The sequence below is a fragment of the Coloeus monedula genome (assembly GCF_965178545.1).
Source record: "Coloeus monedula genome assembly, chromosome: 28".
Taxonomy (NCBI): domain Eukaryota; kingdom Metazoa; phylum Chordata; class Aves; order Passeriformes; family Corvidae; genus Coloeus; species Coloeus monedula.
In genome coordinates this window covers 183,628-310,596 of record NC_138808.1, presented here as the reverse complement: position 1 = coordinate 310,596, position 126,969 = coordinate 183,628, and the positions used below count along the sequence as shown (strand labels likewise).

Sequence of the window (126,969 nt, the reverse complement as noted above, 5' to 3'; positions counted from 1 at the left end):
GCAGTTTTACAAACTATCTGAGCTTCATGATCCTGCTTGGCTCTTCAGCTGTAAAAAAATGAGTGCTAAGGAGCATTTAAGCCATGCAACTAAGCCTCCAAAATTGACACGAACTCTTTAGAGATGCCACCTGGAGTCTCAGATACTTCAGTCCTAAGAAGGGCAGATCAGACAATATTTGCAATGATGCAGCTGCCATTCAGGGAAGAGCTGGTTCTGAAATCTTTTGCTCACATTTTTTGGGATTGTATAATTCCCAGGAGCATCCCATGCTCACTGGCAATAAATGGCAGCATCAGCACAAGAAATGTTGGAAATAATGTTGAAAACTCTGCTTTTGCTCTATCCCAGCACCCTGCAGGGCTGAGGAATACATTTCCTGGCCCTGAGCTGGGCTAACTTTGGAACAACCCAAAACACATCAAAACAAGGAGCTGTAAAGCAGCAGCTGTGATTGATTAATCACAGTAGTGAAGCTGAAGGGTTTGATCATTTTCATAAGCTCTTTAAAATCTTATTCTCCAAAGGAGGAGAGGTTACCACAGACATGGAACAAAGCAAATAACAAACTGGAGCAGATTCCTTCCTGGAAAGGCTCTGGACGTGCTGTGTTGCCTCTGACAATGCCTCTGGATGCAGGAGATCAGGACAGATGAGCGAGTTTGCCAGGCAGTCTGGGAAAGAAATACTCTGATAACATCTCGGGCCAGTTTTCCAGACATTCCAGTGCCACCTGCACGGGCATTCTGCTCCCAGCACTCACAGCCTGGCTCTGCACACACCCCAAGCCCGATGGATGCAGCACCCTGAGCCAGCCAGGCTGTCCTGCACCTTGGAGCAGCCTGGTCAGGCCAGGTGCAGCCCATGCCCAGCAGCAGGCACTGCCTGCGTGACCGCTCTGCTCTCACAGCTCGTTGCTGCATGCCCTCACTGCTCACTGCCAGGACCCAGCAGGACACACTGTTGGATAATCTCCAACTCTCCCTGGGCCTGGGTTACTCTGCCTAGAGAAGGAGGCACTAATCTCCCTCCCTCACAGCAGACGTCCACAGCCTTTCAGCTGAGGGAGGAATTGAATTTCCCATCAAACCTCCTCATCCAGAGGAATCTCACCCTTCCTCTCATACAGATTATGGCTATGAATTATTTCAGATTCCCTGTATTTTTAGAGGAAGACCACATTTTTTCCTTCCATAAGAAAAATACCATTTCTCTCTAGTTTTACTCTGGTGGGCAGTCACATTGATTAACTTGACTCCTCCACCAGCTCCGTTTCCTCCCAAAAGCCAAGCTAAGCACTGCCCCTGGCAAGAATATGGTCCAGTAACCATCACCCCACAGGGCTGCTCAGCAAAAAAATTTTTCAATCACAGATTATATATGCAACTGTTATCTGGTCAGAAATTAATTGACATTAATTAAACCTTAGGGTGTGCAGTGAGCCAAGCCCCCAGAGCAGGCCCAAAAGCACAGCCCATACCCAGCACAGCAGCGTTGTGGGGGTTCCCCACATGGGACCCCCAGCCTTGGGGCAGCAAGGAGCCCAGAGCACAACAGAGAACCAGGCTGTGCAGGACTATCCATCTGCCTTTGTGTAAAAGCTCTTAACCCCCCTTTCCCCGGGGAAGAAAAAGAGAAATCAACTTCCATTTTCTTAATCAGCAGCCATGGCATAGGTTGGGCATGGCAAAGGCACCACTGGAAGGGAAATAAGGAAAGGGAAATTAATACTTGGGTTTTTCAGGAGGCACAGGCAGGCCCAGCTCCTGTGTGTGTTCACAGCCCAGTGCCTGCACATCAGAGCCACCAAAGGACACTGCTGATGCACCCAAGCACATCAGCACCAGGACTGGGAGTAGGTCACCTTGTCAGACAGAGGGGGATTGCTGCAAGGAGCTGCATCTTACACTTTAAAAATCTACTTTCTATCTCATTCCAGTAAAACAACTGACACATGGTGAATGCCACATACTCCAGGAGACATCATTCCAGGCCTTCCCCTGGAACAATCTGACGTCAGCCTGTGGATTCAGAGTGAATTCTGAGGAGAGGAGAAATGATGCTTCACCGTACAACATCTGGTGTTCCTGATGCCATTTTCTATTTCCCCTCCCTCCCTTGTCCTATGCAGTGCTCTCCAGGCTCCATTTCCTGCACTCTCAGGCATGGGGGAATGAAGAGGAGAGGAAACCATAGGCAAGGGCACAGTTGCTTGCCCATTGTTTATCAGACAAACATCCTTGCAGGAAACCCTGCCTGAACTGGAACCTCATTTCCAATGCGATGTGGGACAAACAGTGGGACAAAGCGCCACCGGTGCCACTGGCTGTGGGCAGATGAAAGCTACCTCCAGTTCTGTGCCACTCCTTTCCCAAATCCAATTCCTGTTTCCATTGAGAGCAGAGATGGCAGATTGATGCAGAGCACAAAGCAGCACTGACGCTGGGCACAGCAGCTCCTGGGCTTATCCGGAGGAAGGAGATGGAGGCTTGAGAAAACTTCGCATCGGAGTTCCCAAACCCTGCAGCTGTGAGCACATGTGGGGCTGCCCAGGGGCTGTCCAGGTGTGATACAGCGAGGAGCCCACACACCCTGGTGCCCAGAGAGCAGCTGTCAGCAGCCCTCACTGGGCCTGGGCAGTCCCTGTGCCTTTGTGACAGCCACCTCTCAGATTCTCTTCTGTGGCACAATGAACTTTGGACTTCTCCTTTCCTGACATTCAGCAGTGAAATCAGAGCAGGCAGCAGCAAGTTCTTTGCAAGCCAAAGTTTGCTGAGGGTGTTTAAAATATTCTGTGCCTCTTCACTGAGGTTTGTGGGTCCCTGTCCTGGGGTCCTCCTGCCAGCTCATTCGTGCTGCTTGAAACAACCTGAAGGAATGGCTGACCCTGGCTCCATCACACTGCTAAATATGCCCTCGGGATGTCCCTAGATAAGTTCCTTTGATTTCATCAGCTCATCCCCAACTGCAGTTTTTAATCCTCAGGATAACAAAAGGCTGATCTGCAGCCTCCTCCCAGGATCTCAGGCTCTGGCAAAGCATCGTTAGCTCTGTGCTAGAATTGCAGCACCCAGGGAGCTTGAACAAAGAGCTCCAGGCAGTCCCAGCCTGAAACACTGGGAACAATGCCATCGTTCCCAGAGAGGGGAAGATGTTTGGAAATGCAATTTCCGAGGTCACCTTTTATGATCCAGACACACCATGGGCACACCACGGGCACACCACAGAGCCTGAGCACTCCTTCTGACAGCCAAAGCCAGCGCTGGGACTTCCTGCAATGCCGAAACAGCGGGTGCCCCATTTCCAACAGGTCCTCTCCCTCCTCCCCGTTGCCCACCTCAACAGCAGGGAGCTGCCCACCAGGCCTCTCTGAGAGGGATTTCAGTCCCATTCCCGAGGAGAGCAAGGCTTGGTCTGCTAATCTCAGAGGCTAAAATAATTTTGTGCTTTCTTTGAGAAATCGTTCCAGCAAAGCCTGGAAGATGCAGCGAGCCCAGACAGAAACATATTTCCCTTGTGGTTATGCTGCTGCCTGACTGCCAGCACACAGACAGGCTATTTGTGCCTCACTAGGCAAAACCCAATGAAGTGTTTAACTTGACAACAGGAGCGTTTCTCTGAACGATGCCACCTCAGCTGACCCCAGCACAGCTCCCCCAGCACCTCACCAGCACCCACTACTGCAGCTGCCTGCAGCGCTCCACTTACAAGCAGTGGTTGCCTCTGCACCAGCTCCGCAGGCTCCTTGAGCGGTGTCCAACATCCAGCAGTTGTCCACTGCAGCCTCTTTTGCTGCTTCAGGAAGTTCGGAGTTCCTCCCACCCCTCTTACAGCAGCTGGGCGGGCACCAAGGTGAAGCTCAGGCGCTGGGAGATGATTGAACCCCTCAAGCGGAAATACTGACTCCTGTACAGGAAAAACATGGACTTTAGCTCAAGCTGAGCTGCATGCTGGAAGCCTGTAAATAGCAGCGTCCCTTGCCTGTGATTCACTGAGCATCGCCAATGCCCCAGTTTCTCCTCTGGCTCAGAGACCCGGGGACCGACCTCAGCCCATGCCACCAGCATCAATCTGGAGGCAGAGAGCAGTGTCACACCAATGAACGGTACAGCTGCCCCTGGAGTCCGCAGGTGGGGAGAGAGTTGAGTAAAAGGCTCTTACCAGCCAAAACATCTCAAAAACTCCCTGATGGCTGAGTGCAGGTGTGAGGAGCGGGAGGTGGGATGCAGGTGCAATCTGCCAGCCCTGAGCAGCAGTGCAGGCATGGAGGGATGCTCCCAGTTTGCTCTACCTGCCCTCTGTTGCTGCAGTGCTGCCGGCACAGAAAGTGGCCAGGGCTTCGGGCAATCAGGCCGGTGGCTCTCAGTGGTCTGCCAGGACAGTCCACAGCAGTGGGAAATGCAGACCAGCTGGGAGGACAGGGCTCTCCCCAGGACCCCCAAGCCTGTGATGGTGACAGCCTGCAGGGGATGTCAAAAGGGATTCCCCGCAGCCAGACCAGAGGGGGACATCTCAGTTAGAGGAGGCAGTTTTAACTGTCTCCATCTGGTCAGAGGGGAAGTTCCCTCCTGGAAGCAAATTTCCTTCTTGATTTGGGCCCCACGACACACATGGCATCAGGAGCAATTTCCATACCCACCCTAGCCCCATGTGCAGGGCTTTCTACCTTGCTATAAATAGTTTCTAGCACTGCTGAGCAAGGATTAATGACTTTTCTAATTATGCCACCATTAGTTGGTGACAGAGGAATGATACTGTGCAGATGTCTGAGCCCACTCACCCAGCACGGCTGGATTGCTCTGTGCAGAACATATCTGTATGTTATCTCTTGATTTCAAAGAATATCAAGTCACAAGTGCAGGAAAGCAAAAAAAAAAAAAAAAAAAAGAACCCCATCAGCCTTGGGTAGCATCTCACAGAGCTGCAATTCCATGTAAACATTACCTGTGATTTGTACCATCTCACAGTACCAGTCTGGAGTGCACAGACCTGTTTCATATTGGCTTCCTGATTACCCTTGATTTTAAATTGGATTGCCTTATTTACCAGCCAACTGCTTGCTTTGTCCTACTGAAAAGGGGTATTTTTCACATGGCCTACCCTGCCAGGATGCCTGCATGGTCACACTGTCACACATCACTCAGCCACTCGTCCTGACAGTCCTGGCAGACCCAGGCTGGAAACCAGCTGTCCTTTGTCCAAACAGTTCTTTTCCATACGACTTGCTAATAATGCACTCAAGAATTTCTGTAGAAGGGCTCTTACTTCAGAAAATCCTAATGACAGGAAAGCACATCTTGCAACACCTGATGGAGGTTTCAGCCCACCTTCTGTGGTTTAAGTTTTCCCATTTATGACAGCATGAACAAGGTGCAGTTTTGGAGGGCAGTACAGTATTTCAGTGCCAAAATAACTTTCTTTTTCTGAACAGTGGATGGATATGGCAATAAACATTTTCTCCTGAGGCCATGGCAGGTGCTTTGTTTGCCTGGGAAAATTACTGGAAAACTTAACAGCCAAGGAGCAGTTAGCTCAGCAATGCAGCACTGCAGGTTCCATCTGCAGGACCCCAGCAATGTGGCAGGGGACCCCAGCTCCTCTCTGTAGCCCAGGCTCCAAGATCTGGATTTTCCATCCACTGTGCAGAGGCTGAGCGCCTCTCAGCAGACTCTACTGGGCTTCTGACAGAGCTGTTCTTTGCAAGAGCCAGCAGAAGGGAAGAGATCAAGCAGGTTCTTTTGCCCAGTCATTTGGAAACAATCAAAGTTGCTCCTTGCAGCAGACATCTGTGTGGGGTCCCATTTATGATGATAACAATTCTATTAGTTCCACAAGGCAACACCTGTGTTCTGCAGAGCAGGTTAAAGGAACTGTCGTGGGTTTCAGACATGGTCACAGGGATGTGGTCCCCGAGGTCTGTGTGCCTGGCTCCCTCTGGGCAGTGGCCACCAGCACCCTCAGAGTGACCCAGCAGCCCAGTGTGGCACCAGGACGGCAGCGTTGCTCTGTCTTGGAGCCACACAGGTGCAGGGAGCCATCACCTGCCTTGCACTGCTGCCTTCCCTGCCCCTTTCCCCAGGAAGCTGCAGTGCACAGCCCTGGCCCCCATCACCATATGGCAGCTCCTTGTCCTCTGGCTTTGAAGCGTCACTTCATTTCTGTTCCACCGCCAACCTTGTCAGAGTGCTCCAGAAACCACTGTCGCTATTTTTAGAGGGTTAACAAATACCTCTAGGAAAAAATAATCCACTGGTACGTGACTCCCTTTCAGTCCAACATTCAACAAACGGCCACAGCATCAGTACAGTAACTGTAAAGATGAAATGAGACTGATGAACTCTGATTACCCTCACCCACCTGCCCACAGTGAAGGAACATGAGAAAACAGCCAACCTTCTCTTTGGTTGCCAAGGTTTCTCATTTTTATGTATAGTTACATATATTTATAGTGCCCCTTGCTATCAAAAATGAGCAAAGGGAACAGCAGATAAGACAGCCCAGCAGGATTGTTTCTCAACAGAATGTTTTTCACTTTTCCACGAGGCGTCAGCAGCTCTTTAAAGTCTTTTTATTACATTCTGCATTAGATGCAAAACCATATTTCAAAGACGCTTTAACTTTGAAAAAGAAAAATGCAGATTCTGTACTGTGCCACCTGCAAATATGGAGGCATGACCCACATTAGAGAAACTTGGGAGGGAAGAAGGCAGGGAAGGAAGGAGGGAGCTCTGTGGATGAGATCAGGCCATTTAAAACACTTCAAAAATAAAAACTCATGGGGAAATCGCTGCCTTCCTAATTATAGCATTTAGGGGAGCTCCTCACCCTCTCCCTAGTGAGGCTGGGGAGGTCTCAGGCACCCCACATTCTGTATTTAAAGTCATGTAGCAAAAATTAACCAGCTTGGATTTTCTGTTAAATAAAACCAACAACGCTTCCATTATTTTTTGTTCTTTCTTAATTAGTTTGTTAGACCACAAATTACAAATCAAAAGTCTTCTCATCTCCATTCCTTCCAGCGCAGAGACTGTTATCAGTTCCTGAATTTTCTGGGGATTGACTTTCACTTTTTTAAAGTATGAAAGGCTTTAACAGCCACAAGCAATTAGTGAAAGGAATAAAGCTGCAGCTCGTATGTCCAGATTAGTTATGCCACAGAGAGGCACCGACCTCATTAGGCCAGACTGGGAACTCTGACAGCTGTGCTCAATCCCAGAAACCAGGACAGGTGCAGAATTCAGCAGCAATTTCTCACTGGCACCAGTTGTGATATCAGTTGTTACCTGGGCAGGGGAAAAGCAAAGCACTGCTGCTGCTGTTTAGGCTTATCCTTTAAAAAATACAGTATTTAGGGCAAATGGATCTTGCCAAGATTCACTCCAGAGTGGCAATTAAAAACAATAAAATACATTACAAATATATATTGTGTGTATACAGATGATGTATATAAATGCATTATAAATAACGAAAATAATGGAGCTTGACAAAGGGAGCTGAGCAGGACCGGAGGAGCCGCTCAGCCGGGCCCGGGGGCGCACGGGGGTGGCCCCAGCGCTCCGCCCGCCCCGCGCCGTTCCCGGGACAAACGCGCCACCGCGCGGCTTTGGGGACAAATCCCGGGATCCCGCAGCCCGGCGGGGCGGGGGGGCTGCGGGGGCACAGAGACCCCTGCCCCGGGGCCGCCCCGCAGCAGAACCTGGGAAATCCCCGCTCCCCTCGGAGCCGCAGCCTCCAGAGTGGGGAACGGGGAGGCTTCGCCACCCGACTCACCCCACCCTCCCCTCAGAAGCAGCTTCGGGAACAGAAAAAGCCTCTGGCACTCGCTCTGGGGCTTCATGACTCCCGGGAACAGTGAGCCCTATGTTCTTGCATGACATGGAATCACAGAAACAGGATCACAGCATCATGGAATCAGAGAAGCATTTAGGCTGTAAAAGACCCTTAAGACCAGCAAGTCCAAGCATTACCCCAGCACTGCTGAGCCCACCACTGAACCCTGTCCACAGGCACCACAAATGACAAACCAAGTTTCCAGTGTCTGTGATCCCCCTCCACAAAGCTCCCAGAGATTTGAGAGTCGGGGTGCTGGGCAGGCTGGTGAGCACCAATGTCCCAGCCCTAAAGGGATCCAAGTCAAAAGCTGAAGTGTAATCCCAGGCAAACCACATCTGACAGCTCATAGGCTTCCCTGCTGTTAGACAAATCCTCCTCCTCTACATGCCTTAAACAGGGAAAACTGTGTTTTGGAGGGTCAAGTGTAAACCAGTGGGTTTGGGGCATTCTGCTTTGGAGCAGTACCAGCTGCATGCTGCCCCTTCCCCTGGCAGCTCACTCACAGCCCAGCACCTACTCCTGGCCAACCAGCCCTCCACCAGGCCGGGAGAAGTATCTCTGAGCCCCGGGATTGCTCCTGTTCCCAGTGTGCAGCTCCAGGAGCATTCACAGCTGGCTTTTCCCAGCACAGGTACTGCAGGAGGAGCTCCTCTTATTCATAAAGTAAGATGATCTGCAGGGAATTAACTTTGGACCCCATCTCAAAGCTGAAAGAAAAAGCAGATCAAATTCTGTCCCACTCTGGAAGACACAACAGTGCTTTTCTGAGAGTGAACTGAAGAAATTTTGGTATCTGCAGGCAAACAATGAACCTCTTTCATATTGTACAGGATTCTGTCTGTCTTCCCATTAATTCAGTCATCTAATTGCAGACAATCTGGTTTCTAGGCTGTAATCTGATATTTGCACAAAAGTGATACAAGTGTCTCACCACTGAATCCTTTTTACTCAGAAGAAACAGTTCAGGTATTGAGAGATGCTTATCAAAGAGCAGGAGCTCTGTGTTCCCAGCTGGAGCTAAGCTATCCTACCTCAAGGAGAAGGACCTTGTTGGGGAAAAGCATGTATGCCCATCTGGATAAGCCAAGGATGCCCTTCTCTTTCCCAGAAGTATCTCAGCCTGTACCACATAGGTGCAGCAGGAGCTAAGTGACCAGCACAAGGCACTTAGGAGAAGCCCCAGGTGAGACAGGATGACTATAGGCAATAGAGAAGGTGTAATCACAGAAAACAAGGAGCTTCAAGGATCAGATGTGGCTTGTGAAATATTGTATAGGGATTTTGAAAGTGACTCAAGTTTTCAGTTGGACCAATCTGTTTGCTCCTGCTAGATATCTGTATCACTTCCATTGCTAACTGAACAGAAGGGACACTGAAGAAAAACAGGGTGGAAAAATGAAGCTGTTTCAGTTCTCCCACTGTACAGACTTCTCCATCTCGAAGATTTTCTAAGGCAGAAAGCCCTAGTTTCACAGGAGAGGGGAAGTGTTTGGGGCACAAAGGTCAGCAGAAACAATGCGAAACGTTAGAGCCATAAACAGAGCAAGAGAGTCCCCGGCCCTGCTGTGCTGGGACTCTCTCAGCCATTCTGCCAAGAGGGAAACAATGGCTTGTACCTCGCCAGCACAGCACAAATTGCAGACTGCCATCTGGGAATTCCAGACTGCCATTCCCTGTGCTGCCAACTGCCAATCACGGAGCCAGGCTGATCCGCTGGGATCTCCCTGCAGGAGAACGAGCGAAACACTCAGTTCCTGACTGCGGGGGGGGAAAGGAGCTGTGCTGTGCGTCTGGTCCCGTCTGGGTTGTTATTCGGTCATCTTCAGTCACGTGTTCCAGTAACTGTACTGGGATAAACTGGGAATTCCTCCTCAGCTAAAGCAAGGAGGGAGTGTTTTGCACTGGGATAGCACCTGGTGTACTGATCTCCGCCAGCCTTACCTCGGCAGACACCCCACCCAAGCACACAGTTTCAGAGTCCTGAGTACCCTGTCCTGAGACCTGCATGTTGTCCGGACAAACCAAAAGGTGTGGACAAACCACAGTGCTCCTTATTCAAGCAGGAGCTTTGCTTTCAGACACTTCCAGCAAGGAAGTTCAAAGAGATCAGCAGCAATGCTGCAGCAGCCAGGCCATTCTGCCAGCCCTGTCCCAGCTGCTCCCCACAGCCCTGCACCGGTGCCAGCCAAGCGCAGCCCCGGGGAGCGCACAGGGTCCCTGTACCGTGTGTCCCTGCACCGTGTCCCTGTACCGTGTCCCTGCACCGTGTGTCCCTGTACCGTGTCCCTGCACCGTGTCCCTGCACCGTGTCCCTGCACCGTGTGTCCCTGTACCGTGTGTCCCTGCACCGTGTCCCTGCACCGTGTGTCCCTGTACCGTGTGTCCCTGCACCGTGTCCCTGCACCGTGTCCCTGTACCGTGTGTCCCTGTACCGTGTGTCCCTGTACCGTGTCCCTGCACCGTGTCCCTGCACCGTGTGTCCCTGTACCGTGTGTCCCTGTACCGTGTCCCTGCACCGTGTCCCTGCACCGTGTGTCCCTGTACCGTGTGTCCCTGTACCGTGTCCCTGCACCGTGTCCCTGCACCGTGTGTCCCTGTACCGTGTCCCTGCACCGTGTCCCTGCACCGTGTCCCTGCACCGTGTGTCCCTGTACCGTGTGTCCCTGTACCGTGTCCCTGCACCGTGTGTCCCTGCACCGTGTGTCCCTGCACCGTGTGTCCCTGTACCGTGTGTCCCTGTACCGTGTCCCTGCACCGTGTCCCTGCACCGTGTGTCCCTGTACCGTGTGTCCCTGCACCGTGTCCCTGCACCGTGTGTCCCTGTACCGTGTGTCCCTGCACCGTGTCCCTGCACCGTGTCCCTGTACCGTGTGTCCCTGCACCGTGTGTCCCTGTACCGTGTCCCTGTACCGTGTCCCTGCACCGTGTCCCTGTACCGTGTGTCCCTGCACCGTGTCCCTGCACCGTGTCCCTGCACCGTGTCCCTGTACCGTGTGTCCCTGCACCGTGTCCCTGCACCGTGTCCCTGTACCGTGTGTCCCTGTACCGTGTGTCCCTGCACCGTGTCCCTGCACCGTGTGTCCCTGTACCGTGTCCCTGTACCGTGTGTCCCTGTACCGTGTGTCCCTGCACCGTGTGTCCCTGTACCGTGTGTCCCTGTACCGTGTCCCTGCACCGTGTCCCTGCACCGTGTGTCCCTGTACCGTGTGTCCCTGCACCGTGTGTCCCTGTACCGTGTGTCCCTGTACCGTGTCCCTGCACCGTGTCCCTGTACCGTGTGTCCCTGTACCGTGTGTCCCTGCACCGTGTCCCTGCACCGTGTGTCCCTGCACCGTGTCCCTGTACCGTGTCCCTGTACCGTGTGTCCCTGCACCGTGTGTCCCTGTACCGTGTGTCCCTGTACCGTGTCCCTGCACCGTGTCCCTGCACCGTGTGTCCCTGTACCGTGTGTCCCTGTACCCTGTCCCTGCACCGTGTGTCCCTGTACCGTGTCCCTGTACCGTGTCCCTGCACCGTGTGTCCCTGTACCGTGTGTCCCTGTACCGTATCCCTGCACCGTGTCCCTGTACCGTGTCCCTGCACCATGTGTCCCTGCACCGTGTGTCCCTGCACCGTGTGTCCCTGTACCGTGTGTCCCTGTACCGTGTCCCTGTACCGTGTCCCTGTACCGTGTGTCCCTGTACCGTGTCCCTGCAGCGCGCCTGCAGCAGGGCTGAGCCCACACTGCCTTTGTGAACAACGGACTGCCAGAGAGGGTTTGGTTATTCCAACACTGACTGTTTCACAGCAAGCAAAAGGGATCCAAGAAAATGTTTTCCTGTGAGTAAATGGCTGTGAGAAGCTGCTGTAAACACTGCACTCAGCGTCCAAGAAACAGAGAACCGAGTATTACCTGTCACAATACATTGCCGGCCTCAGCCCACCCGTTTGCCAGGAGCTGGCTGGGGCAGCAGACACCTGGCTGCTGCTGTTTGGGCAACACCACCACATTAATGCTCCAAAGGAGGAGAGAGACCGCAGCCCTCTGCTATTTGGAAAAAAACCACACAGACAAATCACAGAGCTTTTCTTAATGCTGCCATGATATACAAATAAGAGGCTTAAATATAATTATAGGTTGTTTAATCAGTGTGAATAAAGAAATATGTAGTAATTGATGCCATATTTTATAAATATCCTAACTGTTTAAGAAACGGAAAATGTTTTCAAAAGAAATACTTTAGCATAATGATTATAAAGCCCTTTGATGTGAGTGAGCTGCTTTCTGAAGCCAGTTTTAGATTCAGGCACATGAACATAAATAGAGTTAATTGCCCTTCTGTGTGAGCTGGATGTTAGCACATTCCAGCAGAGTGTGCATTTTCCAGAGTGCCAGTTCCAACACATTCCACCCTGTGCAATTTTTGCCTTTCTGCACAGCGCAGAGAACAGGCACATCTGGGCAAGGGTAAAGTTAAGCGCTTGTAGCAGTGAGCCTTGGAGATGGATTGAGACATCAACTGCTGGCCCAGATGTTAGCTGGGTATTCAAGTGCAAATGTGTTTTTTTCTGAATTCACCCCTGAGGGAGAGCACATTGATGTGTAAATGGCGATGGGGGAGAAGGGATGCTGGTGGCTCCTTCCATCTTCCTTCTCAAAAACTGCAGTTGTGCCATGTGGCAGAGCAAGGGGATGATGCTCCTGGTGAAAAGGGGAAATCCTCCTTCAGAGGCAACTTCACAGCTGAAGGCCTCCTCCGGCAGCCCACAGGTGCAGGATGCTGACACTGTCGGGAGAGGCAGCTCATGGAAAACTGCCAGCGTACGCTCTGCTGTTCCCTGGAGTGTCCCTCCTGCCCGAGTGGGCAGCAGGACAGGTGCCACTGCATCAGCAATCCCTCTGTCTCCCCCTGCCTTCCCAGTTGTCCACTGAGCTGTCAGTCCCGCTGTGATCCCATTGAGGCCACAGGAACAGTGGTGAGGGATGTTCCTCCCCCAGGCCATGCACACTCTCAAACACAAAATTCTATATCGAGTTATATATGAAAAATGCAAATGAAAATACAACACAACTCTACCCAAAGATCTTACAGAAACAAAGCATCTACATCTCCAAAAATAAACACCACCTCGGATTTGGTCCTATGGGATGAAAACAGGGAACTCTTTGTATGTAATGCTAAAAATAACAAAAACATCCACATTTGGACATGGTTTCGGGGTGCAGAGCAGTGTGCATTCCCAACTGCCAAATCACAGCATGGAGCAGCCCATGCCAATGACCCATGTCAGAGGCTGCCTCAGAGTGCAGCATTCCCTGGGGGTTTGGGTTTCTGCCTTTAATGAGCTGGTGATGAGTGACCCTTGCTCAGCTCTTCTTCACTCCTGGGCCTTCTGGGAGTCAGAAGAACCATTTTAAATCCAATTTCGTCTTAGAGATTTTCTGAGGCTGGGAGTGAAGCACACTGTTGAGACAGCACAAGTCCTAGCTCCCTACTGCAGCCTTGCTGCCTATTCCAAGTGTCTGTCAACACATCAGACAGCCATGCGCAAGCATGAGTGGCACTTCTGCTGCCATTCCAAATCCCAGCCCCACCACCAATCCAGGATCTAGCAAAGGCCATTTTTCCCAGTGCAGACGGGGGACTTTGTGACATTGGACTGCTACCAAGAGCTCACCACGGGCCAATAACACAGCGTTTTTGGGGAGGGGGCCCACTGAGTGTAGCAGCCTACAGAGAACCATGGTGCCACAACTGGGCAGCTAAAACCCGCCTCAAATGGGTAAGCCCCAAGTCTGTGCTGTGGAATGCTACTGCAGCAGAGCTGAAATGCTGGGATGCAGCACGGGCTCCAGCTGGGTCAACTCTCTGTTCAGAGCCAGGCTCTTCTGGACCCTTCCAAGGGTCTGTGTTCTTGGTCATCAGCAGACCTACAGCTTGGGAAGGACAGCAGTGCATTTGGCTCCACGCCTGAAATAAACACTGCCATCCATCAGCAGTTTGGCTTCTCATTCATATGATGGGCTTGATCTTGAAACCATCTGTTTTCCCTCAGCTTGCATTCAGCTTTCACTTGGACAGCAGAGCCCTTTTCAGCTACAGCCCCAGGGCATGGGGCTGGGAAGGCTGCTTCACTGGCTGCTTCACTGGCTGCTCTCTGTGGCCAGAAAAAAATAATTTGCTTGGAGACACTCACCAATGACCCTTTTCTTACAGGTAGAAGTAAGACTGGCAGGACTTGCTGGTGAGGACAGCCAGAGCAGTAGCCCTGGGACAGAGCTCAGAGGGTGCCACTGGGGCTGCTCATGCTAGATCCATGCAGCAAGGTAGATCCCATGCAGTTTGGAAACACTCAGCTGATCAGACCCTGCAGCACACCAAAAAAGTCCTTTTTCCAGTGTAGGACTCCAAGAGAAAAGGGTGCTTTCAGCAGTGTAAACAAACCCTCAGCAGTCTGAGAGTCTGTGATGAGTAGTTTCATTCTGGTAATATTTTTTTTAACCTCTCAGTAAGTTTTCTCCTCCAAAAAAAAAGTGATCTGGACTCTGTCACCAAGAGCCTCTGAATGCACTGGTTGTGGCTTGGGGCTTTGTTTCTTTTCCAGGGAGTAGAACCAACTCGTTCACTGAATGGGTTCTTCCCTTCTCTCCTTGGGATGCTTTTGCTTTATGTCAAAAGGCTGGTTTTTACTGACAGGTTGGTGTAAACACACATTTTGAAAGGTGCAAACAGATGGTGGTGCCTGTGTCCTGCACACGCAGCGCTTGCACATCTCCACAGTGATCACAGCCCTGATTCCTCAAGTGTCCCCATCAACAGCTCCAGCATCCGGGTGGGAGGAAAAAGCAGAGCTCTGGACTGCACATCTCCTATGGGCTCACCTGGGAAACAAGTGGCCTCCAGGCCTGCAAAAGATGCCCAGGCAGTTTTGCCTCCTGCTCACTGCCATGCAGAAGCTGAGCTACAAGGCAGAGGGAAGGAGCTGTGTGTGTCCATTGGCCCTTCTCCCTGCTTCATATGAAGCAGAGTCTTGCCCAGCTGACCAGCACAAACAGCTCCAAAATCCACGAGAGTGAACTGCAGAACCCTGCGCACTTCTAGTGCTGTAGGAGGGAAAGAGAGCATTTCCTGCAAGTGTTTCTCATTCCCTGGGCCAAACCTAGACCTGGCACAAGTCAAAGCAATGCCGAAAGGAGCTGATGAGAGCAAGCCTCCCATGATGACACCCTGAGCAGTAACTCCTGTCCAACCCAGTGGGGACACCATGTGATACTCCGTCAGTCCCTCAGCAGCTCGTGGTGCCAAGTCTGCAGGAGCAGGTGATGTACCACATAGTGATGATAATTAAAACCAACTGCCAAGGAAATGTCTGGAGAGAGCAGCAAACTGTCAGGCTCAGGGTAAGTACTGTCTCCTGCAGCACGGACACAAGATAGCTGTATCTCTGGAAGGGCCCTGCGGGAGGGCCCTGCGGAGGTAATTTCCAAGGAATGGATACGGAGGAGATTTTTGTATTAACCCTTTGCTTGACTTGACACTGCAGTTAAAGTCCTAACTGTTGCTGTTGCCACGCCATTTAGAAGTTCAGCTGCTAAACAACGCTGTCAGCCAAGCCCTCCCCTCACTCAAAGATCCCGGGGATTACATCCACAGACATCCCTCGGTATGCTGCAGGGCACATCTCTACCCTCGAGGGACAATTGAGGATGCCACATCGCTGGAAGTGTTCCAGGTCAGACCAGACGGGATTATGAGCAACCTGGTCTAGTGGCAGGTGTCCCTGGCCATGGCAGGTTGCTGGAACTGGATGGTCTTTACAGTCCCTTTCAACCCAAACTGTCCTGGGATTCTGCGACCATTTGCTTCTGTTGAGAAGCCACGGAGAGTTCGGGTCGGGAGAGAGACCCGGCGGCGGCTGCAGAGGTGGCGCAGGACAGCACCTCGGGCGATGGGAACGCGGTGCTGCCGAAGGAGCTCTCGGTGCGCTCGGGGTCCGTCCCCGCTCCCGGCCCGCTCCCCTCCGTCACCGGGAGGTGGCACCCGCCGCCCGCCGCTGCTCCGGGCATCGCCCCCGCCTCGGGACGGCCGCTCCGCATCGGCCCCCCGGTACCGCCCCCCGCTCCCCACACAGCCCGAGCTGCTGCTCCACAGTCCCCCGGTGCTGTCGGAGCCGAACCTTCGCTGCCGCCTCTGGCAGGCCCCCCGGAACTCCGAGCCTGACACGCTGTCCCACGCGGAGCACCCCCAGTCCCTTTGTTCATTGTTCCTCTGGTTACAGCCAGCGGGAAGCTGCGTGTTCTGGCTCCTGGATCCGCTCTTCAGGAGAGGAACCGCGCTCCTCTCTGCTCTGCTGGAGTCTCCACTGACACCCCATGCCTTAAACTGAATTACTGGGAGTCACGAAACACCTTGGGGAAATGGGAGCATCTCTGCTCCTGCTTAGCCACGTGTTAAATCCAGGTGCTTGGAGGACATAAACCAGGATACCCAGACCCCCCAAAAATATTTTAAATCCTGAATCCCATTTTAAATTAATCTTTGCCTTTTAACCCTTGAGTGACTCTGGTCAGCTTTCCTAGCCTTCCTGCTGAAGCTTCCTCCTCTAGGAGACAGGGAAATCAAGGGCTTTCTGCACCAAATACCTGCGGCAGCTGAGGCACTGGGAGTTTCCTGACCCAAATGGAGAAGGTGACAACAGGACAGACACATATGTGCTCAGGGAAAGGCTGACAGAGTGGCGCCAGCTGCCCAGTCAAGGGTCCGGACGTCCGTCCGTCCATCCATCCATCCATCCATCCATCCATCCATCCCTCTCTACATCTTCCCCTGCAGCACATCTCTGCCCCAGACTCTGCTGCTGGACACAGAGCATCCTCACTGGAGGACATATGAAAGCCAGTTTAGTCACAGAAATAAATTTTTCCTTGGGATCCCTGAGCCCAGACACAACCAAGTCCCTTGAGGGCTTTAGGCCTAGCAGGACTCCTTCCTGCAGCTCACATTGTTGAATAATCATATCCCATTGCTTTGATATATCCACAGATTTTCAGTGCCTGCTGGAGCCGTGAGTGTTCACAGAAAGGCATTGACATTTCTCCTATGGCTTTGCAGCACTCACTGACTTTCCAAGCCCAGCAGCCTGAATCCCCATCACTGCTGGGCTTTGTCTTGTCCAGCAGACTGGCAAAGCAAGCAAAGCCCTCCTTGTTGTAGGAGTGAGAGGGCATGACTCCAGGGTTGCTCCAGCGGCCCATGCTCTGGAGCTGCCGTCAGCCCAACCCTTCTCTTTGTGTCTGGTACATGAAGTCCAAGTTGTGGCAGTTGTCCTTGATCCCAGGTACATCTCAGTCTGTTCTGCAGGGCAGCGGCACTGAGCTTGCCCAGAAACACACTTCTTAACCCCCAGATGCATTTGGGATCATCCAGGGGCTGCTGCTGGCACAGAGCTGGATGGTTTGGCAGATACAGCTCTAAAGAAAAAGATGGGGAAAAAACTGGAGGAAAAATGTCCCCTCTAGCCCTCTTGTTGAATTAAACCACATGTATATTTTTAAAATACAGCGGAAAGGAACAACTCTCCAGCACATGTTCAAGAGCAGAGTCTTATTTCAGAGATTTCAAAAAATTAGTGGCTGAAAGCTGAAACAATATCGCCCTTAGACGGGGACATTTGGAAGTGATTAACGAGCCTGAACTCATGCGTTCAAAATAAGAAGTTAGTACCTCACGCTGGTAACAACTGTCAGCTACTAAAAAACTGGGGAGAGGGGAAGAAGTCAAACTCAATCCTGCATAGTCTAATGCTCCAAATCAACAGGAGACAACTAGCAAGCCCACCAGCCTGCATCTTCCCTGGGTTCATCACCTGCAGAACTCAGACGGAGGCTGCCAGCCCAGGGTACAGGGAATCCAGAGCACCCTGGGGGGCTCTGGAAGATTCTCCTGTGCCTCTGTGACCAGCAGCATCCCCACAACTGCAACACGATGCAAAGTCCAGAGCTCTTGGGACGTTTTCCCACTGTATGACCGAGACCAGTGAATTCCCACCAGAGCAGTGCTGCAGGTGACAGGGAACCATCAATGACACACCAGTGCCATCCCACAGGGCATCTCCTCCCACTCCTGGTGCTGCTGGAGGGCAGCTGGTGGACAGAGACAAGGGGGAGACCCTGCAGTCTGGGAACGCCTCCAGATACATCCAGAACCCAATTGCAAGCCAAGCTCCAGGCTGCAGGTCCACACTGGCAACCTGGTCCCCAGCCATGTGGGTATCTGGGGAGCTGCATGCCAGGGGAGCAGTGGGGGCATGGCTGTCTGTCTCTCTCTTCTGCACTGAGGGGCTGCAGAGGGAAGAGCCAGCCCACCCATCAGAATGTGCTGCCCAAATGGAGACGGCTGCAGGCATCATGAGACACCCATCCCACACCAGGGGTGCCTGGATGTGGAGACCCTGCAGATGCACCAGGGCAGGTGGTCTGTCCTCAGTGGGATGCCACAGCCCATCCACAGTCCGTCCCACCAGGCCAGGGCTTAGCTGGGAGCTGTAGAGAAACAAACCTCCCCATGTCTCATGTCTGACAACTTAAAGATGAATAGTTTGAATTTGCTTCAGTTAAAAGAAATTCCGGTAACACAACAAACATTTGGGAGTTTAAAATTAAACCAGACTGCTTCTCCTCTGCAAGGAACAAGCACATCCATCCTCCGGCTGGGTACCCAGCAGCCCCTGGCACACGCAGCTGGGCCCAGGGCTGCACAGACAACGGGAGCCCCAGCAGAACAGCTGCTGTCCTGTTATGGGACACAGCCTTGGACTCAGCCTGCATCCCTGGCCATGTTTTCTCCTTGCCTTAGCAAAGATTTGGCCATTCAAGCTGCTCCCAGAAATTCATGGCATTTTAGAAATTGGCCCAGAATTTTCTCCACCCTTCTTATTTCTTTGTTTTGTTCTCAAGTCTGTCTGAATCCCATGCTGCTTCTCTGGATTTCCCTGGGCTGGGGAATGGTCAGGGGCTGGTAGCAGCATGTGCACGCTTCACACACATGTGTACAGGCAGTGCCATTAGCCCAGGAGTCCAGGATATGTTTCCTATCCCCAGGCAGACCAGATGTGGTGGCAGAACAATGCCAAACCTTAGTGAACTTGTGACAAGGGAGAGCATCTCCATATCAGCAAGGAGACCAGCTGCCAGAACCCCGACCTCATGGCCTCTCCGGACAACAGGCATCTGCATCTGTCTGCCCTTCAATGGGGAAATGTCTGTCTCTACAGTCTGACACACTTCTCAACCTCTCCTCAGAGATGAAGCTCCATATCCAAACACGGGAGCATACAGCAGGGAGCAGGAATTGGTACTGATGGACAAAAGAGCACACAAAGTTCCCAGAGCCAGGGATGCTGTCCCTGTGAATCTGCCAAGGCTGAAGCATAAGGAGCTTTCTTAGCTGAAAGGCACTGAATGCAATTCCACCTCCTCTTGGGAGCATTCCTGAGTACAGATCATAATTGTTATTATTTTCTTGTTTCTTTAATGATATTGAACATGGTCTAAGACCCTTAATCACAGAGGAAATTACAGCAGACTCTCAGTGGGCTGACAAACAGGGCTGAGCATGGCCAAGAATAGCCATGCTGACAGCGTGTCCTGCCAGGAGCAGCTTCAAGGGCAAATGGAGGGATTGGGGCAGGGAGCAGCTCCCTCTCCATGCTCCAGGCAGGAGGCTCCCACCCAGCTGGAAGGAGCAGAGTGCACGGGGAGCCTTCTCCAGCCCACTGGACAGCCCTTCCTGTGACCACAAGCCTGTGCCAGTGTTTCCCCAGGCCCCCAAGCTGCGGTCCCTGGGCACACACAGGCAGGGTGGGAGCAGGATGCAGAGGGCAGCGAAGGACCAGCAGCAGAGCCCACTCACTCCCCAGACTGGCCCTCACCTGCTCAAAGTCTTTTGCATGGGAAACCCAGAACTCGCTCTTCACAGAGAGCACGTGGATTCTTCCCTTGATATCAATCTCATGTTTTATCCTGTAATTTTGTAAAATAAAAGATGAAAATTTTTAATGAAACATATTCCTTTCTTTGGCACCAGGAATCATGAATTGATAAAGATTTCCTATTACCTTATAAAATCTACCCGGCCAATCCTTCAGCAAGGCCATGCCCATAATTGCAAGCAGATGTCTTTCTCTGCTGACACGTTAAATGGAAGCAGAAAGACCCGCTGCTATCTCCCATCAACAATTTGCACTTAAGCAGAGAACAGATTTTCACAGAGCGGGGCTGCTGGAGGAGGAGGGGGATTAGGTTCCTGCAGCCCAGGCATCTCAGCATTACAGCAAAACAAGGCAGCTCAGGAAAACAATGAACTCTAAACAGTCCCTAATCCCAAAGTAACCAAAAGCTTTTGTGCAGGAAAATGAATTTGTGAAACTAATACTGCCAGGGCCCACAGAGAGCACAGGGGCTGAGGTAATGCGAAGGCGAGATGATGCAGCTGACAAGCACCCACCTCAGCTCCCACGGACACGGCCTGGGCAGCCCTGGCTTTTGAGATCCGTGTGAGCAGAGTTGTCCTGTCCCACAGAGGACAGGGGCTGGAACTATGAAAGTGGAAGTGACAGGGTGTTTAGCGAACATTAAACCCAGGAAGCTTAACAGATCTTCCAGGATTATTAAATAAACATTTAGGACAAATGAAAGACTATGAAATGGTGAAGAAATTGCAAAGACTCTGGAGCAGGCAGCCGGGGCTGCACAGATCCAGCTGTGCAGGACAGTGTTTAATCACTTACATAGTGTCATCCATAGTCATGCCTCAACTCTTGGCAAGTGTTAATCCAGGAGTGGGACTTTGATAAAAACGTAGCCTGATATTAACATTTTATTAACCACCATTTAACATGCAAATTTGAACATGCCAGCCAGCACCATCAGTTTGGCCAGGCCAACGCTGCCATCACTGTTCCACAAGCCCTGCAAGAAGGCACGTAGCCTCACAGGTGTTAAATTACCTCAGAGCTTCCACAAATAGCTCAACCTTCTCCAAATCCGTATTTTCTCTTGCTGTACAGTAACTGGGGAGGCTGTCTGGGCTGGGTGTGCTCACCCCCACTTGAGGATGACCGATTTAAAGGTGTCACATTTGTCTCAAGGGACTGCAGTTTGTTATTTCTCAGGGTTTAATGTAGTTCTGAACACCATACAGGAGAGGCTGCACACATGCTCATCAGCCTGCTCAAGGCAAATGCCCTGATTTCCTCATTTCTTGCCAAGTAACAGCAGAGATACACTCCACCATCCTTTTGAGGCCATAATTTATTCATATACAATACCATCCCTCCCAATAAATTAGTCACATTAGTAACTCAAGAGTTTGGAGAAAGTCGGATTGAGGCAGTGAAGTGCCAACAGCATAGGTTGCCAATAGTACAATGGGCCCCAGCCTGAGCTAAAGAAAAAGCAGAACAGTTTTGGTAGCAGCCCCATGGAGCTGTTCCTGCACCTCAGGAACAAGAGCAGAGAGCTGGATCCCAAAGAATGCTGTACGGAATGTATCAGGTATGGCTCCTTCCAGCCATGTCCTGGCTTCCCTCCTCCTCTCCACAGAATGGCTTGGCAAATATCTCCTGGTTGTCTCTAAAGGAAAAATATTTCAGACAGCAGTGAATCCTAGCACACTTCTTCAGAAAAGAGGGACTGTTTGCTGACTGCTCGTGGCTCTTGGGATCTTGGCAGGCTGTGAGAGGAGCCCGCTATGCTGCAGCATGCCCATGCCCTCACACTGGCAAGTGGAGACAGATTCATCACTCTGATGTGCCAGGAGGAGGGAGAGCCAGGGCTCCCCTGGTGCTGGCGGGCACTGGCAGACTCTCTGCCAATGGCAGGGGCACAGCAGACCCTGCTCCCGCCATGCAGGCAACATTCTCGTGGCAGACTGCCGCCCCAAAGGAGATTTCAGCCTCTGATGGGAAGTTCTTGAAACAAAGCCCTCATTTTCCACAGGCTGTGAGGCCACCGTGGTGCAGCCGGCCACCCTGACAGGTTGACCCTCAAGGCTCTCCTGGATGGGGCTTTACTTCGGAAGCCACGTGCCGGAGAGCTCCTGGACCCTGCACGTGGCTCTGTCTGCAGTGAGAAGCTCTCAAGAGCAGAGGAGCTGCCAGCTTGCCCCACTTCCCTTCCAAGGAAGACATTCAAGCATGGCTTGGACACCTACAGACTGCCCAAAGGGAGCAGCTTATCCGACAGGCTGCACGCTCAGAGGCTCAGATGGGATTACTGGGGAAGAAACAGTAATAAAAAAATGTCTGTTCCTTTGCAAAACAGGGATTTTAAAAGCACTTGCTAAAGGCACTGGAAGACGTTTTTCCTCACTGGGTCTGAGGGAACTCTTTCTCCTTGGCAGTGCCACTGCAGCATGCGGAGCTTGGCTGGGATGGAAAAAAGAGCCTCTGCGCCAGGGAACAGCGGTTTGCAAACACAACTCTGGCCTTGGGGTGGAGGGTGGCTTTAATTATGTGTGTATGTGTGTCCTTTTTAAGGGTCATCCAGCATGTTACAGTGAGAAAGGAGGAGCAGCCTCTGAAACACAGTGGAGCATTTTCTCTGCAAGGTTTCTGGTGTTGGGGCAGGGGAAGAAGAGTTTCACTGTGGCTTTAGAGAACATTTGAGCTGAGACCTTGCATGTTCACCCAGCAACCCCTCACTGCTGGGCCCATCTATAGCCACAGGGAGCTCAGGGATCCATCCACTGCTTCCCCTGGCACTGCACGGAGCAGTGATCACAGTCAGTGCAGCTCCCTCTGCCTGCAAAGGGAAGGAGCCTGTTATTTCCATTTTTACTCTGTTATTTTTCAGTTATTTGTGCTATTCTCACTGCACACCTGGGTTACCTGCTTATGGAACAGCTGATTAAAGCAGGACCCAGCTCTGGATGGCAGATGTTTGGCTGATGACGCCAGACCAACCACTGCCTGTGAGTCGGTGACGAGCCAGCTTCAGCCTGGCACAGCTCCAGTGCATCACCCCCTCATCCTGCACAGCATTCACAGAGCTCCACACCAGACACACCAGGCTGGCATCCTCTCTTGTCCAGAACAAATCCTCCTCACTTGCTCAACTGTTCTTCCCAGCCTTACATTTCCCAGCAGCGGGGTCAAAGCAGAACACAGACTGCCAGCAATGTAAAAACTTAACTGAAGGATGGAAGATGAATTTTTGCATAGCATGAAAGAAAACTTTCTTCTGTTTTAGTTTTAACGATTTAGTTTGTAACTGAACTACAAACTGGAGGCCAGACAGGCAGAACTCAACAGAAGGAATGCTGGAGCAAAGAGGATAAACATTATTGGGAGGATAAACTGAGTCACAAAAGGATGACATTTTATTTTAGGATTTAAGATTCATACTTCAGACAAGCTCAGGCTGTAGCAAGCCTGAGTGTCCCAGAGGTGGCACATCCCTGTCCCACAGACACCCCACAGCAGGGCAAAACTCAGGTTCTCTCCCAGGACAAAGTACGTCTTAGACTGAGCATTTATACACATGCTTGTAACTTAAACTGGAACTCATTGTAACAATCAGCATCTGACATTTTAAAATGTAAAGTGTATCCACGAACTGCACAAGCACCCCTCTCTCTGTTCTGGGAACACTACGCTAGCAGGCACACGGTGCCTGATTTAAGGAGACTTTTGTGCTTTCTCATTTCAGTAAACATCTCTTTGCTCCACATGACTCCACACAAGCACAATCCAGGATCTTGGGTGCTTCCTCCATAGTTTATACTTAACCAATTTCAGTTTTTAGTAGACTTTTTTTGTTGGGGAGCAGTACAGGAAATCTGAAGACAGCAAAGGCACCCACATGCAGCAGTTTGACTGCGAGTCTCACTTTTTAATTGACCAAAAAATACTTCAGGAATTGCCAGTTACAAGAAGCCAGTAAAGGACCTGAGTTTGTAAATTTTCAGCAAACACATTGCCTGGCTTCCTGCATCTCTTCAAACCGACCTGATGCTCTCACTTTGTTGAACGATCACAGATGAACCAGCAGTGAAATGCAGGGACACATAAAGCAGAGCCAAATTCAGCCCAGGTCCTGAACTGCCCCAGGTCAGCTCTCAAACTGCCCCAGGCACCAGCTCTGAGTTGGGAAAAGGAGACCCCAAGCAGCAGCTCCACAGCACTGACCTTACCTGATGTTGTAGTGACAACACTGCTGCAGCCAATGTCTCAGGCCAAGTGCATTGAGGAACTTGTGGCTTGCCCCGAGCTTTTAAACCTTCCCCTGCACTCAGGACACAGCTGGGGCTGCAGCACCTTCTCAGCTCTCAGCAGTTCCTCACCCAACAGGTGGGCAGACAATCACTGATTAAAAGCACCTGCGAGCTGCAGCCAGGGCTGGCTAAAGCAGCAGGAGCTTCCCAGGAAGGGCACCTGCTCTCCCTGCAACCTGCTACAGCTGCTGCATGTGGGTGGGCATGCAATCATGGAATCAATAAGGTTGGAAAAGACCTCCAAGAACATTGAGTCCAACCTTTGGCTGAACACCACCACATCAACTAAACCAAAGTGCCACATCTATCATTCCCTGAAGCATTCCAGGGACTGTGACTCCACCACTTCCCTGGACAGCCTGTTGCAATGCCCCGGGACCATCGACAGCCTCCAGGCCAGGCTCCCCCAGCACACCCACAGCCAGTCATGCTGCAGCAGCCCCAAAAGCACCAGTGTGGGTTAGGAAACAGCATCTCTTTATAAAAAGGGGGGTTAGGGGAATCATATTTAATGGATTAATTTGGCAATTTTAGCAGCAGTGTTCTCTCTGCTAGAGCCAATCCTCTGCTGTGCTGCACCCAGAAAGGTGAGGCAGCAGGGACAGAGGCTCCCTGCCCTATCCCAGCGGGGCTTTTAGGGGCACTGTGGGCACTCACAGATAACCAGCCTTTCAGCTCATCATGTCCTGACTCCATTCCCCACACAGCTGGTTATGTCAGCCCTCTCCATCATTTCACCTCATCAATCTGTGATGTTAAAGCCCATGGTTTATTTATTTCTTTACTTCACTAATAAAGCACATTATCTACAATGATTAATTTTGCAATAAAGAAACAACACTACTACAAATGGTGGTCTAAGACAACCTAGGGGACTCTACAAAGTTCACATCCTAAATCCACCTCTCTGTTAGCTGTGAAACATCATTCCTCAGAGTACTTGGCTAGTTCATGGAATTCTTCTACAACCAAGCCTGTGGCTCTGTCCCCATGTGGGGAGCAAGCACCACTCCCAAGCTAAGGAATAATTAATTTACCAGTTTTGAGTGGGCTTGGTTCAAACCTCAAAAATGAGGATTTGTAACTGTGATATAACAGGATTATTTCAGACCTCAGATATTCATTCTCTTACAGTATTGGTGATGGATGAGAATACTAAATGGAAGGAGGAAAGATAATGAATGCAGAGTGGTATGGGTCTATGAAAAAGAGAACTAGTTCAATTAACAGAATAATGAATTTCAGCTTGGTCAATAAATGCAATCATTTGGGTGAGATATTATTTGTCTTTCATAAACTATTTGAAATCATACAAACATGACATTTCGATTAGGGCAAAAAAGACATATAATGATAGAGAGCCAAGTTGTCACAGATCAAACAGACAAAACCCCAGACTGACGGGTCCCACAGCAAGGGCAAAGAGGGAAAGACACAGACGATACATTCCCTGCGGCGCTCCGTAGGGACAAGTCCTTGGCCTTCTGCACTCTTTGCCAGCAGCCTAAAGGAGCTATAAAAACATCACTGGTAAAGTGAGGGAGTGACACAAGCTGGAGGAGCTGGCCATGAGCTCCCCCCAGCCAAAGCCCTGGGCAGGCCAGCAACTGAAGCTTTGCACAGGCTTAAAATGGAATGATAGGTCTGGGCAGCAGCAGCTCAGGCCAGCTGTGCACGGGAACTGCCACGGCAGGCTGAGGATAGGGGATCTCAGCTGAACGCTGCTGCGGACAGGGGCCTGCACAAGGCCAAAGGCACAGGTAGGGGCAGAGAGCCCCCTCTGCCCCTGGTCCCCATGCCCAGTGCACCAACACACTGGGCACAGTGTGGAGACTCAAAGGCTACCTGGGTGCAGCACAGCACTGGGCAAAAAGGGCTCAGCTGGTGCAGCGATGCCAAGGCAGGCACCCAGTGAGACATCACAAGAGATGCTGATTAGGGAGGGCTCCAGCCCATCAAGGCACCACAAGGAAACAGGGTTAAGGCTTAAACTAAGCAGGTTAAGACTATAATGGGTTTTTTTTTACAGTGAGGGCAGTTAGCTACTAGGAATTCTTATCAGAGTTTGTAACGGGTTCTCCACTACTCATTTATTAACTTTGATCATGAGGATGGGATCTCTGTCTAATCAGCCAGCTCTGGTTCATACAGGAATTCAGAGCAATCCTGCAGCCATGAAGACAGGAGTGACATGGTCACGAGGGTCCTTTCTGCAAGCATGCAAGCTCTTAACATCACCTCACACCCCTCTGCTTGCCCTCTTTACCTGCTATTTTAGCTGCTATTTCAATGGTTGTACATATCTGTACAATAACAGGTCTTTAGACATTGCAGACATAAATTGTGTGTGACCTCAGCCACTGTTTGGTGCATACGCATCACATGCTCAGGCGATCAGGCAAACGCCGGCAGCGGGGATGTGGGAGGGCTGAGATCAGTGAGGGAGCTCTGAGGAGCAGGATGGAGGAGCAGGAGGGTTGGCTCCAGCATCCCTGCTGCAGAGTAGCGAGACCGAGCCACTGTACCCGACTGCCAGGTCCAGACAGCGGCTCTCCCGCCACCCAGCACCTCACTTGAAAACTGATGGAAACGTCGGGCAGTCGGGTGATTTCATCTTCTTCATAAACTTCTTGAACTCTTTGTTCTTCTTGTCCCACTTGTAGATGGCTGTCAACAGGTACTGGGTCTTCACCTGGCGGCCCATGATGAGGAAGTAGTGGCTGAGGTTGTCCAGCTGATGGCAGGGACAGTCTGCCCCATTTTTTAGGAACAGCACCAGCTTCTTCAGGTTCTTCTTCCGAATGGGCCCCAGCTTCAGTGCCTTCCTCTTCCGTGGAATGATCATCTTGTCCCCATTCTCCTTCTTCACTTCCTTTATGGTCATCTTAAGAGCTGCAAAACAAGACAGGAGAGGGGAAAAACAAAACTCCTAAGCAGCCTCCACCGGCAAAAAGCCTCTGCTGAGTGAGGCTGAGGGGGCAGCAGTGCCATGGCCCCGGGACAGCAGCAATGCCCTGTCCCACTGCAGACACACAGTGCCCCACTCCACTCCTGCATTCCCCTTCTCCCTCTTCTGCTCCTGAATCCTCCTGCTCTATGGCGTTGCCCTGGCCATGATTTGGCCCACTATGACACTCACACCCTTGCACCTGAGGTGGAGCTGCCCCATGCCCAGGAGAGCACCAACATAGAACACTGACATCTTTGTTCCCCTTCCTCCAGCAAAGCACCCAGTACTTTCCATTTGAGAGGGGACTTGTTCAGCTGCCAAGCACAAATGTTAGCTGAGTAAATTAGGTGACTCCCCTGCTCTAGAGGCATGGAGAGACTCTTGAAAGGATCATTTAAAAGGTCAATTTGGCTTCTCAAGCATTTGTTTGCAGTCACAACAGCCCTCAGGTGCCTGTGAAACAACTTTCCAAGCACTGGATGTCTCTGCATCAGACCTGTGGAGACCCCGGCATGCAGTCATGTGCCTGCACCTTCCCTGGGAGAAGGGGAGTTGGTCTGATGCAACTTCCATGGAAAATACTCTCCTCTTTGGGTTCAGCATTTTCCTGAGCTAACTGCAATACCCTCCTCCCTGCCCTCTCCCCACTCCCCAAAATAAAAAGGTTTTTTGCCATGACCATGAAGAGGAATTTTGCATACATGGGAAAAATGATGAAAATGTGTTGTACATTAAAACATCATTTCTGTGCCATTTGGCTCTGCCTTGTTTTTGGGGAAAAGCACATATGGCCAAAAATTGCTAACATATTTTCATCGTTTGGGAGTTTAACTTCAGAGCTGCAGATAACTAGTGCTCAGAGAGGTGATTTGTTGGCTGCTGTCCCTTCTCATTAGAGTCTCAGGGTGGTTGCAGGCAGTCCACAAGAACCTCTGGCTCTGGCAGGGAGATGGGTCCCCACAGCATCATTCCTTGAAGTCCTGCTCTGCTGGAACATGTAGCAGCAAACACATGTTGCTTCCTGGATGGGAGCACTGCTCACCGCTCCAGATGCAGATGGCAGCAGGACAGCACGGTGACAATCCCAAGCAGGCAGCAGAGACTCAGTATCACCCTCGAGCTCCCAGCCACTACCTTGGCAACAGGAGCAATGGTGTTTGTCTGTCCCTGTGCCAAAAACATCACTTGGGTTTGCCAAGAGCCCTGTCATGTTACACTGTTATTGTACAGGAAAGTAATCTAGGACTGGAAACCTAAGTGAAATTTTCATTCCATCTGTTTTCCAAATTCAGGAGCTAAAGAGACTCCAGCTTTAAGGAGCTAAAGATGCTGAAACAGATCAGTCTGCAACAAATCTGGAAAATGAGGTAAGTAGTTTTCAAGCAGCTCTAAGCTCCATGACATCAACTGGGCAGCAGAAGCAGCAACGCCCCTCAATGCGAGCCCCACTTCCTTTATCCACGCTGACTTAGAGCCCTTGCACTAAGCACACAGGTGGCTGGGGCAGGAGGGATGGTAACACACCATTACAATGGCACAATAAAAGCCTTGCAAAATGGCTTGTTTGCAAACTGCTTTGCTGAGATCACTGCAAAGCCTTATCCTCATTGCTAGAGGAAGAGAAGTATCAGCCAGCTGGTGGAGGTGCTGATCTACTCCAAGTATCATACACCATGGAAGACAAAGAAGGCCTGGTAATCCTGCGCTGTGGGAGCTCGCAGCTCCTCCCTTCCCTGCACACAGCAGTTTGTGAGCCAGCAATGCAGGTTCATGGGAGCTGCCCAGGGGACCCATAAATCCAGATGTAAACCAAAACCTCATCCAAACCTTGCTCGTGCAGAGCAGCACACAGAGCCAAGATGGGACAACACCAAGGGGGATGAAGGAGGAGGCTGACCAGAGTGCAAACAGCTTGTGTCAGGCTCTGTTCCTCCCAGCAGCAATGTCCTTGTCACCAGCAAGAGCCTGTGGTGCTGCCCAGGTAAACACAGCCTGGCTCAGGGACACCAAGCTTTGTCTGCCTTTGGTGTTGCAGGCTGAGCAGCCACACAAGTACGATGATCTCTGCTCAGCCCTCAGTCCTCTGCTGTGACCTGGCTCCCCAAATTTCCTTTGTTCACTTTACTTGGGCCATATTCCCTAAGCTCCAACCCACATCCCAGGTGAGATTCCCAGGTATGAAAGCTGTGTTCCATGGTAGCAGGTCGGACACACAGCTTTGGCACATCCCATGCACTCCAGAAAAGCAGTGCCTGAGGGTACATTTGTTCTGATGCACATCCCACTCTGAGAGCTCATCACCACGCAGTGGGAGGCAGCTTCCAACTTATGGCTTTCCTAGAACATGGCATTGGGCAGGGGAGACCATGGTGCTGCAGCAGCTTGCCTGGCATCTCCCCAACCCTGGGAATGCTGCTGCAGCAGGCAAAAGGCTTGAGCGGGATGCTTTGAGTCTTGGCTCCAAGACCCAGCTGAGCTGCCAGAGCAAACAGCTTCCTCACTGGGAACCTTGGCCTTTCCGCTCCCCTCATGCCACACCAAATCCGTCTCAGCACCAAGTGGGAGAAGGGCCAGAATCGCCTCTGAGATCCCAGGACACGCTTGCTCAGACAGACTAAATCTTCAGCTGTGGCTGCCAGGCAGGAGCTGACCCCAGGGGAGTTACCCTCAGCAGGAGCATGTGCCACCTTTCCAGTCCAGCAGCTGCACTGCAACCACAGGCTGCTTCGGCATCAGCTGTGGCACTGGCAGCAGCACCAGCCCCTGCCACTCTGCATGCCACAATGGCTCAAGAGGGCTGCAGGATCAACATGCCACCCACAAGCCTTCTTACCATTTACTTTCATGGGACACACACATGTTCCAGCACAACCCTCTCCAAGGATGGCACTGTACTGGGGTAGTCGCCAGCTGAAAGCAGGAGCCCCTGTACTCTGTTCACAACCCACTACCACGCACCATTCCTGTTCCCCACCGGCCCCTCCACCCCCCTTTTTCAGCACAGGACAGCCTGGGACCAGAACGCCATCTCTGCAGTTCTGCCTGCACGGGCAGGGGCCCCACTCCAGCACCTCATGTGCAGGAAAGGGAACGTGAGAGAAGGGAAAGCTCCACTGTTCCTTCAGCCTCATTTTTCCTTCCTTTAGAAATCGCTGAGAAGGAAGAAACCTGCCAGAAGACACATTAGGGCTGTAACAGGAGAAGGCTGCAGGCAAGGACCTGTCAGTCACAGAGAAAAAATAAACAGCATGTATTGATTGTTCTGCAGTCCCCAGTGCCACAGAGCCCGTTCAGCAGGATCCCCTCAGACCCCAGAGAAAGGGCAGAAACAATAAATAAAATCACTAAGAGAAACAGAGCATGGAATGAACTCCTGGAATAAGAAACGAGCGCTGGCTGCAGCCCAGGGCAGCTGGGGGAGGCGGCTGTGGGGGCACTGGAGACCAATCTCATGCTTCCTCTTGCATCCATCGCTGCCTCAGCACACCAACACTACACTAAAATTTACACCACAGTTACCCCTACATACCTGATCCAGCCCCCGTGCTGCTCTGTGCTCAGGCCAGGGTTCTGGCACCCCTTGCTGACATCCACCCCAAAGTTGTCTGACTCTCAGAGAAGTGGCCAAGCTGCCTCAAACCAGCACCCTAGAGCCCATGTTCATCCTTGTTCAAACAAAGGCAAACCCAGAGTTCTGTTGGACCATGAGGCTGGCAGTCTCCTAGCACCCCTCCAACCCCCAGCATCTTGTCCAAGATCCTCTCCTGCCTTGTTTGTGTTCACAGCTCACCACAGCTCTCTTCCTGCACTGTACTCTAGATGGACACCAGGGCTGCTACACAGCCACCTCCAGCACTGGCACAGCCACATATCCATGGTGGGCAGAGTGCTCCTCAGCTCGTCTGTAATACGCTGCTGGCATGCAAGAGAAACCTGCAGTAACGACACAGCAGGAATCAGGGCAAGACCTACCAACAGCTGCCCCATGCAGCACATGTTAGTTTAAACATTTATTGTACATGTCTGGCTTTGATGAGGATCTGTAACCTGTCAGCTGCCAGTGTTTACCTTGGTGGACGTGCATGAGAAACCTCAGTCTGAAGGTCTGGGAGTTTATAATAGCGCCAGATAAACAGCTTTCCTTGAGAAATCACCCCATGACAGTAACCCCCCAAGACTAAACAAAGATCCAAGGGCCATGCACTGTGGTTTGGCAAAAAATTCCTGAAGCCAATGCCTTCTCCACTAGCCATACCCTCTGCTGAGATGTCCTTCTCACCCCCACACTGCCTTCCCTCACAGGGCACAGGTAGGGCCTGCATTGCATCCTATCCCGTGCTCCTGCTCTCCAGCTGGCTACAGATGGGCCACATCTGCCAAGAAATATTTCCATCCTTTGGACACTGTCACCACCTTCCTTCCCAATAACAACTTACACTGTGGGCAAGTCACTGTCCCAAACTGCTCTGCCAAGGTAGGGAATTCTTCTGCTTTGGCCTCTGCTCCCCGTTGTATAACTGTCCCAGAGCACGGGAGGATATTTAGCAGCAGAAGTTGATGACAACCATGCAGTTAAGTTTGTATTTCCCTTCCCAGCACTTGCTTACCAGCAGGACAGCACCTCGGCTCACGCCTTGCACGCCTCTGGCAAGGGGACAGGTATTGCAGTGGCCCACCAGCACCAGATCCACTGCTGCCACCAGCCAGTGCCCCTTGCTCCTTCTCTGGGATGGAGGTCCCCAGGCTACAGCCCCTGGACTGGGGCAATGCCTCTGCACCACTGCAAGCCCAGGCAGGCAGCTCCTATCCAAACCAGGTATGATCCCAGAGGCCGTTTCTCCCTCCCCACCAGCTGGGAAGCTCCCTGCAGTTCCTCCGTGTGTGTGCAGTGGGGAAGGGGCAGCTCTGATTCAGCTCCCATCACATGCCCACCCAGAACAGAGCTCTGAGCACCCCAACTCTGAGCGCTCAGCACTTCCCACTCCCCAACCAGGCCACGCACTGAATGTCTGCTTCCATTCCCCAGCCAAGCCAGAAGTATGCACATTCCTGGGAAACTATTACATGGGTGTTCCTGTTGATGCTTTTCCCTGTTAGAAAAAGCCTGAGCTGAACTTAGAACTTCTGGCATACCAAACCTGCAGGAGAGTTGAGAATTCATTTCCAGCAGAAAGGGTAACAAACCAGCATGCAGAGCAGGTTTGGGTTTGCATAAGCACGCTCCAGTACAGGGCACATTCAAGTGCTAATCCCCCAGGAATGCACACCTTGTTCAATATGCCTTTAATAATCTTCCGGGAAAGTTACATACACCAGCAAGGATGTCAAAACCAGTTAATTCTGGGTTTGATCTGAGGAAGCTAATATATTTCCTTGTGATAATCTTTTTTTTTAAATGAAGTTCAGTTTACCTCTGATTGTCTGACTCACTCACTCATATTTAGGACAAAGCTTTCAAGCAGCTTTGCATTTTTTAACTCGCTGCTTGGCCCTAGCTAGATAAGGATTGGCTTTGGATTTTTACACCTAGATTTGACAAGAGCAGCATCACTTCGCTGAAAAGAAACACAGCAGTTTAAGCAATCTGGGGATGAAGGAGGCTGGTTTGCTTCTTCATGCTTGCAAGCAGAATACTGGTCCATGCTATGCATCATTTCTGCAAGCACACAAGAGCTGGAACACCAGGGTTGAGTTAAAAACCTCTCCCCACCCCAAGATCACTAAAGAACCGACACTACAACTTTTGCCCCATCCCCAGCCCAATGTGCCCAGGAGGGGCAGGAGAGATGCCCTGCACTGCCACCAGAACTTGCCATCGCTGTCCCTGGGTGCGCTCAGCTGTGGGAGCTGGACACATCCCAGACCCATCCAGAGCAGACCCCTCCCAATGCCCACCTCCGCATACCCACACTGACATCTAGAGGCACACGTGCCTGGCCTTGGGGACAGATCGCAGGCCACACCAGCAGTGCCACAGGCAGGGAAACGTGGCAGTCCCAATCTAGCCCACACAGGAGCCACGCTGCCCCGTGCCCACCTGAGAAGCCTTCGCATGCCTAGAGTGCTCCTTCTTACCAAACTCACTGGCACAGAGGTGCTCCACAATGGCCTCTGACTTCATCTCGTTGTCACAAGGTGGACACACAGTTGTTCCTGGCAAGAGGAAAGAAATTAAGACAATTGAGAGGTGGCAAGAAGCCAGAACAAGTAGTACCACAGAGCCAGACTGCCCATGCTGTCAGACTGCCACCCTCGAGGGGGACACGCGCCCATGCACCCTCCCACAGGCTCCCAGCTCTGTGGGACAACACCCTACTGGGTGTAAGGAACCATCCACTGGCTTACATGGCAGCACTGGCCACAGGTAGCCTTCTGCCAGCCCCACTCCAGTGCCGTCAGTGACCCCAAGGCCAGCCACAGGCAGGGGTAGGCAGCTGCTAAGAGCAAAAGGACAGCACTGGAAAAGAGAGGAGTTTTCAGGGCCAGGCACCCAGCTGAGGGGAGCCGCTTGCCAAGGGGCATGGCCCATAGCCTGCTGACATTCCCTCCCCGAGTCATGCCAAGGCAGGCACACAATGCCCAAACCCCGGCACAGCAGGAGGATGCTGTCCAGAGATGGCTCAAGTGCCAAGGGACTACCCTGGTGCCAGGGAAGGGGGTTCAGGACTGCGACAGCCCAGTTCAGTGCAGTGTTCCCCTCGGTACTAGAGATCATCCCACAGACTGCCCAAGCAGTGCTCAGGAAGCCCCTCACCACCCTCTCTCCTGCTTTGCCACAGAGCAGCACTGGCTGGGGACGGACCCGCACAGCTCCTGCGGATGCCGCCACCACCAAGACTGGTCATCCTCTCTTTTGTTTTGAGCCCAGGGCAGGCTCATGGCTCCAGCAGAGCAGAGCCATCTCTGCTTGCCAGTCGCTGGCAGTGGCCAACATCTGTCTCTCGGGAAACACCAGCCCAGGGGATTTCACTGGGATCTGTCCTGGGAGGAAAGCTCACTTCACCCAGAGAGTAAGAATCTGTTTCCAGGTTCCCATCTGCAGCTGGAGCAGAGACCACCCAGCAGCACAGACATAGACTTGAGCTACTGGCAGATGAATTTATTGAGCTGGGAGATGCTGCTTGTTCCTGGTCCAGCAAGACGGAGGGCTCTTCCCACACAAGGGAGTTATTCTCAGGGACAACACTACAGCAAAACATCTGCCAGTCCCTGCATGTAAACTGAGCACTCATGGCCTTCCAGCCCTCAGCCAGGCCAGCAAACCCACAGCACTGCTGGACCGAAAAGGCAGAGAGGTGTCCCAGAAAGAGGGGTGCAGAGCCAGCACGGCTGGCGAGGGAGGCACAGCCAGGACCATAGCATCATGTCTCCTCAGCCACAGATGCCCCATGGGGATTCAGGCGAGACATTTGTTTTCTGTGGCTTGTTCTTCCCCTTTCGCCACCCCCAAATCTGTTCTGTGCCAAATGCTAATTCCCGGGGACATGCACCATGACTTTATTAATCACACATGCAGTGCAATTGGCCTTCCACTCGCTCCTGTGTGCAAGTCACAAGTCAGCCTTCACAGCACCAACATCCACCTCCACAGTCCCACTCTGTACCTCTGAGAGCTGCCCATCATCTGGATAACCTCTTCTTCCAGAACCCTAACATGGAACTACCACTATCACCATCTAACTCAGAGTGACACAGGGAGAAGCCAGCCTCTGGAGATATGATGACATCCCTAACACTTTATTTTTAAAATCAGCAGTCAGAATATTTCTTTCCAGGCTGCCCATTTAATGAGCTCATGACAAGGGAGAGAGGGTGCTCATAGGAAGGTGACACAGGCCCAGCCTCCCATCTGTTGCAGAGCCAGCAGTTCATCACTGTGCATCAGGAACAAGCAGAGGGTACCTGCCGTGCCAAGCACTTCAATCTGCCTCAACAGCCGAAGTGCACATGAGGAGGCTGACCAGGCCTGCACCAGCCAGACAAACACAAAAGCCACCGCTGCATCCATTCTATGAGCTTTCCAGGCAGCCAATTAAAAAATTAAAAAAAGCAAACAAAAATGGAAAATAATACTCATTGTTCCCTGGTGCAAATACAGGCTTTGTTCTAGCTATGCTCCAGCAGCCCCTGAACAGGCTGTAACACACCCAAGGTGGCAGGGACCCCTGCCTTGCTGTGCCAGGGCCCAGAGCCAGCAGCCATCCTGTGGGCTGGACCTGGGAGCCCCTGGCTAGCCCCTTCCACAGGCAGCAGCTTTGCCCATGCACAATCCCCCTGCCCTAACTTGATCAGGTTGCTCAGAGTCTCACCAAACCTGACCATGAATGTTTCCAAGGACAGGGCATCCACCACATTTCTAGGCAATCTGTGCCAGTGTTTTACAACTCTCACTGCAAAAAACTTCTTCCTTATATCCAATCTAAATCAACCCATCCTTCAGTCCTGCCTCCTGCAGCCCTTTCACAGCACAACAGGACTGCAGGAAGCACTGTCCCCTGTCAGGGGGAAGAGAAATTGTCCTCCATTCTGCGTCACCACATCACACTACAGTCAGGAACACAAATGCTGGGGGCCAGCCAGCTTCTACACAGCTCTGTGCCCCAAGGAAACTGCTGTTCTGTGGAGCCACAGCTACCTGAAAACTGCAAACCCTCCCATCCCTCCTGAGGCACTACAGCAGACATCTCCAGCCCATCCTCGGGGCCCACTGCAGGTTGGCTGGGGCCCATCTGCTGCAGCTGACGGCTCAACTCCAAGCACAACCTCAGCCTGCCTCCAGCTCACTTGTTCCCTGCTGACCATTTTCCAATGCCTGGCTGTAGAGCCAGCTTACTCCAGGGGCAAGAGAAGGAATGTGTAATGCTGTATTAATCTGCAACTCCCCTGATGCATCCTGCGGGCCTGCAGGCTTTATCGCCTGTGCTTAAGGAGAAAGGAATTCAGCAGGTCAGCTCTTTGAGAGGCAGAAACAAATTCCAATTTCAAGGTGTTAATGGGGAAAAATACTGAAAGGGTTTGTTCTTATTAGTACCAAGAGAAAAGGGGGGGACACTGCTTAGTTCTGACCCTCTTTGAATCAACTGGAAACACCCTGTGCCCAAGAGCAAAGGGGCTCCAGGAGTTGGTGCTGACAGAAAACGTGGGCAAACCATGGACAGGGTACACACAGCAGAACCCAGGTGGAAGAAAGGACCCAGCCAGCCCAGGGACAAGGACTGAGCTGCAGGTCACCCAGAATAACTCTGCATCTGCAGGAGGCAGCAGTACCAGAGCCAAAGTAACGGGTACCTTATGGGCCATCTGCAGATCCTCTGTGGCAAGCAGGAGATCCGGCAGTGCTGGTTCACATCACAGCAGCGCTCGCAATTAACTTGGAGTTTTCTTTTTTCACTCCAAACTGTTTGAGGCACCAAAAGAAAGCAGTAGTGTCCCACCCCAGTGCTGCCTTCAAGACAGGTCCAAAAGGTTAAGAGAAAGTTGTTAAACTACACAACAGAAAACCTGGCAGATGCTGCTCATTTAGAAAACTGTTCCCAGGTCATTAATGTCTGTAAAATGAATGAGCTGCACACAGCTCAGACTATTTCGGACCCTGGAAAGGGCAGCTCAGACCCAGCTGCCCCAGGAGCACGCTTGGCTGCAAGTCCCTAGGGAAATAAAAGCAACCTTTGTACCTACAACACAAGACATAGCTGCAGTCTTGACCAAGGGTCCAGGTTCACATAGGACATATTAATTTAGAGTATTCCTGGAAAACAACAAGGTTTCTCCAGCAATCGCATCAGTAAGGACAAGCCAAGCCAGTATGGCTGTGCTGCCATCACTGTAAGGAGAGGCTGGGTCCCCAGCAATGAGATCAGCCAGAGCTCAGTCTCCCGCCCCCCGGCACTGGCACAAGCTTCACATTCCACCTGCCCCTGGATGTCATTGCCGAGATGTGACATGGGCTCCTGTGTACAGCGCCTCTGGGTACTGAGCTTGGGTGTCCCCCCCGTGCCTGCCATCCCACAGCCACTATGCCACTGCTTTCACTGCCCTCCGCATGCCCCTGCACAGCTCCTAGAGACACCTCAGGGTGTCACCCCTCTGCTGCAGGATGCACTCTGTTCCTGTCCTGTATCAGAAGGGCTCCCTGAAGTATGAGTCCTTTCAGGATGGGCAGGACGACATTGCACAGACCCTGCCGGCTGGGTTAGTCCTCCCAGTCGAGCACCACACACAGCCTTTGTCTATACAGGTAACTGCAAAGGGCAGACGACCCTCCAGACACAGCGCAGAAGCCACGGAAACCACTCAGCCCCACTCCTCGCCTGTCCCCGAGCTCCTCCCGAGTGCCGGCACTTTTTCACCCCCCGTGGAATCAGGAGTGACAATTCCTTTCAATGAGGCTCTGCTCGCCAAAAAGCACTGTACTCTCTTAGAGCCCTCTGCCACCTCCCTCTACAAACATCCCTCCTGCCAGCCTCTCACAGTGCTCCAATAGCAAACGCCGAAGTGACACCAGGATATTTATTTATTTTCAAGTTTCCAGCAACAAGCCAGACTCACTGCAACTTGAACAAGCCAGTCTGGCACCAGAGAAACGTGCTGCATGCAATGGAAACAAACATGAACCACGTTCACTTTCCCTAGTCGTTTTCGGGCAGACTCTTCCTCCCTCTCCAGCCCACAGCCCACCCGAGGGCAGGGCTGGATCTCCACTGCACGCCCAGCCACCAAGCTGTCCAGCCTCTTGCCCTAGAACTGCACTGGACGTGGGGGATCATGCCAGGACTACTGTCACTGTTGACTCCAGTCAGCCAGCACTTTCTGTGTCATGAAGACCATGCATTCTCCTGCTGCCCAGAGCAGCCCTGCAGGAGTCAGGCTCAGGAGCAGAACCAGGGCAGCACAGTAAACTGAGGATGGAAGGTCACACCCTGGTCCATCAGGGCTGGAGCCCAGCCCCAGTGTCTGTGCAGGGATCAGAACAGGCACAACCCCACCATGTCCCAAACAGCCTGTCCCAAGGCTCCAGGATAGGGATGAGGAGATGGTAGGGGATCCCACCTTCCTTGGGACAGGAGAGCACAGAGTGCTCAGAGACTAGAGGAGGGCTGCTGCAAAGAAGAATTCAGACACGCTTCCTCCAGCCACAAGAGCCCCTTCAGTCCCATGTGGCCCCTCCTGGGCTAACACTTGCCCTGTCAGCTCAGAAAGGAGTGCCAGGAGCAAGGCTGCTGCACAAGCCATGCCTTACCTTTGGGCCTGGAGACCTCGGTGGCATTGGGAGCTGTCATAGCAATGCAGACGTCATCCTGGGGAAACTGGTCACACTTGAGCATCTCTGGCCAGAAGAAGCCAAAGAACTGCATGACAGGCTCACAGGAGTCACGCACGGCCTCGCAGAGCCAGCGGCAGGGGTAGACCGGCCGGTCCAGGCAGACGGGGGCAAAGAGGGAGCAGAGGAAGACCTGGGTGCCCACATGGCAATTCTTGTTGAGCAGTGGCACCCAGCTGCTCGCCTGGTGCTTCACCTCGGCCATGGTCTCGTGGTCCAGCAGGTTGGGCAGCACCATCTTGTCGTAGCCCACGCTGTGGCAAAGCCGCAGGTCGGCAGGGATGGCCACACACTGGTGGGGTTTGGCGTAGAACCGCCCGCCAGGGTAAGGGCCCAGGTCTGACTGGTAGCTGACATAGTCGTACTCGCTGGCCACGCCACAGGCCAGCAGCCCGGCGGCCACCGACATCAGCGCCCGCAGGGCGGCCCGACCGGGCCCCCCCACGCTGCCCATCGCCGCGACCCGCCGACGGTGGCCCCGACAGCACCGGACGCCGCTTCCCGCCGGGCGCCCACTGCCGGCGGCCGCCCCCGGGGACTCTCCTCGCACCCCCGCCGACGGCCCCTCCGCTGGCCCCACCGCCGCCCCTCGCTCGCTGCCCGCAGAACCCCGCCGGACGCCGCCCTCCCGCCGCCCCGGCCCCGGCCCCGATCTGGCCGCGCGCCGGCCGCGCCGCGGGTTTGTGAGCCCGCGGCAGCCAATCAGCGCGGCGCCGCCCGCCGCGCGCTCGCCCGCCGCTGTCAATCAGCGGCCGCGGGAGCCAATCCCGCCCCGCGGGAGCCAATCCTGCCCCGCCCCGCCCCGCCCTGCCCTGCCCAGCGCGGCCCCGACGGCCCCGCAGCCCGGCCCGGCCCGGCGCCACCTGCAGCGGCTGCGGGCCCGGGGGCCCCGCCCGGCGGAGCGCAGCCGGCCGCAGCTCCGAGCACCGACAGACCGGGGCGCATGAGCTCACCCCGTAGCACCGCTCGGCTGCATCTCCGGTGGGCGGCCCGAACCCCCCCGGAGCCATTCCCGGTCTCTGAAGCCGGGGCGGCTCTGGGAGGTCCCGGCGCTCCTGAGCGGCTGTTCCAAGGTTGCAGATATTTCTGTGAACCTGGACTGGACCGTGCAGAACTCATTTCCCAGTAGACAAATTCTAACAGGAACTATGGTATTGGAAAGAAAAAATTTTTAAAAAGAAAAAAAACCACCCACAACAAAACCAAACCAAACAAAAAACAGGAGAGAGAAAGGGGGTCTGTTCCGTAAAGTGGTATCGCATCTGGGTACGCGGCTCCAGATGTGCCGGAGGAGCAGGAGCTGCATTCCCTGTTCCTCCACAGCAGCACCAGCCCCTCGTCACCCTTACCTTGCTGTGCTTCTCAGGGCTTGCAAAGGCTCGCTGCCCTCCAAAGGCAGGAGCTGGGTACGTGGAGGGCGGGCTGTGAGGCTAACCAGGTGTGTCAGCACCGGTCCCGCGGCCGCTGCGGGGCAGAGCAGGGTGCCCCTTGGTGCAAGCCAGGCAGGAGAAGCTGGCTCCGTCCTTGTGTGCAAGCTCTGGCCATCGAGCAGCTCTGCCCCCTGTGTGCCCACAGGTCCCTGTCCCAGGGAGCTCTCCTGAGCTCCCTCCTCTGCAATCCTCCAAAGCTCCCCTTCCTGCTGCTGCCTTTGGCTCAAACAACTTGTACTATTCAAAACAGGAACTACACCTCATTGAGAGGTAAATGGAAGAAGCTCTGCAGTTGGAAGCCTGAAAGAGCTACTTTCACCTGAGGGCCAGCAGAAGAGAGCAGCCAGTTAGCACCACTAATGAAGTGAAGAATTTAGCTGTAAACAAGGGACCCGCAGAATGAAAGAGGCAGTTGGATGGAGCAGACCCTCTCCTGCTACTTGGGCTCAGGAAACGGTGGCAAAGCACTGATCACTGTTTCCACCAAGAAACAGCTGCAAAATGGACTTCTCATTCCTTGAAAAATTCTGACAGTATAGAATTTGCTTTTACCAAAACCGGTTAAGAAACACTGCAACATCTCCTTTTGAGAATTTAGAAGATAGTGCTGTGTCCCAGGAAATAGGTGTAATGTGGAACAGGGCACCGATCTGCTCAATCAAGATTTACTCAAGCATCTTTATTTGCACCCAGGTGTTACATCCATGGGTAGAAGTCTCTGGTTGGGAACTAAACTGTGCCAGTGCCTCTCCATTTTCCATGGCAAGATCATAGGAAAGCCTCAGAGCCTCTCTATTTGCAGAGCAGCAAATGGCTGTGTTTGACTTTGGCAGTGCTACGATCCTTCTGTTCCAGGCTGAGGCATGTGATAGGAATATCATAGGTAGGCAGGCAAGGTGGGGACTTGGGAAACTCTTGTTCAAAAGTTGGAGAGCTCTCCAAAGGCAACAGCAGTAACACCGCAATAAAACTACAGTCAGGGTTCCGGTTATCTGCAGGTCAGCAAATACCACATGGCAGCAGGTAAATGTCCTGTCATGGTCACTCCAGGGATATGTGCCCTGGAGCATCCCACACTGATTAGTGGGGTTTGCTGCAGTCCTGACACACTGAACAGTAGCTGCTGAGCGTGCCACAGTTCAAGGCTCTTGATCCAAACAGAAAAGCTACAGTTCAGCATGCCTTGGCTGCTAAATCTGACCACATGCATGGCCTGGACAGTTCCTCAGCTTGGCTCAGGGAAGGTCTTTTCTGGCTCCCTTCTCTCCTCTGTGGCAGATATCCACATTCATGACAACAGCGCCTGAATGGGAATCCAAGAGTAAATTGTAAACTGAAATACAATTGACCAGCAAATACAATTGCTGGCAAACCATTTTTCATTTAAAAAATATAAGAAACTAGGGAGAAGAAGGAAAGAACCCAAACCAAATGAAAACGCCAACAACTCTGGTCTAGGCCACTAAATTGTTTAATACACAATATAAGACCTCTTAGAAAGCAGCTGCCCAAGAAGGGCTGCTCTTCCAACAAATCTCTTCCAGATTGGGCATGAACTTTTCTGCGCGAAGCCTGTGCAGCCATTTCCCTTCATAATTATGTAGCCCACTGCTTCTTAAATATCTGCCTTGTCTCTAATGTCATAGCCATTTATTGCTGCCTTTCCCACAGGGGCTAACATTTTCTTATTGAATAATGAGAAGCTTTGCATCACACATCATTCTGGCTGTCCTGAGACCTCTCCTGCCCTGTGAAAAGCCCAGTCCAATTAACCGTTCCTATTCCTGGCTCCATTGTTCATCCCGGCAGCCTGCAGGACCAGGCGCTCTGCCCTCATCTGCAGCTCGGCATCCCACTCTGCTCCGTGTTCACCTGTGGTGGGTGCTCAGTGGTGACAGGGCACGTGGCAGGTGACATGTCCCCGTGCTGCCGGCAGTGGTGTTCTCCCGCCTGTCCCGTCCTCCCTGCCCACACTGGGCACACTCTGCCCTGGCCACCTGGTGCTGGAATGCGCCTTTCCCTGCATGCTGCCCTGGGGAAACAGGCAGGCATGGGATAATAGAATATATTAGCCCTGACTCCATTCAGGCCCTGGCTCTTTATGAACAAAGCCTGCTAACTGAGCTGATTTTTGCCAAATGACTGGCTTTCGTGCATGAGCAGCAAAGTGGAGCCCCCAAATACTCCCATGCAACCAGCCCTATTGCCCAGGGCTCATTGTTTTACTCCTGCACTTGAGGGCATGGAGGAGTCATGGCCTTGCCTGCCCTGGCATTTCTTCTCCAGTTTCCCACCACTGCATTAGCCCCGTCTCAGCCCCAGCAGAGGCAGCAGTGATGGGGGAGATGAGACAAGCTGGCCACGGGTCCCTGCAGTCCCTGTCCCAGGGCTCACACTGTCCCTTGGTGCCCATGCCCCTTCTTTGGGGGGCAGATGGGATGCACCAGCAGAGGCAGCCCATCTGCCATGCCCCTACATGGAGAGCCCACCATGCCACCCCTGCAGCAGGACAGCTCCTGGACACCCCCAGGGAATATTTCCTTTAGATTAGACCCTCCTCAGCCCACTGAGTGCTGATAGCCCCTGCCAGGATCAGTCCCCAGGGAGGATGTTGTTTTTGCCATGTTTGTTTTCTGTTTTTCTCAGCAGATTGCTCCAAGACTCCAATAACACTGATGCAGCCAGGAATACTCCCTCATCCCATGATAAGGGAATCTGCACAGGGAGGTTCTGCAGCTGTGGGGACCCGCTCTGATGCCTCAGCCAGGTGCCCAGTGCCCCAGGGCTGCAGGAGACACCTTCACCAAAAGCTGGCCAGCAGCAGGGCCAGGATCAAGGCATGCAACAATTCCAGCCAATGTCTTCTGTTTGTGTGAAATTAGCACCAATAAATGCTATAACTATACACGATCAACAACGGGTTTACTAGCTAACATATAAAGGACTACGAGAGCTAATGCCTTCAGCACTGCTGAAACTCTTGACCGTCTGCCCCTAGTCCCAGGAGAGAACCGATGGCAAATGTTTACAGGGGCTTATAAATATTTATCCTGTAATAATTTGCTGCATTACAGCATATTCTTCTTCACAAGGCTCAGCTTTGCCCTGGGCCAGGTGCAGGCTGCTGAGAGGGTCTGTGATGTATATAAAGTTTGCCTGAATAACACACAGCAAGCGCTGGCATTCAATAAAACAGCAGCAGCCAAGCTGCATGCATGAAAGGCACTGCAAGTCATTCCTTACCCAACAGAAGAAAAATGTGGCTGGGGAGCACAGGTGTGCAGGCACATTGGTGTGGGTGCAAACCCCTACAGGGTTGCCAGACTAACCTGGGGAAATGCTGCAAGTCACTGGGGAGCTATAAAATCACACTGCTGGGCTGGTGTGATAGGAGTCTTGGCCCAAGAGTGACCCCATGCTGCCTGAGGACATGGGGACCCTCGGCTGCTTTTGTGAGGACCCCAAAGGAAGGGAGCAGGAGACTAGCCCACCATGAAGAAACGTCTCCTCATGCTTCTTGCTTTGTGGAAATCCTATCTGCCCTCTCCCCTCTAAAAATTTTTGAGCCATCTGTCCACTTATTTATTTATTCTTCTTATGCTAAATGATTTGCAAGAACATAAGATGCCTGTGGTTTGGAAACCATGTGATAATCTCCAAGCAGGACCAGAGATGGAGTTCAGAACTACTTTCTAACAGGAGTAAATAAGCAGATTGGAAAGGCTCCATTGTGTATATTCTAGGTTGCTATTTTCTTAACCCTGTTTCATTAAGATGGATGGAGTTTCTGCTTATTAGTAATTTGGCAAGTTCCTCTTTGTGTACACTCTGCACTTCTCACTAATGACGCTGTGCTTCAGTGATTAACAAAAGAGACTTCCAGCATAGTCAGTGAAAACACAGCCACGCACTTGGGGCACTGGGATGGAAACCCAACGTTCTGGAGATGCCATCTGTGGAAGACAAGGAACTGCAGAGAACCCAGCAAAGGAGAAGCTGCTGGTCATAAAACCTTTCCTGACACTCAAATAATTTTGACCTGAGGACATTGGTTCTTTGATTTACATGCATAATTGCAGAGCTGACAGAGCCTATAACAAAGTGATTCAGAGCCCTTCCTCTGCTGTTCTTAAGACACATCTGATGGAGATGAAGCTGGCACTGCTACTGCCTGGATTTACAGCTGGCCATTAAAGTATGTTTACAAGTCTTTAGTACAGTGTACACATCTGGTAAATCATTGATTGCACAAATAGCTCCTCCTGTCATGCTCCCTCTCTCAGCTTTCCCTACTACTCTGGTACCCAGCCCAGAGCCCGTGGCCAGTGGCGGTGGCCAGCCGCAGGCAGGTGCGCATGTGGTGCCCAAGCAGACAGACACATGTACCCACAGCTGCCTGGGTTGTCACTGACATCTAGATGCTGTTGGACACGCAGCTACACAAAAAGGCCCATGCAGATCCTCAGCATGAAGGTCACCTGATCTGACCTTACCTACATGCAGTGAAAGGTATTCTTGCTAGCACGTATTCAAATCCCTTAGTGCTCTTGGCCACATTGCTTTTGAACCTGGCCAGACTAATCACCGGCACAGGGCAGAGTCCCAGGTGGGTACGCAATGAACAAGAGAGGCAGCTGTTCCTTCCTGGGATACTCATGAGACAAGAGAAGGAAATTGGGAGCCTTTGCCAACCTGTCATCTGGCTTCCAGTGGGCCAGCTGGCTGGCATGAGCCACACGCCGCTCCTCAGAGCTGGCCAGAGGCCTGGCTGGCTGCAGGCTGGGTCCCCCTGGCACCAAGGGCTCTCACCAAGAAGGGAAAGCCAGGGCTGGCAGGGCTTGGGTTTGCTGCACTGGTACAGTGGAAGAAAAGCAGGATGGAAACAGGGTGCAGCTCCAAGTACACGGGAAACAGCATTCCTTTTCTCTGGCACCAGGAAGCATTGCACAAAGCCCACATGCCGGACTGCAGTGGAGCCTTCGTTGCAGCAGGAGAAAAATGCTGGGTTTGGTGTTTTACCAAGCATACCAGTGGCTGGGGCTGAGGAGCAGCAGGAGCTACGGGCCCCCACCATGGCTCATTGTGCCATGCACAATAAGTATCTGGCCAGCTGTGCAGTCATCTGTGGCCAGACCCTCGCTCCTGCGGCCACAGAGCTGGGCAAAGGCCAAAGGGTAAAGGACAAACCATGGGAGCAGAAACAAAGCTAGATCAGCTCATTCATGCAAACCTTTTCAGGAGCTTTTGGTGGCAGGACAACCAGTCATGGGAGTGCAGGACTCACTGTCTAAGTGTGAATTGCCATTGGGACACACAGGCTGCCAGGTCCCATGCAGTCACTTGGCAGTGGTTGCAAAGGTACAGGATCCTGGAGGCTTAATTAGAAGGGACCCACGAAGATCATCGAAGTGCAGCTCCTGGTCCTGCCCATGTGCTTGAGAATCACACCCTGTGCCTCACATCATTGTCCAAACACTTCTTCAGCTCTGGGAGGCTTGGGGCCGTGACCACTGCTCTGGGGAGCCTGTTCAGTGCCTGACCACCCACTGGGGGAACAACTTGCCCCACTTCTCATTGTCACCCCCTCACCACCAGGTACAGCATCTACCTGTGCTCAAATCCTACTGTAGTATCCTCAAAGTTAAGGTCTTGCTTAAGCATTTACCTAAATAAAAACTTAAGAGAAATGCCTGCAAGGCAAGGCCAGTCCTGCTCTCCCTCCTCTTTTCAACAGTGGGAAAATGGGGTGGCTTTGCCCCAAGGTAGCTTTGCCTTGGGATGGAAAGAGAGGAACCTGGGCACTCTACTTCCATCCCCACATCCAGCTGGTGCCAGCACTGGCTTCTGAGGTAGACTGCGAGATGCTGACTTAAGACTGATTCCCTGGGGCACAACATGTTGCCTCTGAATTGCAGGGTTTTAAGGGACTGGCAGGGCATCTGTGAGGGAGGAGAGGGAAACAGAATTTTCCTTACACCATAAATAATTTTATGAAAGATTTTAAAATAGATTTAAAGAAGAATCTCTTCCCTCCCTTCCCCCTTTCTCAACTGTACTGTGCATTTTAAACTGTTTGTGGAAGGGAATTAATTAGCACAGGCAGCAGAGCCCAAAGCTCTGCAGCAGCCTGTCTTCTGCACAATGGAGATCCAACCCCTTCTCCCCTGCCTGGGAAACACATGCCCAAAATCCAAGTACATACATTTTTTTCTAACCTAATTCATTTTGTAGATTGATGGAGAAAATCCATAGCAAATATTTATGACTTTGCAATAAATAACCCTCACAGAAGTTACAAAGGAGTTCTGGCGAGTCTCAAGGTAACTTTCAGCAAATTCCAGGGGTCAGGGCAGACTGGGATACTGAGCCCATAGTGCTTGAGCCTTTGGCTCATCTGTTTTGAATTATTGGTATTACTCAGTGTAGCATTGCTCTCAATGGAGTAGCTGTGCTGTGATTCCATGCCATATTTTATTTCTATGGCAGGAGAGAAGCTTCAATAACTATTAGTTGTACTCTGTTGTAGCCAGCAAAAAAACAGGCCCCAGCAGGGAGGGGTTGGTCCTGCTGGTGTTTGCAGGCTGGCAAAGGAAGGTGTCTGTGCCCAAGTGCCTGGGACAGGACTCAGGGCCGGACACGGTGCTTTTTCCTGCCGTTCAGAACATGGACCTGACGATGTGCTCAGAGGGGTCTGGTGCTGCTCGAAAGGTGGTGGTGTCCCAACGTGCTGCTGAAGGCAGCTGACGATGCTCCGGGCCCCACTGGGGGGTGGTGGGTGCTGCTGGGGAGCCACACACCCGCTTCCAGGGAGCCAGGACTGGGGCGAGCTCATCCCCACTCCATCCTCGTTAGCTCTTAATCACCACAGTGGAAGGAGAAGCTGCTAGCAGCATCACGCTGCTCTCCCGGGCATGGGCTCCTTTCAGGGCTTTCAGAAAACAGGGTCAGACGTGTCTTCTGACCTGTGACCTGTCGCTTCCCTCCTCGCCATAATTATCTAATACAGCGCTCTCCCTGCCAAGTACAATGAAACAATTTGTCACTTCAATTGTCTGTCAGTCAACACTGGGGCCTTTTCAACAGGCCAACACATGTTTTTTGAGAGCTTGTCAGCAAGGGCTGTCTGGCCAGGCACATAACCATGGAAAATGGAACCTTTGTTAATTCTGGTTCTTAGAAAAGTAAATCCATTCACTTGTTTTTTTCAGTCCTTCAGTATGGAATTTGCACAAGAAGCTGAATTGCCCCTGATCCCTAAATGATTGGTCAGAGGATTTGCATGAGGAAGCAGAAATTAATTATTCTTTTCTTTTCTTTTTATTTTCTGTAATTGTGTGTTTAGAAATGAGATTACATTCTACAGCAGCACGAGGGGCTGAGGGGGGAATTGCTTTGCATTTGTTTAGCTCCTTAGAGTTAAGATCACCTAATCGTTTCAAGCATTTCCTAAGATTCCCTCTCTCTTTTTCTGCTTTAATGACCAAACAAAGATTGTTCTGCTTCCCGGGGAACTTTTCTGGCAGCTGAGCTCAGCAGTGGGAGCCAGGGGCTTATCCCTCTGCCGAAATTGTCTTAGAATCACACAATCACTAAGGTTGGAAAAGACCTCTAGGATCACTGAGTCCAACCGTTAACTAACTCAGTGCTGCCAAGGTCTTCATGCTGATTTTGGCTTGCAGGGCACAAAATGCATTGCAGAGCCCACGGGCTTGGGAGTCTCAGTGGCTCCTTGTGTTGGAGAAAGGGTGTCAGGATTCCTGTCAGGCCAGGAGGAAGCTGCTGGTTGCCCGATTCGCACATCCAGTCAGCACAAGCCGGAGTGTGGGCACGGCAGGGTGCTGGGAACATCCCAGTGGGGTCACCGGAGCTACCAGGACATGGACCTGCCAGTTCCAAGCCCTGCAGTCATGCTCCTGTTCAGACAACAAAACTGATAACCCTGTTGATAGCACAGACTGGTAGAGAAAAAAACATTTCATTTTTTAGTGCTATTTAGAGCTTCCTTCTGCTTTTTAAATTTTTTTTCATTTGAAAGCAGCACCCTTTGAAATTCTCACTTTCTCTGTTGATAGACATATGAAATCTTGTTCCTGAATATTTAATACAAGATAGATGTCTCCATTTTCAGGTATTTATAATTTTCTTTGTCATGTGGAAGCTTATATTCTGGGCAGACATGGAATATTTTATTTGAGAGCATTACAGAAATGCTGGATGGCCTCTACTCAATTACAAATGCCCTGAATGAAAACTTCTCCAGATCTGGCTTTCCAGAATACTCCTATCCCAACCTAATTCAAACCACACAGGGACCTCTGACTTAGAATTTTTCAAGCCCATAAAATGAAACAAATTGGCTTTGCAAATATATGTCCCAATCTGAGCCATGCCTGTAAATTTGATTTATCCTCTTGCATCTATACTGCATTAAATGGCCTGAAAGACTCCTGGTTTTGAAGTATGTTTGTCTCCTCCATGAACCACAAATGTCTGTGCTTGGTCAGGCTGGAAAACTCTGTGCCCATGAACAGCGAGGAGTCCGTGACTGTTCAACACCTTGGATTTGCCCGTGGATCTTGGCAGGAGCAGAGTGGGACTGTGCAGCCCCCTGGCACCTTCAGCACAAGCACCCCAAATGCCCTTCCTGAAGGGCAGGATCCCAAAGGTGAGCTCCCAAAGACACAGCCTTTGATAGCACCCTGCTTTTGTGGGAAGTGCCTGAGCTACTCCAGGTCAGCTGAGGGTGTGCAGCCTGGAGACAGGGCCTCGTTCTCTCTTGAACACAGTAATTTACTACCTTGCTTTATGATTTCAGGGACACTCGCTGTATAACTTTAACAGGCTTATGCTAATTCACTGGTTTGAATCAGAATAAACGTGTTAAAATTATGAACAACTTAGGCATGGAATCATAAAGTACTGCAACACAATACACGGATCTTTCATAAATGGACAGGATCACCATTTCCATGCTTGGCCTTCCTGTTCACATGGCAAATCTGAAGATTGCCAGGGATTATAGTGTTTGCCATCCCTTCTGTTCCAAAAGCACAACAGTAGATGTCTTAAAAAGAACATCTATTAAATTCTACTTATCTCCTTTCTTGATTCAGGTTTCCAGTTAAGACAGGGAAGAAATGCATTCTCACTTAACCCCTCTGGAAGCTGGCTGGAAGGTGCTGCAGTTGCCATGCAGGGGAAGAGAGATCTGTTCTTACACTTGCTGAGAGATAAGCAAAGCAACTGAGTCCATTGAAGAGTTGCCCCAAGCATTTAAGTTGTATTTTTAGTGTATGTTTCAAATCCATTTATGTCTGCAGAAGCCAAACCTTTGACCCCAACAGAAAGCAAAAGAAGGGTTTGGTGCAGAGATGAACACATTTCTTATTAACTTTTCCTGTGTTAAGCAATTGCAGAGGTGATTCAATATGGGACTGTGAAATTAGCACATTTACCTAATCACACAAATTCCAGAGACATCTTCCATGCAATAATGATAATATTCCACTGCAAGGGCTTTAAAGTTTACAACAAAGGCCAACAGCATCTCAGACATCCTGAAAATATATTTTTATGTTTTTATAAACTCCAGTAAAATTCTAATCGGATAAAACTTTGTATTCGAAAGCTGATTCTTCGAAAGTATTTTAAATGCACATAAAATATCTGAGAAAATGTTAACATTATGATCTTAACTGTTTGCACATTGGAACCAGTTAAAGGTTAGGAAGACACAATGCATCTGGCAGAGTATTTTAAGCAGAATATTTCTGAGCGCGTTTCCTTCGCGCTGGGGCTCATAAACGAGCCCGGCAATGACAGACTGTGGACGCCTGGCACACACAGGTCACGACACCAACCGCGGTGCCCACAGGAAGAATGAGCCCACCTTGCTTTGACACACTCATGTCCCAGGTCTCCAAAGAAGGAACAATACCTGATGGCATCAAGGTGCGTGCAGGGACTGGCCTGGGGGTCTCAGCTCAGGGGTGCAGGAGGGAAGAGCTGGGAGCAGCCCCAGCCCTGTGTTACCCATTAGGTGTTTATTAGCCTTCATTATGGAGTGCTAGAGGGTTAATTAATTCAGGCTGCTCCCGTGGGAGGGATGGGGAGCAGGAGGGTGAGGCAAGATCCCGCTGCCAAATATCCAGGTTCCTGGGGCAGCCCAGCACTTAGCCTCTGTCCCTGAGCCAGGGATCAGACAGCCTGGGTTGTTCCTGTCCTCACACCTGGATAGCCAAGGGGGAAGCTGCAGACCCCTCGCTGGCAGCAGGGAGTCCTGCCACTCCAACCAGGGTCTCTCACTGCTTGGTGGCCCCCCCAGCTGAGAATTAAGGGTTAATGTTTCTTGCTGCTCCACTGTCACCGAATTCCTCTTGGCCATCAAAAATCCTCTTGCATAGCGAGGACAACACTGCACCAGACTCTGGTATGATGGGAATGAAGTGGAAATTGCAAATGCAGAGGGTTCACAGGAAGTCTCAGGAACTCTCAGGCAGGGTCCGCTGGTTCCCTCAAGCTGTGCCCAACATATGAACAAGTGGGAAGACAACACAGTCCCCTCCCAATACCTGCTGGGCCTTCCAGACAAGTAAATGCAGTTTCCACTTTAAGAGTAGAAAGACTAAAAGCAAATGGGAAAAGGTGTCTTTGTGTCTTTAAACTGGCGGTATGCTGCTTCCTCTCCACACACAGTCTGTCACCTCTGCATATTCCCTGTTCAGTCTAGCAGCCACTCCTGGGATTTGTTTGCCCACAAAGTCCACAGACCGACTCAGGGTGCAAGAGCGGCTCCTCTTGAAAACAGATTTTTATATCCCCTGTGGTAGGAGGTGCAAACATTATCAGCACTTGAGCAGAAGGAAAGGAACTACTAGCAGAAGAGTGCGATGAAGTAATCCCTGCAGGACTGAACCCTTGCAATCAGATACAAGGTAACTATGGGTGTGGCCCTGTTTGATTATTTCTGCTTCACCTAATTGTGAAAAAACAGTAATTTCCACTTAAAAGATACCCTGGGTGTCTTTAGTAGGAGGATGATTCCCCTGTGGTGCTGCAGCTTCCCCAGGGGCGTCAGTGCTGCAGCCCCACTGAGGGATTCCCTGGAGGGAGGGCACCAGACATTTGCATTTTCCAGTTACAACACGGGGAAGTCTGTCGGTAGGAAGTCTGCCCTGAAACCAAACTACCACAGGGGCAGGCGTCTGTGTCCAGATGTGGCAGGGCCATGTCCAAGCAGCCTGGGACTCCCGCCCAGGAGCTCCCTCCCTTCCCCGCGGGTCCCACAGCCGTAGCCCGGCAGCACACCCTCCTTCATGAGCCTCACCAGGGCCCGGGGGATGCCGCCAATGCCACTGCAGCCCCGGAGCCCAGGTTCACAGGACGCACATCCAGCCCTGCATCATTGCTTGGACACTGACCCAGCAGAGATTGAGCATGACCCAAGCCAGCAGATCTGTACTGGAGTTCATTCCCCCCTGGGATGCGTGGGAAGTTTTTTCATGTTTATCATCTCCTGAGCGGAAGCTCCAGCTGATTGAGGAGCAGCTGCAGCAGCAAATAATGAAACTGAAGTCCCGAATGCTTTCATCCCTTTGCTTTTTGTTCACCAAGTGATGGGTTTTACCAATCGTTTAAATAACCAGGCCTCTGACTGGCACCGCAGCAGAGACTGCTCAGTCGGCACGGCCCAGCACGGCGGCCGCGGGGCGCAGCAGGGCACACAGGGACAGCAGCAGGGCCACATCTCTGTCATCCCGCACTGCGGCCCCAGGACACATTGTTCCTGGTGTGAGACTGCCCCTGAGCTCTCTGCTGCTTGCCCGGACCGCAGTTTCCAGGTTTTCCTTAACCGGAGTGACCTGTGCCCTTGCTGACGCTTGGCAGCTTGGAGCTCCCGGGCAAAGGTTAATGGGACACCAACGGATCCCGTGTGCGTCGGCACAACCAGCTGGGATAAAGCTGCGGGAGCAGCTGTCGGTCTGTTCCCACCGGCTCCAATTCCCAAGCAAACACCACGAAATTGATCCCCGCGTTGGGAGCGCCGGGACCAGGCCCGGCTCCGGCGGGGCCGCGCCTGGGGCCCGGGCGGTACCAAGTACGGGGCGGGGGGGGTGGAGGGTGTCACGTGGGCTGACCAGGCCTGCGATGGAAGGGGAGCAGCCCTACACCCAATGGGACACGGCTGCTTTTGCGCATGCGTAGCTCCTGCCGTTCAGCGGCCCCCCCCCGAGACTGCGCCTGCGCAGTGCCGCGCCTCGTGGCGCCTGGCGGCACTTCCGCCCTTCCCCAGCCCGGAGTCGCCTCGGCGGTTTTGCGACAGCCGTAAGTGCGCGGAGCGCGCGGGGTGCCCGGCGGAGCGCAGGGACCGGACGGGCCAGGGGCGGCGGCGCGATGAGGCCGCAGCAGGCGCCGGTGTCGGGCAAGGTGTTCATCCAGCGCGACTACAGCGGCGGGACGCGCTGCCAGTTCCAGAGCAAGTTCCCGGCCGAGCTGGAGAACAGGGTGAGGCGGGGCGGGCCGGGGCCGGCCCGGGGCTCGCGGCGAGAGCGGCGCACGGAGCCTGCACGCCAGGCAGGGCCTGGCCCGGGCCTTACGGGCCTGCGCCCAGGTGGCGTTCGCAGGTGCCCTGCCCGGGTTGGAGCCAGTTCTGCGGGTTCCCCGAGGGCGGGATAGCATCTCCTGCACGAATCTCTAACCGAGGCCGTTCAGGTGCAGGAGCGGACGTGGTTCCTCCCCCGTGTCCCCGTCCCGGACTGTGGTCAGTCCTGGGGAAGGCTGCTGGTTTGCAGCAGTAGAGCAGAATGTACTCGTTGTGTCTGTGAGAACAGAGCCGGCTCCGTGCTCTCAGGTGGAGTCTCAGGTGTTGACATTGTCTTCTCCCTTGGAATCCTGCCCGTCCTGCCGAACCCGCTTAGAGGCCTCACAAATGCTGTCTCAAGTACTTTCGTTTTGCTCGGTGCTGTCAGTTGTGGTATCTTCAGCTGACAGTCAAACAAACACGCCTTCCTACCCCATTTTTTTTCTCTCACTCCGCTTTTTTCTCTTCCATGTTCCTTTGTTGTGTTTTGTTGAGGGTGTGTTTGGTCTGCACTGCAGCAGCACCAAGGCACTGTGGGTATGGAGTGTCCATCCACTCTCTACCTGCTCATTTTAACCCAGTGCATCCCTGTGCATGAATTCTGGTTTTTTCACAGTTGAATTGCACATTTGCTTAGGTGTGTTGCTCTGAATGGGTTTGTGTCCACATTGTGTTTGAATTCAGAGTCAGCCTGAGCACAGGACAGGTGTCTAACAAAGGACTGCAGGTCTGTAACTCTGTGTGTTTCAGGCTGGGGCTCTGAGCACAGTGCAGATGCTCCATGAGTGGAGGTGGATGTACAGGGGTATCGGTGAGTTCTGAAGTGTGCAGCTGACAGCCCCACTTGCTTTTCTTGCAGATTGACAGGCAGCAGTTTGAGGAGACAGTCCGGACACTGAACAATCTCTATGCAGAAGCTGAAAAACTTGGGGGCCAATCTTACCTTGAGGGTTGTCTCGCCTGCCTGACTGCCTACACCATCTTCCTGTGCATGGAGACACACTATGAAAAGGTATGTGTTTGTTTCCCCTTCAGCCTGCAGGCAAGTACTTGGTTCTTGGTGGGTTTCCTGTGACTTGCAGCACTGTGGTACAGATTCTTTACGGATGTACCTCAGACATGTTGGTACTGGTCAGTTTGGGTCCCATGGGCGTCACCCTGAATCCTGTGGGAAGTGCCTGCACTGTGGAGCCATCAGACAGTTGCATGTTAGTTCTCATGTTGCCATAGCTGTGATATCACTGGAAAGGAAACAGTCGAGACTCCTGTGCTGTTTCATTACCAGGTTCTAAAGAAAATCGCTAAGTTCATTCAGGAACAGAATGAGAAGATCTACGCTCCTCAGGGCCTTCTGCTGACAGACCCCATTGAAAGAGGATTACGAGTTGTATCCTTCTGTGGCTTCTGACATTGTCTCCTGCCTTGTGCTCGTTTCTGTCAGTGAGGCACCTCTGCTCATGCATGATCTGTGATACAGAATCTGTGATTAGTCTTGTCGCTCTGTTGTGTCCTGGTCTCCAGTCAGGTTTTAGTACATTAAGATTTGGCACATGGAAAGCCCATGAAAATGTGGAACACGACCTTTGTGACTGTATGGAAAGAGCAATCGAGATAATTCCTCTGTTCCAGTGAACTCCAGAAATGCTGTTTTTCTGACTGGGGAAAGAAGCGACCATGTTGGTAGGACAGAAGTTGATGTTGTGAGAACAAGAGCTGGCCGTTACTTAATTTGCAACCCTCAGTTCAGGTTCTGGTGAAGATTTTGAGATACAAGATCACTGCAAGCCCAGCACTTGCTCTTGCTTCCAGTGTGGCTTATTTCCACCCTTTTTCTTCAGCTCTTGAGCCACACTGCAGACATTTTATGTAGTTATTGCCTGAAGTTGTAAAGACCTCTCATAGCAAATGGTGGAGTATAATGAGTAACACATCTTTCTTTGAAAATATTGAAACCACAGCAACTTGGAACCCAATGCCAATTGAATGTATGATAAGGCTAATTCCTTGCAGTTGGATTTTCTGTGTTGTCGTCCAAATAGCTCAGAGCTGTCACCTACATGACTCCCTTTTTCTCTTAAGTGTTTTCCATTGTGTGTACACCTCCTGGAAAAAAACCAAACAACATTCAACTTGAGTAAAAGCATTTTCAGTTTGGTGGGTGACTTATTAGCAGTGTTAACTGTTTTCCTTGGTGCACAGCCTTCCCCAAAATTTAGCAGAAGAGGGGCAAGGCTCAAATCCTCTGTACACAGCACCGAGTCCCTGTGCAGGCCCTGGGTTGGGAGCCAGTGTTCTTACCTGATGAGGCATCTCACATGGACTGTTCCCTTTGCTTTGGAGCTCTGAGACCTGCCTTAAAAGAGCTAATATATCAAAAGTTCTATCACCTTAATGTTTTTCTGCCTTGTTCTGGTTATGTTTTCATAGTCTCTTTATAGTGTATTTCCCTGACAGCTTTTCTGTGCAGATTGAAATTACCATTTATGAAGACAGAGGTTTGACCAGTGGAAGATAGAACTGTGGAGTCTCAGGTACGTTACCCTTATCTCAGATCAATCTCAACATCTTTCTGTGCTCAGAGGGGTGGGTGCTGTCATACTGAGACAGTTTATGCCACCCTCATATGTAATCAAAGACTGTTCACATAAATCCTGTGTGGACCAGCTCTTCTTGAAAGTAAAAGTATCAGTACTAGGCATGATGTTGCTGAACATTACCTTGCAGAAATTTGGGTCTGGATTGTGTAAATGTGCTAACTTGTGCTATATTATGTCCAAAATTCTATTCAGGTCAGTAAAAAACTGACTCTGTTCCTGGGTGTATTCTAGCATACTGAGCCTTTTTGTTGCAGTTTTTCAGTTGGCTGCTGTTGTAGTTATCACGCTGGTGTCTTTACTTGTGATGCTTTCGGGTAGGAGGGGCCAGCAGCCTGGAAGAGCTCTGCTGAGAGGCTCTCAGTTTTCTTGGTGCTGTGGGGCAAGTCACAAAGTGAAGAGTGTTCACTGGACTTGGAAGGGGAAGGCCAAAATACAGGCTCATGCTAATAGTATCCAATACAGACCATCAGAATTACTATCCCTGACTTTGCTTTTGGAAAGCTCACATTGGGACTGGCTCCCTTATGTTAGGTGCTCTGCAGGTCCTGGGATGGGAGTGTTAAGTATGGATTGTTGGCAGTGTATACGGAAAAGAGATGGGAAACATTTATGCCTGTTATGCAAAAAGAAACAAACAATAAAGGTCTTTATTTTCTGTTGGACAAATGAAATCAAGAGTTCTGGGTTCTGCTCATGCTGCTCACCATAACACATGGTAGCTTGCTCCTCCTGCCACAGTCTTCCTGCAGCTGTAGAAAGGTTTGTGTAGGGGGGCTTTTGGTTTGATTTGGGAAGAGTTTCTAATCATATGAAACTTCTTTTCTAGATGATAGCTCACCGGTGGACTTGCTGTACCAAGGCTCCCCTACCTCCTACTTTAGAGCATCATTCCTTTCTCTGCTGCCAGATCCACAGTGCCATCTACTACAAGGACTAACTTCCTCAAACTGCTCCCCAGGGGGTGACCTAGCTGGTCAGCATCCACTTTGCAGTAGATTTGGAAGCAACAGGATCACTTTTTAGTTTTGGTTTGGTTTGGGTTTTTTTTTCTCAAGAAAAGGCAGAAGTGGTAAAGCTACGTTCTCTCCCAAAAGAAATGGGGCCCTCAGCCCAAGAGAGGTTTAGTTTTAGTCCTGTAAGTGCAGTGCTGTTCCTCCCTGGTTCTTAAACCCTTCTGTATGTCAGTTGAGCTTTGGAAAGCTCCAGCTCAAAGTTGGGAATTTCCCTCCAGTTCAGTGTTAGAGTGCAGAGATACACAGTGCCTCTTCCCAGCAAGGAGTGACTCAAGGCAATGTCTCTTGTGCTGATCCTTGTGGAAAACCAAAAGGCAAAATGTTCCTTGTGTTAATGTCTTGGTTGTCCCTAGAAGGGGGGGGTGTAGCCAGACTTTAACCCTGGTGGTTTTTCTGCCCCTGTGTCTGTGCTGTCGTTGGCCCTGTCAGTGCTCACCAAGAGGGGCCTGTTCAGTCATGAAACAGTGAGCACAGTAAAGTGGATGCTGAGCCAATAAAAATAACGATTCCCACCCTACTCTGATTAACATGTGAAGTGTAAAACTGTTTCTTTATGGATTTCTTATATATAATTTATAGGAAAACATTGATCTGACAAACTTTAAGATACTGTGTAAGGTGGATTTCTTAATTCTGTCTGCTGGCACATATTGAGGAGTTGAGCTGTGCATTCCTTAGTGTCCCCGTGCATGGACATTGCTCAGCAGTACCTGCACAAGTGAAGTTCTCACAATCCAAGCTGGCTGAATCCTTTCTCTTATATCCTTTAACCTTATCAAAGCCCAGGTGTCCTGGTATAGGGGCAGAGTGTCAGTGTCCAGTTGTAGAAGGAACTCAGGAGTTCAGAAGAGATGGCTTAGCAGGGGTAGAGGGGCTGGATTGGTTGGTGGTGGTGCTGCAGGTGCTAATACTGGATATGAACTCCAGGCTCATTCCTTAGCCACTGTGGGGGTTTGAGATTTGATTAATATTTTCATTGTATAAAATTTGTTTTTTCTAAACTGTAACAGTGTTTGCCTTTCAGAGCTGTTGCAATATTGGCAGAAGTACTGATGGATCAGTAAACCTTTTCTTAAACTGTGTCCAGGTCTGTTCTGGCAGCACCAAGGTGTGGGGCACAGGGTGACTCCGGAACGCTGGGCTGGGAATGGCCAGAACTGCAGCGCGTCGGGGCTCGGCCTGTGGCACAGCCGGGGCTGTGTCCCTGGGGGTCCGACAGCTCTGCCTGCAGCGGGGCTGGTCCTGCAGCGGGGCTGGTCCTGCAGCGGGGCTGATCCTGCAGCGGGGCTCGTCCTGCAGCGGGGCTGGTCCTGCAGCAGGGCTCGTCCTGCAGCGGGGCTTCATCCCTGGTGCTGGGGGTGGGGGATGGGCTCATGGGGGTGGGGGGGGGGGGGGGTCATATCTGCTGAGTGCTGATTGGCTGAAATAGCTGCAGCTTCAATCCACCTAATTGGCCAAAAAAGCTGCAGCCTGAATCCAGCTCCTGATTGGCCCAGGAGTTGCAGCGGGAATCTGCTCTCTGATTGGTTGGGAACGCTGCAGCCTGATCCACTTCCGGGCTGGCCTAATCAGGTGCATGTCCTCTCTGTCTCCTGATTGGCCAGCTTCAATCCGCTTCCTGATTGGCTGGAAAAGCTGCAGCCGCGAGCCGCACTGTGATTGGCCGAAAAAGCTGCAGTTTCAATCCGTCTCCTGATTGGCCGAAAAAGCGGCAGCTTCAATCTGCATTCTGATTGGCCGAAAAACATGGCTTCTTCAATCCGCCTTCTGATTGGCCGGAGCAGCCGCGGCCGTAATCCGCTTCCCGACTGGCCCAAGGGCCGTACCGGGAATCCTTATCCACGTTCCCGGGCCGCTGCGCGTGCGCCGTTCCGCGGGGCGGGCGGGCTTGGCGGGAGCGATGGCGGCCGCGGCCGGCGGGGACTCGGACGGCGAGGAGCTGGTGCTTACTCCAGCACAGCTGATCCACAGCCTGGAGCAGGTGCCGCGGGCTGGAGCGATGGGCGTGGGCCGGGGAGCGCGGGGGTTGCTGAGCGCTGGGCGCTCTGGAGCAGATGCCGAGCGGCGGGGCCGTGGCCGTGTTTTTGCCCTCTCGCTGGTGGGGTTGTGTAGCTAGGGTCTTCCTCGCTTTCACTGACAGCCTGCCTTCTTTCAGGCCTGGCTGAATGAGAAATTTGCACCAGAACTGCTGGAGAGTAAACCTGAAGTCATCGAGTGTGTTGTGGAGCAGCTGGACCATATGGTAGGTTCTGTTGGCTGGGCTGGTGGGACAGGCCCGCCCTGGTTGCCTGGCCTGGCAGGTCCATGCCTGAGCCTCTCTGAGAGGGCCGGGCTTGTCTGCTTCCCTGTCTCTGAGACAAAGCTTCTCTGAGTTTTTTCTCTGAGCTTGCCTTGGAGAGGGGCTGAAGTACAAACAAGTGGTGTTCTTTGAGTCGTCAAAAGCAGCCGTAGTCTGATTTTGTGGGTTCTATGTACAAAACCCCTCTTCCTCTCTGTTTCTTGTTGTCTGACATTTCAACCGTTTAATTTCTCTTTGCTTTTTCTTGCAGGAAGCAAACCTGAAGCGAGCAAAGAGAGGCGACCTGAAGGTCAGTGTTCACCACATGGAGGTTGAAAGGATCCGTTTCGTGCTCAGCAGCTACTTGCGGTGTCGACTGGTGAAGGTAATGCTTGCTGTGCAGCCCAGAGCGTGTAAAATGGTGATTTCAGGAGGCATTTTTACCCACACAGAGCTTCCTGCTTCAGCATGGCATTTAATTAAAGCATGTTCTCTCTCTGTTCTCAGAAGCTTAACTCAAATTAATTTCTTGGACATGCTTTCGTATTGTAATGAAGGTCACAGCAGTGTTGATCACAACATTGTGAGTGCTGTTTGCTTCATCTAAGCTTAGGTTGGCACAGCTGAATGCTGTCCCATTCTGCCTGAGTCCTGCTATGTGTACACATGGTTGTATAGCTTGGCAATCCTGTGTGATATCACAGTTAGTTCAGGAGCAGGGATTTGGGCAGGCCTGTGGCTGCTCCTACAGCTTGTAGGGGAATCCAGTGGAGAAGTGGAGGTTTAAGCACTGAACTCCTGGGAGAGAGCTGTATAATTCTTTTGGATTGTGTTCCAATATTAGATAGAGAAGTTTTTTCCCCACATCCTGGAGAAGGAGAAGTCTCGAGCTGAAGGGGAGCCCTCCATTTTATCACCAGAGGAGTTTGCTTTTGCTAAAGAGTGAGTAGATTTTCAGTGTATCTTCCTCCCCTTTTATAGATTATAGAAACTTAACTGTGTGTTTTGCTGAAGTTCTGTGAGCCTTAGATGGATTTGAAGTAAGAATCAGTGTGTTTTACCAGGAGGTTTCCTTATGGGCAAGAAAGGAACTAAAACAAAATAACTCTGGTGACTGAGTCAGTTACCAGGGTAGGCCAAGGGCCTGTCTTTGGCTGTGCCTGTGGGATGAGGAGCTGTTGCTTACTCTTGTTTTGAGTCAATACTCTCCCTCCAGATTTGTATTCTATTAACTAAGTCAATACTTCAATGGTTTGTTTCAGGTACATGGCAAATACAGAGGCTTACCTGAAAAATGTGGTCCTAAAACACATGCCACCTAACCTGCAGAAAGTGTCTCTCCTAAAGTCAGGTGAGTCCATCCAGACTCCAGGGTGATCTGAAAATTGTAGAAGCAAGGGGAAGTGTGGGGAAAGCTCCAGGGAGCCCCACATGTAAGGGGGCTGGTCCTCCACTTGCTGCTCAGTTGAAGCAAAGGTGATGTGATGGTAATGTTGTAACATGGCTCCATGCTGCTGCTGGAGGATCATGCTGGTCCCTGCTGTTACGTCCTGTCTTACAGTGAGGCTGGGCACATGCATCTGGTTAGAAGTGTCTGGTGTTCCCTTTGCTGGCTATAAGTTTGCTGCCCCTCAGACCCCTCGGTGTTCTGCAGGGGAACATAAGTGAGGGCTGAGCTTGTGTTCTGAATCTGTTGTCTGCAGTTCCAAAGCCCAACCTGGACTCCTTTGTGTTTCTGAGGGTGCTGGAGCGGCAGGAGAACATCCTGGTGGAGCCAGAGACAGATGAGCAGAGGTAGGTGGGCACTTCCCTGTGCAGCACAGGTACCAGTCAGTGTCACTGATGGGCGCGGGCTGCAGCTCACGTCCCGCCTGTCTCTGCAGGGAATATGCCATCAACCTGGAGGAGGGCTCGCAGCACCTGATCCGTTACAGAACCGTGGCCCCTCTGGTGGCCTCAGGAGCTGTGCAGCTCATCTGAGGGGAGAGGTAAGTGTGTGGTCAGAGGAGCAGCCACCGCACCATCTCCCCTGCCCGCCCCGCCACACTGGGGCTGGCAGGAGCTCCCTGTGGGGCTGCCTGGGCCAGGTCTCCTCTGGGACTGGGTCCCCTCCCAGGGCCAGGTCCCCATGGATGTGGCAGGCAGAGCACAGTGGCAATTGGTGAGTACCACAGTGGCATACTGCAGAGGCATTCATTACCCCTACAGCTCATCGAGCTCCTGATTGCTTGTGACATGCCCAGCATACAGCCATACAGTCCTTACTCTGGCGTTCCTGAGTGAGGGCAGGCTGTGTCACAGGGCAATGTCTGTAAAGCTTCAGTGTGTAGCTGCTGGGATGCCTTGTCTAAGAGCAGTGGCAGATAACATCACTAAAATGGAACAGCTGGGGGGGGGCATGGACTCAGAAGAAAGCTGTTTTTGTTGTGCATCATATGAGACCCTCCTTGCAGAGGGTGAGGGGTTCTGGTACAGCTTCAGGTTGCGTTTGTGAGAATAGACACTGTCAGACTCCCTTCTGCAGAAACCACTGCTAAGGGAAGGGGAACACGGAGTTCATTTTTGCTGGTCACACAAAGCAGAAGCTCCTCTGGCCCTGCTGCCCCATGCAGGCCTCTTCTAGTTGGAGGAGAAGCCAGGGTGTTCTGTGGTACCTCAGCTTGGAACCTGTTGAGTGCATGGGCAGATAGATAGGGGCTTGTGTTCATCAGGGCAGGGTCTCTCTTCCCTGCATGGTCTGCATGAGGGGTGTCTGGGGAGCATCTTCCTCTACAAGGCTGGGGGTGACACAGGGCATCTTGTAGTGTGAGTGGCTTTGCATGTGTGGTTTATAGTCTTCCTAATTAATCCATTTAGGTAAAGAAGATTCTTTCAAGTATAGATGTTAAGAGGGGGCTGGGTTTAATCCTTAGGAATCAGTAGCATGTTCCTCTGGACAGCCCCCCCAGGAAGGGCTTGTGGATTGTGCCCTGCCCATATTTACAGCCAGACAACTTCACAGAGGTGACTGAAGCTTCCAGACAAAATCCTCGTTAATCTGCTGCTGTGAAAGCGTGCTCCAAAGGATCTGCCTGATGAGTGTGTAGGTGGCACGTCTGCAGGCTTTCTCCTTGGCCCTATTCAGTTTGACTGAATACTTGTCCAGACAGCTTGTACTTGACACAATGCTGCGTGTCACATGGCTGCAGCAGTGTGAGCGTGAGGGGCGTCTGTCCTCTTCTAGCAGCTGAACTTTAACTGACCTGATGGTTTCCCAGAGCGTCTTTGGTGCAGCTCTTCTCTGGAGCTTGGCAGCTGGCACATGGCAATCTCCTCAAAGTGTCCTAGGCAGGAGAGATGGCTAGTAGGCTGAGATCAGTCAGGCTCCAAGTGAGAGTCAGTTGTGGCACACCTGAAAATGTGCTTTTGTGTCCTTCCATGACTAAATACCAGGACATCTGTGGAACTGCTAACACTGCACCTCTCTTCTGTCTGCGCTGGGGGAAGGAGGTGTCCACAACTATATTGAGAAAATGATGCGTTTGGCTTGTACTTTTAGATGGAGAAGATGCAGCAGTGCATCCACTTTAATCTGTGTAGCTGGGAGAGAATGGGTAAAGTAGGAGTAGCTTTTCCAGCATCCATGGGTCCTGCTGTTAAACTTGGGTTCAAATACATTCCTTGTTCTCTGCTGTCCCCTGGGTGGAAATAGCTTGGGTTTGCTTAGTGATTAGCTTTGAATGCAAAGTAGGTGGATGGTGAAAGAGATCGCAGGGAGGGCAGTGATGGTGAGCTGCGTTTTCCCTGCCTGAGCCGCAGCTGCTCTCCTGGGGGCCACAGAAAGGTGTGGCAACTGATTTCATTGCTAGGAAGACTCATGTCTGTGTTGGCTACCCCAGGTTGCTGAAGTGGTGGGGTTTGCATTGTCAGCCCGAGACCATGTGTTAAAAGGATGTTTTTGCATCATGTTTTTGCCAGCTGGGCACTGGGTTCAAGCTCACTTTGGCCATCCTGTGAGAGGTGTCTTGCCTTGTGCTGCAGACATTCAGACGTGGTGATGGAGGCCCATGGAGAAATACTGATAGGTCAGTCAGCTGTGTCATGAGCTGATGAAAATCTGTGCTGTCAGCAGGAACAATCAGGGCTGCTTAACATAAATGGCTAGACAGCTCTGGGGAGATTAGCAAGGAGTACAAGGCGGGGGTGATCTGATTTAGGTGACAGTCTTTACTGTCAAGGAGTCACATGTGAGCTGAACAGTGAGGGTGATTTTGAACATAGATGTCGGGGACACCACAGTGTCTCCTGTGTGCTTGGGTGTGAGCAAATTTCCTTCTCAGTGCACACCTCTAGGGTAAGAAGCTTCTGAGTTGGTAGAGGATGAGCCGAGGGTCTGGGGTTTTCTCTGCTTAGACACTCTGGAAACAGCTACCTTTGGACAATTACCTTAAAAGGGGTGTATAAAACCAGTTCAAACCTCCCCCATTAAAGACTATATGAGAGGAACATGCTCCTCTTTCTCCCAGAGCTACTTCCCGGTGTTGATTGTTCCACAGACACTGGTCCTCCAAAAGCACTCGTGTTTTTCTGGCACCAGGAGCCATTTGTGTGCTGGTCCCCCTGTTGGCCCCTGCCTGATGCAGTAGAAGGCCGCGGTGTGCGCTCTCCCCGAGCCGGGCTCTCCGGTGCCGCCGGGCTCTCCGGTACCGACGGCTCTCCGGTGCCGCCCGGCCCGGCGCCAGCGCGGCCCCGCGGGAGGAGGGGGCGGGGTGGGAGCAGCCCCGAGCCCCATTGGCCGCTCGGAGCGCGGCGGCGGCTGTGATTGGCTGGCGCGGGGTGTCCCGGCCGCGGGCGCTCCCACGGCCCCATTGAGGAGGAGCCGCTGCGGCGGGAGCGGAGCGGAGCGGGCGGGACGCGATGAGCTGCGGCGAGTGAGCGGGGCCGGGCGCGGGTGGGGCGGGGGGCTCGCCGGGGCTGACGGCTGGGGCCGCGCCGTCTGACCCTCTCTTCGCCTCCAGGCTTTTCCAGGTGTGCAGCGGGCGGGCTGTTGCCCCCCCAGCCATGCCCGTGGACCTGGCCGTGCGGCTCTGCCTGAGCCACTCGCCCCCCATCCGCAAGCTGCTGAACTCCTACGAAGAGCTGCGGGGCAACCGAGGCCGCAAACCCCTCCGATCCTGTCTCAACCAGAAGCTGAGCGCAGAACCTGAGCCGGAGCGGCGAGACAGTACCAAGAGCTCCAAGGGCCAGAAGAAGAAGCGGGTTGTGTTTGCTGATATGAAGGGGCTCTCACTGACAGCTGTCCGCTTCTTCTCAAAGATTGAGGAGGACCTCTGTGATTTGCAGCATGCCTTGTCAGACCTTGCCTGTTTCCGACCTAGGCTGCGGGACTTACACCCAGAAGTGTGCAGGTATGTGCTGGACTTCCCACAGCCATCTGCGAATTACGTGACTTTCCGCAACAGCCTGCACAGCAACTTTGTCTGCCTGGAGAGCTGTCTGATCCAGGACCGTGCTCTGTCAGGGACAGTGAAGGTTAGAAACATTGAGTATGAGAAGAAAGTGACAGTCCGCATCACCTCCGATGGCTGGAAGAGCTTCCAGGACATCTCTTGCCAGTACATGCACAGCACGTACGGCTCAGCTGACACAGACATCTTCTCTTTTGAGCTTATCCTGCCCAAGCCATCCATCTCCCATAGGGTCACAGAGTTCTGCATCTCTTTCCAGTGTGGACAAAAGACCCACTGGGACAACAACCATGGGAAGAACTACAAGATCCGCCATGTGGGCGTGATCCGCCCTCCCTCCCATGCCGTGAAGAGTGCCAGCAGGGCCTGGGAGCATCTTGGCACCTCTGGGGCTGCTGCTCTAGTCCTTTCTCACCTGAAGACCTGGCGGCATTTAGAGACCCAGGCTCCTTATTGGTAGGAAGGCAGCATGGGGAGAGATGCAGGTCCCTTCCATGTCCCAGCTGGTACAAGGATCTTCGGGGAGGGGTCAGCTGCAGAAGATGCTGCTCACAGTTTTTGTTAGCTCCTTCACAGCCTGCTGCTCTATGAGCAGCTGCCAGTCTCTGCAGAAGCTTCCTCACTGCTGGCTGCTGCTACAGAGGCTGGAAGTTGCTGCTTGAAGTAACTCCTGCGTGTAGGTTCGCAGAGCAACACACATGAGAGATGGGGAGTGACAAGGAAGGGGCTGTGGGCTGGGACCCGCGGCCCTGTCTGAGCCACGCTGGGAGCCGCGGGGGCCGGTGCTGCCCAAGTGCCTTGTCTGGAGGGAGCTGCTGGGGAGGAGGGGGCACGATCCTGGTGCTGCCGGGACCCTCCCGCTGCACGCACTCTCCGAACCGCGGTCCCGAGGAGGGCTCACCGCGGGGTTCCTGGGCCAAGAGCAGCGGGGTGCCTCCGGTCGTTGGTGCTGTAACGGGGAGTTAATAAAGTGACGGCGCTTCGCGAGTGCTGCCTCCTGCTCCGCCTGCCGCGGGGGGTGGGGCCGGGGCACGTCGCTGTCGCGCAGGCGCCCTCTGCCGTCGGCGGAGAGCGGGGCGGCCCTGCGGGCGCGGCCCCGCGGGCGGCGCGCTGGCGTCACGCACGCAGCGCGGTACGGGGGCGCGCACGGCACGTGGCGGGGCGGAGCGGGGCCCGGCGGCGGCGGCGGCGGCAGCAGGTGAGTGACCGCCCGGAGCGGCCCCCGCGCCCCCTCCCGCCCCGCACCCGCCCGGCACCGCCGCTCCGCGAGGCCGGGGCGCCCGGACGGCGCCTGGCCCGCCCGCACACCGTTATCCCCGGGACCGCGGCCTCCCCGTGGCGGTGAGGCCGCGCCGCAGTGCCCCTCGAGCCGGCCCCGCCGCCGCCGCGCTCCCCCGCCCCGCGCACACCGAGGACGAAGGTCGCCGGGAGGGCCGAGACCCAGCCCTGCCGTGATCCGCCGCGCTCCTGGGGAAAAGAGCTGAGAGCGGCCCTCCCCGCCGCCCCCGGTCTCGCTGCAGCCGCCCTAGCGTCGGGCGGGCCGTTACGCTGCTCTGCCGCCCGGGCGGACGATGGTCAATCGCCGCAGCCCCGAAACAGCGGTGTGGGCTGCGGTCTCTGTGCCTGCCAGGCCCGCCCGGCTGTGCCCCTGGGCGGGGCGGCTCCGGGAGCCCGCGGGCAGGACTGCAGCGGCGCACGTGGGCTCTGCCGTGGCGGGTGACACGGTGCAGAAAAGTAATAGCTGACCCCTCACAACCGCGGCTGCCGGCTCAGAGGGCCGGTCTGGCCAGTTTACCAGCATGAGTCCTGGTTCTGATGGGTGACAGCTGTGGCATAATGGGCAGCTGCACGTGTGGCTGAGGAGCTGCCTCTCCCAGTACGTGGTCTGTGTATATGCCTTTGAAGCACTAACAGTATTCTTAACATCACTGGTACAGCAGTGTGTAACCAGCAGCTGGAACGTAGTGTACAGGGGAACAAGAGGATCCTTACAGACTCTCCTTTGCCATGTGTGCTTGTCAGGTACCTGTTAAATCCCATCCTCAGGCTGAGACTCCGTAGCCAGGCGAAGGTGGTGTCCAGACAGGGGTCTCCTCCAAGCAGACTCAATTTTTATCACAAGCCACCGTTGGCCCTGTGGGTGTGTGACCTTTGACTGGTCCCTGTGCCCCAGCAAGTTCCTCTTTGACTAATCATCAGCAGTAATTGTCCCCTTAGGCTAACTTCCTGTCCTGAACTGTTTATAAATCTGCCCTGTGTCACTGGGGATGAGATGTACAGGAGCAGAGGAAGTGATGCCTTCCCAGGAATCTGGGTACCTGGCTTCCTCATTTCTCTCAGGTGCCCCTGAAATGAGGGACGTGATAAGATCTTTGTCATGAGGAAGGGTTTTCTGTCACTCCTTTCCTGTACTTGGGACCTGATTGCAGCATCCTGTGCCGTAGGTGTGGTTCTGGATGAGTCTGCTGCATCTGAGGTGTGCATGGTATGAAAATACAGGATGAATGGCAACAGGAGGTGATTCCCAAGTGACGGTGACAGGCAGTAGCCAGAGTACCAGTCTCAGTCTTGCTGTGTCTCAGGAGCTGCTCTGAATGGTGTGACCTCAGCCCAAGTACTGCCTTCCAGGTTTCAGAGCCCACTGTCTCTGGCATCCTGCCACCCTCTCTGCATTGACATCTCTCCGGTCTGCTGACTTCAGTTGCTCTCCTTCAGTGCTGCTGGTGGCATGTGAGTGCCACGCCTGCCAAGATACCAACTTGCTGTTTGAAAGCTTTCCAGGGACACAGGCTTCATTTGTGGCTGTAATGACCCTTCAGCATGAGTGGATGCCAGGGGCCTCCAGAATTAAACTTGTTCCAGGCGTCATGCAAGGACCCGTGCTGGTGCGCATGTCCTCGTGGGGAGAACAATAATAGCTCCACATACGGTAGGCTCCTCTGAGTGCCAACTCCCTCGATCTCCTCCAATGCAGGCTCAGGGATGGACTCCACCTTGTCCCTCTGAAGAGACTCTGCATGCTCTCAGCAGCCAGGAGGGGATTCTGCTGCCAGATTCTCCACAAGCTGCCCCACGGCAGGACTTGCTCAGTGGCAGCCCGGGAAGGGATCTGTTCCTGCAGTCGTGTTGCTGCCGAGCCCACCACACGCCCATGGACAAACCAGTGCGTGTGCACCATCTCCTCTGAGCTCTTTGGGCTGCACCATCTGAACTCACCTGAGCTCCTGGCAGACTGTTGGCTTGTTTATCCAAGTGCTCTCCCTGATCCTGTTGCATTCTCTCTCTCAGAGCCCCAAAAGGGTGTGAACTTTGGAATGGGGTCTCTGAGCAGGCTGCAGACTCGGTGCATGTGTGAGACTGTTGCTGAGTAACAGGAGGACTGGTTCATTGCTGCAAGCAGCCCTTTTGTCTGGCTGCAGGGCACCAGCCTTGCCTGGGCCCTTCACCATGTTCCTCCTGCTCCCCTTTGACAGCCTAGTGGTTAATCTCTTGGGGATTTCCATAACTGTCCTCTTCACTCTGCTTCTGGTTTTCATCATCGTGCCAGCAATTTTTGGAGTCTCCTTTGGGATCCGGAAGGTTTACATGAAAACTTTATTAAAGATTTTTCAGGTAAGTCATGTTTTCAGAATGTTCTGTGTATTTTCAGAGGTTTGTCCAGGCATGGTCATGGTAGGAAGAGAGGCTTTTGCCTCAGGAGGGCATTGTGGGTGACTGGAGTAGAAGGTTGGGCTGCTGGTGTCGTGCTGCTGCCAGTTGACCTGTTTGGCTCATCTCAGCCAAATGCAGCTTACAAGACCTCTGTCTGTGGGCTGTTTTTTCCCTGTAATTAATCTAGTAAGTCTTCAATTAAAGAAATAGTCTAGCAAGGCTAGACTTGGCAGTCGGCAGGAGTGCAGCAGGATCTGAGGGGTAGCTTGGAGGAGTTCGTGTCCCAGGCAAGGCGGAGTGCTGGTACAGCTGGGTGTCAGGTGTGATGGGGAGGGACCAGACTGCAGCCAGCAGGTTGCTCCTCTCCAGGACACATTTGGATGAAGCAAAAGCAGAGGAGGTACGGCAGGATGCAAGCCTTTTGTCCTGCAAGCCCTGAGTGGTCTGTGGCCAGAACCCAGAGCTCTCAACATGCTTCTGTCCTGGAGCGTCGCCTACTGAGCCGTGTCTGGACCTGCCGCCTTGGAGGACAACCAGCAGCCCTTGCCGACCCTCTTGGCACAGAGAGGCCAAGTGGAATTTTCCAGCTTGTTATGCTGTTCCCTTGCCTGCCTTTGGTGGACTAATTTTATGGGCTGTCTCTGAGCCAGCATCTCTTGAAGCAAGTCCCTGACCAGACCAGAATTTTTTATCTACTTAGAGTAGTAGGTAAAGCCTACACCACTGTACCCTGGCAGCCCAGGTGAAAGGCAAAGTGCTTTCTATGGAGGTTTTAGGCTCTTAAATGTGGAGTTCATGCTGCTAAAGGATGCATGGTACAGCTACTGCTGTTTGAACAGGGCTGGTTGTGCCCAGAGTATTCCTGTACTGGTTGGCTTGGGAAGACAGCCCTGGAGCTCACGGTGTTCATCTCTTTAAACTCTGAGTCTTCCCAAAAGCCTGAGGTGTAAATGGGAAGACCTTGGGCTTTGTGAGGGGCTTCATTAATACAGATATCTGAAGACCTTACTACAAATCTACTGACTGAAGTGGGCAGAAAAAAATGGAACTTTTCACAATGTTTTCTTTTTTTTTTTCCCCCACTTCCTTCAATTCAGGAACATTTACTCTCAATACCTATATTGGTGTTTGAAACTATTTTTCTGAAAAGATTGGGAAGTCTGTTTCAGTTTTTATTAAAGAATCTTAGTGGTGGGATAGAGGAGCACTCATGCACAACTGGTCACTGATTTGGTGGAAAATTCACTTATTAAGTTTGACCATTCAGAATTGTACTTTGGAGGGCTATTATTTACCAGAATACTTTCCCAGCTCTTGAGGCCAGAGGGGCAGCATGTGAGAGCGTGGCAGAGTCTGACAGCTTGTGGGACACAGCCTGAGCTGTGAGGCCTGGCTGGCAGCAGCACACCTGTGTTGCTGGGGAGGGAGGGCACCTGCCTGCTGCCTCTCAGGTGGGAGGCTGGGTTTGCTGCTGCCACAGTCAGGATGGAGATGTGCTGGGCTTGCAAAGAATGCCTTCTCCATAGGCTGCTTAGCTCACGTGAGGTCAGAGCTCCTCTCCTGACTTCTGGGATGATAGTATCTAGGCAATCTTCTGCAGTCCTGGAGTTCTAGCTGCTGGCAGAGGCAGCTGCGAGGTGAGCAGGACACTCCGTATGCAATTAGCATTCCCTCATTGCTGCCTCCCGATCTGCTGCTGGCATGGGCTTAGATTAGGATGCCAGAGTTCCCAGCAACTTCCCCTTCTTCACAGATAAGCATGTTGTACACAAGTCTTCCTCCTTCAGAAGTTTGTCCTTCCCAACCTATATGGATTACAGGCCGTGAAGGTTACGTGGAGGGCAGGCAGGAAAGCTGCACAGAAATCCTGCCTGCAGTTTGTGCTGGTGCCCTTGAAAATTAGCTGAGAGAACAAGTAGTCCTGGCACAGGATTTGGCAACCAGCTGTCTGAGGGTGCTTGCTGCTGCTGTTTTGGGTGGATTGCTGAGCTGAGAAGCAGCAGCAGCTATTAACTGAATCAGAGGGGAAAGGATCCCATTCCATCATCAGCCTGATGTTTTCAGCAGCAACCTGAAAACACAGTCTCCGCTTTGAATTTAGAAGAAACAAGGGTTGAAAAATAGCGCTGGTCCCCCAACCAGCTTCCTATGCTTTGGTGCAGACACCCCAGCAGGAGGCACAGCTCAGCCAGAAGCTGTGCAGTGGCAACCACATGCAAGGTGCAGCAGAGCTGAGAGGTCACAGAAACTGCAGAAAATCTTGCTGTGCCATCTCATCACTGAGCACTCTTCTTCCCCCTGGCACTCCCTGTTTCCCAGGCCAGTTTCTGCTTCACCTCAGTTCAGTTGGGTTCATCACTAACTCTTTCAGTTCTGTGTGGAAGCCTCCTGCTTTAGCCCCATCTTCTCCCCTGAAAGTCAGCTGTAAAATGGGCAGTGTTGTGGAGCTATAGGCCTTGCAAACCTTGGTTGTCCTGTCTGTCTTGCAGTGGGCAACACTGAGAATAGAGCGTGGTGCCAAGGAGAAGAACCATCCGTTGTACAAGCCGTATGTCAATGGTGAGATCCTGCCCTGCATGGGTACGCAGGGAGTTCAAAATTCTTTTGGGGAGGTGGGGTAAATGTGGTGTCTCTGAGCAGCTGAAGTCTGCTGGGAAGTCTTTTCCAGTAGGAGGGAGTTCTAGAGAGCTCTGTTTCACAAGGAAGGGCAGGGAAGCACCCTGTGAGTGCTTCATTTCTAGATAGTGGGGAGGACTGGTTTATGCCTGTCTGGACTGGAGAAAGGAAGGGGGCTCTGAGGAGGGTGGGTGAGGAAGGGCCTTGGCTTTCGTCTCTCTTTGAGCAGGCAAGTCACACTTTTCTCAGAGCTGCCTATGGTGTGTTGCAGGTATCATTGCAAAGGAGCCAACATCACTGGAGGAGGAGATCAAGGAGATCCGCCGGAGTGGCAGTGGCAAAGCCCTGGACACCCCTGAATTTGAGCTCTCAGATATCTTCTATTTCTGCCGCAAAGGCATTGAGACCATCATGGATGATGAAGTGACCAAGAGGTTCTCAGCTGAAGAGCTGGAGTCCTGGAACCTGCTCAGCAGGACCAACTACAACTTCCAGTATATCAGCCTGCGCCTCACTGTGCTCTGGGGACTCGGTGTGCTCATCCGCTACTGCTTCCTTCTGCCCCTCAGGTGAGTGCTGGTGCAGGGACCTGCCTGCCAAGGGGGTGCTGGTGACCTGGTTTTGCTAGCATATAGTTTCCCTCTTTCTGCAGGATAGCCCTGGCCTTTACTGGCATCAGCTTGTTGGTGACTGGTACCACAGTGGTGGGATATTTGCCAAATGGAAGGTGAGTTCATCTTCAAGGGAAGAGCAGATGGGGAGAACTCCATGCAGTTTGAGACCTGATAATCCTGAAATTTTCCTGCAAGGCTTTCTGTAGTGCCACCTGCAGACACAGCAGGTGGTCGTGGCAGCTGTGGCCTCTCAGGAATGGACACCCTGTAATTTTCAACAAAGGGCCTAGATGTGAGCACTAAGCTGGTGGCAGAGCACTTGGTCCTGGCCTCTGAAAAGAGTAATAACAGAAAACAGCAAAGGCCAAAATTTTATTCTTGTGACTTAAGAATCAGTGATCGTAAATTGACAGCAAAGCTCAGGACATGTTTCAGTAGCAAAGACTTGAAGGCTTGGCTGGATCTCAGGGCCTGGGGCAGCTGAGCTGAGTGGCACTGTTATGGGGATATTGTAGGACTGGGGAGTGATGGTCTCTGTCCTGGGCTGCAGGTGTAAGGACTTCCTGAGCAAACATGTCCACCTGATGTGTTACCGGATCTGCGTGCGTGCCCTCACAGCCATCATCACCTACCACGACCGGTAAGGCCTGTCTGCTCTAGGCTGTCCCTGCCCAGGAGGTTCTCCATGCCAGGCCTTTTGTAGGCCTCATGCTTCCTTCCTCTTTCTTCACCTCTACCTTTGTTTTGCATCTAGAGAAAACAGACCCCGAAATGGAGGCATCTGTGTGGCCAATCACACCTCCCCCATTGATGTGATCATCCTGGCCAGTGATGGCTACTATGCGATGGTAAGGCACCGGCTCTGCCTGCTCGGGCTTGGTCGCCTGCATGGAGGGAGCAAGCAAGCATGTTGTGGGGCAGGAAGTAGGCAGCAAGAGTCCTTTGAGCATGCAGAACTACTTTTCCCTGCATGACATGGCAGGGCACTGTCAGACTCTGTTGTGTGTGGTGTTTGTGCAAGCTCAGCCTGGAACTCAAAGCACCAGGGGTCTGTTGGTGCAGCTTTGCAAGAAGAGCTCTAGGCTTTGCTGTTGTTGGAAGAGCAAAGTGCTTCCCCAGCTGGACCTCCTGCCATGGGGAAAGCACTTGGGGTTTGCTGTATCTGTCTTGCAAGTCAGAGCATGGGACTTTTCCTCTTAGCCTTTCCAGCATAGGGGTAGGAAGGTGGAGGGGAAGCTCAGAACAGGCAGCAACAATGAACCTCAGTTTGGCTGTGAAACCGGGTGCTGCCTTGGCTTTCATGTGTGCCCAGGTCTTGTAACTTGTGTCTTCTTGCCCTGTCCAGGTGGGTCAGATCCATGGAGGGCTCATGGGTGTGATACAGAGAGCCATGGTGAAAGCTTGTCCCCATGTCTGGTTCGAACGTTCTGAGGTCAAAGATCGTCACCTCGTCGCCAGAAGGTGTGACAGTCGCTGGCTGCAGGGGTGGGTCTGAAGGCTGGGGGAGGTAGTGCTCACCTCCTTTGGATGAGGACACTGCATGGCCTCACAGGTGCTGGGAGATTGTGCCTCTGTTGTTGGTGCCCTGATAGTCCCTGGTGACTGCAGGTTAAGGACTATATGCTGTGTGGATTGCTAGTGAGAGCTTCTGTCCTCTCTGCTAATTTTTGACACTCTTCTGTTTAGGCTCACAGAACATGCCCAGGACAAAAGCAAGTTGCCCATTCTTATTTTTCCAGAAGGTGAGTGCAACAAGGCCAGACAGACAAGCACCTGCATCTCTGTTGCTTTCCTTCTTACACAGCCAAGGGCTTGAAACCCTTCACTGAGACAAAAGGGACATTGTGTCTTTAGAGCTGAATGAGCCCAGAATGCAGGAGTCATACATGATGTCCTGATGACCCATTCTGTGCACACAGAGAACAGAGCATGGACTGAGAGTTAGGGGAGAGTTGCTGGGTTCCTGTGGCCCTGCCCTTAAGCCTGTAGCTTAGACTTCTGAACTGACTTGGAGAGGAAAGTTAAGATTGTGCTTGTCTCTTACAGGAACATGCATCAACAACACATCTGTGATGATGTTCAAAAAGGGGAGCTTTGAAATTGGAGCCACAGTTTACCCTGTAGCCATCAAGGTATGAGAAGGCAATGTTCTTAGGTCACAAGTCTGTCTGTCCCTCTGTATCTCTGTCTTGGCAACCTAATCCAGCCTGGTCTGAGGGTACAGGAAAGCTGAGGTCACTCCATGTAGTGCTTTGGGAGAGCTGACCTGTAGCTCAGTTTGGGGTGGAAGTTGGAGCCTCAGAGAGGGTGCAACCACTGCCTGACTTCCGTGAACTCTTCTGCCTTTGTAGTATGACCCACAGTTTGGAGATGCCTTTTGGAACAGCAGCAAATATGGCATGGTGACCTACCTCCTCAGGATGATGACCAGCTGGGCCATCGTCTGCAGTGTCTGGTACTTGCCCCCAATGACCAGGCAGGTAAGGTGAACCCAGCCTATCTGATCGCTTTCCTGTTTTGCCCTTCGCTCCTGCTGAACAGTCTTACTTTGCCACAGCCTGAAGAGGACGCAGTGCAGTTTGCCAATCGAGTGAAGTCAGCCATTGCCAGGCAGGGGGGCCTTGTGGATCTGCTCTGGTGAGTCCAGGCAGGCTTTTCTCTTCCTGGTGGCAGAGTTCCTTGTTTCTGGGTCATGGCATGTGCTCATGGGCTCCATGGCAAGAGCTCCATTTGTTTCTTGCTTAGGGTAGAGCAGGCCCATGGAGGAGTGTTCTTCTGTAGTAGGGACTAAAGTCTTTGCTTCTTCTGTATGCTGGGCATCAGGGCTTCATTCTGCAATTGTAGCTTGCATTGGGATGCCCTGGGTTTGACTTGTTTCTGCTCAGCAAGGTGTGTTCAGCTTGGGAACTTGCTTTCCCAGGCACTGAAGTCTCAGAGCCCGGGAGGCAGGCAGGCAGTCTCCTGTAGTGGTACTAGAGTAGTTCATGTTTCTGGCAGAGTTGCTATTTTGAACACATTGCAGGGCCATGGGGGAAGCTCCTGGCAGAACCAGGTAAGAAAGTGGTGCCCTTCAGGGACAGGTGGCCTGCAGTGTGCCCTGGCAGCGTGTGGTACATGGGCAGCTGTCAGCACTCACTGGAACTCTGACTTGCCCTGAGCAGTCCCAGCCAAAGATGGTGCCTGCCTGCAGCCTCTCTGATATGACTCTCTCCCCAGGGATGGAGGACTGAAAAGGGAGAAGGTGAAAGACGCGTTCAAGGAGGAGCAACAGAAACTCTACAGCAAAATGATTGTAGGCAGCCATGAAGACCGGAGCCGCTCCTGAGTCTGCTGCCTCCAGCACTGCCACCGGGGCTGGTCAAAGCCCTCTGCCTCCAGCACCAGCCAGGGCTTGTCTGGAGCAACCCCGAATCTTTGGACTTGGGCTACTCCAGAGCTGCTTGGACTCGCTCTTTCATCCTCTGGCTGTTGTTTCCTGGAGGCACTGTTACTGCCTGGAGTCTTTAGGCCCTTGGCAGCTCATGGCAAAGATGCCTTCTCGTTACTGTTACAGTGAAGCCCCTTGCAGGGGCAGTATTAAATGAAACTCTTACAGTGTCATGTGCTTCCATCTGGTGTGTCCAGCCCCAGGGAAGGACTGGTGTGATGTGCATGTGTGTCAGTCACAAGTCTCCCACAGCACAAAAGCCAGTGAGCTGTGCTGAAATGGACTGCCTTGACAACCAAGGGAGGCGTCACGAGCCTGCGCCCCTCGTGTGTGTGGCATAAACCCCTTAGGAGCAGAATGTGGTCTCTCAGGCCCTTTCCAGATCCTCTTTCAGGAGAAATCTTTTTGTTTTGCCACCTTCGTGTCAGCTTGACCCAGACTGTTGCTTCTACAGTATCTGAGTAACAGCCTCTTTGCTGCTCCTGATGCAGTAAGGATCATACTCCTTGGAAACCTCCCTCTGTCCCCTGGGGCTGTGAGGTGCCAGGTGTCACTGGAGTGGCAGGTGGGGCTCCTGAGGAATCTGTACATGCTATAGTGGGAGCCTAGGGTGTGTAGGAGAGCCCAAGACTTCATGGCTGGGGCAGCATATCCCTTTTCAAATGTCTGCTGAGGGAAACAGTGGCATCTGACCTTGTCATGCACCAACACACACATAGATAGTATCAACTTGTTGCAAGAAAACTGAAATCTTGTGCTGGTGGTAGTGCCCCTTTCTGCTCTGCAAGTAAATTGTTCAGTAAAACAACTTGCATTTGAGCATTTGTTCCATGTACTTTCCCATTTTCCTTACATTCCTACAAACTTGAGCACTTACACTGGGTTCTCTGCTCTTAAAAGCAAGAGCTATTTCACTGCTACCTGCTGAAGCCTGCTTGCATTTTCTAGCACTCTGGAGAAGGCAGTTACCAAAGTGCCTCCTTTGTACCTCAAGCGTTGTTTGCTGGGGAGGGCATCTGCTATGCCAGGTGAGGACAGCTGTTCTGTGTAAGTGGCCTTAAATCTGGATTTTCCCTGTGCTTTATTTTTCTTCTTTGCCTGATGGAACTTTGCTGCTCTGGCCGCAAGGCTTGCAAAGCTTTTCTCTTGCTCAGGGCCCATTTGGATGAAGACCCCTGCACCGTGCTGTGGTGTGGCAAGCTCTGGAGGGAGCCACAGCGAGCCATGGGTTGCTGAGGCAGTGCCATGCTCACTGGGTACTGTGGATGGCCCTTCCCCATGTGCCAAGCTGCAACTGGAGTCACAACTCTGCTGGGGACATGGACATTGCTGCCTGCCTGTCCCTGTTGCCCAGGCAGGGTCTCCAGGCTCTCCTTCACTTCTCCCCGTTCAGCAGCCACTCCTGAGCCCTCTCAAGGGCTGTGTCCCCAGAGCTCTCCTCTCTGGGGGTGGGACAGACATTTCCTTCAGGCACGGGCAAAGACCACAGGCCTCCCCCGCCCCCCTGCCGTGTCCTCAGGCGCTTGGACCCAGCTGCAGGTGCCCCCCAAGTCTCCTGCCTGCAGTTGGGTTCCCTGTCCCTGACACCATGGTGACATGCAGAACCCTCCTCAGCTTTGTGGGACCTCCAGCCATCCTGCTGTGCTTGGGGACCATCCCCAGCAGTGTTCAGGACACTCCACAGCAGGCAAGGAGCTGGCTGGACAGGTTAGGAGGCACACATCCATCTTTCCTTGGCTCTCCCACCCTATGCCCCCAGTCAATATGTCTCTCTCCGATGAGAAAGTTAATAAATTTAGCTCTAGATTAAAAGTATCGATCATTTCATTTGTAAGCGATAAATAACCAGGGGGGGAGCACTGGGCGGCCCACAGGGTAGGGGCTGTTGGCTCCGGCTGCAGCAGCCGTGCACCCCACTGGGGCCAGGAGCCCTCATATGCATTCTGCCCGGATGCTGGCATTGATTTGCTATTAGTCTCCACGCACCACCCAGTAGCACATCATTCCCGAAGCCGCTATTAATGGCCTTTTGATAAATAATCACTTGTAAGTCAATAAATTTTTATTAAACAGTGTGGCGCTTTGATTTATGAAAATCCGACGGGGTTTGTCTGGGAGAAAAGGGATGCAGAATTGAAACGGAGCTGCTATCCATCTGCCTGCCAGGCCGGCCTGCCTGTGCTCGCGCCCCCGGCGCAGCTGGCTCCCGCCTCTGCCCACGCAGCCTGAGGCTGCCTGGCACCTGGCACAGGGTGGGCAGAGCCGGTGCTCACTGCTGACTACTCCTGTCGAGACCCCAGCACTGATGGGGCACCACTCTGCTGCAGCAGCAGGTGGCCAGTGGGAATGTGGGAGCCACAGTGGGCAGCATGGGGAGGAGAAGGGGTTGGTCCTGGCTGCTGGGCTGGGGCCCTGCATGGATCAGCACTGTTTGGGGTCCTGTCTCAATGTGGGGATGCACGGGGCAGCCAGGCTGCAGCAGCCATTTGTCACTCTCCCTGGCTCCAGCAGGCCCTTTGCCACCTGCTTTATTTGTCTCCCAGCCCTGACGTGGCATCAGACAGGTGTTAAACTACTTAATCACTTTAAAATTGTTTTAATTTTCTGTTTTGTATTGATCTCCACAGCACCAATTAATCAGCTCACTGGACCAGGCAGTTAGTACATTAAAAATTGTCAGCCAAGCTGGGCAGCTTAGAAAATGTTAAAAAAATATCCCACCAGCAGCCCCTCACTTCTCCCACCATGTGGAACCTGCTCCTGCTGAGCACTGGCTCTATCCACAGACAGCGATGTGTCTCTTCCAGCCCTGCCACCAGCCCCATGCACCACACTCCCATGAGACCTGGCATCCAACATCCTTGCAAAGGGTCCATTAGCTCTGTCCTGGCCCAGCATCTGTCCCATGGAGGCAGTGGAGGGGCTGCATGGCTGAGAGGGGAGCATTACAAGCCCCCCCTCACTGCAGGGGTTGGACAGGGACCTACACAGAGACTGTAGTCCCCCAAGTCCTAGAAAAAGGGCACTGAGCAGTCAGGGCTCCTTGCAAAGTGCCCAAAGCCCAGTGAGAGACTGAAGAGGGCTTTAAGCCAAGTGTGGGCCTTGGCAGGCTGTACAGCGATGATCTGCAGTCCCACACAAGGCTGGTGCTCAGGGCCACTGAAAAGTCCCAGTGGTTCAGGAGCTTCAGCTGTCCCAGGCATGGACTTGGCCACCAGCCTGTTGCAGGTACTGCCTGCAGCCTCAGGGAAGGGTATCCCTTCACCAGCCCCATTCCAACCCCTTCTGTGCCTGTGCCACGCTGCTAATCAGTGCCTGATGGGCCGGCAGCACCTTATCTCCTATTGATTTCCTTCCAAGACACAGCCCACGTGTTTGCTTACACCTGGCTGGCACTTAGTTGGCTCTTGGCTGAACAACTGCCAAGCTTGCCCAGCCCCCAGTACTGTGCTTGTGCCTGGAGTGCCTCTGGAATCCTTAGCAGGTAAGGACAGCTGGCATGCCATTGGTGAGCCATGGGGAGCCAGAGCAGGGGTGTACAGCCCCATGTGCACACACACGTCTGTATGTGCAGCCCCCATTGCACAGGGGTGCAGCACGGCGCAGGGGGGGACCCAACAGGTTGGCAGGCAAACACACTGGGGCTATTGATGCCACATCAATCCTGCAGCCCCGACAGGTGAATGGGCTCTCACTCACACTGTTAAGATAAATGATATTTATTTGCTGCTAAGAGCTTCCAGTAAGAGGCCCCAGTGAGTGACTTTTGAACCAGCAGCTCTTGCTGCTGGTACACGCCCAAGCCAGAGAAAACCCTGGGAAAATCTCCAGGGCTCACCTGCTTCTGTGGGCACTTCTACCCCACACACAAGAACCACAGCATGGCCCCTTCCCCTGCCTGGCATGCAGGCCCTGCCCCGTACACATCCTATCCCCAACCCTTCTCTGGCCCAGCCTCACAAGGCCACCCTGGACCGCATGCCCACGAAACAAGTGCTGGGACTTGACTGGGACCTTTATTTCATCAACGCCTGTAACAGGGCTGCACCTGACACTACCCACGTGTGCTGCTCCCAGCCCTGCAAGCCATGCTCCCCATCCAGCTTTCAGCCACCCCATCCCAACAGCCAGGCACCTGCTGGTGAGGGGAGTCACCCCCTGGCAGGATGCAGGTGGCCAGGCCAGTCACCCCCCAGCCCAGAGGGGCAGGCTATGCTGGTGCTCAGCCGCTGTGCGTGCCCAAGCCCAGCATTGAGAAGGCCGCACGATGCTTCCTCAGCAGCAGTCGGATCTTCTCGTCGTCTGAGTCTGGGTCCAGGGGCTTGTTGTACTCATCGTCCTCAGTCTCAGAGGTCGCCCGGTCTCCGCCAGAGCCCCCCGCCCGCTGCGAGGATGAGGAGGGCTCCAGGGCACTCTTCTTCCTCCATTTGGTCCGTCGGTTCTGGAACCAGACCTGTTGCCCCATGGGCCCAGCTCAGTTAGCGGCCATCACGCTGCGCAACCCATGCCACACAGGGACCAATACTCACCTTCACCTGAGACTCAGTCATACCAAGAGAATAGGCCAGCCGTGCTCTTTCCGGACCTGCCAGGTACTTGGTCTGCTCAAAAGTCTTCTCCAGAGCAAAGATCTGGTGTCCCGTGAAGGTTGGGCGCGTGTGCTTCTTCTTATGGATGCTGTCAGCCAAGTGAGCAGGGGCTACAGGAGAGGAAGAGAGAAGTGGGTGAGCTCTTGGCAGCCCATGACACTGGGCAGCTCTCCACTTGTCCACACTCACCAGCCCTCAGTGACCAGAGTCCCTCCACACCTGCTCCCCTCCAAATTAAAACTGTATTCCTGCTTCAGGGCTTCAGCCCCATCCCAGGAGGGCTGAGCTGCCCGCTGTGCAGATCCCCACAGGGCCAGCGCTGGGCTATGCACCTCCTGATCAAGGACAGTGCTAAGTGGTTGTGGTGAGAGGGTAAGGGTCGCTATCAACAGTGCTTTACCCCAGAGCCATGCAGCACCCATGCCCCACACCTTGCAGGATGCGTGACAGAAGACAGGCATGGCTGAACATGGGCTAGTAGCTGTACCAGGAGCAGATGGCCGAACTGCCTAACCCAATCTGCTCCAAAATCATCACCGGCAAAGGGGTGAAGGGGACCAGAGCTGCAGGTTCTGAGCAGCTGCACCCAGCCTCGCGGGGCTGCCCGCGGGACAGTGGATGCACCCATCCCACCTACCCTCTGGAGCAGTGGCAACATGCTCTGCAATTCCCCTGCCAGCTCTCTACCAGGAAGGCAGTGCAGCCAGCCCAGGGCTGGCCATCCTGCCTGTCTCTGCCCTGTGAGCTAAAACAGTCACTGACCCCCAGTGAGGCTGTCTGAGCAACCGGGATATCTTGTAAGTCAGAAGGCTCTGCCTGTCCTTGCCAGCTGTGGCTCCCTGGGGGCAAAGAATTAGTATTTGTCATTAAAGCCGCCCGTGCCCTTGAGCCAAAAGTTCTGCGACCGTTTTGAGGTCCAGCAGCTCTGGCACTGGGGCCTCTCCCGCTGTCCTGGGGCAGCTTGCTGGCCAACCAGCTGTGTCTCGTGCAGGGCAATGGAGAAGACACAGCCTGCCCCATGCCTTTGCCCTAGTGCCGATGGGTCAGGGCTCTGCAAGTTGCCCATCAGCTGCTGTACCCAACCACCCACCACCCAGCCGCCCCGGGCCCACTGTACTTACGGCCGCCGCACTGCCGGCCGCCCCGCCACTCCGGGGCCGCCTCCGCCCAGCAGCTCCGTCCCCGCGGCAGGTACTCGCCACCAGCCTTGGGGAGGGCGCCCACCTGGGGCCCGTAATAGACGCCCGGGGAGCTCAGTCCGTTAAATCCGCCCGCGTGGGGGTAGCCAGGGAGGACACTGCTGTTCGGTGTCGCCGCGGGCCGGCCGAGGATGTCGGAGATTCCGTGGGGGGTGCCAGCAGCCAGCTGGGCACCCAGTCCGGGGGGTCCCAGCTTGTAGAAGGAGCTCTGCACTGAGTACTGGCAAACAGGCGCCTTAGCCTCGGGGAAGGGGCCCAGCGAGGGGCCGTTGAGCAGAAAGGTGCCTGGCAGGTTGGCATCCATAGCTCCAGCACCGAGGCGGCCCTCAGAGCCCGGAACCCCGGAGGCGCGATGGCTGGCCCATTACCACTGGCCTGGGGGCTCCAGGGCCCCAGAGTCCGCCCTGGCCCGTGGGCGCCTGGCTGGCACTGGAATCCTGGCGGGGGCCGGGGCCGCGGGCAGCGTGGGAAGCGCCCCGTGACCCCGCACAGGCTCCGGCCCCGGACCCTCAACTTGGGCTTGGGCAGCGCCAACATTTCTCTGATAAAGACGAGGCCGATTAGAATAACGCGCACCCATTGGCCGGGGGGCTGCGGGCGGCGCGCCCATTGGCCGGGCCTCGACGGCCGCGGCCGCCATTGGCTGCGCCTCAGGGGCAGCGCGCCATTGGTCCGGCCCAGACAAATTGCGCTTTGAACACCGGCGGCGGCGGCGGCGGGAGGGACGGGACGGGACGGGACGGGACGGGACGGGACGGGACGGGACGGGACAGGACAGGATAGGACAGGACAGGACAGGATAGGACAGGATAGGATAGGATAGGACAGGATAGGATAGGATAGGATAGGATAGGATAGGATAGGATAGGCTACAGGGCTGGAGCGCGGGGAGCGCGGACGCTGGACAGCGCCGGTCGGACCGGTGCTCTCGGCGGGGCCTCTCGGGCGGAGCCTCAGTAGCGCCGCTGCCCCCGGCACACCCGCCGCAGTGCTGGGGGTACCAGTGGCACCGACGGCATGGCCGCTTCCCCCCTCGCCCACCCTGGGAGAGGCCGCCGCAGCCCCCCGGGGGTGCGCACGTTCCTGCTCCCTTCAACTTCCCCACGAACGGCAGAGCACAAGCAGCCGCCACTCCCACGGCCGCCCCCACCCTCCCGGCAATAGGGTACGGGCAGAGGGGACCCACCCCCGGGGTCTCCATCTTCCCCACCTTTGGAAAAGCAGAGATGAGACACTGTTTGTGTTGATTTATTTATTAATTCGTAGTCTGATAGCTGGTGTACAGGGAAATGATCTATACATCAGGACCTAAGACAGGGAGATCCAAAAGGCTTATTTCCATAACAATTAAAAAAAGAAAATAAAAGTAATTTTTTAAAACTTCTAAAAAGCTTCTAGTGTGCAGACTGCAGCATTCTCTAGGCTCAATGTTGGGTGCAGCCTCCCCCTACCAGCCCTACAAGCAATCTGAGCGCAAAGCAATGTCACTGCAGGTGCCTGGCACAGTTGCAGCACAGCACATTCCCTATGGCATACACAAGGCCAAAGCACTGGACCCACACACAACTCTAGGGTGATGCTACGGAGTCAGCTGTTGCAGTGGGTCTAGGGAGGTTATTGTACGCAGCAAGGGTGATGGACGGAGAGTCTGTGCCTATATGGCTCAACTTCGGGGTGGGGAAGGGACTGCTTTGCTCTCCAAGGCTAAGCTGGGTCAGTTGCTTCGCTGCAGCAAGGCTTATTCTTGGCCGCAGGGCAGGCAGGAGCTCTCCCAGCAGATGCATGCCCACTGAAAGGCAGGGTTGCCCTGCCAAGGCCACCATCCCATGGCCTGAAGCTGGAGGTGCGCTTGTTCTGCACCTGGCCACAGAGAATAAACCCAGACTCTGCAAAGCAGGTCCATGGCCACTTCCAGGAGAAAGAGCAGGGGGTCCCCACATCACTGTGCTACAAAGGCCAGGTCCCCACATCAGTTAGGTAAAGGACAGGATCAGGGATGTAGGACCAAGTGCCGCTACCTGCACCCTGCGCTCCTGGGGTCAAGTATTACCACAGGTTCAATCTACTCCCTGACTCTGAGCTGCCTGGGCAGCTCTGCCCAGTGCTGCTCTCCTGCTAGAGCAGCTGGTCTGAGGTGGCCCCAGGGCTCAGGCTGCTGCCACAGCATATTCCACCTGGAGAAAATGCAGCCACCGGGGCAGCAGCCCCCATGTCTCTGGGATTGGTCCCGGGAGGGTCAGTATCCAGGGCTATAACCTCCCTTGCAGGGAGGCCAGGGTCCCTGCAAAGCCCTTGCCTGGGGTGCGTATTGCACGGCTGTTGGCTATTGCTAGCTCCCGGCTCATCTCCTGAGCAGATATTGTGCTGAGTAGAGCTAGGCACAACCCCATGTGTGGCACAAGCACTCCCTGCTCTCTCTCACTGCACATCCTCCCTGGGCCCCGAGCACCTCAACGCAGGCCTACAGCTTCAACCCAGCTGGAGCCAACGCAAACTGGGGCTGGACCATGGGCAGACCCATGGGACTGCACCTCTAGACCCCGCCTCTTCAGGCCAGGAAGGGGCCAGGCTCAGGCAGAGGGACACAGGACAGGGGCAGGCTGCTGCCCTCTCACTCCTATAGCCTTCCTGCTCCATTCACCAGAGCTGCTCACATATTCCAAAGGCTTTGCCCATCCTGCAGCCTGAAGAGGTATTTGAGAGCAGAGCTGTTAGTGCTTTGTACATACTGCTAGAGTGTCCCTAGGGGTTTGCATAGTATTTATTGGTTCATATACACAAGGCTGATTGCTGTACAGTTTACACTTTCAACATAAGCAACGAGCTCAGTGCTCAGCCCAGAGCTCTGCCCTGGCGGGAGACTTTACACGTGCTAGGGAGAGGAAGGGCAGCCCTGCACCAGTCCCTCTGCCCAGGGCAGCTGTGCTCCCTGCAGCCTCCCTTTGCACCCTCTGTCCACTGCTGCCCTCCCCAAAACCCAACACTCACAGGGAGGGATGAAAAGCAAGTCCAGCAGAGGCAGCACAGGCATTTGTGGGGGGGCCAAGCACCTCTCCTTCCATGGTGAGCAGTACCATGCTGTCCCAGCTTTCCTCTTGCAGCTGGAGCACAGACGTGGAGATGCATCTATGCACACGATCACACAGAGGTGGAATCTCTTTCCCTCTCATCTTCTACTCCAGCTCTTGCTTCCCAAAGGAGCTGAGAGCATGCCCCTGGTGCGTGGTGCTGTCTCTGGGCTCCTGGCAGCAGCGGGGCAGGGACGGAGGCCCCTCGTCAGTTTTAAGTACTGTAGCTCATGCGTCTTGCAGTCAGTCAGTCATGCGGATAGGACGGTAAGTATGTCTCATACAGAAATCATGCCATTAGCCTATAGAAACATGTACAGCCAGCCCTGCTCCCCTCCACTCTCTGCTCTCCTCTCCTCTCCTCTCTTCTCAGGTATGTGTCAGAACGTGTGTGAAGTTCAGTGGTTTGGTGTTGAGGTGTGATCCTGGAGAGACATAGAGAGACACAGGAATGGGGGTTACCAGGGGAAGGGGGTTACCAGGCATTCATGGTGGCACATCCAGGATAAATGGTGGGGCAGCCAGGTACATGGCTGGGAAGTCCCTTCTGTACACTGTGCTTGTCCCACATGCACCCACTCTGCCAAGCAACCACACAACAAGTTTTGGGGGGTGTCACAGAGACAGTGACAGAGCACCACTAAGTGGCCTGCCTGGAGCTAGGAGCAATGACATAGATGGTATTGATGGCGCTGCCCCATCTGCAGACAGCAGCAAGCAGGGGCTGAGCTGCACCAACAGCAATGTGGCACTGGGAAGGAGCTGGGAGGGCTGCTCTAGGTTCTGGGATGGAGGAGGCCAGCCTTGAGCCCTATGCCTCAGCTAGGGTGACTGACTGCACCCGACTCTCCCAGCAGTGAGGAAGACCTTCCCCAGTGCACACCCTGGACCACTCTCACACAATGGAAAACTGCAAAAGCAAAGCAACAGGAGCGGTGCCCCAGAGAGAGGCAGAGCCAGGGACTGTCCAGGGAGTGGGGCAGGCAGAGGGGGACAGAGTTTGCACGAATATGTGCCCACTAGCATAAGCCTCTTGACTTTCGCACACCCACAGAGAGCTCACTAACAGAGTGGAGAGAAGAGAGAGGGAGGACAGAGCAAGCCATGCATGTACAGCAGAAGCCAGAGGACCAACTGCCCGTGCTTGGCAGCCTCCTACCAGGGTCAGGCAGTGCTGGGCAGCTGGGGAGCACACATGCAACACCTTCCCCCAGTGCTGCATTGTCAGCCCAGCAGTGAGTGTGCAGAGAAAAATGATGCAGCTGGGCTCAAGTGTGCTGTGCCAAGCACCCTGCCTTCAACCTGGTCTAGTCCCACTCCATAGGGAAGGCAGGAGGACCAGGGAATGCACAAGATTCAAGTGGTGATTCTGAGCTCAGTGGGGATCAGTGGAAAAAATGTCCTAGGTCAAAGGCAGGTGCCCTGTCATCAGCCCCTACAAGTGTCATGTTCCTACACCCACCACTCCTCCATCCCTACTGCCCCGACATCCCCCAGCAGCACTCTGCCAAGGCCTGCCCTCATCCTCGCTTCAGTAGACCTCACTGCTATCCTCTCCATGGCTAGCAGAGGCAGCAGCTGCATGTCCCAGAACAGTGCTGTAAGCAGAGGAAGTAGATCATGGCCCCACAGAACCCTTCATCTGACCCACAGCTCTGCCAGCGCCCAGCTGCACCCCTTGGGAAGGGGACACCAAGGCACCAGCTCCACAAGGCTGCACAGTTAGTGCTCATGCAGAAGGGGGTGGTTCTGCCCAGAGACCAAGCAAATGCAACTTTGTCCCTGGAGTGGCTTTGGAGAAAGACCATCCCTCTGTCTGTAGCCCAGCATAACCAGGAGTAATAACTCTGTGGCCCTGTCACTGAGGACCATCACCCTGAGCACCCAGGATGCTGTCACTGCAGTAGCAACCCTTGCCACGGTGGCTGCAGTAGGGTGCTGTACACACAGCTGGCTGGAGCATCGCTGCAGACCAGGGCACCCTGTCCTCACAGCACCCAGGAGCAGGTTATCAGCAGGGGCACACTGCTGCCCACCCTCAGTCTTTTGCTGCAGCACAGCAAACCCTCTCTGCAGGCCAAGAGCTCGGCACAGCCCCGCCACACTTTCCCCAGGAGAATATGCATGACCAGCAGCTCAGTGCAGGCAGCAGCATGGAGAGCCAGGACAGAAGGAAGAGCAAAGGTAGGGTTACCTCAAAAGAGGCCATTTGAGGGGTCACTGCTTCCCCCTTTTCAGGCTGGCTCGTTTCACTATCTGAGCCCCCATCCTGCCCCCAGAGACCTCTGGTTTCGGGACACGCACTCGCACCTCCTCCTGAGGAAGCCGCAGGGGCAGGAAGCAGGACCACCCAGGTGAACAGACAGACATAGAGAAGAGGACAGGAGAGGGAAAGGCAGAGTCAGTTGGCAGGCAGAAAACACCAAGCAAGACTGGTGCAGTGGGCAAGATTTGCCCCTGGAAGTCTTAGAGGGGAAACAGGAGAGGAGAGCAGGGCAGAAGAAAGGACAGAGGATGCCGCAGTCCCAGAGCCTGAAAGTCCTGCAGAAGTCCTGAGAGTCCTGGGTGCTGGCCCAGGCAGGCTGCCTACAAGGCAGGGTTATGACCCACACTGTACCTTGGCGCCCAGACCATCCCGGTGCAGGATGGAGTATTTCATGAAGTGATCGTCCTCAGCCTCCAGGTCTTGAGGATCCTGTAGGGAGCCCTCCAGAATCAGCTCCTCCTGTTCCTGCCTGTCACCCATGTCACCAGGGCCCAGCTGACGCACCACCTTCCGGATAATCTGTGGAGACCCACACAGCTGGGCGTCACAGCTAGCCCCAGGGCACCATGACTCCCTCCTCACCCAGTCTGGTCCTAAACTGCACGTGGTGTGCAGCCTCCGTCCCATGAGCTGGAGAAGTGCCGTGACTGTAACCGAAGACAGTGGGACGAAAAGGCCCTACATGGGCCCCTGGGGTACAGGGAGCAGGTGGGTGGAGGGGAGAAGAGAAAGGCTGCAGCATGCCCTTGCCCATATCTTGCCCCTGATCACTCACCTTCTTGGTGATGATATTGCCTTGATCGTCTGTGAACTGCTCCTCAGTCACCTGCTCTCCAGGGAGATGAAGGGCTTCATTCCCCTGCAGGAACAGCAGGGAGATCAGGGCATTTGAGGGCGGTGGGGTGAGTTGTTTTGCAGGTACAACAGTACACCTGACATGCACCCCACAGCCTCCGTCTCCCACCCTGCCCTGACCCTTCACTGCTTTCCTCTGCATCTGCCCTGGGGCTGGTCCCTCGGCTCCCCCGCTCGTTACCTTCACGAGGACGCGCCGGCGGACGACTCTGGCGGAGAGAGCCTCCTCGTCATCCGCCAGCCCCTGGCTCTCCCCGAGCTCCTTGTCCAGCTCACGATGGGCGTGTTTGAGCAGGAAGCGGACAGAGCCCCTGACGATGTGCATGACGTTCTGGCAGCTGACCAGGAAGAAGGCCAGAAGCACCAGAGCGATCAGCAGCTGGGCCAGGAAAGCCCACATCCTGCCTCCGCACGCACAGCTGCGCGTGTGCCCGCGGGTCTGAGCCCGCTGTCAGAACTCGGCCATGCTACCCGGCTGGATCGGGCCCTGCGGGTCTGCAGCCTGCCCACGCAGTGCCCCGGCTCTGCGGGAGCTGCTGTAACCTCAGCTGCCGCAGCTCTGCTGGCTGTGGGCGGCGAGAAGGGAGCGGGCAGGTGGGGCGTCCTTTGCAGTCACAGCTTCTCTCAAAGTCATGTGGCCGGGACAGATCTGTCCCTCTTCTCTGTCAGCTTGCCCAACAGCCTGTCCTCCTGACTACGGTGGGAGGGCAGCGTGCAGTCCTCTGTCACAGGACGAAGCCCTGGGCAAAAGCCAGGGCTTTGGGGTGTCATTGCAATCACTAGTGACTCAGGTAACGCACATGGCAGAGCTGAGCAGCCACCTCCAAGCATGGCTGTGCTGCCGGGATGGCTGTGCGTGCTCTGGCTGGGGAAAGGTGCTTGCCCTCACCTTGTACCTGCTGGCTCTGTGTGACCATGGCATCAAGCCCACCACCCAGCCTGACCCCTAGACCAACTCTATTTCTGGCTCCAGCAGGCTGTTGGGCTGGCAGCCAGGGCAGATACTCAATAAGGAAGAAGTCTGGGAGGGTGACTGGGTTATAAATGGAGAGCAAGAGCTCAGGTATCAAGCACAGCAGGCTATTCTGGGCTGAGAGGCACCCCCAGGGGCAGGAAGTGTGCCAGAAGACTCGAAGATGTAGCACCTGGTCTGCCTGACTGGCCTTGCAGCAGACTCCAGAAAAGGCTGTCCATAGGGTCGCCACTTCCTGCAGGGCTGAGTCCCCTGCTCCTACCCTCACCTGCCCAAAGAAGCGGCTGTCGGCCTCCTCCTGCCAGCCGCCTGCGGGGTGCTGAGGCTGCCAGTCGCTGTCCTCTGCAGAGCTGATCCGCATCAGCTCCATGGCTGGCATCAGGACCTGCTCTTGCTCCTGGCCCTGTGCCCCGGAGGCTGTGGTGTGCGTTGGGAGCAGCCTTCGGGTGACTCCCTCCTGCCAGGAGCCCGGTGTCAGGTCCTGTAGGCAGGAGATAAAGGAGCCTTCTGCATTCCAGTCCCTCAGCCTGGGCACCGGAGAGGGACAAGGATAGGGAGAGAGAGACAGAGAGAGAGAGGCAGTCAGCTTTGCATGGAGTGCTGCACCCTGAGCACCAGCCGAGCTCCGGCAGGCACACCGGCGCAGCCTGCACCCCACAGGTGCTGGCTCCACTCCCCAGCTCATGGCACTGCTGGGCACCCGGCAGAAGCAGCACAAAACACAGATGCACAAAAGGCACAGGCCAGCTCCATGCCATGCTCCTTGCCCATCCCACAGCCTCACGGCTTGGCTGCCAGGATCTGAGGCAAGAGCATGCTGTGCTCTAATGGTCTAGTGTGATCTAGCTCTAATGTGGTCTAATGCTGTGGAGCATTGCTGGGCGCCGCCAGGGACCTAATGGGTCCAGTGCCACTGGGAATGTGGAAGGAGGCAGCCCAGCTTAGGGTTAGCTCTGGTAAGTACGACCTACATGCAGGGCCTGGCTGACTGGGGTTCCTCCCAGGTGGTCTGCAAGGAGCCCTCCAGAGCATTGCCAGAAAGGCCCAACCATTGTTCTGTGTACTGCAGATGCCTGGGCTCCAGAGCTGGAGACCAGCAGAGAAGCAAGCAAAGCAGGGAGATTATTGCAGCTGGCCCAGCACAGGGCAGTAGCTGGCAAAGCAGTTGTGCTCCCCTACCACGGTCACCCTGGTGCCCCAGGCGGCAGTACCTGTCTGCACTCTTCTCCACAGCATGGCTAAAGGTAGGTGATGTCATGATCCTGGCTTGCACCTTCTGCTGAACTGAAACAAAAGAGACTTCACTCTCCGGGTCCTGCTCCCCAGTCCCTGGTTGATGATCACCAGATGGCATCTTCCCCTCTGGCCTCTGCCCCTCTTCCTGCTCTAGAAGGTCAATCAGGCCATTCATGGCATCTGAGTCCACTGTGTCATCCTCAACCAGGTCCATAGAGCCCATGTGGTCTGGGCCATGAGCATCTGCTAGAAGTTGCCCTGGGAACCGGCCTTCGCTTGTGGCATCGGAGTCCTCAGCCTTGCTGCACTCCAGAGAGGAGTCCTCAGCAGTCACCAGCGAGGGGGTGAGCCCCGAGGACCACACCTGCATGTCGGACATCTCCATCAGGGCATCCTGCTCAGTGGCAGCCATGGGGATAGCATCCATGATGGCCACCTCATTCCAGTACTGGTCGGCACGCAGCGGGGATGGCAGTGTGTAATGCAGGGAGGCAGGGGACAGCAGCTCGTCCTGCAGTGAAGCGTAACCTATATGGGCAGACAGAGGCATCATCTCCAGCAGCCATCTCACGCACGCACAAGCACAGTAGGGCAAAAGGGAAACAGCCTCTGGAAGGATGACTGCCCCAAGGACAGCAATGGTCATGCCATAGCCCCCTGTGGCCAGGTTGAGCAGGGCTGTGCTCACAGCAGCGGCTGCTTTCACATGGTCCCTGCAAATGCTGCCATGCCTCCCTTCAAGTCCTGGGGCTGGTTTGGGCAGGTCCTGTGGCTGCCTCCTTCCTGTGAGGAGGATTGGCCTGGTGTTCACACAATGCTCCATCCACTCTGCAGGACACAGTGCCCTCTTTGCTACCTTGCTCCATCAGACCCCTGGTCCCTGCCCACAGCCCCATCCAGTACCAGCTGGCTGGCAGTTAGCCTGGAGTTCAAGTAGCCAAGTCTGGCAGGCACCAACTCTCAAAGCCAAACACTCTCCACAGCACAGAGGAGCAGGCTGGAAGTACCATGAGCAGAGAAGGATGGCCCCAGTACACACCATGCAATCCCAGGCTCTACAGGAGGCCTTACAACCCTGTTGGTGTCTCCAGGGCTGCAAGCCATCCTTATGTCTCATCACCCAGGGCCACGTGCACAGCTCAGGCACATCCGTATGAACTACAACCAAGCCAGGCACTCCCACCCATGCAGGTGGCTTTGCTCAGCCTTCTTCAGCTCTGAGCCATTTTTTCACCCCTGGAGTTCAGCAGTGAACCTGTTCTGCTCCCCTGGCAGCCAGGGAATGCCAGCCACAGCCAAGGCACAGGGTACAGCTGGGACCCTTGGCACAGAAAGGGCACCCATGGGCAGGTGCCTGGCCAGAGACATGCAGTGCAGTGCCAGTGAGAGAAGGAGCCTGGGACTGTGCAGAGGAGAAGGCCTGGGATGGCTGCCTGCAAGCATGACAGCTGCAAGAGGGGCAGTCCCTGATGACATGCAGTCACTGGAGCAGGATGCAGCTCCCGGAGGGCTTAGCTGAGGTGGAGACAGTGGAGACAGGCAGTGGAAGAAGATGAGAGGAGAGGCCAGGATGAGCTCAGAGGAGAAAGGTGAAAAGAAGTGACCCACAGGAGTGCCCGCACCTGGCAGCACTAGGTGGCATGTTTGAGAAAACAGAACAAGAGACAGAGAGGGAGAGAGCAATGAGCCAGTGCTGCAGGGGCAGAGCCACAGTGCAGGGCTGTAGCAGCACAAAGCCCTGCCCCTGTCTGGTGTGCCGGCTCCCCAGCAGCATATGCCACAGCTGACTCCCCACATCCAGGCATATGCACATCCAGGCTGTGTCCCCACATCCAGGCACACCACCACAGCTGGACAGCCAGGACTCTGTGAGCTCCCTGGCTCAGCTTGCATAGCCAGAGGCACCTCTCACTGGCACATTGGGATAAGGAACACATGTCAATCCCACCTGGAGAATTTCTGAGAAAGCAGTATGGCAGAGCCAAGCTTTCAGCAGCATAAGCCCCAGTGAAGAGGCCACATCTGTCAGCAATGCCTTGTGCCCACTCAGTTCTCAGTGGGTGCAACCTGGTCAGGCAAGACACCAGCCCCAATCTCTGCACAGACTGTGCCCCCAGGGCCCTCCTGCATTCCCTGCCAGAAGCTGGGGCTCACCATTCATCTGGGATGGTGAGAGGGAGTAGTCTCTGTCCGTGTAGCGCCAACTTCCCTTCAGGCTGCGGCTCTGCCGACCAGAGCCCTCCAGCATGTTGACAATCTCGCCGCGGTCAATGTTCCTCAGTGCAATGTACAGGTTCTCCACTGCAGGGGGAAGATGGTGTCAGCAAACTGGTCACTTGGGGAGACACAGCCATGCCCCAGACATGCTCCAGGTGGGCAGGGAAGGCAGATATGCATGAACCACCACTGTAAAGCCAGCCAGTGATTCTTGAAGATGCACACACTGCTCTGCACAGCTAGCCCTGCCACCTCTGTGCCTGTAAAAGGGCACCACAACTACTCACTCTTGACATTCTTGCCCTCACGGCTGGCCCAGAGGTTGAGTAAGGCTATGCTCTGCTCCAGAAGGGAATTGGGGTTCTCCACACGTATCCTGTTGATGTCATCCACCCCAAATTGCAGCTCACGTGCCAGCTCTGGGGAAAACACCACGTCAGTATCAGACCCTCTGGTGCCCACCACAAGGCTAGGGACATTGTGAAGGGCTCAGCCAGGACCAGTGCAGAGACCCTCTGTTACATACAACTGAACACAGCAGAACATGCAGGAACAGGAGCTGGGATGGGGCAGAGGTTGAAGCCCCCCTGCTCAGGCTGGCTGTGACCAGTGCAGTAGGGTCTCATGCTAAAGGAGAAGTGTGGGCTCTGCCGTTGGGTGTGTGGCTGCAACGACCAGCAGCAATATGTACAACTCATAACAAAGCCCTAGCCTGCTACCCGTGCGTGTGAATATGTGCACAGCCATGGGAAGGTTCACTTCAGTGCCCTGGAATGCTCACAGCAAGGGTGCAGTGCAAAGCAGTCACTACACCTGGCAGCACACTTCCAGCCTCCTTAAGTGTCAGCTTTCCGAGGAGTGTTGTGCATCCTCAGAACTGTCAGGTGTGGACTCACCGGCCCAGCTGAGGCCCAGCTGTTCTGCTATGTCAACCATCTTCTGGTCTGCCTTGTCTGTGCTGCTCAGAGAGCCTGGAGAAGAAAAGGGAGTCACAGCTTCAGCTGTGCAGGGCTCTGCACCAGAGTGGTGAGGGGAACAGGGTGCTGCCCGTGGGGGTCACACAGACCCGTAGGCACAGCACTGCCCTGCAGGCAGGACCAAGGAAACCTTCAGGGAAAGGGAAGTTGCCATGCGTGCGACTATGACAGGATCATCCCAGCCTTTCCACTGGCTTGGGCACCCCAAGTGCAGGTAGTGAGTGAGCTGGAATGGTCCTAGCAGGCTGCATACCAAAACTGGTCTCACTTAGAATGCTGTATCGCTCCCGCAGAGACAATGGCGTCAGTGTCCTCCTTCGCTCATCACTGCCACTTCCCTGTGAAAATGGTGACAAACCAAGGGGTCAGCAGCTTGAAAAGAGGGCAGCAGCTCTGCCCTGACACAACTGCTTCTCCTTCAGTTCCAGAATGGCATGACAAGGCCACATGGAGCAGGTGAAGAAGAAAGCTGACAGCAAGGGCCATCCCCTGCACTTGGGAGAGGGATGGGCCCTCACTGCCCCCTACCAGAGTGCCAAAGACCCTACACTGACCTTGGTGCAGGGTGGTATGCTGATGTTCAGGTGGCAGAGCACATGCTGGAGGTCCTCGTATTTCATGGCCTTACGCAAGAAAGACAGGGAGCCACTGGCTTCCCGGCTGCTGTCCCGGACCTGAGTGCCAGAGCCCAGTTAGGTGGCTTGGCACAAGCCAAGGGCCCTAACTGCTTGCCCAGTCCTGTACCCTGACATTACCTTGATGGGGATGACAAGACGATTCTCCCGGAAGGACTGGAAGAGGAAGGTGCGGGGCTGAGTGGCCTTCTTGACAGGCACCAGGTTCCCTGAGAGTTCGACGTGCAAAGGCATCCCCTCTACCACCTGGCAGGGAGCATAAAACATGCTCAGACCCTGTGCAGAGCTGCTTCTCCCGCTCCTGGACAGGGCAGCTAACCCTGACTCTCCTAGCCAGGCCGGGGCCAGGCCCTTCCACTGGCATCAGTCTCCCCTCACTTTGTCAGCCCTCTCCCTGCTGCCCTCCACACATGCTGCTGGGGACAAACCTCAATGTCCCTGCTGCGGGCCACCTCTGTGAAGTTCTCATGCTGCTCTAAAGTCTTGTCAACCTTGTCATCAGTCATGCAGTAGCAGCGCAGCCGGCCTTCTCGTGCATCATTCATCTTGGCAAACACCACGAATTTGGCCATGTAGGGCACGGCTGTCAGCTCCTTGTACAGCATCGTGGCAAAGTGCACAGCCTCAGCTGTGCGTGGGCAGTCGGCCAGCCAGAACCTGCAGGACATCTGGGTCGGGGTGCTGCTGGGCAGTGGCACCAGGGAGCTGCCCCCACCCCCTCAACAGCCAACTGGACCTCAGAGGAAGCCCCAGGAGCTCTGGACACAGGTGTAGCCCCATCCGTGATGGGGACCCACCCAAGTACAAATAATGGCCTCCTTCCTTCTGCACACCCAGCTGTCATGAGTGTTTCCTGGTGTGTGCTCAGGCAGCACAGGGGTCTCAAGGCTAGAAGAAACCACCCTGCATGTAGGAATAGGGCAGCACAGCACCAGGGATAAGGGGCTTCTCCTGGCAAAGGCTGTACCAAGGCCCAAGGAGCACCAGATGTCCTCAGACGGGCACACATTTGCCCAGGACTCACCTGGCAGACACATTGGTGGTAAAGTTAGCACACTCATTTTCATAGACCAGCTTTGTGGTGCCTGTTATGTCTTCCCACTGGGCTTGGGCTGTCCCTCCTGCAGCGGAAAGCAAGGGTCAGCATACTGTCTTTCCATAAGCCTGGGGTCTGCATCCCCTAGGCATTTGCTTTCTCCACAGCTGTGCCCTTTCCTGAGCTCCCTGGAGCTGCATCCCCCTGAGGCAGCCCAGCCCATCCCCATGGAGAGCATGCTCACAGCCTCACCGATCACACTGCAGAGCAGACGTAGGCTGGTGGTGTCACCCTCACCACTGTCTCGGGGATTGTCCTTCCAGGATGGTGGCAGTGGGATACGGAGGCCAATAGGGCGGTGGAACTTCCTCCGTCGTGGCTCCACTGTGACAATGGGGCTGAAGGTCGCTTGGTTCCCCAGCAGCTTAGTCACCAACTCATCAGGCACAGGCTGTGCCTGTGGGTAACACAGGGATGGGCATTAGGGATGGTTTTTCCTCAGGCTGGGGCACAGCCTGGGCTTGCTGCCCACCCCTGATTGCAGAAGCATGTCTGGGCCCCAGGCCGGGCTCTCTGGGGCTCACCTGCAGGGCCAGCCTCACTCTCTTGGTGACAGCAGTGTCTGGAAAGGTGGCCTGTACCATGGGCACCAGTGTGCTTTTCAAACAGCCTCCCTCAGGGCCAATCATATCACAGTCCTGGCAAATCCGGGACATGACCACGAAGTAGAGAGGGAAGTCGGTGGTGATGATGCGGCAGACCCTCTTCTTATCCAGCTCCTCCTGGCTCTCCAGCTCTGCAAGGGCAGCACTGCCATCAGTGCTCATACACCAAGCGTCTGGCTGTCCCTCAACACCCTTCCATGCTGCACTGACCCCACCACTCAGCCCCATTCCACCACCCAGGCCACCGCAGCCCTGCGTGCAGGGAGCTGTGAGGTGTGGAGCCCCTGCCTTCCTGGCACGCTCACCCTCGTCCATGCCATTGAGCAGCTGGTCCATGTAGCTCTCCTCATAGCGGTTGCGGTGCTCCTTCCAGACAGAGCCGTTCTCGCTGCGCAGCACTACCAGCTCACGGTCTCCACGTCCATACGAGGCAAAGTGTGGAATCTCCACAATGACAGGGCTGCAGATAGCAAAGGAAGGCCACTGGCACCCACAAGCTGCACAAGGACACGCAGGCAGCAAGGTGGCCCTGGGCAGAGTGCCTGCCCATGCTGTGCAGCTGCTGGGGGAAGAAGGACTGCTGACCTCCCTCTCTCTGGGAAAGAGGGCTCTGCAGCTGGTGGAACAGGGCTGGTCAGGGCTTTTCTGCCACTGTTCTATTACTCTTGAATGACCCACCCCAGAAACATGCTGCACCCAACAAGAAGTGGGATTTCTCCTCTGCCAACCTCCAGAAGCAGAGATAGGCAGAGGTCTGGCCCTGGATGGTAAAGCCCTCCAGATGAGCCCAGATCTGTCCCCAGTCCTGAGGGATGGCCCTGGTGTGGGCAGCCCAATCTGCTCTTTTCCCAGCTGTGCTCACCTGAGGAACTGGGCACCAGCAGGCCCCAGAGCAATGATCCGACTGCCCAGACCCTCCTCCTCAGCCAGTGGTGGGGGTGCAGGTAGCTTTTGGGGCTTCACCAGGCGGCAGGTAATGCGGGTCGGTGCAGCACAGGCACGGGGCGGGATGACCACACGCAGACCATGGTGCCGGCTGCCCCGCATGGAGCCACCACGGGCATCCACCATGAAGCTCACCAGGAACCTGGAGTGGACAGAGGCATGGGCACATGGGCACCTTGCAGCCAGCTTGTGAACAGAGTGTGCATGTGCTGCACAGGCTGGGCACTCACCCTGTGTGCACGGGGCTGGCCACTGGGCTGATGTTATCTGAGGTCTCAGTGGCAGGGCTGCTGGGGATCAGGGAGTCCTCGTCAAACTCCTTGGAGGGCTGTGTAAGGCAGGGAAGAGACCCCGTGGGCAAAGGGTCCTATCTGGGGGTATTGAGCCTGCCCACCCTTACACAATCCTCGCTGGACAGTCCTGCACCACCAGGTCAATGCCCATTACCCATCCCACACTTGAGCTCTGTGATGATGGGGGAGCTGCCCCGGCAGGGAATGCCTGGGGGAGGCCATGGCAGGCTGTATCTCATGCTCACCTCCTGTGGGGACACCGAGGGTGCATGCAGCAGACTGACTTGCTCAGCTTCTGTCTCCACAGGTCCTACCTGCTCAGTCTCCTCAGCTCTGGTCACCACAGTTTCAGGTGGGATGCAGGGGACCTGCAGGACAGCTGGAGACTCCACCCTGGCAGGAGAGGGTAGTGACAGCCACAGAACTGGTAGGGTCCCTCAGCCCCTGCCCATCCCCACAGAGTCCTGGGGCCGCTGGACAAAGGCAAACTAAGCAGCAGTCCCATGTCCTGGTGCAGGAACAGCACTGACCAGCTTTGCCTGCCATGGCAGCCAGTGAGGGCTCAGTGATCTATTCCTTGCCTGGAGTCTTATGTGCCCCACAAGAAGCCCAGCCCAGCACAAGGCTGTTCTGTGCCCTGTACCTGCTCCCTCCCCACCATACAGTGTCTCTTACGTTTGCTCCAGTGTCGTTGTGGTCATGAACTCCAGTATCTCCCTTTTGCCTTCCTGGTCTCTGAGATCAGGTGTCTTGGGCTTTGGTGCAATCAGCTCTTCCTCTGAAACCAAGAGCTGGCTCAGCAAGCAGAGGCAGATGGACAAGGGAACACAGATAACCAGCCTTTGCTCCCACCCCTCCTCAGGGCTGAAGCCAGGGCGCATCCCCGCGCCCACTGCTTGACACAGACACTTGGCCCCTGGGTCTCAGCCAGACACAGGGGGGGCTTTGCTGTCTGCCAGAATGGGTCTGCTGGCAGGGCAAGGCCCATGCCGCAGGCCAGCGGGACAGGAGCTGTGGGAGCCATCAGGAACTTCGGCTGCTCACTAACCTCTTTCTCACAGCACCAATCAGCACAGAGTCTGCAGGGGACACCTTACACTTTGGTGTCTGGGACAGGGACATAGGCACGACTGGGGGTGCAGGAGGCTGCCCTAACACTACACCCCACTGGAGGCACAGAGCTCTGCTAATGCTGACCACTGGTCCCATTAATACCTGCTAACTAGCTCGTCAGGGTTTGGCTCTGGCCAGTGCCCTATGGGAGGGTGTCCAGCACCTCCTGATCCAGAGAGAGAACCCCAGAGATGGGGAGGGGACCGCAGAAGCACAGAGACCTTGAGCTCTCACGTTAATCCCTGCTCTGGCCAGGATGGAATGGGGCAGTTGTGGAGGGGCACCAGTAGTTGTCACAGTACCAGGTTCCTCCACCTGCCATGGACAGGGCCTGGGTCTGACAAGGGAGTCAGGGTCCTCCTGAGTGGGAGGATGCCCATTCATGCAGTCACACCACAGCAAGCAGCACGGACATGGATTGGCAGGGCAGGATGGCAGGGCTGGTGCTCTCCAGCACCAGCCCAGCAGCAAGGCTCAGCAGATGGATATGGCGTGCGGATGCTTAGTGGCCATGGGGTGAAATGGGCCATTGAGCTGGGGCAGGGGGACATATTTCATACCCATTACTGTGACATGAGCAGTGCCTGCAAAGTAAGAAGAGGCAAAAGTGAGGTCTTGGTGGGAGGGCGCAGGAGCAAACCAGCTGCAGCTGGGCTGGGAGATGGTGCCCTCCAGCAGAGCAAGGCACAGTGGGGGCTCTGCATGCCCAAGGGCTCTCTGCACAGTCCCTGGGGCACAGGATCACAGAGATGTCCAGACTTTGTGTCCCTGCATAGTGCAGGGAAGCACACAAGCCAGGAGGTGCCACCTCAGGAGTCTGGTAGGCTTCCTTCGTCCCCTCTGCAAGACCACAGCAGGGCCCACACAGCTCCCCCACCCTGGGGGTGTCTCTGTTCCAGCAGGAACACCAGTGCCATCCCCATGACTGCTGCCTGCCACACTGACCCAGCTGGCAGATCTCTGGGATGGTGTGACCTGACTCCCGCCCCTCACCTTCATCCTCTGATACGTCCAGAATCTCATCTACAGTCTCTGGGAAGCTCATGCGGTGCTTGTCACCAACTGACTGTGGGAGCAGAGCAGAGTCAGAGGAGGCCAGCACTTTGCTGCACAGCTATCTGCAGCCCCCTCCTTACACCTGGGCTAGGCACCCAGCTGCAGACCTTTCCCAGGCTGCCCTCAGTCCCAGCCCTCCTCCACAGCATCCCGGTCCTAGTACCAGGGGCTCACCGGGATGTCGGTTTCCTCTGTGACAATCTTGAGCACGTCTGTGACAGAAATGTAGCCGAGCCGCTTTGCAATGGCCAGGGGAGTGGTTCCATTCTGTGCACGGAGGAAAGACTGGGTCAGCAGCAGCCACAGGGCAGCCCAGGCAGCTGCCTGAGCTTGTCACAGGGTGGGGAGGTGCGGGCAAGCATTGTACTCACTGTGCTGATCTCGTTGGGAGACGCACCGTGCTTCAGCAGCAGTGTCACCACATCTGTGTGGCCCTGCTGTGCCGCTTGATGCAGGGGGGTGTAGCCCAGCTGCAGGGGAGGACAGAGGATGCTGCAATCAGTTCTGCAAGTCTGCTGCTCCAGAAATGCCCCCAGGTCTCACACACCGTGCTTCATGCCTGGAGCATGAGGACAGCTCCCCTTCCCCATCAACCTGCATGCTGTTGCCCATGGCAGAAGGGTCCTTGGAGCACAGGACACCTCTGTACCTTGGTCTTGGCATTGACATCAGCTTGGTGCTGCAGCAAAAACTTCACCAGTTTGATGTTCCCATAATGGCTGGCCACATGCAGCGGGGTATAGCCCATCTGAAAGACAAGATCAGGTCTCAGTCTGTCCTTAGTGCTTACTGCCCTTCTGGCTTGGATATACTCATCCCACAGGCATGCCCCCATGCATGAAGGACGAGGCACACATGTGGGGGCTTCCCAAAAGCCCAAGACCAGAGCAGAGGGCTTCAAATCATGTGTACCTGCGGGTACAGAGGTGAGCTATAGGAGCAGGCAAGAATCACTCCTCCAGAGAGGTGGGGGGAAGTGGAGGAAGATTCCCCAAGACACAGGCAAAATGGTAAGGATGCCTGCTAGAGGGGAGTTTCTTGTACAAAGAAAAAGAAAAGAAATGCTCCTCTCTGAGCAGACCTAGAGGTAGTTCCCCCATGTGTTTCACCACAGCCATGGTCAATGCAGTACTTTACCCTGGTCATTGCATCCACCGTGACTCCATGTTTCACTAGAACATCAGCAACCAGCACATGCCCCTCTTGGGCCACAAGATGGAGAGGAGTCAGGCCACTCTGCAAAGAGAGGAGGTCTCGGCACAATGGCACTGCCATCACCATAGCTCCATCAGCAGAGACTCTGTCAGGTCTCCAGCTTGGCAAACTGACTGACACAGTGTCCTGCTGCCCAAACACAGGGAGGCACTGGGGCCTGGACTGCCATCCAGACTGCTGTTCTCTGCTGGCTTGTTTGCCTCCAGCCTGGCAGGATGCACTGGGACAACTTACCTTGTTGCCTAGGTTGCCATTGGCTTGTTTGGAGAAAAGCAGTGCCACCATGTCTGCATGCCCCTCCTGGGAAGCCAGGTGCAGGGGAGTGACTCCCTGCATAGACTCAGCATTTGCAGAAGCCCCATACTGCAGCAGGCTGCTGGCCACCTCCATCTGGTTTTGCTTGGCAGCGATGTGCAGGGGGGTGTACCCGTTCTGCAGGGGAGAGAGGCTCATTGCAGTGCTCAGCCCTGACAAGCAGACCAGAAGGGACAGGAGGTGCCACCCTGCCTCTGCAGGCCAGCTCTGCCCTTCCTAGTTGCCTCCAGAGCCCAGGGATGCCCCCCACACCATCTCTCTGACAGCAACCAGCCCTGACATTGAGGCCACGTCCCACTCTTCCAGCCAAGCCAGCACGGGGGTTTCAAAGACCACCTGCTTCAGGTTTGACTGGTATGGGCTGTTCTGGAGTTTTCCACACATGAATTTCTGCAGCAGTATGCAGCCTCTGGGAGCTGCAAAAAGCTGGGGCAGACACAACTCCTGGAACGTGCCCGGCTGAGGTGTGGAGCTAAACTCCCAATACACAGCATTAGTATTCAGGCAGAGACTGCAGGGCCTTGAGTCCTGCCTCTGCTGCCACGCTGCAGGAGCAGAGCAGCTGGCAGACACCCGCTGCCCAGGCTGACGTGCAGGCTGTTGGTGACGCAGACCAACAGGGTGCTGGCACTGGTACCGGCTGCTCCCGGTGCCTGCCCAGCATGTCTGCCAGCAGCCTGCACAGTGGAGAGGAGAGTGCCAGATGGGGAGGGCTGGCACCACCAGCCATTTGGCTGTTTTCAGGATGCAGCTTTTGCAAACAACATGGAGAGCAAGACGCCTGCTGGTCTGCTCTGTGGGGAGATGCTCCCCATGCTCAGGCAGAGCTGGGCGACTCTCACAAGCTTATGGGTTTTCTGATTCACTGCTTCATAGCTGAATGCAAACATTTGCGTGTGGTTTCCCAAACTGCCAGACCGCAGCGCTGCTCTGCAGGACTTGCCATGGAAACACGTTCCCCACGCAGCAACCACCACGCTGCTAACAGGAACCATCCCTGACACAGCCTATCTGCTGGAACAGTACCACTGCCTGGCACCCTGCCTGCTCCACGTGGTGTGAGGACAGGCAAGAATGAGCAGCAGACATGGAGAAAGGTTGGTGGTGATCAGACCGTTGTACATTCTCTGAGTGCCAGGGTTGAGGGGAAGCAGTGCTGGCCCCAGACTGGCAGGCACTGGACACACAACACCTCCCCACATCCCCAGGGAAACCCAGCCCAAACTTACCCAGGCTGAGTTGTGTGGGGAGCTCCCCTTGGGAAGCAGCAGCTTGACAATCTCCAGGTTGTTGTGGTGCACGGCCACATGCAGTGGAGTCAGGCCATTCTGCAGAGGGGGAGAGAGTACAGACGGGTGAGACAGAGCCTCTCCCCATACCAGACCACTCCTCCCACAGAAGCAGCACTCACCTTCCCTGCTGCATTGGGGTGAGCGTCATGTGCCAACAGCAACTCTGCCACATCCACCTTCCCATACTTGGCTGCAACGTGGAGAGGGGTAAATCCTTTCTGAGGAGAAAGGCAGCCCATCACAGGGTGGTAGAGATGAAGAGAGTGTTGGCGCCTGCTGCAACACAGGAGGAGGCTGCCCCTCCTGTGACAGGGACACTGTGCCACCAGCCTGCTCAGCCTTGGCCCAGCTGGGTGACGCCTTTTGCAGCAGTGGATACAGCAGCCTACCTTGGTCATGCAGGTCTGTGAGGCTCCCTTCTCCAGCAGGGCCAGGGCTGTGTCCATGTGCCCCTCTCTGGCAGTGATGTGCAGGGGTGTGTGCCCTGCTGTGGTGGCCAGGTTGGGGTTGGCGTTGTTCTCCAAAAGGAGTTTGACCATGCCAGTGTGGCCGATGCGTGCAGCACAGTGCAGAGGAGTCTGGTCATCCTGTGAAGGTGGCAAAGAAGCTGTTTGGGCAGACCTGGACCAGTCCCTTCTTGCCATGCCAAAAGGGTCCCAGCCCTGCTACCACTGTTGCACAGCCCCTTGTAGGGTGCGCTCTGGGCACGTGAGAGCAAAGAAACCAGCACCAGCTGTTCCCAGAGCTGATTATCACACAGGTTCTCTGTACCTACCTTGGCCTTAGCATTGGCTTTGGCTTTGTTCTGCAGCAGGTACTTTGCCACATCTGTGTGCCCAGCTCTGGCTGCCATGTGTAGGGGCGTCTCCACTTTCTGCACCAAAGACAGGATAAAGTGGTAAGGCCAAAGGAGGGAAAATGCCTTCCTGCAGTCATTCCTCTGCTCCGAACAGAGGAGAGCAGTGCCTGAAACCCCTACTGGTTCTGTGTGCCAGCACAAAGCAGAGGGCACCAGGGACTGCTCAGGTGAACAGAGGGTGCAGGACCTGGGCAATTCTCACATCCCGCTGAACCCCAATTAGCTGAGCTCCCAAAGCCCCAACCAGGGTGGAACTCACCACGTTGGACACATTAGGAGAGGCTCCACGCTGCAGCAGAGTCTTGACGATGGGCAGATGCCCCATGAAGGCAGCCACATGCAGGGGGGTCAGGCCAGACTGTGAAGAGAAACAGATGGGACCAAGATGGGACTTACGGCCTTGCCAGTATCTCTTACTGTCCCCTCCTCCTTCTCCCCAGGGCAGGTCTCACCAGAGGCAAAATCTGAGTCCCCAGCCTGCTCCAGGAGCCTGGCAAGCGAGTGTGGGGGAAACACAGGGAGCTGCTGTCTCCCCTGCATCTCCCTGCCCTTTGGGGAGACGCTGCCTGAGTTCTGAGTGCAAAGGGCCAAGACCAAGAAAGGTCCCTGGGGTATGGCAGATGCAACAGGGACATCACATCCTGCCATGTTGTCCACTCTGTATGTGCAGAAGCAAGAGAGCTGAGGATGGGCTCAGCCCACCTACCTCTGTGACAGCATCAATGGAGGCACCTGTCTTCAACAGCAGCTCCATCACACGGATGTGGTTTTTCTTGCAGGCAATATGGAGGGGCGTGAAGCCATTCTGCAGACAGACAGATGGACAGTCATTTGCAGGAACAATCCCTCTCCCCTGGTCCAGCCCACCCACCCTTCCTCACCAAGGCTCGGGAGTTGGGCTTGGCCCCCTTCTCCACCAGCAGCTTGGCCACCCGGTGGTGTCCACAGTGTGCAGCCACATGCAGTGGCGTTAGGTGGTCCAGGGTGATGTCATCGATCTCAGCGCTGTACTGCAGGAGCAGGCGTACGCAGTCCAGGTGGTCGCCCTGTGCTGCCATGTGGATCGGCGACAAGCCGTTCTGCAACCATGGAGCAGGGCCTCAGGGCTGGGCCAGGATGGGTCCAGGCATCCCACCCAGCCCCTGCCTTGCACCCCCAGACACTACTCTAGGGCAGAAGAGACAGCTTGTTCCCCAGGGTGCTACCAGAGAGGAGCCCCAAAGTCCCTCACTGAGACTTACAGAGGAGCAATGTCGAGTGGACGGAAGGGCCTGAAGAGCTGCTGCCATGGGGCAGACTGTACCCAGGCAACCCCCAAGACTGGTCCCTTTGAAAGATGAAGTCCTCAAGCAAAGGACTCCAGCTAGAGCCAAGTAGGGCAGGAAGCTTCTTACCCCTCAAAAAAAGCCCCAAGCCAGCCACGGGTGCCATCCAGCGCAACTGTGCACAGCTTGTCACCCCACTGTGCTGCCCTGGAACCTGGCACCAATCACAGCCCCACCAAGTCACCTGGGTACCTTGGTTTTGGCTTGAATGGGAGCCCCATGGTCCAGAAGGATCTCTGCAATTCTCACGTGTCCATTGCGCGCTGCACAATGGAGAGGGGTCAGCTCATCCTGGGAGGAGAGAAGAGTTCAAGGGCTCAGTATGGCATGGAAGGGCAGGGTTCCCTCAGGTAGAGGACTAACTTTGGACTTATTTGCAAAATGAGGCAAAACAAGGCAAAACTGAGCCTGGCCTCAGCTCCCAGGGCACACTTTCGTAGCCATGCAGCCTCCTTTCACCTCGACACGTGCCAGCAAAACACCTGGTCCATCCCCTTAGTGCACCAGAGACCTTCCCTCACATTTCCAGCAAGATGTTTACAGGGTGAGCACTGGGCATAAGGAGCTCAGGGAGGGAGATGGCCCATGTAAAGATGGGCTGTGTTCAGAAGTGCTCTCACCTTGGTCCTTGTCTCTATCTGGGCTCCGCGGTCCAGCAGCAGCCGTACCATGATGATGTTGCCCCGGCGGGAAGCTATGTGCAGGGGAGTGATCCCATTCTGCCAGGAGGAACGACAGTCTGTCAGAAGGAGCAGCCCCTCCTCTTTCAAGGAGGCAAGGGACAAGCAAAGGAGAGAGGACAGGGAGAGCTACATCTCTGCCCAGGGACAACGCAGGGGAGCAGCTTGTTTAACAGGGCTATGAGAAAGGGCTGTGCAGCTAAAGGCTGCAGACAGAAGCTACACAAAGCTTGCAGGAAAGCACCAGCTCATGGATTGGGCTGCACCCATAGGTGGGTCTGGAAGAGGCATCCTAACTGCAGGTTCTGTGAGCTCTGCCCTGCAGCAACAGCAACAGCTTTCCCTCAGCCTGGACACAAGGTCCCTGAGAGCTTTCGGGGATGCACGGCTGCTTCTGACAGAAGGGAGACATAGCAGAAAAGGCCCATGCTGGTTATTATTTGCAACTCCCTGTGCATCTGTGCTACTTTCTGCATGGTCCCACCTCACCAGCATACCCTGGCAGCTGCTGCTGCACCCTACATGGATAGAAGGCAGAGCATCCTCCTCTGCTGCTGGAGCAGCACAAGCTCCAGTAGCTTCCCACTCTGCACTCACCTGGGGTGTGAAGTTGACACTGGCTCCACGGTTCAGCAGTAACTGGGCCACACTGAGATTCTCATAGTGGGCTGCAATGTGCAAAGGGGTGAATCCAGTCTAGGGAAAGAAGGAGGGATCAGCCCAGCCAGACACATGCTCCCTGATGAAACTACAGATAAATACAGCATACCAAGCTGCTGTTCTCCCTGGGGATGTGGGGAAGCTCCCAGAGACAGCATAGGAAAACCACACACCTTGGAGAGGACATCAGCATTGGGGTCATTCTGCAGCAGCACGGCTGCTGTGCGAGTGTCATCATTGCGGGCTGCAATGTGCAGGGCAGGCAGACGGACCTTACCCTTTGTCCCATAGTTGATAAGGTGAGCAACCACATTCTCATGTCCTTGCTGGAGAGCCACAGCTAGTGGAGTGAAGCCATCCTGCCAAGGAGAGGGAGAGAATCAAGGAACCATGGCAGGACCCAGCACACCCCTCAGTAGCCCCCACCGGTAGGGCCATAGGCTCCTCCCCAAGGATCTCACCTCTGTGGCTACATTCTGGTTGGCTCCATTTTCCAGCAAGAACTTCACAACTTCCAGGTGGTTCTCCTGCGCTGCCATGTAGAGAGGTGTGAAGCCTTTCTGCAAATACAGGGCCATGCACATCAACACAACTCTTCCTTGTGTTTCTCGAGTTCTTTTAAGACCTACACCCCATCAACACCCACACTCCCAGGTCAGTGAACAGGGGCAGAAGAATCCATTGCGGGTGTGAGAAAGAAAATAAAACCTGGCAACAGTGGAACAATCACAGAGAGCTGGAGCCCAAGGCTCCACATATCCAGAAAAAAACAGGCAGTGCTTTGTAAGAGTCAACCCAGGAGACACTGCCTTCTGCACACTGCCAGTATTGTCCCTAGCTTCAGGGATAATTCTCCTATCAGGCAAAATCTGAAGAGCTTTCAGCCCTACCAGGCCCAAGGAAGAGAGAGCGAAGGAAGCACAGTGTGTGTAACTGCAGGGGTTGCTGGACATCTCAAAGCTTTGCCAGGGAGGCATCAGCCATGAGTCCTCCCAGGATAAGTTCAGCATGCTTGTGTGTGCTGACAGGGACTCCCTCAGCAGAGACCATGCAGGTCTCCCCATGTGCCTCAAGACTCTCACCACATCATTTGTCTCTTTTCAGGAGCCTGGCAGAGCAGTCCTTGTTCCTGAACAGCACTAGAGGGAAACTGCAAAGGGCTGCTGAAGTGCCCATGCTGGGCATTGTTCCCACCATGAGGACACCACCAATCACACGTGATGGGTGCCTTTCCCAGTTCAGACCAGGTCATCCTACCTGGGACTGTGCATTGACGTTGGCCCCATAGTTCACCAGCTCCCGGACCACGTCCTGTTGTCCAGCCAAGGCAGCAATGTGCAGGGCTGTGTTTCCCTTCTGAAAGACACCACAGGACAGCGCTCAGGGGCTGAAGCAACCCAGGATGCCAGGGTAAGATGGGCCTGACATGTGCTAACAGGCATGCAACCAGAGCAGCTGGCCAGGAAAACCTTTAGAAGGCCATGCAGCTCTCACTCCATGTTCCATCCCTGCTGTAGACCAACCAGCCACCCTTCCCATTTGCTGGCCAGGGAAGAGAGTGATTTCATCTCTCCCATGAAGTTACTGGCAGCAGAAGCTGTATGCACTGCCAGGTGCTGTGCATCTCCAGCACTGAGAGATGAGGAGGGGAGGGAGGATGGGGGAGCTGAGCTGGCAAAACTGCAGTGTGCACCCTGGTAGCCAAGGCATCCCAGCAGATCTAAGGGATAATGAGCACGCTGGAAAATGCACACACAGGCTCTTCCGACTTGTGCCTTTGGGTGGTGTGGCAGAATGCCAGACTCTGCTCTGTGTCCAGAACCCTGCGAGAGCACCGGGGAGGTGGCAACTGAGGCCTCCTCCTCCTGTTCTTGCAGCCCTTCAGCCGGTGCTGGAGGCTGCTCATTTGTCCGCCCTGCTTGCTTGTGCTGTTGTCTTGCTTGTCATCAAGTGAGAACCACACCTGCTGTGGTGATGCATGAGAGAACAAGATGTTATTTATGGAGCCCCAGAGCTCTCCGGGCTTGTGACAATTGTATCAAGGCCATCTCAGAGCTGGAACATGCAGGGGCTGCCCTGGGGCAGCATGGGCAAACCTGAGCCAGCAGCCCGCGCCAGGAGGAGATGTTAGTAAGACAGCACTAGCACGTGTTGTGGTTTATGTTACTCCCCTCTGAAGCCCACCATGGCCCCCACAGGGGAGAGGCACCTCCCACCCACATAGAGATGCCAAGCCTGTGCTAAAACCAGAGCCTGGTCCCAGGTCCCAGCCCAGCAGCGTCGTCACTGTCTCTCTGGGGGCTGACAGCAGACAGCATGATCACTGCTCAGCTACTGCTGGTGTGTCTGGCAGCAATGGCAGGGTGCAGAGCTGTGACCAGTGTGGCCAGACTTCCTTGTCCTTACCTTGGTCGTTGTCTCCAAAACTATCTCCTTGTGCAGCAGCTCCACCACCATTTTCACATGGCCCTCCTTGGAGGCCAGGTGCAAGGCGTTCAGCCCATTCTGGAGGAAGCAAAGGTGGGAAAGGGGAATTAGTCATCATCTGGGAATGGAGCTCTTTGGGGAGCACCCTACTCTGAGCTCCTGTGCAGACATGACTGCGGGCACTTGGCCCATGCTGGATAAAGTCCAGGCTGGTGGGGGCAGGAGCAATTGCTTTGTCCTTGAGCTCTGCATTGATATCCAGCACACAAGCCATGGTGCCACAAACAGCTACATGCTGCCAGGAAAACTTCACACAACCGACTGCTGACTTGCTGACTAATGCTGGAGGTTTCTCCATGAGCAAAACATGCAGCCCATGTAGGCAATTTCCTACGGATGGGTGGTACCACAGCCCAGTGTTTATGTGCTTGAGGCACAGGGGCTGCTTCAGTTCTCCCTGCTCGTGGCACATCCCTCATGTCAACTCCTGTCTTTGCTCACGTGACTTTCCATGGGGTGCCCCTCCTCACAGTCAGGTTTTTCACACCTAAAGCACAGAGCTGAGCCTTGTGCGCAGCCCAGAGCAAGGATGCACCACAACTGCTGTGTAAGTGCACATACAAACCTTAAACTGTAACATTTACACAGATAGACGTGCAGTGAGAAGCCCTGCTTGGGACAATGATTTTATCAAGCAGCAGCCAAATTTAATTCACAGTAGTCTGTGAGCTTCCAGGTCAAAAGCTGTCTTCTCCCTGGCTTTCAGACTGCCCACCAACACCCCATCCTGCAGCCTGTGGTGGGCTTTGCTCTCCCAGAGTTCAGCTGCAGCAAAGAGTGAAGAGAAGGTGTTGGCTGTGTCACTGTCAAGCTCTACCAGTTCCAGGAAGCTCCCAGAGAGCTAAAGTGACTTCACAGGAATCTCTCCGTGTGTGCCCCAATTTAGCTTGCCTTTTCCTACATGTGGAACCTGAAGAGCAGAGGACTGGCCAGTGCCCCTTTAGCATCCCTGGCTTGTCAGAAGGAGGGGTGTCAGGCCAGACAGCATCCTCAAGGCTGCTAAGACAGCTTCTGCTCCCTTATTTCTGACACCCTCCTTCACTTCCCAGATGTGAACAAAAGGGCTGGGATATTTGCTGGAAAAGAGGTTAAATAAGTGCAGGCATTTTCAGATGCCACTTTTTCTCCTTGACCCTCACTTGTCCCAGGTGGATGTGCTAGGTTTACTCACTCCTACAGAGTGTTGTTGCATGGCAGAGGGACACCTGCTCCTGCCCAAGTACTTCACCTCCCAACCATGTGTTTCACCTCCTGACTGGAAGGTCACTTCACAGAAATGCTTCATCCCCACCTAAATATTGGCAGGGGAGCAGAAAATGCCCAAGGAGGCTCAGTTCTAGCCCTCAATACTCCAGTTAAACTCAGAACTGCTTCAAGAGTGTTGTCAGACTGGAAAAAGGTTTTCCACTCTTTCTCACTCAAAGCGCCAGTTGCCCAGGATCACAGCTGAAGAGTCACAGATTCTTTTGCTCAAATCTGATTACAGCACAAAGAGCAAAAATCTAAAAACCCACAGGCTTCCTCAGCACGCCAACTCCAGAGTTCTGTCAAGCCTCAAGCACAAAAGGTCTGCTTCCAAGGGGAATGAAGTGGGAGTGCTGTAACAGCCACAGAACAGTGCCACTGGAAGGAAATGCTCCCCAGCCATGTCTGGCTACACTGACTCCATCTTCTCTGCCAAACCCAGTTTCTTAGATGAAGACATACATATATAACCCCGTACAGATAATTATTGACACCCTTACCTCCATGAGCTCACAAGCTGGATAAGTGGCCACAGACATGCAAGCTTTTTCTCAGTTACGCTCAAGTAACCAACAACTGGAGAGCAAGACCACAGATGCTCAGCTGCTCCCCTCAGCCCACAAGCCCTTTTACACAAAGGATTCATAAATAACCTTTTGAATGCTGTAAACCTGTGACAAATCATTAACCTGTGACAAATAGTTGTGCAGTAAGCACAAAAGATTGTTTCCATTGGTGGCCCATTGCTATTTCTGCTCCAGGAACAATACAGGCTGTTTTGCACACTTCCTTTGGCTTGACAGTTCATCTGACCCAAAACTGCCACATGATGTGTGTAATTTGAAAGGTGCTGTATTTTCCTCACCAAATGCTGCAAATAATTCCCAGAAATCCCAGTCACTGGCTATCAATGTGACAAATGCAGCCCTACAGAATAACACAGAGACTTTGAACTCAGCCTGTCCCAAAGTAGGGCCCTGCTCTGGACTGCCCATCAGGACTGGCCACCTCAATAAAGACCATCTGCTGAGCACCCATGTGCCATCACGGTGCTGTTCCCAGCTGGTGAGAGTCCTGGCAGCAAGGTGCACTCATCCTCAGTCCTTCCAGTTCCTTGTGGATGAGATGGGACCATGCCAGAATTTGAAACAGGAAAGGTGGATGATGAAGACACCGATGCAGCAATGAAGGAGATGAAATCGGCGGGATGAAGATCAGATGGCATGTCAAGGTCTCTGAACTTGAGTAAGAATACAGGGCCTGTGGGATAGGTCTGACCACATATATCCCTCTTTATTCTATACAGGACATGTGAGGTTGGACCTTTCCCACAGGTCTGATATTCCTCAGAAGGAAACCCCAAAGTGCCATCTAACCTCAGGGAGATGGCAGGAACCAGTGCAAAGACATCACTGAGAGAAAAGCCTCATACTGCTGTAGCCATTGTCTTCCCATAAAAGTGTTAAATGCCCTCACCAGCACCAGAAATCTGGCTGGAAACAGGACTTGAAGCTGGTCAGTGGAGACAGCTGACGACAGACTATCTCTTTTGCTGAGGAAGAAGTTCAAAGCCTTCATCTTTAGCTTGTGTATGGGTCACCCTGTTGTAATTCTTTACAGAGCCCTCTCCAGAATCCCATACTCCACTGGACTAGAGCATTACAGGACCAGTGGACATAGAAATCCTCCCTCTACTTTTAGGCTTGCTGTCAGAAATGAGTGAACATCCATGGTGCACTCTGCCCTGTGGGAACCTGTCCCCAGTAACTGCACAGGCTGCCGCAGTGCACAAATCAGTAGGTCTGAACTTCACTTGGTTTGGGGACTTGATACTGAAACAGATGAGCGTGCCTTTGTGCTACCTGCTGAGTCAGCCTCCCCAGCAACACCACTGCTCCAGAAAGCAGCGACAGCACAGCCTGTCTGCTTCCCGTGCTCAGCCTAAGCCCCCTCAATCTGTCCGTACCGCACCTGCCCCAATTCAGGCGCAGCCACTTGCATTTGGCAGCTACACAGACACAAAATGTTCTGATGATGATGTGCAAACAATTCCTCAGTGCCTGCAGTTCTTTCTTGTACAAACCTGTTTCTGTTCAGGACGAGGAGGGCTCCTCTTGCCCAAACCACCACAACTGGCATTTTACAAACATTCACTGCTTGTGATAAACCGCAACTTCTAGGAATCCAAAAACCTCAGCACTGCAGCACTGCAGACAAGGGGAATAATCCCCAAGAGCCACTCCTGTGATGTTCCAGCCACTGTGCTACTCTTCACAGCTATCTGCTCTGCCCTCTGAGAAGCAGCTGAGCGCCTTCCAATTGTCCCATTTGCTTGTCACACTAAGGGAGCCCTCTCTGTTAGCCCACTCTGGTAGAACCTGTTAATGTCCTTTGCTATGCTCCAGCCAGTACATCCAGGCTCCCTAGATCTTTATAGCTATTGCTGCCCTCCTGGTCTCAAAGGCAACTGCTCCAGGTCTGCCCTCTGGTCAGCCACATTTTCACATGAACTAGAGATAGTACCAGAAGCCCCGTGTGTTTCACCTACCTGGTTACAGGTGTTAATATCTACCCCATTCCTGAGGTGATCCAAGGCTTTGTCCAGATTCCCAGATCTTGCAGCTCTCAAGAAACTGGTTGCAGCATCGGCCTTGGGGACAAAAAGAAAAAGCATGAAACTCAGAGCCCCCTTGTTCTCCCCCACCACCAGCACTGGGTCAGCTCCTCGCTCAGCTGCAGAGAACATAACAACACAGACCAAGCAGAAAAGGCAGAGGCCAGGCAAGTCACAGTGGGAACTGCTGGAACAGACTGAGGTGCCTCAAATCAGACAGGAAGAAGAAGGGCTGGGACCTGGACTTAGAATGAAGAGCATCCAGACAATGGGGCAGAAGGTGTGCAGCTCATCCCATCACACTATGGGGACAGTAGGGAGGGAGCTCCTGCCACCGTGACAGCCCCCCTTCACCCAGGAAACCCCTCCGTGTCTGGGCTGAAGGACTACACTGATGGAGCTGTAGTGAGCCCACCCTTACTCTGCCCCAGAAGCCACTGGATAGCCACAGCGGTGAGCTCAGGTACCAGCACCAGGGACAACGGCCCCAGCTGAGCACCTCACAGCTGTGAAAGTCACAACTCTCTTTTTTGACAATGCATCCCTGAACTGTTACACCACAGCCAGCCCAGGCAAGGCACAGCAATACTTTGAGCAACACTACTTAGCAGTGTGAGGCAGCAAATGGAGACAATGGCATGGCTCACTAGAAGCTGAAGAACAGGGTGGAAATGCAGTGATGTGGGTCTGTGAGTCTGGGAACTTGGACTGGTAACTAGCACCTGGTACTTGCCTGCTCAGGCCAGCCCAAAGGACTCTCTGCAGCCAAGAGTCACAAGACATCCATGGCAGGGGTGCGGGACACACTCCTCTGTCTTCAGCTCCAAGAGAAAATCACAACCTCTCTTGTACCACTCACATCAGGACTGACCAAGGGACCTCCTGTGCTAGGAGAGCCTCTGTTCCGCCACCCCAAGCCATCCTGTAATGCCCACAGCCTGACTGCAGAGGAGCATCCAGGATTAGGAAGCTCCTGGACATGAGCTGCAAGCAACGAAGCCACAGACAAAAGCACTGGAGGCATATTAGGAAGGATGATGCACCACACAGGTTCAGGGCTCCTCTCTTCCCTTCTCTTTGCTGTCTCAGACATTTGAATTGGGACTTTGAAGCAGCACAACTCGGATGCCTTCTGGTCTCCTCCATCTGCCTCCCCCAGCTCATCCTTTCTGCCTGACACTCCTACCACAGAGAAAGGCAGCCATGCCCTGGGCCTATTAGGACTCTGTTCTCTGCTGTAGAGGCCCACAGACAGGGTGTCCTGGCCCTGCTGGGCCAGGCACAGAGCTCAGGCCAGGCTACCACCACAGTGGCAGGGTGCCATGGCCCCTCTGGGGCAGCCCACGGACCAGAAGGACAGGTGGTGGAGGGCAGCACCACCGTGCCCCGCCACGGTGCGCAGCCTCTGCGTGCAGGGGGAACACGTGCTGATCGCATGACCTCCTGCGCCAGCTGGCTCTGCTTGCTTCCACCTCAGAGGAGAGCCCCATCTATCAGGGAAGAGCCCCCAGATTCACAGTGGAGCTGTGGCTTTGGGAGGCTGTGAACACAAAGGAGACAGAACACGGTGCCTCAGTGCTCTGCTCACCCAGAAGGATCAACTGCAAGAGGCAGAAGACAACACCAGCATTGTGCTTAGAAGTGCACATTCACGCTCTGAGCTCTGCGTGCTGTCTGGGGTCCAGTGAGGAAACACTGACAGCTTCAAGCAACAGGCTGAATGCAAAGAGCTTTTCCAACTCCAGACACTGATAGTAGCCTCTGCTTCTCGGGTCAGGATCGACGACAAGGCAGCAAACCCTTGGAAAATCAAAGCATAGCTCAGCCAGGCTCTGTCACCCATGGGACACACGTGGAGCTCTGAAGATTAAATGGTAAAACTCTACGAGGCCCTGCAGCAAAGGGGCTCCCAAAGTCCCAGCACACCCAGCAGCAGAGACTACAGGCAGAAAGCAAGCAAAAAAGCAAAGCAGAGGTCTCTGTGGGCATGAAGGAGAAGTGTGTTGTATACTCACAGCCACGTCTGGACCGGACCTGCCCTTTCGTGCTGCCATAGTCCGGCACTTCAGCTGAAACCTGAGCCTGGTGTCCCCTCTCTCCCTCCTTGGTTGTCTACTCCCCAGCTTTGAGAGAGCCAGTAAGTTACATTGCATTCTATCTAAAAATACAGGCTCCGTCCTCTCTCCAATGCAGACCCTGCAGGGATCGCCAACTGCTAATGGAATTTGTTCATTTTCTCTCCATTATTGTGTCAGACAGGATATTTAATACCAAGCCACCTCCGGAAAGCAAATGACTGCTGCCAAGCGCAGGGAGGGGGTCAGAGCTGCAGGTACCACCTCGGGAACAGCAGAGGAAAAGCAGCACCAGAGATATGCCCAGGAACCCGGCAACTCACAGGTAACTCCTGCCACGGAGGAGAGGGGTTGGGGTTCCCTCCTGACCCTCTGGATGCTGGGGCCCAGGCCTTGGAAAACATGCCAAGGCTGGAGTGTGTCAGAGGTGCTGCCCTTTTGTTCCCCATGCTCAGCATGTACCTTCCAGAGATGATGCACAGAGAGATGCAGGGCATCAGACACCAGCAATCAGACCACACATTCCACCAGAGAAGATGGAATAGCTTGGTTCAAATGGTAAAAGCAAATCCACAGTCATATTGTACTTCTGATGTCAGGCTGCACGATGGAACTGCCTGCCTATTGCTCAGGGCGATTCACTCCCAGGAAATGGAAGCACGGGCTGGATCACTGCCATCTCCCGAATTTCAGCAAAAGGGAGCACTGACAGCAAGAAATGCAGAGACCCCGTGAACACAAGCAGGTGTGCACATCGAGAAGATACACACACATCCCAGTCAGCACCATCCCAACTCACCCAGAGTGAGTGCATTGCACACATTGCACAGTTAACACCACCCACTAACAAGCACAAAGCGCAGCACAGCCGTGCCCCATGCGCACACAGTCACTCGCTGTGTGCCCCAGAACACACAGCAACTGCTTCCAGATGCAGAAACTGCCTCTGCTGATTTTCCTTTATTTGGAGTTTGCAGAGTTTCTTTCCATTCTCCTTTGCCTTTCTAGCAATTTTACAGGAAGGAGATATTCTGGGGGAGAAAATAAGCTGCCTCGCTTGCTGTTGTATACCTCTTGCACTCTTATGTGGCTGCTAAATCCTATATGCAGGTGTCATGCTCTACAGACTTGTGGACATCCCAAGCTGTGAAGAGTCAGAAGGCTGCTGTCAGCAATTCTGCAAGAGAGAAGCCTCAGATCTGGACTTTGTGAAGTGCTCCAAGACCTTCTAAAGTCAAAAACATAGCACAGCACATCATACTGTGCTTCTACTCTCCTTCCCTTTCTTTTCCTTCAGGAAAAAATCTCCCTTTGTCTTCTGACAATCTAAATTTTTCCCTTTCCCTCTGCCCTGGTTTCAGAGTAAATTTTTTCTCATGACACCCTCTCCTGGCCCTGAGGAGAGGCTTCTTCTGTTCTTTTTCCCAGGTGTCCTCCTGCTCTCACAGCATTCATGCCACTAGCCTGGAACCACATGAGCCCATTGCATTGTAGCCATGGCCAGGGCAATAAGCAAAGGGGAAGTCAAACCAGAGACCCAGGCTGGATTTCAAGGGCTGCAGTCAAAGGTTCATAAGTCTGCTGTGTCTCTGGCCGTGGTCAGTGTCCTGCTCTAATCTCTTCTGGCAGTGCCTGCTCTCACTCACACCCAGGGAGGAGCTCCCACCAGCTCCTGCTGCTCATCACTGATAACAAAAGGGAGGGTCTCAGCATTGCCTGCTCCTGCTAAAGGTGGCGTCGCTTGGCAGGAGCCCACTCTGTATGAGCTGCTAAATGCTGTAAGTAGATGATTCCCAAGTGCAAATGAGTTCAGGGACTTGTGCTGATCTCACAATGTTTTCTGGGACACAAAGACAGTCAAGAAGCAATTCACCACACTATTCCAGCCTGGCACACATGCATCCTGCTGCATTACCCTCTTTACCCTGTCTGCCCACTTGTCTCTTCAGCCACGTTGACACAGACTCATGGAGCAGCGGACAGAGGAGGTCCAGCAAGGAAACACCTGGAGGCTGGGCAGCACACAGTCACCCCAACAACCAAGGAACCCCAGGATTGGCAGTGAGATGTAAGCCTGAATCCTGGCACCAAGCCATGTATTGCTATGGGCATCCTGTCTAGATGCTGTGGAAAGGTCCAACTCACATCTCAGAGGTCATCCAGTTACTTCCAGCTATTAGTGCCAGTGTCCTGGAACCTAAAGTCAGTGCTGCCAGCCGAGGATGTGTGATAAACCCTTGCCAAGGGCAACAGCCCTTGCCATTTGCATGGACATTTCCTTGCTCATGTGGACTTGTGTCCAACAGTGGACATGGTCCTCACCTTTGAGGCATTATTTCCTGCAGAAACATCAAAACCTCTCATCAGTGCAGTGGTTTACTTTTAAGAAACTGCCCATCCTAGGAATTTCTCTGGAGCCCATGCTCATTTGGACCTCTCTGCCTTGCAGATATAAAGTGCACAGGTCTGCAGGTGACAACCTCAGTTCTTTCTTGTCAGATGAGAAGAATTTGTTAGTCCTCAAAACACACTAAAAGAGCTGCTAAGATTAAGAGCAGTTAAAGATAACACATGGGGTCCCCAGAGGATAATCAGGGAAGATCAAGAGATTCAACTCAAAGTGCTCAGAAACAGAAGCCACACTGTCTGTCTTACAGGAACTTTGTCTCCTATCTGTATTAAGAGAAACTGGATGCTCTCAGTGGGCCCTGCAGCAGAAACAAAACCTACTGGCAGGTTTCTGCCTTCTGAGTAGAAGGCAGCATTAAGCAGAGTACAGCATCTCCAGAGAGGCCACGGTAGCAAGGCCTCAGGCAGTCAGCCAGCAGAACACGGAGAACAGGCAGATACTGCAAACCCAGCAGAAAGAGAAAAGCAAAAGCATTGGGAAAATTCATCTGATGAAAGGATAAATCCAAATGCTTAAATTCTATTCTTTCATCATCCTCACCCCTATCCACATGATTCAAGACAGATAAATTCATATGCCCAAGTTCTATTCTCCCATCATCCTCACCTCTGCCCGCATGATTTAGCACAGGTTTGAGGATCTTAATAGGACTGCTGAGAGTCAAGGCACAAGAAGTCATCTCTGGAAGGCATCTGCCAAGTCAGTTTGTTCTCATTTCATGCACCAGCCTGAGTAAACCCTTTGTCCATGCTCCTTTCTGCTTAGTGCAGATTTTACAACAGCCCCAAAGCACGTACCGCAGAGGTTGATAGCTGATACACCCAGCAGAGATCCCCAGAGCAGGATGCAAGGGGTAGCTCAACCATCTTGCAGCAGGTGAATCAGAGCATGCGGGAAGTGAAAGATCTGCTCACATTCCCGTGCAAAGGATAGAGCTGGAGAAGAACTTGGCACAACTGGCAAAGGAGAAATCCCAAAGCAGAAGAAGAAGGGAAGGAAGGTCCCTGGCAGATTTGTGGGAAGGGAAGCAACCTGTCATTTAGCCTTTTTACAGCACTGAAGAGAGGGCAAGCTTTCGGGTGCCAGCATCAGACTGGCCTCTCCAACATGCACAATCCTCTACCATTACATAATCATGAGTAATGAGCTTTTGGAAAGCCCATTTTTGTGCACTCTTAACAGGAAAGGTAGTTCTGGACTGTCACTGGTGGTACAGGTCAGGGTCAAGGTTAACTCAGTCCCTGCTGAGCATTTTTGGACACAGATGACATCTGCGTTGCCATTTGCCTCCTTCCTTCCCCGCTCATGGGTCCCCTTTGCTGGCTGCTCCAGCTGGAACAGGTTCAGAACCGTGAGGAGGGCAGATATCACAAACAGCTTAATCTGCACAGAGCAAGGCAGCAAGGAGCTGCCTCTACACAGCAGACTGATCTTTCTGATAAGGATTCCCTGGTGGGCTACAGCCCACAGCTCTGTGAAAGCCTGCAGTGCCTGCCTGCTGCCTAATGGATTTTCTAAGTAACATGTTCGAGATCTTGTTCTGTTATTTGCAAACTATCACTTTCCCTTTGAAGTACAGTGCTGGGTCCAGCAGCAGTGGAGAGTGGAAAGTGAAACAGGGGCTGGTCGAGAGACCTGAACAGGAAAAGGAGACCAGAACATCTTTCCTTTCACACAGAGCCAAAGCGAGGCAAGAATTAACACAGCTACTGCTCCTGCCAGCTGAGGCCACGCACACCCAGGGGAAAGCTGTCACTCTCCTTTGATGTTAGCAGGAGCCTCTGCTCTCTGCATATCCTGAAAAAGAAAAGCTATTTTTACCTCATCAAAAATATATAGACTGTGACTGAAGACAATACATGAGAGCTTTTTGCTCAGGCACTACACCTATTCTAACAACATAACATTTACAGCTGCTGAGAGAGATGCAGCAGCACAGCAATTGCTTTCTATCTCTTACTTTCCTAATGCACTACCTTTTTTGGACCATGACATGCTTTAGGCAGGTCTGTGCAATAAACACTGGGGAGCTGAGAGGGGTCTAGCAGGCTGCCAGTGCAAGGGGGGAATCAGAGACATGCTCTGAGCCTGCCTGATGTCAGCCTGGGACTATGATACAGCTTCTGGGCCAGCCTTAACCTGCCCTGGGCTCTGTCAGTGCCCTCATGCTCAGGTGAGGTGCTGGAGTCCAGATCATACCGTCAGGGTCTGCCCTGGTGCCCTGTGGAGAAGCTTCCTTTTCTTTCCTAGTGACGCTTATAAACTGCTCCTGATTTCTGCAGTCTGTTCTGACTCATTCCCTACCTCTGCTCCAGCAGGGCTAGTCCACACCTGCTTTGCCTGCCTGCATGAACAAAAGCGCTTAGAAGGGGGCTTTCTGCTGGGATCTGCATGCTGGGTGGTATCACAGTACAGTCCTTGTGCTGTGGCTACCATAGATTTATTGTCTTCAGACTTAAGCCAGGCTTGCCTGGCCAGCGCTTGGGGTGCAGTCTCTGGAAGCCATGCAGGGAGGAAAGCATTGACAGAAAAGCACCAGAAGCACAGGCCTGGTAATATATCTCTGACAGTAGATCCCCGGTGAGGAGACGCGAGCAAAGCCATTGCAGCACAGCCACGTGCTCCACAGCAGAGCTAGCGCAGCACTGTGCTGAAAGAGAAACATCATCCTGTGCACCTGTCCCATGGCTCCAGAGAAGAGAGGTGATAACACAGGAATCAACATTTACTATTATAATACTGCAAAAAAACCAATACCTGGGGCACCTCCCTTCTCCCAGCAAAGCAGTGATGAGAAGGACAAAGAAAATACAGCACCAAGGGACCTGGTTTCAATGCCAGGCACTGTCACTGGCTCCACGGATGACCTTAGGCAAGTTACCAATGGCCTAAGAAGGGCATCAAACCCTTCCTGCCAGTCTGAGGTCCATTTAGCAGCAACTGTTCAGAGAGAAGAGGCATTTTCTTTGGACTGAAGTTCATATTACCAGCCAGAATATACCTAAACTCCCTTGTGCAAACCAGCTAACCTGATTCCTCTCCTCTTTTGCTGCCCAACAAACCCCTGACCATGCCCAAGTACTCACCCTCAGGTAAGGCATGCATGTCATCGCTGCAGAAGGTCAGCTCACCCTGCACAGCCAGGTTCTGCAGCTCTGATCAACCCACTTATGCTGAATGCCGCAGCCAAACCAAGCATGAGCAGGCTGGGAGACGTTTATCAGCAGCAGGACTGCACCCTATCACCACTCACACACCTGACTGCAAGCCAGCACAACAAGAAAGCTCCTGTCTGGAGTCTGGAGATTACGGGTTGTCCCACGTCAGAAGCTTGGGGAGAGTTGCCAGACTGGGCACAGTGTTTAGTCAATGTCATGCCTGAGCCACACTTCATAAACACATCTGTGAACTGTTAATGGGGAGGAGCCCATGTGCATGAACCCTGCTCTTCAAATAACACAAGGGAAGATGAAACTTCAGCAATATAAAGCAAAATGAAACAGCTCTATGGCCAGAACCACACTGTCTCTTGGTCTGTGCCACACAAAGCAGGCTGGGCTGGAGACAGTGAGCAGAAGACTTCAGGTTGTTCACAGGTCCCTGCAGACCTTGGCTGGGCACAGTCCCAAATGGAGGACACCGAGATGGAACTGAAGTGGCAAATGAGGTCTAGCAACAGCAGCTCCAGACTCTTTGTAGGGCCTAGAGCCAACTACAATACAATGAACGCGCCCCTTCCCCCCTTCTACCTGCACAGCAGACTCCTGCTCCAGCATCCCTTCAGGAGATCCTTGCTTGCAGCAAGAAGGCAAGGGGTCCACAGTGGTTGGTGCATGCCCTCTCTGAAAGACACGCAAGGGAGTCACACCAATTGTCCAAAGGAATAGACCTCCTGGAGACCGCTCCCGTCCCACCCTTTCCTTGTGCTCCAGCTTAGGGTGACCCTGCAGAGCAATGCTCGCCTGGCTGGCAGGAGTCATCCCTCTTGCTAGTGCTTTGCCTATCCCATCTTTGTCCAGATGCTAAACTGGGGCCAGCCTGGCAAAGGACTTGGGGTGCTGCAGGGGAGCCACACAGCTTGGTTTCTATTTCCAGCTACCATTCACCTGGCCCTTTTTGCCAGTTACAGGGTCAAGAAGGCCAAGGTGCTTCCAGCCAGGTGCTGGGGCCAAACCAGTGAATGCACAGCCATGAAGTGATCACACCTGGAAAGGCCTGGGCAATATACAGATAAATAACAGCTTGTGATATTTGCAGCTTCAGAGAGAAAGAAACTACTGCTCTGCCAGCTGTATCTGTCTAGGGGATTCCTATAAAACAGCCCAGCACACCACCAGAAAAGCTTATATGAGCTGAGAGACAGGAAAAGTAGATGAATAGAACATGTTAGGATGGCAAAATGCTTTGCATTACATAGAAATAGAGATTTTTATGCTGACCAAAGACCAAGTTTAGCATTAGAGCAAAGCAGAGTCCTTACCTCAGTCTTGGGGAAACACCTTCCCTTTGTCCAGAGTCATTCAGCACTTCCTTGGAAGTCTAGATTCCCTCTGATATTTGAAATAGAACAGACTCCACCTTCAGTTCAGGTAGAGCTCAAATTTTTGTTGCCAAAAGGATGGGTACTGCAACTGCTGGCTGGCTGGCACACTATATTTGTTCTAAAAAAAGTGTTGCTGCTCTGAACCTACGGAGTCAGTGTGTATCAGTGCCTCAGATCCTGGTTCCACTCCCCCCAGCCCCATAGCTGCATGTCATGAATGCAAACACGAGTCCACACTCTGACACAGGCCATTACCAGCCAGAGCTCATGAACCGATTCAAAGTTGCTCCCTCATCATAATGCAAATTTTCTCCAGATCCTGCATCCATCAGGATAGTGTATACACTTGACAAAGCCCTAGCCTGTGCCCTACAATCCAGCTGGGCTTTCCTCCTAGCACACCTCAGGGAAAAGCAGTGTAATGGTGCCCATGAGATTGCCTCCCTCACCCCTCCCATTTTGAGATTCAGTTTAGCTTTGCTTTGTGCAACCTCTGGCACTGGTGACTTTCACAAACCCAGAACAGGCAAACTCAAGCATGGAACAATCCCTGGGGCAGCAAATCCTTTGGCCAATCTCAGACTGGCTCAGTCCTACAGATTTCTGGCAATCCAGTGATGCCTCATACCCCGCACAAGGATGGAGAGGGGAGAGGTAAGCCCTGTACACTGCCAGAGGGAACATGGGGCTCACCTTGGCCTCTGGCCCAGGACTCCCTTGTGCACACCCTATGCCCACAGCCACAGCAGGGCACAGGAAGGAAGGCCTGTGACGGTGTGCGGAGTAAGAAGCAGCTGTGGTGACTGTGGAGTCTGGAATGGTGACCACATGGTGCTGTGGCAGACACAATAAAATGGAATTGTCCCAGGTCCCCACCACTGAGGCAGAACCTTTCTACCACGGTGCGGAATGAGTAAAGTGCCTAAATACAATGTGCCTGCAGGTCAGAGCTCCTCTGACAGAGAAATATTATCATTAGGTATGGTCCTGGCAAGTTTGGCCAAGCCAAAAGTTTCTGCTTTCCCACTAAGACCTGGAGTTTTGCCTGCAAACAGCCCTCAGAAACCTTCCCACAGCTCAGAGCTCAGGTCGCTGAGGTATCCTCGGCTGTTGGTGACATCCACATGGGCTGGCAGGTCACAGGCTGCAGCGGACCCGTGGATCTTGAGGCAACTGTATGGAGTTCACAGTGTTAATATTACTATCAGTCACATATCTATAGCTCTAGAAGTAAAGGAGATTTCGGAAGCATGAGTAAAGAGGATCCTGTGAGGTGGGAGGTACCTATCTGTTTTCTCCCTTCCCTGAAGACTGGGGAGAACAGAGCACTTTGTCTTGAGTATATAACACACTAAAAACCATTTCTTTCCCAGGCTGTGAAGCTCATGCAGGCTCCACCTATAAGAAAACTGGTCTCTTTGCTCCATTAATTGCTGTCCCTTGTTAACTGTAATTTCCTGAACACTTCCCACTGGTGCCTCTAGTAGATCTCATTCGCTCATTACCACCTCACCTGAGGCATCTCCAAAAGTTCCCCCATCTAACTGTAGACAGGTGAGTTGCATGTATCAGTGATGAAAACTCATACCTCAGAGCAACTTGCTTTACTAGCAGTTTGTCACTGTTATCTTGCCTGTTACATCTAACAGGAACATCTTGGCAGTTCTGGAGAAACCAACACTCTGAGCACAACCCTGCCTGAGAAATCAGAGCCCGAGATCTTGAAAAATAACAAATACAACACTAATAAATGAACAGCTTTTAATTACAAAAGCTCTTTCCATTTTCATGAAAACACCTCAAAAGACAAAGGTCTCAGGCAGTTCCTTAACACTTACCTGTTTCCAGATGCTGAACTGAGATTGTCTGGGTAGCTCATTCTCCAAAATTTTGTTCTCTATCCTCTCCTTAGTGACATCTGAGCATATGATCATCACCGTAAAGGCCTCAGAGACAATGGAAGGTGGACTCAGTGTCATGTTGCACTCACAAAAGCTAACACAGAGTTAAACTGGGGATCTGCAAAGGGACATTATTTACACTGGAAAAAAACAGGAATATTGTCTAAAAAAGAGTAAATTCATGTTGAGGAAAGTGACCAAGAATTACAGCGAATAATACCAAATAACAACCTCTGGGCACCCCTGTGGGCTTTAGGGAATTTTTGTAAGCCAGGGTTCCAGTATTCTCTTAAGTGCTGTTCCCTGGATGCTATAATATTTATCATACCCACATGAAAACTAGTTTCTCCCTCTGCTATCCTGAGACAGCTCCTGGGATGAGGCTCAGCATCCCTGGTGACTCAGTGTCGCTGCATTCTGGGTTCACATCTGAGATGAAAACATTGAATTCCAGCAGCAACTGCAGTCAGGGGTGAAGAGAAGCTCTGTGAGAAATGTAGAAGGCAGAGCAGAGGTCTCTGAAGAGAACTACTCCTTCAGCTACAAAGAGTTTTGTTTTTTCAAGATACAGAGTTCTGCCTCTGACCTTTGGAGAAACTCTTCAGCTGTGTGATGATGTAGCTGTAAAGGAACGCAAGGCTCCTTCCTCGGTTTTGGTATCTGCCATGTAACCAGAGAAGCGACTGCCCAGCACCAGGCACTTGCTGGCTGCTGCCAGTCTGTCCTCAGCTGTTCTTCCTTTCATTTAAGGGAGTGAGGAGTGTAATGTGTGCAGCAGAGAACCTTAAACACACTACCTTGGAGAAGAGTAAATAGTGTAAGACTATTTAATGTTTTGAGGACGCTGTATGTGCCTTTGCCCAGGGAAGGAAACACAGCCCTTCCTGAAGTCAGCCACTTGAGAAATGATGCCAGAATGAGTCCAGGGCTGCAGTCACTGAAGGGAGCAGCTCCTCCCTGAGCACTTGCAGTACCCTCCTGGTGCAAGGACATGGATACACACGGGTTCACCTTACTCCAGCATGTCCCCTTTCTCCTTAGAGAGGAAAACGCTCCCTGTGCTCCTGCTGAGGCTCCCAGGACCAGCCAGGCTCCCAGGTTCCAGTCAGCAAGCTGTTATCTCAGGAAATGTCAATGTAGTTTAAAAGCTGAGTCAACAACAGAAGCTGAATAATTTAAATGTTTAGCAATTCTGCTACTGCTGCCCAGCCATGGATAACAGCAGGTACACAGAAAAACAGTGGCGCTGTCAGGCCACTTCTTCCTGTTGGGAGAGAGCAGCAGTGATGCAGGCATAAATAAGTGGATAAGGATGCTCTGCAGAGCTGAGATAGATGCTGCAGCTCAGAGCAGGCAGCCCACAGAACATAATACACCTGAGGCTTTGCTTTCCTGTGGTGTTTGTGGCTTCTGGCATGGTGTTTTGTGACTTCACAGGAAGTCCATAGGTGCCACTGGTGCCTTACCTCTCTTACAGGTGATGCTCAGTTTCCAAAGTGCTGGAATCATCAGCCATGAGCAACAGAGTGAGAAGTCCATCTGCTCTTCACCTTTCTGTCTGAGGAGGAGCTGTGCAATGTGATGTGGTGGGAGGGGGACAAAGATTTGCTGTACACAAATATTCCAGCCCTTGCTCTCTAGCTGCCTCTCCATCTCCTTTGTTGTTGGGGGGACAGAGGGGAAGCCAATTTACAGGTACTTCTCTCCAAATCAGTCTAAAAACCGGCACGCAGAAGCACAAAACAAATGAAAAGAAACCCAATGGACTGTGTTTGCGAAGCTCAGCAGCTATTAGAAATAAGAAATCTCTTCCTGTCATAGCCCTGATCTAAGAAACCATTTTGTGGTCATTTTTCAGTTCAGAACTATTTAATCTGTGAGATTCCCAAAGGAAATTCAGAAATACAAATTTAATAGATCTTCTTAAGATTGTATTTCTTGAACTGTGCACTGTTGCACGATTTTGGCATGATTTTGGAGATGAAGCAGACTGCTCTCTTACTCCAAGAGATAGCTGCCTTGTACCAGCACAATCACAATTTAGTTCTTGGAGAGGAAGCAGTCTGAGCCCCAAACCAAGATGTTTCAGCAGCCTTTTGCCCCTCCCTGCACACATATTGAGCAGACACACAGCTTCATAGCATGTGCCTCTCTGGCATCTTGCCACAACTTATCAAGTGTTCTTTTTACTCATCATTTGAACAAGCCAGGCAACACAACTGAAAATATCATCACACTGATTTATCTTATTTATACTTATTCAAGCATAAAAACTCAGAAAGTCAGATTCTCAGAGTGAAGACATGAAAGAGATGCAGAGCTCCCAAAGGAAAGGAATATTCATGTCCCATTGTTTATGCTATGGCTTTGTACTGTGCTATCCTGGCTGCAAAGAAGATATCTGCACAGATAAAATTGTTCAGCCTCTGCATCCAGCTCTCTTATCCAGTGGACCAGAACACATCTCACCTACTGTTTGACCCCTTTTGAAGACCAGGCAGTTCTGGGAGCAAAAAGCATCACCTAACTCAGCCTGAATCTGAAAATTCCCAGTTCTGGGAACTCAGAATTTGGCATTATGCCCACAATATGGGCCAAGGGCAGATCACTTCTTAATTACTGATCATGGTGCAGATTTCAGCTTTCATTCAGACAGGCACCAATCTGAAAGATGTAATAAGACTCTTCGCAGGCTGCAGTTAATCCACCCCAGCTATTGATCCTGTTGGATCCACTGGTCCTGCTGTAACTGCAAGATTACAGATAACTGAGAGACGCCTAAAATGTTATGCCTGTTTGGGAATCTCAGAACCAAGAGATTTCCAGCACTTGGCTGCAGTGCATGCCTGGAGGCAGCAGAGACTGACCTCCTGTGAGAAAAGATGAATGCACAGTCCCACCTGGCAGGCTGCACTCTGCTCCTCTTGGAAAGAAGTCTGCTCTGCTCCTGAGCATCAAGCCAGAGAGCCAGAACTCAGATCTTGCCCCACACTTTCATTGCACCTTTATTCTCAGCCACCCAGTCTCTGAGGTCTGCACTGTACCTAAATACCACAATCTGCACTAACATGATCTTGCTCTGTCATGTTCAGGCAGTTTGACAAAATATTTTCTCCTGTAGTATGCAGAGGACAACAGCACTGAGATCACAAGTCTGAGGGTTGTCTATTGCTGTGACAGCACAAGGAATAGGCAGGGTGCTCAGAATTACCTGCTTTCCTTCATCAAAGCACCCATCTGTCTCAAGTGCATATCTCCACACACACACCACCCCCCCACTCCCCCTCTCCCACAAAGGACATCTGCTATGTGCATGTCCAAGTAAGTCACACACGTGCCTGTCCCCTCAGCAGATATTGGCTGGAGATGCTAGAGTCACCCAAATGAGTAATGTTCACAGAACAGCAATGAATTTCCAGGGGCCATTTTACAGCACACAAGGAGGAGGATGCGGCATTTTGCCCAGGACGCACAGCTTGACAGACTCACCGTGAGGATCAACAGCAGCCCCTTGACTGTGCTGCTCTAGCACACTACCCAAGCAGAGCAATATCATATTTTCACAGTGTTTAAAGCTCAGCTTTATGTTCACTCCTGGAAATCCACTGTATCCAGCATATCTGGAGCTGAAGGGGGATGGAAGAGGCATCTGAGGCCAACATCCCAAGGGTAGGCTCACTGAAGCAGTTTTGGGCTCCTACAGAGACAACGCTTGAAGCAGGGCTCCGTGCTCAGCTCCCTGGAGAGCCAGCGGAGAGAAACGAGCACATCTAAGGGTACAATTCAGCTGACCTACTTCCACATGTGGCATAGCACGGGAAGGATCCCCTCCTCCTCTCCCAGACTGGAGGGAGCTGAGGTGAGCAGTTCAGACACAGAGGTCTGCACCACCCCTGGGCGGGGGCAGACCATCCCCTCACAGAGCATGATGCCCACAATGGCAGTGATGTGAGAAGAGCAGCCCCATTCTGCCCAACACACCCAGCAGCAAAATCCCATCCCAGAAACATCCAAATCCTCTCAGCTGCTGTTGCCATGGTAACGCCAGCGCCAGGATACACCAGCCTTTGATGTTCAGATCCGCTCAAAGCGTGCAAAATGTTTAAAGTGTGAAAAATGCCATTTGGAAGCTGGGGAGCTGCGTGGAAGAGCACCTGGCTGCCCTGAAGAGGGAAGGCCCTCCAGGGAGAAAGTATTAATGCTGTCCAGCACCACTTCATCTTCCTCCACAGCCCATCACTACCAGCACGCTGCTGTTTCTGTGCCCCAGCTCACCCACTTAAGGGAGTTTAATATTTAAGGTCAGACAAGTGCTATTTCACAGCGTTATTTGGGTTATTAATAAAAAATAAAAATCCCCCTTCCCCCTAATGATAAAAAATAGGATGCTGGTACTCCATGTTATCAGTGCTGGGAGCTGAGCCCCGTGAGAGTGCTGGCCCCAGAGCCATTAATGGGGAATTGGTAAGGGATGAACAGCTAGAACAGCCAGCAGAGCCAAGTAAGATGCAGCACAACGCAGTCCCTATCTTCTCTTGCATCCCAGCAGAGAGGAGGAAGTAATTCCACGTGACACACAAGTTGTGCCAACCACAGGAGGAGCTGGCTGCCTGATCCTCTCTCCAGCAGCGCACAGAGATCCCCTGCATGGCAAGGACACCTCTGAGCTTATGACTGCACAATTGCTTACCTTAGAAAATTAACATTCTTGTAGCATTTAGCACTATGATTCCCTGAGGATTTGCAAAAAACCAGTGCTGTCAGTGACAGGAAATGCTTGTCACCGACCCTGCATCCACCTACCTTACTGAGCCGCCAGGTCAGGGTGGGTCAGTACAAGCCAAGAAGCTCTGAAATGTGGGGGCAGAGAGGAAGACTTGAAACATCTGAGGGAACTTACTTTACAATATGAAACACAGAAACCTGAAGTAGTTTCCTACTTCAGAGAGTAGTCTCTCTTCTACACAGAGAACATGTGTCCTGCACTCTGTCATTCCCACCACTTTCATTTTAAGATTCAGCCTACTCCACAGCTGCAAAGTTTCCTTGTATTCTTTTGCCCTCTTGCTAAACTAGTGATCCCATATGCAGAGTAAGAGGAGGTAGCCTTCAGCAGACCACAGAAATGCTACAGAGAACTCCAGGAGGTGGGGAAACAAGGGGCTCCAAAGAAACAGAATGCAATTACCTAAGAAAGATTTTTGCTGAACAGAAGAGTCAATCCACCCACACAAACACCTTGTTGTGAAAAGTGTCATAGCATCTTTGACAGCAGCTATAGAGGATGCTCACAAAGCAGTTCAACCTAAAACTTTAGATCTCCTCCTCTTAACTTCTTGAGGGAGCCTACGTATCTGCTTTACAGATTAAGACTACTAAGGCTGTGCTTGTCTGTGAATGGAATTAAACAGTAAAGAAATCCTATTATTTCCTCTTTTGGCTCCTTCAAGTTCTTTTCAACAGAAAAGACGAGCCATTTTCACCTGCCAGCAGGCAGACATTGAGAAACCATTTTGGCTTGGATGCCCACTGTGGCAGATATGTGAGAGTACCAGTTCTATTACAGCTGCTTTGCTGTGTTACCTGCTGACCATGGTTTGGAACACGGGCCTGCTGGAAGCCTCCAGCATTTTACTCTGTCCTCCTACTTTATTGCAACTCTTAGTGCCTCTTCAGAGGCATAACATCCTCCAAACATGTTTGCATGCATGTTTATTCATGCTGGTCTTTAAAAACATAGCCAAAATTAGGTCCTTGTTTTCATGGTTGGGCACTTAAAGAGATTCCTTGATTCTTTGTTGTTTCATGGCACCTCCCAGTAAGATCGCTGGCATGTCATATACTTCTTTTAACTTAAATGTAAAAATTATATATATCTATTTTCCTGGCACCCTTTGTCATTAAAAAAGCCTAATATTATCCCAGAAACCTGCTGGCAAAGCTTGGCAGTAAACAGCAGACAGCTTGAGGCTGGAGAGCTGACTGCAGCAGCTGCAGCTCCAGAAAGAGGACAAAAATCATGTTACGTGCTTCATTTGTGGTGTTTGTTTATTTCTCCAGAAATCTCCAAAGAACAGTAAAGGAAACTCTGAAGCCTCTTCCTCTTCTGATCTTTTCTCTTTTCTTTTTCTCAGTGTTTTACAGGAGGTTCTTACTGTCAAGAACAAACTACAGGTTCATATCTTATTACTGTGCACTTTCTCCAGGGAAAATGCT

The 126,969-nt window shown here is 53.2% G+C and overlaps 7 protein-coding genes across 11 annotated transcripts; 4 read left to right on the top strand and 3 right to left on the bottom strand.

Moving 5' to 3' along the window:
- Positions 1 to 26,655: 26,655 nt before the first annotated feature.
- Positions 26,656 to 38,810, bottom strand: SFRP1 (secreted frizzled related protein 1; the record flags this gene model as incomplete). The annotated part of the gene is made up of 3 exons (XM_082298351.1): positions 26,656 to 26,978; positions 33,112 to 33,189; positions 38,276 to 38,810. The coding sequence occupies 3 exons, from the start codon at positions 38,808 to 38,810 to the stop codon at positions 26,656 to 26,658; spliced, it is 936 nt and encodes a 311-aa protein (XP_082154477.1).
- Positions 38,811 to 52,113: 13,303 nt separating this feature from the next.
- Positions 52,114 to 57,058, top strand: GOLGA7 (golgin A7). Its single transcript, XM_082298243.1, has 5 exons — positions 52,114 to 52,290; positions 53,226 to 53,378; positions 53,652 to 53,753; positions 54,834 to 54,897; positions 55,790 to 57,058. The coding sequence occupies exons 1-4, from the start codon at positions 52,180 to 52,182 to the stop codon at positions 54,879 to 54,881; spliced, it is 414 nt and encodes a 137-aa protein (XP_082154369.1). The 5' UTR covers positions 52,114 to 52,179; the 3' UTR covers positions 54,882 to 54,897; positions 55,790 to 57,058.
- Positions 57,059 to 57,830: 772 nt separating this feature from the next.
- On the top strand, positions 57,831 to 63,282 carry GINS4 (GINS complex subunit 4). Its single transcript, XM_082298390.1, has 8 exons — positions 57,831 to 57,957; positions 58,132 to 58,218; positions 58,526 to 58,639; positions 59,099 to 59,196; positions 59,517 to 59,605; positions 59,958 to 60,048; positions 60,138 to 60,242; positions 63,252 to 63,282. The coding sequence occupies exons 1-7, from the start codon at positions 57,877 to 57,879 to the stop codon at positions 60,232 to 60,234; spliced, it is 657 nt and encodes a 218-aa protein (XP_082154516.1). The 5' UTR covers positions 57,831 to 57,876; the 3' UTR covers positions 60,235 to 60,242; positions 63,252 to 63,282.
- A 12-nt stretch (positions 63,283 to 63,294) lies between these two features.
- Positions 63,295 to 64,657, top strand: LOC309582948 (protein phosphatase 1 regulatory subunit 3C-B-like; the record flags this gene model as incomplete). The annotated part of the gene is made up of 1 exon (XM_082298389.1): positions 63,295 to 64,657. One exon carries the CDS (start codon positions 63,295 to 63,297, stop codon positions 64,159 to 64,161), a length of 867 nt encoding a protein of 288 aa, XP_082154515.1. The 3' UTR covers positions 64,162 to 64,657.
- Positions 64,658 to 64,773: 116 nt separating this feature from the next.
- Positions 64,774 to 74,180, top strand: GPAT4 (glycerol-3-phosphate acyltransferase 4). Its single transcript, XM_082298266.1, has 13 exons — positions 64,774 to 64,899; positions 66,146 to 67,313; positions 69,842 to 69,911; positions 70,240 to 70,537; positions 70,621 to 70,695; positions 71,133 to 71,222; positions 71,337 to 71,430; positions 71,928 to 72,043; positions 72,269 to 72,324; positions 72,629 to 72,714; positions 72,934 to 73,062; positions 73,140 to 73,219; positions 73,799 to 74,180. Exons 2-13 carry the CDS (start codon positions 67,149 to 67,151, stop codon positions 73,905 to 73,907), a joined length of 1,368 nt encoding a protein of 455 aa, XP_082154392.1. The 5' UTR covers positions 64,774 to 64,899; positions 66,146 to 67,148; the 3' UTR covers positions 73,908 to 74,180.
- Positions 74,181 to 78,231: 4,051 nt separating this feature from the next.
- Positions 78,232 to 80,101, bottom strand: NKX6-3 (NK6 homeobox 3; the record flags this gene model as incomplete). Its single annotated transcript, XM_082298195.1, has 3 exons — positions 78,232 to 78,462; positions 78,539 to 78,708; positions 79,720 to 80,101. 3 exons carry the CDS (start codon positions 80,099 to 80,101, stop codon positions 78,232 to 78,234), a joined length of 783 nt encoding a protein of 260 aa, XP_082154321.1.
- A 939-nt stretch (positions 80,102 to 81,040) lies between these two features.
- Positions 81,041 to 117,505, bottom strand: ANK1 (ankyrin 1). Of its 5 annotated transcripts, none has more exons than XM_082298253.1 (44): positions 117,396 to 117,505; positions 109,759 to 109,860; positions 105,885 to 105,983; positions 104,736 to 104,834; positions 103,940 to 104,038; positions 103,652 to 103,837; positions 103,416 to 103,514; positions 102,759 to 102,857; positions 102,331 to 102,429; positions 101,695 to 101,892; positions 101,520 to 101,618; positions 101,073 to 101,171; positions 100,730 to 100,828; positions 100,344 to 100,541; positions 100,074 to 100,172; positions 99,892 to 99,990; positions 98,582 to 98,779; positions 98,270 to 98,368; positions 97,782 to 97,880; positions 97,504 to 97,602; positions 97,307 to 97,399; positions 97,070 to 97,142; positions 96,637 to 96,660; positions 95,639 to 95,741; positions 95,209 to 95,356; positions 94,901 to 94,998; positions 94,588 to 94,812; positions 94,031 to 94,185; positions 93,645 to 93,856; positions 93,313 to 93,517; positions 93,049 to 93,145; positions 92,453 to 92,681; positions 92,145 to 92,270; positions 91,944 to 92,063; positions 91,643 to 91,727; positions 91,309 to 91,383; positions 90,700 to 90,831; positions 90,350 to 90,496; positions 88,171 to 88,723; positions 87,228 to 87,486; positions 85,907 to 85,990; positions 85,483 to 85,650; positions 85,060 to 85,181; positions 81,041 to 83,290 (listed from the first exon to the last, which is right to left on the bottom strand). In XM_082298253.1, exons 1-43 carry the CDS (start codon positions 117,417 to 117,419, stop codon positions 85,083 to 85,085), a joined length of 5,802 nt encoding a protein of 1,933 aa, XP_082154379.1. In that variant the 5' UTR covers positions 117,420 to 117,505; the 3' UTR covers positions 81,041 to 83,290; positions 85,060 to 85,082. The 5 variants fall into 5 exon arrangements, with proteins under 5 accessions (XP_082154379.1, XP_082154378.1, XP_082154381.1 ...); XM_082298252.1 differs by lacking the exon at positions 117,396 to 117,505 and adding an exon at positions 111,840 to 111,888; XM_082298255.1 differs by lacking the exons at positions 85,060 to 85,181; positions 117,396 to 117,505 and adding an exon at positions 111,840 to 111,888.
- Positions 117,506 to 126,969: the final 9,464 nt, after the last annotated feature.

Bases quoted from the DNA above. Each gene is read 5' to 3' on its own strand.
- GOLGA7 (XM_082298243.1), top strand. From the start codon at position 52,180: ATGAGGCCGCAGCAGGCGCCGGTGTCGGGCAAGGTGTTCATCCAGCGC. The intron at 53,379-53,651 runs GTATGTGTTTGT...TTTCATTACCAG, and splicing joins TGGAGACACACTATGAAAAG to GTTCTAAAGAAAATCGCTAA. The intron at 53,754-54,833 runs GTATCCTTCTGT...TTTTCTGTGCAG, and splicing joins TTGAAAGAGGATTACGAGTT to ATTGAAATTACCATTTATGA.
- GINS4 (XM_082298390.1), top strand. From the start codon at position 57,877: ATGGCGGCCGCGGCCGGCGGGGACTCGGACGGCGAGGAGCTGGTGCTT. The intron at 59,197-59,516 runs GTGAGTAGATTT...GGTTTGTTTCAG, and splicing joins GAGTTTGCTTTTGCTAAAGA to GTACATGGCAAATACAGAGG. The intron at 60,049-60,137 runs GTAGGTGGGCAC...CTGTCTCTGCAG, and splicing joins CCAGAGACAGATGAGCAGAG to GGAATATGCCATCAACCTGG.
- GPAT4 (XM_082298266.1), top strand. From the start codon at position 67,149: ATGTTCCTCCTGCTCCCCTTTGACAGCCTAGTGGTTAATCTCTTGGGG. The intron at 69,912-70,239 runs GTGAGATCCTGC...GGTGTGTTGCAG, and splicing joins GTACAAGCCGTATGTCAATG to GTATCATTGCAAAGGAGCCA. The intron at 72,325-72,628 runs GTGAGTGCAACA...TGTCTCTTACAG, and splicing joins CATTCTTATTTTTCCAGAAG to GAACATGCATCAACAACACA.
- ANK1 (XM_082298252.1), bottom strand. From the start codon at position 111,878: ATGGCAGCACGAAAGGGCAGGTCCGGTCCAGACGTGGCT. The intron at 95,742-96,636 runs GTATGAAATATG...TCTTGGTTTCAG, and splicing joins TGCTCATGTCACAGTAATGG to AGGAAGAGCTGATTGCACCA. The intron at 91,384-91,642 runs GTATGCAGCCTG...TTTCTTCTCCAG, and splicing joins TCTAAGTGAGACCAGTTTTG to GCTCTCTGAGCAGCACAGAC.